A 144,179-nucleotide genomic window follows, 5' to 3' on the forward strand; every position below is an offset into this window, starting at 1 on the left:
AACTATTGACAAACTTTACTGATTTTTTTTCAGATGTTTCTAAATTATATTGAAGTTGAGTAATAAAAACATTTCTGAAGAGTCTCAAAGGCTGAGAGACTCGTGAAGTGAAGGCCATGGAGAGTATCAGAAAGAGCAGGAGCTTCTTAAAGAGACAGGCTCAATTTCAATGTGCAAAGTCAAATTTCCGTTTAAACCATGTTTGAAATATACAGCATTTTATCTCGACTGCAATAAAATGACACAATGTGCCTGGAAAATATATAAAATACATTTACAGATAAACTAACAGGGAAATAGATAAAGTTTGGCTTGGCTAATAGTGATTCTAATGGATTTTATAATCTGAATTACTCATTGTTTATGGTTTTAAAATCTGATTTGTGAACTTCTGAAAACAGGAAAAAAACACGACAAGTGATCCATGACTTGTTTTTCTGATGACAGTGGCATTACATATGAAATAATAAAAAAAAAGAGAAAAAGGGGGTTGAGGGGGAAATATATGACGGTGTTGTTAAACATCACAAGTGCCATAAACGGGGCAGGGCAGTGTGGCATTTAGAAGGGGGAAGTGATGCGACGTTAAAGGGGATGGGGTTGCCAGCAGCGCATTTGTGAGTGTTTGGTTTTCACGGAGCGCATCATGAACCGCCTGCTGCTGGGAGCCGTGCTGCTGGAGAAGCTGGCCCTGTGTGTCACAGCTCAAGGTAACCTCCGCTCTCGTCCTCCTCCTCATCACCATCATCATTTTCTTTTTAATCTCATTTTATCACAGAGCTTCAGCCGCTTTGGAAAAACACCAAAGTTGAATTTGAGACGTCCTGACTGAGATTTACGGCTGCGATGTCAATGTTTTCCTTCAAATCTAGTTTTGTTGCAGATGTGGAAAAACATTATAGTAAATTTCCTTTACAGCATTTATTGGTTTTCTTTTTGCTAGATCCTCAGAGACAGAGAAGGTCAGAGATGGTCAATAGGCTGTCAAACCTGTTCGCTGTGTTTGTCATAAACATTGACTTTGTTTTTTAAAGGGGTCACATGGCAATCACTGCAAACAGAAGCTGCAAATAAAACCAAATATATGCATATATTTTTTTTTACTTTTCTGCAGCAGTACCTTTGCAGCAGTCGCACCTTTAAATTTACTGATTTGTCACTGATGCAATCCGAGGTTTTCCTACAAAATGTGAATTCTGGCTTCGTAATTTGAGTAAAAAATATGAGTTAATACCTTGTTTTGGTCATTACCAGTCGTAACAAATCATCCTAAGGAGGAAAAAAAAAAACAGTTAAATGACTTTTAGAAATTTGAGATTCCTCTACTCCAGTGAAGCCTGATGACAGAAGAATTTGTGACTTACGTTAGGCAGCAGTGTTTGTTTTGGGTGACGTCCTCCTGACCTTCCCAGAGGCTCAGGAAGCCTCTTTCCCTCCAAACAAAACCAGCAGGTTTTGTTTTTTCTACTTAAAACCCAAAGACATCACTTTGAGCCGGTCAAGGAAACCGCACAACTCTGTGCAGTTTCCTTCAGTTTTACCTCACTTCAAATTTAATTATTCTCTTAAAAAATACAAACAAACAAAAAAAAAATCTGTGTTGAATTAAGTAAAAACAAACAAATTCAATTCAACAATAGTGTCCCAAGAGATAATAAAAGGTTTAGTTAAACAGATGTTTATAAATGAGGTAATAAAAGAATAAAATACGATAAAACTTGACTAAGTTTATTTAGAAGAAGCTTCAATTTCAGTTTCATGCTTTCCTTTATCCTTCTCTTTCCATCATTATGTCATCATGCTAGGCACTTAGCATAAGAAACCAAACCACTCAAACATCGACCTTGCAATGCGTCTGCAGTTTGACATGCTGTTCAGTTCTACGTCTTGGTGATAAACTCCTCCAAACGTCACTTATTAACTCTCATCTGAGCTGCTACAATGTGACTTCCTGTGTTGCAGAGATGCTGGCTCCACCTGGACAGGTGAAGTTCGAGTCCATAGACTACAAGAACAGCCTGCACTGGGCCGCGCCCACAAACAGCTCCTGCCTGCAGTACCACGTCCAGTATAAGATGTGAGGGCTCACACACACACACACACACACACACACACACACACACACACACAGTCAGATGGATTCCTTCTGCTGCTTCAGCCTTTTGATCTGCTCAACTAGGAATAAATTTTTTTAATGGCATTTTTCTCTTGTTTTATTTCTTTAAATTGAATTTTTTAAGTCTTAAGTTTTCTCACCAAGAGTGAAATATGAAAAAGGACTTCTTCTCTCCATGAACACGTGTTTTTGGACCAGTGTTTGTCTAATATTTAAATTTTAGAAAACCCACCAGCAGAGGGAGCTCCTCCTCCAACACCTTAACTGACCTATAACCTTTAACTGTATGCGTTGTTGGCTTAATCTACTACAGATTAAGATTAAGAGAGCACTTAAAATTGCTTTCAAGCGTAAAAATGAATATAACAAGAGGAAGCTAACATGCTCTAATACGTTTCCTCTTATTTTGTTAGTTTTAACTATCAGATTGGCAAATCAAAATTCAACTATATGGTTTAACTAAATGCACCCTGACCTTCAGTGCTTTTTGCACAAATAAATGTATTTATTTAATATTTATTTATACGCAAATCTTTTTTTGTTCTTCTCGCATTAACAGATTTACTCTGTAAAACATTGAAAAATCAGGCATTGACCTGCTGCAAGATAAATGAATAGTTCTATTTTGGTGGGATTTTGTGGAATAGTTATTTGCAGTCAACGTCCTACCTGTGCTAGACATTTGTTCAGAATGACCCCAGTTTGAAGAACTCAAGCAGACTGGAACCAGTTAAAATCCAGATTGTATCTGGAACAACTCGAACTTCAGAACGGTTGCTGCAGCTCAGCGTTTCGGATTTTTACGCCGACTAGAATCAGATCATCATGTCCATTCGACATACAGTGTAAACATCCATTCATCTGTTTTCTGTTTTTACAACCCATTTAAACTATCGGGTCTTCAGTGAAGCCAAGCATAGCAGCAAAACCAACTCCGACTTTGGTGATTTTCCCTGAGTCGTCTGACAGAAATATCCGCTTCCCTCTCACAGTTACGGCGAGCTGGACTGGCTGAACGCCAGTAACTGTCAGGGCATCCACAGGCACCACTGTAACCTCAGTGGCGCCACCTCCGACGTCAGAGAGTGGTACTACGCCCGGGTGCGAGCGTCGTGTGTGGCCACCAGCAGCAAATCGGCCTGGGCCATGTCCCGCAGATTCAGCCCCCGCTGGGACAGTAAGCGCCGACCCTCCTCTTTGACATCAACTCCTTTATTCTATCTTATTCGTTGAATTATTTCTGAAAAAGATGGTGTCTGAAAAATGTATTTTTCTTGTTTTTGAAGTTACAAACCATGTCATTTTAATGACAGTTGACTGTTTATGTATCTGCAGCCAAAATCAGCGCCCCCACGGTGAAGCTGAACTTGTCCAAACAGGGCGTCGTTGTCCAAGTGAAAGCCTCCAGAGTGTTGATGCGCAAGGTGCACAACGGCGTGGACAACAACATCTACGTCGTCCACCCCGGCGGAAAGGAGGTAGGGAACTCACACAGATTTTTACCCATAATCTCTGCTCTTCAGTTTCACCCAAAATCTGCCAGATTGTTATTAAAATTTTTGTACACTGACCCCTGTGAAATTAGTAATATCTCTTCATTAATTAAGATGATTCTAGAAAACTCTGACTCAGGGGGTGCTCAATATATATCCACGCCACACTTTTCAGATTTTTATTCGCAAAACAAACCTGAAAATTTAGTCATGGATTTAATAGAAAAGTCCAAAAGTGAATATTTGACCCAAATTGCTAAAAAAAATAGTAATAAAGACTCCAAATGATGAGAAAAGAAAGAAATACATTTAATTATGTTTGAATTCTAACTGCAAAAACAAAATCTTAGCAAGTATGTTTTTGTCTAGTTTCTAGTGCAGATATGTTAGCACACTTGAAATATGACAAAACTAACTCACAAGTTACTTTCCAGCAAGTTATAATTTCTTCATATTGATTAAAAAAAAATCAATTCCTGGATTATTTCATTTATGTCTTATAATCGACATTTTTCCCATATTGAAAATGGATAAAATGTCTTGTTCCATTTGCAGATTATTCACTTACAGTTAGCACTTTTTCACCAATATTAATGAATTACAGACTGAAAAGAAGCTCATATATCTTGCTGGAAAGTTACTTGTCAGATAGTTCTGTCTTATTCCAAGCATAATAAGATATTTTGCATTAGAAACTAGACCAAAAATACATGGTAAGATTTAGTGTTTTTGCAGTGCAGCATCTATGTTGCGTTTTTTTTTTGCTAAGTATCATTTGAAGCCGTTAAAATCTGCTACGTGACAAAACAGTCGCAGTCACAGATTCTAGGGCAAAAACACAGATCAGATTCAAATAAAGGACAAATTTAGGGCAACATTTGTCCAGTCATGAAGGCAAAGAGGAAATAGAAAATGCTGGGGCAGAAGAGGAAGAGTAGAGGTGTAAAAAAGAACAACAATAACAAACAGGAAAAAAAAGAAGAACCAACTGACCCGTTGCCCCAGTTTTCTCCCTCCGTCGCTTTGCGCTGTGCGTGATGGCTGACGTGCGGCGCCTCTCTCTCCCCTCCTCCAGGAGGTTTATGAGGTGCCGTGCGGCTCCAGGCTGACTCTGACAGAACTGAAGCCCAGGACACGCTACTGCGTCCAAGCACAGACCGTCATCCCCCGGCACATGAAGAGCAGCGATCGCAGCACCGCGGAGTGCATCACCACAGACTGATCACACACAGGTCCGCTTCGGCACCAAAGAGCTGTTGTGTCCGTGAGAAACGCGCCTGAAGAGTCTGACGGGTTTCCTCCTTCTTCTTCTGCAGACGCCGGTTGACTCGAGTCGTCTCGTCACTCCAGTCCTCACCCCCTACCTCCACGGCTGCAGACACGGGTGTCTGAACTCGGACAACTGGTGCGATTAATGGAATCTTTCGAGGAGCATTTTTTTAAAATTTAAAGTCTGTTGCTAAAACTTGAAACTTTCTAGATTGACATTTTGGAGCATTTTCTGCTGAGGATCACTGTGAAATTCATTTCTTTGTGACGTTGTTGTTGTAACTAAGTTTGGTTATTTTATTTCGTTTGTTTTGGAAGCTGAAGTGAAAACATGAAGACTATTTTATCTACTGAAATATTTATGCACAAGTTTAACATTATTTAGAGGAAGCAACCTTTTGACATTTTGTTTTTTTTTTATCTCAAATGAGAACGAACGAATGTTCCTGGACGTTTTGGACACGGCGTTTAAGAAAAAAAATGAAGACTACCAGAGCTTCTGTTTGAGATTAAAAACGAAAAATGTTTTATACCTCATCTTTGTCCTGCACGCATCAACTCACTAATAAAAAGGATTCATTTCCTCTTTGAAATGTTAATTTGTTTGTGTGTTCAGTTGTTGCGCTGCTGAAAGGTCAAAATCGTCTTGCAGGAGTTTTTATATCCTGGAACGTTCTCGTGTTTTATCAAACTTAAAACCACAAGGTTGGTTGTATTTCAATAAGATAAAATAAAATAAAATATGAAAATCAAATAAAGAAGACGACAATAGGCTTGATGTGGACTTTATTTAAAACGTTGATAAACATGATAACTCTTGATCGATCAGGCATGACATAACCAATACTGTCAGGATAAACGCACACGGCTCACTGAAACAGATCTGAACCCGGTCAGTGTCATCAGCAGTCTTTAAAAAAAAAAACAAGAAGAAGTTTTACACGGTTTGATCACTTCGTAGGCCTCCACGCTTCATCTCCTTCACATAGCAGCAGGTTGGATTAGTGGTTTTTGGGTCTGAACGCAGAAAAATTCTCATTTCCAATCTGGTCCCCATCGCTGCCGTGGCAAAACGTCTTAGGAATGTAAGAGAAAACATTCGTCACAAAGCGGCGTGCTATTTACAGACGGTTCTGGAAAACGGAAGAAAACCGGCTTGTGGAAAGCACCTTTAACAGTTTGAGACTCGGATACTTCACGTTCTACAAAAAAAAAAAAATGTAAAAAAAAAATCAAGACGCATGCAAACGTCAGGAAGACATTCACACAGTCTGGTAATTCAGACGCTTCTCTAAGTTCATCTTTTAGCCCTTCTCTAGGAAACTCAGTAAGACGAGTGAAACAAGTGAAGAGGCGCCATACGCACTTTTCAGTTACAGTGCAAAACCGATTCAGAGCTCTGGAGCGTAGAAAAGGTCTGGAGAGCAAAGCCTGCTGGGATACAGAGACCTTCACAAGTCCTGAGGAAGCAGGTAGTTTAAAGTAAAATTTAATTTAAACGTCTCCAGGCGTTTCTGAGCGCGACGGGACGAGTCTGTTCAGGTGAAAAGAAATATTTTTACGCTTAAACAGACTTCATGATGCGAAACGGATTCAACCGAATGTGGAAGTTGTTAAATGTAACAGTTCAACAGGTTCATTCAGGTAAAAATACGTGATGCTTGCATTAAAAAAGGCACAGGCTTTACTGAGAACACTTTAAAAACCAGCTGCATTCAGGAATGTGTGGAAATAATACAAGTCCCTCAGAAAAACAGAGTGTGACTTAAACTGTGATTTGTTTCAGTAACTCATCAAAAGGTAAAACTTGTGTTAAACAGATTCTTTGTTTTGATGACTACGGCTTAAAGCTAATGGGAACTGAGTGTAAAGTTTATTGGGATTTTAAAATATTGCATAAAAAAAAAGGACTGATGTGTTACTTTTAAGACAGTGACCTCAAAGGGTCGCTGCTAACGAAGCTGCCCGTTCAGTGGATGTCAATGGAAAGTTGAGTGGAGGGAAAAGTGTGGCAGTGCGGAAAAAGATGAGAAAGTAACAGCTTAGAAAGGGTTGTGAAGCCATGCGGATACTGATGTCATCTTCCAGCAGAAGGTGACTCCTGTAACCATGGCAACCCCCTGCGAACTGGTCTGACCCGAACCCCACAGAGAACCTGTGGAGTGTTGTCGAGATGAAGATGAGTTAAGTGGATAAATAAACCGTAGGCTGATATTTCTGCTTTCCAAAACCTTATGGAATATTTCTGAGACGTTTCATCAATCATCAAAATTTAAAATAAAAGCTCGAGTGTGTGAGATGAATCCGTAAGAGTTTAACTTTTTCAATTCCCCATTACAGACGCAGCTCATGTGTTCATGTTTCAACCAATCAGCTCTTGTTGAGTTTTACTGCTTTATGTGAAAAATCTGCTTTAGTGTGCCGAGAACCAGAAAAAAAAGACATCTATAAATACATAAACAGCAACATTTTTCTTGTCTTTTCTTTTTTTTTTTAACAAGAATAGATTCCATGTCTGCTTTGTAAGACTTCCAGTGATTTTCTACCTGCATCTCTATAATCTTTAGGTCGTTCTGGGTGAAACAAAAGATGCTTCGGCTCTAGCATTTATAATGTAACCTGTCCCTAGAGCGCAGAGTGAGCCGACAGTCGTAAAAACACGTTTGCAATAGAAAACAGCAGCATCAGGCTGACAGTGGGTAAAAAGTCATATTTACAAATATTGCCGTTTTTTTTTTTTCCTGTTTTTTGTGAACATTTTAAGTTTACATGCACGATTCTCCAGTGAGAAAATAAATCTAGGAGCCTGATGACGCAGCGGTGAAACGGAGGTGGAATGTATGTCCTGCTGCCCGCTAACTCAGTTCATATTAAATTACCAATAAAAATAAATAAAAAGTTGTTTAGAGTTGGGGGAGATGCAGCGGCGGTCAACGTTGAGCTGCGACGACGTACCAAGGGGGACAGGGCGGGGTAACGGCGAGGTTAGAGGTCAGAGTCTGTTCTGGAAATGTGTTTAAGGCGGTTCTTTTAGAGCGCTGTGACACCCCAACGTCACTTTGCTCAGGCACTAAGAAAAAAATAAAATAAAAACTTTCTTTCTATGGTGCTTTTAGAGACAAAAAGGAAGAAAGGCAGCGTACGTCTAAAGCCCCCCCAGCTACCCTCTACAGCCCGCCTTGCTCAGCTCCAGGCTCCTAGGAGAAAAACTCTTTCTCCAGCTCAAACATGGAGGGCCGTGCTGGGGAGCTCTGGATGCGGCAGAGCGGCACGGTGCAGTCCCGTTTCTGCCCCTCCGTGTCCATGTCGAGCAGCGAGCAGCCCACCTCCGAGGACAGCACCACGCTCAGGTCCTGGGCTGTCTTCTCCCCGGAGTAGTGGCCCAGGGAGTAGCTCTTGTTGCGGCCCCGCAGCAGGGCCCAGGCATGGGGCTTGGCCCGGAACGACACAGGCCTCTGCCGCGGGATGGCGTCCCCGTTGGCCGGCTTTTCCTCCTTCTCCTGCTTCCTCTGAGCAGCAGGTGGCGCCGGAGGGCCGTTGTGGGCTGTGAGCAGAGAGAACAGTCAGATAAACCCGAGCATGCCAACTTCCTCCAGCTATGCACTGCAAAAAACACGACATGTTGTCAAATGCAAATGTCTTAGTACCCTGGAAACGAGACAAAACTGATGTACAAGCAACGTTTCAGTGAGATATGCACCTTGTTTTGAGTTAATAATTCCTTAATATGAAAAAGTACTAGTTTTAAGTACTTCTCCTGCAAATGAAACATGACTTTTTAATGTCTTCATCCACTGGGAGGTTTGCTGTAGAAACTAGACCAAAAATACTCTGAGATCAGTGTTCTTGCGGTGCGGTGTGTGCTCCTCACTGTTGTGGTTGGCGGTGTACTTCTTCCTGCGCAGTCGTGTTCCTGTGTTGTGGTTGCTCTGCTCTGGGGGCCGACTCTGACTTTGCTCTGCCTTCTGGGTTTCAGCTGCAGGCTTGCTGCTCTGGCTGTCTGCAGCTGCTGCTCTGACGGGTCGGGATGTTTCCGAGTTGTCATCGTTGACCGCAGGCTCGGCCTTCCCAGGATTCAGCTCCGACGCCTCGGCCTCCGGCTGTAGGAGGCACTTGGTGGAGTTGCACTCCATGATGGCCGACATCGAGACGAGGTTGACCGGCGGGGCGGCGCCACCGTTTGAAGACGCGTCTTCCTTGCGGGAGCGGCCGCCCGGTGGGGAGGTGCTGCGGCGGAACCGGGTTGCACGCTGAAACAGGCCCTCCTTCTTCTTCTTCTCCTCTTTTGGGGTCTCGCACTCCTCAGGAGGAGCTGAGGTCCTGATGGCCTCTCTGATGTCGTAACCCAGGACCACGGAGGCCAGCAGCGAGCCACAGCCGTACAGCGCAAAGTCGGTCTTCCGTCGCGCCGACGCCCTCTTCAGGCTGTTGGTGGGGGTCAGCTGAGGGGTTGTGGAGGTGGAGGAGGTGGACGTGGTGGTGCAGGGGTCTTCTGGAGTCTCTGGGGGACTTCCTGCACCGACCCCGGCGTCGCCCGGTCCGCCGCTCCCACCGGGGCTCTGAGGCTGCGTCTCGTCCTTCCACAGAGGAAGGTCGATGTAAACCTGGTTGGGGAACTTGAGCTGCTTTGGTTTGGAGCTGCTGTCGGGACATTCCTGGGGGAACGCCTCCTCCCTGCCTGCTCCCACTGAAACAAACACACAACTGGTTACATGTAATCAAAACAAGGAAAAAGGGATTTTCTTTGCAAATAAAGTCTTGATGATTCGTTGTACATTTGCCCTCCTCACTGCAGTTCCAGACACCATTCTGTCGGGGCGTGTTTCTACGAGCCCATTTAGAAACTGATGTTGTGCCGAAACAGCTCCACTAATTAGTCCAAACTTTCAATGCAAAATTTCAATGGTTTATAACAAAATGCAAACAGAACCAAAGAAATAAACACTATGAGGTTCAAAAACTATTTCAAAAAGTAGAAATAAACCCACATATATGTAAGAAAAGAATAAAGATTATAGCAATAAAGGTTTGCGTGCCTTCTCTCTATCGTATGTCTATCTGATAGTTTGTGGCTACCTGTCATTAGCTCACCTTGTTCACCGAACAGAGCGGCCAGGGGAACAGACTTCTGGGACTTCAGCAGGCTGGTGGACCAGGGGTTACTGCCGTCCGACAGAGGACGCACCCTGACCCCAAAACACAGGAGATGGTGAAGACGAGTACCAGACAGACTGCAGGGTCACTCAACAAACTAAATGAGGCACATCTTACATATTTATTACTTTGAAAATATTAATATTCCCACTTTGTGTTTGAGTGAAATAAATAAGTAGAGAGAAAATAGTTGAAAAAATGGGAGTTGTTTTTGGAGTGGAGTGGAGTGGCCCAGTGGAGAAAGGTCGTGGGTTCGAATCCCAGCTTGGAGTCTTTCTAGTTTGCGTGTTCTCGCCTGAGCATGAGTGGTTCCTCTCCGGATCCACTCGGATACGAAAGGTTCAAGAGTCGCGTCAACAACAGTTCAAATGCAGAAGCTTTATCATCCGATTAGTAAACTGACCTCCAGGTTGATGCAAAGTACAGAAAACTTTTAGGAACATCAACCAAATGTTCTGGGACTAAGCCTGGCTGAGTGTCAGTCTTACCTCTCGGCTGCAGCAGGTCTTTCTTTGCTCTGAACTGAACTGGGGCCCCAGGTTCTTCCTTTCTTCTTGATTCCTTTTTTCACGTCGTCGAACTCCTCCGGCCTGAAGAGGGAGCTGCGGCCCCACGTACGGTTGCTCTCGTCTTGTGTGACTGACAACAGGAATTTCTGCTTATTACAGACTCATAATATGATTGTCGCAGAAGCTGCACAAGAAACTACGAGGACGCGTTTTAATCTGTTAAATCCAACAATAATCTTTGAATAAAATCTCTAATGTCTGTGTCGTCTTTAACTCTTGCCCTTACAAAAGGCCTGATTCAGTTTTTAAGAGCTAATTTGATGGATTTAAAAGTTCTTGTCATTTTTTTTTAGTTATCTGAGAAGATACACATTGGTACCTTTTTAAAACATTTTATTAAGTTAGAATAGAAAAGGTGTTTCAGTCTCATTAAGACTGGATAAGTCTAATAACTGTAAACGTTGTTTAAAATGATTAAAATTGACTTTACACAACAGATTTTTTTAAACAAAAATAGAACACTTTTTAATTTGTTTGTTTGTGGCTGGATACAAAATTTATCCAACTTCCCCACGCCCCCCAAAAAACAAAAAACTGAATTTAATTGAATAATTAAAGAGAATATGGAAGAGATGAAACCTCATTATTCAATAAACTTGTGACCAGTAGAGAAAATAAACTGTTTGTTGTGAAGCTTTAGGCCGATTTCTGTTTTCATACTGAATCGTCTCAGTCAGAGCTGATCCACAATCTTCCTGCTCGCTCTGAATGTCTCCACCTCGCTGAAATGAACAAGAGGAATTTGCTCCTGTTATCACAAGGGCGTTGCAGCGTGCCTAAAAGTCTTTACCAAACTGTTTAAACAACTGACTGGCTGCCTTTTTGTCCCTCTCGGTTAAAAACGGCATCCGCCTGCTGGGCTCTAGTAAACCTCTCAAAAAGCTGATGTGATTTTCTTTTTTTCTTTTTGCCCCGTGATTTAATTTTTGAAAAAGAAGATCCGATTTAATCCAGGGAGCATGGTTGGTGTTTAAACTTTCAGACTGTGCATGGCCTGAGGAAGACGAAGCGGACTCACGCTGGATGGCTCGCAGTCGAGGGATGAGCGTGGGGCTGCTGGGCGGAGAGGAGCTGGTGCTGTGGAGGCTGCGCCGCTTGTCCATGGAAGGCGACGCCTGCACGGTTATCTTGTGCTGGAAGTCTGCAGGATGCAACATGGACATGCAGGCGGGTGTAATTCACTCTCAGGGTTTACTCAGGGATTAGACAAGGAGCATTCTTTGTAAATGGCAAATATTGCACAAGCTGCTACACTGAACAAAACTCTCAAGTATAGAAAACCTCACAGTTTTATAGTAAATAAACACAGATGTCAGTAGCTGCCTTTCCATTGACAATATCGCTGCGCAAATGGGAATTGCAGCTTGATTGAAATGAGACAAATTTGGAAGAAAAAACACATTAAAAACACAGAAATGAGGTGGATTCTCAGCTGTATTTGGCAAAACTGAAATTTAAACACTTTTTTCGCATCACACGTGTCACATGACCAACAACCGGATGTTACCGCTGGTGGAAAAGACAGAAAAGATGGCAGGAAGTGGTAGGAGGATGATGGTGTGGCATAATTACCGTAATTATTTAAACACCGCAATTGCGAAATTGTGTTTTTCCGAGGTTAGTTTTGCACACATTTGTAATAAAAGAATAAAACCTAATAAAAATAAATCAATAAATGACATGCACTCTCACCTGAGGGCAGGCTGATGCGGTTCCCATCCTTCAGCTTGAGGCGGGAGCGTTTGAATTTGCCTTTCCTCTTCTTGACGTTGGGCTTGTCCTTGTTGAGCTGGAAGATGAGGATGTTGAGCTCTCTCTCCAACACGTTGATCTCGCGCTCCGCCAGCTGCTGCTCGCGCCGCTTCAGCAGCTCCTCCTGAGACTTCTGCTGCAGGGCGGCCCGCGTCAGCTCCTCCTCCCTGGAGCGCAGCTCCTGCACACAACCGGGTTGGAAGTGAAGGCTGGGCTGCCTGCTGGAAAGCTACAGAGCTACTCTATGAAACCGAGGCGATACGGCTCAACAGAAGCATCTTCAGACTGACGGACTGCGCCGGTTCATGCTTGAAATAGATCAAATCTGTTCATTTGAACAGGACAAAAGGTTACTCTGGATACAAAAACTGATATAAAATGCTAAAGGAAGTTTTTGTTTTAAAATATTAATAAGACCCTGACTTACAGCAGCTAGTTTTGATGTAAATAGACGATCGTTCATGTTGAAAATCAAGGAAAATATTCTAAATGCTGCTCCGATATCCTCTTATATTTTAGATCTTGAACATGAATCGTAATTATCTAAAATCAGATCAAAAGCTAAAAAAAAAAAAAAAAAAAAACTTAATAGCTCAGTTTCTGAAATATATGGTTGCATTAAAAATTTCTTCACCTACCGTAATTAAATATCTTAATTTAATCGCCTTAAACCAAAAACTTTCATCGATTTAAGTGATTTAAAATGAAATCGCTAACCAAACTTACAATGCAGGTGTTATGAATAATTTGTCAGATTCTGACAGGATTACACGGTGAAATCAGCAGTGAGGGTTCAAAATATTCAACAGATTACGTTCTGGTTCTCGTGTTTGAGGATTTAGAGTCACATTCTCAGAAACACGTTAAAAATACAATGCAGCTTGAAGACAGATTTCTGTAGGATAAGCGGTGGATGACCCCGTGAATAAGAAGTTGACTGTAGGATTAGTTTGTATGTTGCTGCGAACTTCAGTTTCCTCCCAGGGTTTTTCCACTTTTCCTCCATCTTTCTCTCAATTCCTTTCTGCTGAGTAAAGATAATCGGTACTAGATGACTTCGGTAAAGCAGCTTTACAGTCGAAACCCGTCAGCCTCCTAGATTAGTGTGGGATATTTGCAGAAAATCTACCAACATAGTTAACAACACTGCCATTAATTATGTGAAATTTGTATCAGGAAAATGGTTGCCAATCCTCTGAGATAACACTTACTGTTAAGCATGATTAAAAAAAAAAAACAACTACTGAGAGTTAAATAATATATCTGACTAAATGACCAATATTCACAATAAGGAGTGGAAAAAATAGAACATATTCGCCTAGATTAGGAGAAAGAAATATAATTTAAAAGTCTTAGAAACCCAACCTGTGTGGTTCAGTTCACTATTTGTGCTGATCCTGTTTTTTCATTAGACACTAATTAACCCTCGCTTTAAGCGTACACTTAAACAGAAAGCAGATTAAGATCTTAACCAGGGGGAAGTACGCTCAAGCACCACAGCAGTAATGACTCAGTTAGCTAAAGACGCAACAAGCTTATTAAATGAAGGTGACCAGTCAGGGCTTTCGAGCGGTTACACTTGGACTGTTTCGTCTCTCAGCATCTGCAGACATCAGACGCTGACGTCTGGTAAAGTTTCCACACAGAGCGAGGCGGACATCGTCGATGCCTTCTGGTCGGCGAGTACCTTCTCTTTGGTCCTGAGCTCATCGAACATCTCCTGGATCTCCACCCGCCAGTCGTCCTGCATGCTGTGGAAGGAGTCCTGGGGCATGGTGGCCATCACCGCCTCCTCGATGGCCGACAGCTGCTCCAGGATGCAGGAAAAGGAGGGGCGGACGTGAGGGTCCTGGTCCCAGCACTCTGCGGGACGAAGCACAGACCGACCCGGGTCAGAACATCTCCGAGCAAAAATCCTTCCCATCTCTCTAAACGGGCTACCAACATATAGCCAGGTAGCTGGTTTTACAGCGGACAGCTGGCATTTGTAGGATACAAGAAGACACACGGTATACAGAAACGTTTTGCAGTATGTCCGACTGGTTTCATCAGTCAGAGAAAAAGTTCTGGTTGTCGTCGGCTCAGCAGAACTTTTGTTTTAGTCAGAATGTGAAAAATTATGATGCCAAAAAGAGGCTACGCTTTAACTGAACTGTGGTGTGAATTTTGAACAAACTCTTAAAAAACAGAAAATGGAAATAAAGCGGGTTTCAATTTACTGGTTTGGAGCGAATCAACCAGGTTACGCATGGATGTAATGAACAAGATGTAGAGCTGGAAAGCTAGCATGGACCACACATCTCCTTCCACTGAGAGGTCTGGACTTTTTTCACATGTTTCAGAGTCAAGCCCACCAGTGGATAAGAACATTGGCTGCATCAAAAGAGAGAAACACCACATTACCCACAAAGTCTCGCACTATTTGGTTGAAGAAATGTAAAGTGCACGTTTCCCCCCTTAAGAATGCAAATAACAGTACTTTGGCCAGTTCACTTACTCACTAGGCAGTACACACAAAATGCAGATTTTTGTCAGATTAAACAGCAAAGTAAATTAGACTAAAAATGACAGCAGAATTGATTTATTTGATTTTCAAACAAATTGATTTGGCTGTAATCACCTTCCATAAGCTTGGCGAAGGGTTCGGGGCAGGTGGAGGGGATGGGAAGAGTCAACTTGTTGACAGCCACACCGTAAGCAACAGCCAGACCATCGATCCCTCGGTACGGGACCTCCCCCGTTAACAGCTCCCACAGCAGGACACCGTAACTAACGGATGACACAGACACACACAAATAAAGTCACCTTCACCGCATGAAGGATAAGATACTTTATTCAGAGTCGTAGTCTGTCGTTGCCGCACCTCCACACGTCGCTGCCTTTGGAGAAGAGCGAGGACTTGATGACCTCTGGGGCCATCCAGGAGTAGGTGCCTGCAGCCGACATTTTTGTAGTTTTGTGCCACTCTCTGGCGAGGCCGAAGTCCGTGATCTTCAAGGTCTTCCTCCCGATGTCGTCGTTCTCAATTTTTTCAAGTAATAAAACTGAGAAAAGGGGAGAGAGGCAACGCTGAAATAAGGCATTTCAAGTGATGTAGTTAAATTTTCGAGATTAAGTTTGATTTTTTTTTTTTTTTTACATTCTGCTAAATATTACAAACATAAAAGCAAAATAACGTCAAAGAAAAGAAAAGCAAAGCTGCAAAATAAGCATCTGAAAGTAAACTGGTTGGAAATGGATCCAGACTCCAATGTTCCGACACAACACAAATTCAATTTTTTAGATAATTTTTAGATTATAAATGTGAAACTGCTGATAACTTTACAACGGATGGATGAATGAATAATCAACAAAGTGATTGATGGATGAGAGCAAAAAAAAAAGAAAAGAAAATCAAACAAAAATACTTAAACTCCAAATGTTTCTCGTCACCTAAGATTCAGAGACGCAGCTCCAGTCAGACTGATTTTTTTTAACAAGCATTTTTAGTATTATTTATTTTTTAATAGATAACTATGATTAACGCAGCAGAACAGAAGGAGAGAGAAAACTGCATGTGAGGAGTGATGGGTGACATTCATGAGGGCAGGCAGTACACAGCGCCACTCGTTACTGCGGCAACGGGAGGCTGACAGCGCCACAAAGCGCCTGTCCCCAGTCCTAAAACTGCTTAACACATTAAAGGCTGAAGCCTGCTGGTAACCCAACGCCTGAAGTGAAAGCGCGGCCGCGGAGAAACCGGGTCCGACAGACGTGCCGTATGAAGTCCAGACAGACAATCTGTGACAATCAGGTGTGAAAAATCCACACCTACAGCTGCCCAACACTCGCTGCTCTTTTATCCACGTTTTCCTGGAGCGCAGTGAACAGAAACAGCCGGAGCCTGGCGGTCTGAGTTCCAGTCTGAACCCACACAAGACGAATAACTTCTTCCTCCCGCTTACATTTAACTGGGAATACTTCTAGTTGCACACAGAACAGATAGTAACTGTGTGGAAGTAAATCAGCTCCACCCATCATTGTTATGAGGAAGGCAATAATTGTTTTGAAATTGAAGCCGTAAAGCCACTAGCAACAAGTCTGTGAAAGTACCAGAGCAGCCTGACTGACTGACCAGGTAAAGCCAGGCGCTTATACACGAGATGGCTCATGAAAAATAATCCCACACGTCGGTTTTAAGGTCTGTTGTCAGCTTTGCTTTCTTGTTTCACATATTTTATCTTCAAAAAACTGAATATTAACAGCAAAAAGTGGCTCTTTGATGTCTTGATACTCTTGATTTTTTTCACATCTGTTTTTACTTCTGCCAGAAACGTCTCTCATTACAAACTGCCCCACTTCACGACTTTATGCGCAGACCTATCGCTTACAGTCGAGCTGCGGTGATTCTGCGAAGCAAACAACGGAGGAGCTGAAACGTACGCCTCGATCTTCCTCAAGTTACTTCTGGGTTATTTTTAAAGTCAATATGAAAAAACAATGACGGCCCATTAAAAATAAATCCATCAAAGTTGTGTTTGTTTTTTCCCAAGCGTGCAGAGCGGATGAACTTTACTATGCGTTTCTTGGGGTGTTGTGTCAAAGGAGTGAATTGTTGGAATTTTTAATAGTTAAAATGCGACATTGTAGCAATTTCCAAACAGAAATATTTGTGATGCTTGTAACAAGGTAGCTGCATCATGAGTTGTTGTTTTTTGTTTCTCTAACCTTGAACTCGCTGCTCTCAATCGCTGCACGGCAAACACAGAAAAAAATATTCACCAATAGTAAATTTACCTCCCTGATTTTATGCGCTTCTTAAAAGCTTATTGTTCTGCTGATTATTACAAGTCCTGCTTCTTAATTAAAGAGTAAGCAGATCCGTTGACAGATGCCAATGGGCGGCAGAAGGCAGCCGCTGCCCTGAAGAACCGTCGGTGGGCTCAGAAATACGCCTCGTCACTGCTGGGTAAATATAAAAAAAAATAAATAAAAAAAACTCAAACAAGTAGAATGGCCTCCATTAAAATGTCCACGATATCGGAGGCGCTGGGTGACTCGGTTGGTACAACGGGTCAACGTCCTTGACGTGTTTGTCCTTGGATAGCTGGATTCCTGGTCTTAGGTCATCTACCTAGTTCTCTCTCAACCCTCCTTCCTGTGATATTGGCATTAAAACAAAAAAGCTGCCAGAGCCCAAAAACTGACCACTACTTTAAAACAAAGCACCACTTAACCATAAAGTCTCAGTTTATCTGAAGGTTTTAGGTGGCAATTTTCAGATCTGACCAAGTTAGTTTGTTTGCCACAAGAAACGAAAACATTTTGTACCAAATTTGACCGAAGGATATTTTAAAGTTTAATAGACCCTGAAAACAACAGAAACTGCATCACCTGTAAAAACTTCAAGAAAATACATAAACATTTCACTCTAATAAATCACTAAAGCACTGCCTGACTACTCTGAATGAACTGCAAACATTAGGATGGCAGCATTTTGTTTTTTAAGAGCAGTATTTGTATTTGTGTGCATTTGACTGGGTTAAATACAGATAGTTTAAATCACAGCCTGCAAATCAATACCTTTAATTCCCCGGATAGGAAAAAAAACCCATGAACTTCAATGTTATTTTGGCATCAAAACCAAACCTAGTTTGAAAACCTTAGCTTCAGTTTCAAGCCCTGAAAGGATCTAAAGACAAAAAAGTGGCAAATCTCCTTTTTTTTATTTAAGTACTACAAGAGTGTTTGATTTGTTTATGAAGACAGAAACAAATGAGTTGTACTAAATCTCAACTTGTGATAGGTCAAAAAATAACAACAACAACAAACAAAACAACTTAATTTGATCATAAATCTTATTTTTCCAGAAATGTTAATTTTTCTTTTAGGTATTCGAGTAAATCTGAGAACACAAACTTATTTCCATTGTTATCCAAACTTAGAAAACAATTAAATAAAGTGATAAACTTTTCAAAACTGGACAGGAACCTCGAACAGTGAAGCGAGCCCAGATGAACTACAAACTCTCTGATTGGGTAATTCTGTGGTACCAAAACAGTTTCATATTCCCCCCCAAATTTCCACTTGACATGAACGAACGTGAAGCGGTACGCCGAGCTTACAAAGTGGTTTGTTTCTGAAAGTAGCTCTACTTTGTCGTCTGCAGCTCAGGTAAGCCGTCTAACGTGAGCAGTGACGGCTAAGATTTCCGTTGCCATCGTCAGGTAATATTTTAATAGCTGTGAAACAACCGCTAGCATCATTTCAGGACGTCCCAGGCTCGGTGAAGAACAGGGCCATCGGTGCCATTACTCTCCTGGGGCAAACAGGGGATCCTCTACCCCGGCTCCAACAATGGGAATTCCATTACAAAACAGGTTTCACTCCACCAGCGATACACTTCGACTTCCTGTTGTCAAGTCGTCTCCCGGTGAGGCCAAAGATTCCTCCCAGCGGCCTCCGTGGAACAATAGTAACGACTTAAGACGGGTTGGTTACACGACCTTGAGGAAAAGTGGTCTCGGGATGAACCTGTCTGTGCTGACTTGACGTATAAAATGTCACGCAGAATATTTTCTTTGGAGCTCCCTGCTACTTTGGTGTCAGCCCTCTAGAAAAGTTGGATAAAAGAACAAGCTTCTGTCACATGACTCCCTGCTGACGTCAAGCTACAAATAGCAACCTGTCACACTTGCAATCCATTTTATTTGACGTGTCGACTCTAACAAGAGCTGAGCTGCTGGCAAGTGGGAGAGTCAAAAGGTTGACTAATTTGGTTGCGTTTCAAATGATTAAATCAAACTAAGGAACTCCTGGTGAACATTTATTTGCTCTCTACTTAAAACGTGTCTTGAAAAATACTCAGTAAGTGAAGAGGAAGGGAAGGGTTTACTTCTGTTTTCAAAGTTTTATTGGCCAAAGTGAATCTGAAATGCGGAGAATGCATTTGTGTTCAGGCATGTAGGGTGGAGACGGGAGGTGAGCGGGTCATACGAGACCAAAATTTAACTTTAAGTCATGCATGCAACAGGTTGTGTGTGCTGGAACTTGAACACGTATCAACCCGATTTCCCTTTCCTCATTGTGAAGCAGGGTGGTAGCTGCATCATGCTGTGGGAAATGCTAAGGGAAGCTGTTCAGAGATGGAGCTAAATGTAGCATAATTCTAAAAGAACAGAGATTGCAAACAATTTCGTGGGTTCACCTTTCACTAAGATAATAAATATTCAGCTTCAGCAGTAACAAGACTTTAGATCAGATTTCCGTGTGTTGAAACGCCCAAAGTTCAGATCTAAATCCATTTCAGAAGATAGGAAACTGCTATTCACTCCACCCACTTTGAAATCCAGCTATTTAGAAATGAAAAATGGGCACAAATTGACGGTGACTGGATGTGCAGAGCTGGTAGAGACTCACACTTGCAGCTGTGATTTCAGTGAAAGGCGATCATGACTGTGACTACAAATGGATGCCACACTTTTGAAATATGTATTTGTGAAAACTATTTACTTGTTTTTATCACATAAAATCATAACATTATATTCATCACATAAAATCCTTAAAAAAAACTAATTGGTTGGTGTAATAAACTAATCCCTAGAATACCAGCAGCAGTGAGACAAACAAACAGATCAACAGCAATCGATGAGAACTGGTGAGTTTATTTACAAGTCAAAGTCTCTACTCAGTGTTTACAAGCTCGAAGTCTCGCCTATAACCAACAGCTGAGTCAATCTTTTGGTCCTTCGGATCCATATTATGTAAGACTCTGTTGATTATTCCCTAAGAATCTGCCACACTTAAACACCGTCATGCACAAGCTTTATGATTTTGGTAATTCAGTAATGTTCAGTAATCTAGACTATTTTCACTGTTGGCTTTAAGGATTAGGTCTGCAGGCCAACAACACGTGACAGAAACAGATGAGGAGTCGATTTTATGACGTTTTTGAAGCAACAACACTCCAATGTCAAAAGGTGTAACTCACTTAAAACAGTAAAGCTTCAAACCCCACAAAAAAAAGGCACACAGGCAAGACAGAGACAGGCAAAATTCTTAGTTTCGGGAAAACTGGCTCTGTGGTAAAACATTTCTAGTTGCACTGTGGAAACATTAACTTCTGCAGGCTCCGCTGGGTTTCAATGTTATCCATTAAAAGGTAAAGACGAGCTCATCACAACCCAAATACCATTCCATAAACAAAGCAACTTACAGATTTCAACCCCAGTTGAGTCATGGTGACAGTGACTGCTTTCGTTTTATCTGAGTCTCAACTAAAAAGATTTGGTGAGTCGATTTTCAAAACTACACACCAAAACACAGAGATCACATATTAGGAAATATGTCAGAGATGACTAGTGAGCACTAACTAGCAAACTCCGTTACCCACATACAAAGTTGATTAGCCACAAACCAATTACCAAAGAAACTTACATTAAACTGAACTCAAATGTTATTTATTGTTACAAGCTAAGACAAAGATCGTTGCTTTGCAAACAAACTTGTAACTGGGGTTATAAGTTCATGCTTAATCTGTCTACCGTTTCTTACTCTGTTGACAAGAAAAAGAGTGACAAAGGGCACCAGCTCATGCAAATGAAGGCGCGTATGCCTTCAAGGCAGACCGCGCCCTGAGCCAACACCCATTTATTACTCCTTTTCCATCTCATGGAGGAACAGTGGGAAGATCAGACACAAAGGTGCTGGGAGAAAATCAGGTCTTACGCTTTCTTGATCGAGTTAGGTTGGGTCTGTGGGCCTTATGGAACATGTTCATTACACTTTGTGCAAAAAAAAAAAAAAAAAAAATCATTTTCAAATATTGAGTTTTCACCTGGCTCCTTTCAGAAAACAAATCAGCTGCTGCTGGTCACGCCCTCCAACTCAATGTTTACACTTTAGACATGTGGAAATGGCTACAAACAGAATTTTTTTTTTTTAAATCCACTTTTGTAACCTCACTTTAAAGCAACTTTACAGGCTAATCAAATGTCTATGTGCGACCTGGGGATGCATGACGCTGCAGCTGTCGCTATTGTTACCAACCAACATGATTAATCTGGCTTTGAATCCCAAAATGGAGTCTTTCTGCATGGAGTTTGCTTGTTCCCTCCAAACATGCGTGGTTTCTTTCTGGGTACTCCAACTACTGTACTGTACTAGTGAGGTTAACTGGTCTTTCTTATTAGAAGTGTGTGTATGAGTGTGTGTGTCTGTGAGATAGACTGCCAAAACTTATCTCGACTTAAAGGTTAAAAATAAAAAACAAACTGTAAGAGATACTGTTGTGGTCAACCACTTCAGTGCTGGTCCAATGTCGTTACAATTTCTCATTGTTTATCTTGATGCCAATGAAAAATGAAAAATAAAAAGCAAAAATAAAAAAACATCTGTAACTCAGAGTCAAAACTATTTTGTTTTAGCGGAGACACTGGGAAATATATTTGATATTTTCTGATGTCCTACATATTTCTGGACTTCTGGAACATTCAAACAATTTCTAAAGATGATTCAGAGCAGCTTTCCCTCCTTCAGAGTGGGTAGATCTTTTTCTGCCTTTGAGCAACATTGCATAAGAAAACAAGTGGTCCAGATCCAAACTTCCTCATTTACCAATGCCTTTCCTATGAAATTCATATTTAAAGGTAGATGAGATTTTCCTCAGCGGCGCATAAAAAGTAACTCTGTCTCGTGAATAAAAGCCCCCAGGCAATCCGGCCGATGGGAACAGGATCAGCACCAACAGTCGGCTAAATCCATCTATCGTGGTCACATCCCTCTCTGGGCCACTTTCTCCTTGTGCGCCCTCTTCCTCTCCCGGTTCGTGCCTGTAAAAGCTGGCGTTCCCCCTACGGCTTGGCTTATTTACACCCATCAAATGTTTAAGGTGTGCAAGCCGGTGCCTTTTTGCCACATAAAGCATCCATCATTGTGTTCACAAGCCACAGACAGGAATGTGGAGGACTGGTCGATGTGGAAGGCAGCTCTTCTCAGCTGTGGGCCCTTTTCCTTTTCACCCAGCCCTGCAACAATAGGTGCAGTCAGGGAGAGGTCATAAAAAACACGGTGAAAGCATCTCAACTCCTCCTCTCTCCCCTCTGCCCTTTCTCCCACCGGAGAAAGGACAGGCAGTAACTGTCTGTGTGTCACCAGGGGTAATTGTGGGAAGCCAGAGAAAGTAGCCTTGCGCTACCTATTGGGACTCTAATGTTTTCTTTGGCCCAAGTCACCAAAAATTTAAGTAAATAGAGATGCGTACGTTGTTTAGGGAAATGTTTTAGTGGCCTCTCTGTCCTGATGAAAGATTTATGTAGGTAAAAAAAAAAACCAAAAAAAAAACAGAAACGCGGAGTTCGAGAGAAGTTGCTTTGCTTGATAGTTCCGACAGAAGCAGATACAACGCTGAGCATGTAGAGTTTTTACTGGAACTTTACAGTAAATACTTCTGTTATTTTCAGAGACAATAACTAATTTTCTGGAATTAGACCAGAGGATACTTAGCAACCCTGAACAGGAGCGCCTAGTTTACATACTTTAGATCAACATTACATTATTTTTCTTCTTTTGCTCTTTCCTTTGGTTTGTTATTTTTGCCTGTATTTCCTTTTAATTCCTGTAAAGCCCTTTGTATTGCCTTGTTGCTGAAAATGTGCTACATAAATAAAATTACCTTTACCGTTACATGTAAGATCTGACAATTATGACACAGTTCTTCCCAGTCACCGTCATCTGTTAGAGAAAGTTAGAAAAATGATGGATTGGAAAGAGTTTTGTCACAATCCTGTATTTGAGCTTGTCAAGTCCGATGCTTTTACAGACAAAAAGAAAGATTTTATAATTTACAAAAACACCTCGGTTATTTTAACTTTTAAGACCAAAATGGGCTCCATCGGTGTTCTGAATCAGATCTCCTCTGCACTCGTGCCTTTTTTTTTTTTTTTTAAACCAGGCACACCAACAAAAGGATGGAAATTATTCCCAAGCTCTGGTGTATATGGTGCGTTCACGGTGTTAAAGGAGAGGTCGGTGTGTTCAGTGAGACACTGGGAGAGGAAGAGCAGCACCGGGACAACGCGATGAAGCCCCAACAATAGCTTCCGACTGACGGGTGTATGCAGCTGTACGCGCTCCAAGCGGAACTCCCGTCAGTTTCAGTGGCATTCAACCGCGCATTCCTGGCATACTGTCATTCAAACCAAGATGCAAGACTGCAAAGTTAATATGGACTGTGTGTGCTGGCTCTGGACCAAGTTTCAGTGTGCTGCTTGGCCCACGTGCTGCTTTGTTGAGTCTGCACACCCTAAATCAAAGAAAAACACACACACACACACACACACACACACGCACACAAAGACAAAAAAAAAAAAAAAAACACATCTTGAAGTATGAAAGGATGAGCTTTGCTTTGAAACATACTTTCACATCTACAACTGGTATTTCTACAAATTATGTGGACGCAGTCAAGATGTTTGAAAATGTGTGTAAATATCCTACTTTGTAAAATTTATTCAGATGAATGACATCTAAAGAGTTCCAGAAACATCAGCACGACATTTTTAGTTTTAGTAGTGCTAAACCGCAACGCTCAGAGGACATGTGGCTAAACATAACCTGCTTGCATCATAAGCACTTTACTGAGTTGATATTTTTAAGTTGCTATTAATAATATTCTAAGTAAAACAAACAACAAAAAAAACCTCTGCCCTAACTAGACATGAAAAATATGAAGCAGCAAGTCGGGCCGAACAAAACGAGCAGGGATAAAATAAGACGGGAAACCCCCTCAGTTTGGGGCAATAAAAGAGTAGCGCTCCTCTCTGGGAGATTAAATATGAACAGAACAAAACAAAACGAGGGCTTTGAGACCCTCCGAGTCCTAGCCATTCTTTTGGCCGCAGTAGCCTAGCAACCGCTGCTTGACCAGTCCATTGTGTAAACGTATGTTAAGCTTTTATCCCTCATTAGCAACATTCCTCCCTGCAGGCTGGGATTTTACAGATTAGGTTGAAAAACACAATGGAGAATGGACAAATCTTGCTGACTTCCAACATATTACTTTACAGGCTAATCATTGATCAAACAGCTGCGTGTTTGTCTGCGTGGAGCGTGCATGGATCCAGAGTTGATAAATGACGGGCAAAGCAAGTCAAGCAAAGTTTTTCAAGCTTTGTTCTTCTACATCTGTATGTGTACACACCTGGCCATATCCAGGTTTATAATGCAGGCAAAACACAAATAACGCAATGTGATTTGAGTAGAGGTTGAACCCTTATTGTAGTAACCCTAACCCCGCACAGAGATTAATCTCTTTTCTATTATCTTTTTAGTTATTTAAAGCCAAAACAAACAGACAAGCCTGCAGCAGCAGATGCAACATCTCCTCTGAGCTTCGTTATTATATATTTTGTTGTTGTTGCTTTACTGGGAAAACAACTCAACACACTGCAGGGTGCCACTGGAGTGCTTGTGTGTCATAAAGAGGCTTTTGTGAACCAACTGTCCTGCTTCTGACCAAACACACACGCACACACACACACACAGAGCTTCGTTCGCAGTCTTTAGATAGCACTCAGTGTTGGCTACACTATCTCCAGACTTCTGACCCTGAAACAATCTTCTGTGTGCAGGTCTTCACTCTGCTGTTGACAGGAATCAGTCTCCATCGTTCTCGAAAATGTGTGGGAAAAACTAAGTGTTTCAAATGGACACGTTTCTTATCAGGGTTTTTTTTTTTTACTCGTGAAGTTTGAGAGTAAAGAAGATTGTGAAGGATCTTCCATGGCCTCTATATTAAGTGCTCTCTGTTGGAGCTCAGGTTTCCACCGTTTCACAGACAGGTGACATGGCAAACATAGCGATTTGTGTTTGCCGCACTCTGCCTGTTTGGGGGAAGTGTGTTTGCGTATGTCAACCAAACATCCGATTAGCGGCAACAGTCTACACAACCTCAACTGTTAAATCCTTCTGCTCCATCTGGTTCATATTTAAACCAGAAATCTTATTCTAAACTAATACAACATCTGGACTTGGCCTCTCTGACACTGAAATGACCAAAGGTAAAAATATTTGTAGAGGCAACTCTACAAACTAATAATCCTGCTAGAAATTAGCCAATTGGTTGCACAGCAACTAAAAATTTGTTGTTAAAAAAGAAAAAAACAAAAGCAATCAGTAAATACGCCACACTGCCACGAGGTCGCCATAGCAACACCACTCATTGGTGTGGAAGTTGTTAAAAAGTGAAGACCACTTTACTTTCAGTGTTATCAAGGTTTTAATTAATAAGAAATTGCTACAGTAGTGAGAGTCATCGGATAACTGGAAGTTAATTTGTTTTAATCCCTTGACGATACCAGATCCATCTTCTCAATGCTTTGGAACTCTCACTGGTAGGGTTCGGATCCACCAACCAAGTAATCCTAGCTGCAATAATCCCGCTAATTGCTAATATAAGATGCTAAAGATAACTTTAACCCTTAGCTATGTTGACATACTCCCTTCTGCTAATGCTAGTGAAATCCTATTTTGACTGCAAAACATGTAACATGAGCCATGTTTCCGTCCAGTTGTCAGGAAAATTTTGAGTGTACTTTTAAAATGTTGCACAAAAGAAAAAATGCAAATCATCTGAGTTTCTGAGCGAATGAACCAGGTTATGCAAAGCGTAATTTTGTCAGATGTTGATGCTACGTATGGCTGTAATAAACAGGAAGTAGAGGTTGCAAATTGGCATGGAGCACACATCTTAGCAAAACGGAGAAAAGTTTCTAGGAACGCACAGCTATCAGGCAAGTTGTAATTGTTCTGTCAGCTGGTATGGGCGACATTACATGCTGTCCAGAGAAATATATAAAAACACAGACAGAGGAGACAGCTGATCAGACACGTGAGGTAAATGTTAGGCCCATCGAAACTTATTCCTCAAATGTGTTTCCAGATCCCATTTATCTCATTGACTTTTTAACCAGAAAAGCCAAAAACCACCTTTCTCAAAAAAGTATTTCAAATTTAGCCGTTTTCATCAACCTTTCCTGATGCGATACTTCAAAATATGCATGAAAAAACATGGATGGAAACACAGTTTATGGACTCATTTGTCTCTGGTGTTTTATTCCGTATTTATAAATAGTTAAAGGGAGATAATGCCAGAAATTATTCTTGAGGGTCCTATTTGAGACAATAAGTGAATAAATAATTATACAGCAAATCAGAGGTTTTTGCTGTAACCAGCTGTTTAGTCCTTCTTGAAACATAGTTCAGTAAAGCTGGGCTTAATTTTTAGAAACTTATGTCCCATAACCTGGAACATTTTAACTGCATCTAAACATTTTCAGTAATGAAAAGAGAGCTTTCTGTAATCCTGGTGTGTGCATTTTTTTTTATTCGCTCAAAACAACATATGAACAAACAAATAATTTCATAGTTTTCCATGAGGAATTAGAAAGTCAGAGCTCAAATTGGTTGGGAATTGGCCCCAATATATCTGATCGGTGCATCGATAAACCCGTGCTGTCCCATTTCGTACATCATCAGTTTTATTCCTACTTGTAAGGCTTATTTTTCTTAATATTTTGGGTAACACACACTTCTAATAAATCTGAGTGAAATATTTGTGGATAGACTTTTTTTTTTGTCATGGCGTAACTATAAGGGACTGCACAAAAAACCTCGTTGGTCATAGGATCCTCCACATTAGTGCAACTCGATCCCTTTCAAATCCAGCAAGAAAGTCTTAACCTCAAGCGCTCGGACAGTCTGGTATGTGTACATTTCACAGGTTTTGTCCCGGCATTCACACGTCGACTCCCACAGCTGGAGATAAACAGAGATCGCTACGCCACAGCTGCTCCCCACATGGCCCCGGGCTGATGGGAGCCTCCGATCACAAAAGGGAGAGAAATGGTGTTTAGGGTCACATTACACACATAAACACACCTGAGCTGAAGCGAGTGGCCTGTGTCTCTGGCCCACCCCCCCCTTTTTTTTTTCACTTCCAGTCCCTTTCCATTCATTATTCAGTCATGGGAAACTAAAGTTTGCTGGCCTCTTATCAATTACCAGAACTGGAACAGTAGGCCTGCTGCTACTCTGTGAACCAAAATCAAGCGACATGAGCCTGTCATGGATGGGAAAGTCTCACAGTATCGAGCCTGTTCCTACTTACTAAATCACCGGCTTTGTACAATTACTCAGTTATTATGCACATGCTAACGCTTTCTGTACCTTTTTCCTCTCCGTGGCTGTTAAGCACACGTGTCTGGTAAATCACAGACTTTATTTGAACAACATTTCAGCTTTAGGCGGAGAGGGGGCTGGGAAAGTGAATCTGTGTGTTTTGAAGCATGAGGGGGTCTCGGAGCAGGCAAAGTGGCCCAGCTGGGTAAACTCTTCACTTTAGTTCACATCCTCTCGATGGCTTCATCCCCTCCTCCTCTCCACTTTGTTGCATTTTCAACCTATGCAGAGTAAAAGGCCTGGACTGGTCAAGTACTGCGGTGAAACATGTGAATTACGGGTTTGCAGTAGCTTCATTTGACACTGGTGTAACAGCACTGGGTGAGGTGAGATGTTTTAAAGCTAAACATTTCCAAATGTCCAATTTAATCAATTTTGATGTCTTGCTAAGGAGCCTTTAGCTTTGAAATCTTTATTTGTATTGTGAAAAGTTATAAACAGAATGCATTCTAGGCATTTTAATAGGTTATAGATCGACAAAGCATATCTCATAATCAAGTGAAAAGTGCATGGTTATATTTTCTCTGTTGTTTTTAACAAATAAAAATGAATGAAAAAATGTGTTGTGCATATCTATTCAAATCCCTGGGTCAGCACTTTGTGGAACCACTGCTCTCTACAACTACAGCTGCAAGTCTTTTATGAAATGCCTCAAAAAGTTTTAGATGTTTTTGAACAGTTCCCTCTGAACAAAAACATCCCCACGGCATGATGCTGCCACCACCGTGTTTCATACTGATAAATTCTCCCACCTGAGCTGTGCATCACTGGAGCTCCTCTGAACTGAACTATACTGTTCACTGTTGTAAAAGCCTAAACAGAGCAGCTTTGTTTACACTGACGTTAAGTTACCCAAAGGTAGTTGGCATTTTGCCCGTGTGACATTCAGTATCTTTACAGTTTTCTTAAAATCTTACTCAACTTTGTCAAGTATGAAGTAATGCCATGAACCGCAGGAGGTCTTATACCCACCAGAGAAATGCTTCGGAGTGGTCAACTCACCCAAACAAGGATCAGATCAGAAAATGGCAATACATTAAAACATATGTTAGGTTTCTGCTTTTTGTGATTGTTATGAGATATATTTAACTATGATGAAAAAGAAATGGATGGACCATCTTCTTAAAGTACATTGGCACAAAATAAGAGCAAAAAGAAATTAAAAAAAGAAAAACACACACACACACACAACACAAGGACATGCTATTTATTGATTATGTGACTTCTGGGATAAATTGTTTTTTCTTTATTTATTTGGGGGGATTTGAGTACATGGGTGTGAATAGAAATGCTGCTAAATAATAAATTAGATTTTGATTGATATGCTTATTTATTTGAAAAGTATACTCCATTTACTTCACAGTAAAGCTACTTTGTTCTGGTCCCCTAAATAAAATCCTAATCTGCAAGGCCTTTGCTAAAACTTTACAAAAGACACGCACGCGCGCGCACACACACACACACACACACACACACACACACGCACACACAGTCAAATCTTTGCTTACTGTTACTGGACTTCAGGTCCCGATGGATGATGGGTACCACGGCCTCCTCGTGCAGATAGAGCATCCCGCGTGCGATCTGCACGGCCCAGTTGACCAGGATGTGTGGCGGGATGCGCCTTCCAGTCAGCGCCCGGTTCAGCGTCCCGCCTCGGGCATACTCCATCACCAGGCACAGGTTGGGCTCTTCCAAGCACACCCCCTCCAGTTTGATGATGTTGGGATGCTGCAGCATTGAAAACAGCTTGGCCTCCTGCTTGACGCTGGCGGCGGTGGCCGTGATGTCCTCATCCGGGTCTTGCCGTGCCGCTTTCACCGCGACCTCCTGATCTTTCCATGTTCCCCGGTAGACTTTGCCAAAGCCACCCACGCCAATGATTTCCTCCAGCACCAGTTCACTGAAGGGAATCTGAGTGGGCGAGCTGGGCACTTGCTCCGACACCCCCGCCGACCCACTGGTTGCGGGAAGACGGTAAATAGCGGGCTGGTACGTGACGTAATTAGAAGGGAAAATCCCGACCCGGTGGTTCAGCTTGCCCGTCCACCATCCTTCGTCCCCGGAGATCGCAGCGTCCTTGGACAGGACCTCGACCACGTCCCCTCTCCTGAGGCTGAGCTCGTCCTCGCCGCTTGCCTCGTAGTCGTACGCGGCGGTCCACAGGGACCGAGTGGGACACAGCGGGGCAGAGTGAGCCCACGACCGGACAGTCGGGCACTCTGTCCAGGCATGCTCCCCGGTCCCACCGCCGCCCGGCCGCCCTTCACCGTTTGGGGAAGCGGCCTGCGAGACATCCATTTCTCGGTGGCCCTAGCGGCACCATAGGGTGCAGAGCTTATAGAACTAAAAGGAAAAAAAATTAAAACTTTAAAATATAACTTTTAAATATACTCATTATGTCACTTTAGCGAGGTGAATCCCCTCAGCAGCACCCAGGAAAGTCAAATCGTGTCCAAAGTCCTATGAGAGAGGCAGCCTACAAGCGTGTATCCACGTCGCCACTCCGGTAGAAGTATGATGGTCAATGAGCAACCCAGCGAGGCTGCTCGCTAAGATTAGCCGAAATACGGCTTAGCAAACACCAGCGCTTCATGGGCTGACGCCTGAGACTTATTAAAAGCGACCAATACGCCATGAATTGCGTATATAATATTTGTAAGTAAACTAAGTAACGACGAGATACCAAAATGTCCTGTGAGAAAACTAAAGTTAGCCTTAAACCGATGGAGCAAAGTTACCAAGTTTCCGCAGGTGCCGCAAGAGGTGCACCTGCACCGTCCGACCCGAGGAGAAACACAGAGCCTCCCCGGGGCTGGTGTCCCGTTCAAACTCGCAGGTAAATAGTTCGTAGCAGTCGAGCTGAGGAATGTAAAGTTTGCCTGCTGGTTTGTGGACTTTAAGGACAAACCCCGGCTGCATTCCAGACTCCTGGCTAGCGGGTTAGCTTAGCATAGGTCAGCCCGTTGGTTGGTTGGTTGTTTTGGGAAAAGTTGCCCCTCTTTTAAAACCGCTTCATCCACAGTCTCTCCTCCGAGTGGGGGAAAGAAAACCGGTGAGTAAAATGAAAAGCGCACAAAACATCTTAAAAGATAAACTTCTTATTAAGACGCGGACAGAAACATAAAAGAACAATCCCACAAACTTTAACCAAAACAATCCCTCCCCCGGCCGCCGCCGCCGCCACTGCTGTCGCTTAGCGGAGTGGGTCGCAGCAGAGGCTGGCTGGATCTGAGGACTGCTGCTGTCCGGGCTGGCTCTGGTGAACGCTGATTGGTGGACGGGGTGACACGTGACGAGCGCAGCAGTTGGAGTGGAGGAAGGAGGAGCCACTGTAGGAATGTCTGTGGAGAGCGCGCTTTCATGGAAATTATTGGAATAGTCAACCATAAAAACCCCCATCCACTCCGACACACATGCCCATTAACACTGTTGATACTCAGCCACAGCTTTAAACTGCAGCCCATAAATTTGAATCCATATTTAATGTATTAAAATATATTAAATTTCAACATTTTATGCTTAACTATTGCATCCACATCCATACATATCAAATCATGCTTGGTATGGTGTGGAATGCATTATGCCATTTAACTGATTTCTTCATTAAAACCGCTTGTGGAGTGAGATTATGGCAAGCTCATTTTGCATATTGTCACCATCCTAAAATAATAAAAGTCCTAAATTGCCATCCCTTTCTTGCCAAAAGATGTTTTAAGCAAGGAAGAAAAAGAAGGGGGAGCAAAAAAAAAAAAAAAAAAAAAAAAAAAAATCACTTTTGGCAAAAAAATAAGAAGTATTCTGGCCATTATTTTTGGAAGCTGACAATTGCAAAGCTATTAAAAAAAATCAATGTTTTCAAATATAAGTTTTGCTAATTTCATGAAAATCACCTAAATTAAAATTAAAGTACAAAAAGTATTTCTCTTCAATTAATAAAATTAAAATATATTACAGCCAAATAAAAGGTCACACTTTAAAATTTTATTTTTTTAGTGAAATGGCGTTTTAAACACAGAGTATTTAATTAAGCACTCACACAAGAAGAAAAGGTTTGTTATCACAAAAATAATAAGATAAATGTTGTTATCTCAACATAATGTGATAAGAAATGTATTTTTATGCATGGGAGCGCTTGAGCTTTTGACTGATAAGAACGCCATTTTGACAAGACAGGAATGCTAACAGTTGCCTTGTGAAGTGTAGATAGGAATACTGTTTGATTATGTGACGCGACGTCCTGCCATACCGCCTCACATCCCGAGCAACGAAGGTGGGACTCATAATAAAAACGACGGAGAGGGGAGGAGAAGGAGAAGAAGGGAGGGGGCTGTCAGTGCTACGCATCTGTAGGAGCGGAGGAGAGGGAGGAAGGGGACAACCGAGCAGGTCAAGATGAGATCCGCGGAAGCAGCGGCGGACAAACGAGAGGACCCCGTCGAGAGAGACCGAGGATGAGAGAGAGGGCTCCGGGAGCACTGCTGCATCGCTCCAACATGGAGGCGCAGTGACAGCAGCTCACATTAGAGGAGATCATCTCGTCGTAGCCTTGCAGCATCATCGTCCCCATCACCGTCCGTCCAGAAAGCCGAGCGGAGAGGAGGAGACATGGGCTCCCACGTTGTGCAGACCCTGCGTCAGGGAGTGTGGGCATCTCTGACCGGCGGCTGGTACCACGACCCGGACCAGAACAAATTCAACAACTCCTGCCACCTCTATCTGTGGATATTCCTCCTGATGCTCCCCCTGTCTCTGCATCTGGTGAGCTTTTCGTGAGGGGATCGTGATGTTCAAGGCCGCGAAGGTTGCTGCGAGGTGTGTGTGTAGCAGTGTGTGTGTGTGTAGCAGTGTGTTCATGCGCCCGTTTACTCCGCGTTGGATGAACAACCGAGGGATCTGCAGGTATGTGATGTCGCTCGCTGCAGCGCCCAGAGATTGCGAGGATCGCGGGTGGATGAAAAAAAAAAAAAAACAAAAAACAAAAAAACGGGCAATGTCGCAATGTTTTTCCCTGCATGCAACGCATGGCTGCTCCAGGATCTGACAGCAGTGAAGAAACTGTGTTCATGATGATGGTGATGATGATGATGATGATGATGATGAGTGCAACACAGGCTCCATCAGTTATGATTCTTTTGGTAAAAAGCATTTTACTTATATGTCTGTTATTTGCCTTTATTTTCTGATTTCAAACATAACAAATATGCTGCTACCCCCTTAACTAAAGGTTGATAACATTATATTACTAAACGATACTAAAGTGCATCATTTGGCTCTCTGCATGCAACATCATGTAAAATCCAAGCTGCTCTAATAATAGCTGCCAGTCTTTTAGAGAACGTCTCTGCACACCCAGAGGCTGCTTTAAATAGCTCAAACTCACTCAGATTGAATGGAGAGCATTTGTCAACTTTAACTGTGAAGTCCTGCCACAGAGGATGTGTTTGACGAAGGTCTGGACTTTGACAGAGCCATTCTTACACAAAAATATGCTTTGATGCAACAAAGCGCTGGTTTGTCCTTCCCCTGTTTATGAAATGTACACCCAGTTGCTCTAAACATGCCACCATCATGTTTCACAGGGCAGATTCTGCGTTTCAGCAACACCTATAGCGTCTTGCATAGGCAAAAGGTAAAAAAGTAAAATAAAAACGACTTCTGTCAACTTTCTTTTTTTTTTTTTTTAGAGTTTTAGCATCTTGGTCACTTGGTCATGCAGACTCAAAAATTTGCATGACCAAGTGTTCAATCACTAATTTCAGAAAGTGAAAGTTGTGGTTATGGCTTACAGATAGCGAAAACCCAAAATCCACTGTCTCAGAATATTTTAATATTACATGGGATCCATTTTGGAGTCGCGATTTTAATGTCGGAATGTTTTTTTGTGAACATTTGACCATCTACACCATCATGGGTATGTCTGCTGACTTGACAAATGTCCAGAAGACATTTATCGACACCCTCCACAAGTAGGGTAAGCATGGTTGCTCGCAGAGAGTTGCATCCAAGCATTTTTATAGAAAGTTCAGTGGAAGGAAAACGTACGGTAGGAAACTGTGCTCTACAAACAGGGAGGATTGTTGAGCAAAATCTATTTGAGTACTTGAAGAAGCTTCTCAAATAGAATAGATGCCAGCATCATGAGCCACGACTCTTAGACAAATCTTACTTATGATGTGCAAATTTAGCATTTCTTATGGCAAGCCAGTCCTGAACCAGAGATGTCAGAAGAGTCTTCTATGGGACAAGGAGAAAAAAGGAGCACACTTTTTCTGAATCCTGACATTCCTGTTTAAAATATAAATTTTTTTAATGGAGCGCATAAAACAATGAGCCATAATAATCAAACCTGGAGAAATAAAAGCTTGGCATATTTCAGTTCATGTGTAATAAATATGATATACAAGTTTTCTGAAATGAGAAAAAATATGTCAATGAAATATGGTGCTATTTAAAATTTTCCATGTGTATGTATGCATGTTAAGTGTGCACATGGTACAAAACATAAGTCTGCCTAAAATGAGCTACATTTGTTATTAGCAAACAGAATTTGAACACATGGCACCTGAAATATCAGACCCTACGATGAAAAAATGTTTCTTTGAACCGTCTTGACAAATACTCTTCATTTGTTGCAGTTAATTTTACTAGTTTTGCTCAAACTATAATTCTGTCTTGAATCATTTCTGAATCGTAGCTTGAGTAAAACGAACAAAATCAGAGTCATTTTTAAAAACATTTGCTTCAGAGTGCTGCATCCAGTGAAACCCTTGGTTCACTCAACCTGTGATAGTGATTGCAATTTGATCAATCGCGAAGCGGGTGGCAGCTCTACTATCTGTCACCAATTGCTTACTTCTTCTTCCTCTCCCATAATGGCCGAATTTATTGAGTGTACGGCTAAAAGTTGCCCCGTCAGCAGATTCTGTCATCTGAACCATGGATCTGTGCAGACGATCAAAGCCTGCGGGTTGCTGTTTTAAAACCTAACTTTGTTTTAAACTTCACTTAAACAGTGTATCCCTGATCTGTCTGTGTCCCTTGGGCTTTGTGAGGCTGTTTTGTTCAAGAATACTCTCCAACAAACCTGGGAGGCATTCGCAGAAGAGTTGGATTTAGACTGAGATTAAATCACACAGAATCGGTTAGATTTTGTTGATCAGGGTAAAAGGTTTCTGAATCCCAATGGACAGCACATGACCTGCTTTCTGTTCTGGTCTACCTCATTAAATGCCAATCAAATACACTGATGTTCATGGTTATAAAATACATGATACATATTTTTTGCAAGGCACTGTACTGACATCCATTGTGTGCCTGCCAGAAGTCTTGCAAGTGAAGCTTGACTCATCTATTCAGACGAGTTTCTTTTTTTTTTGCCCTCAGCTTTCAACCTCCGTGAGAGAAATAAACTGCAATAATTCTCCCCATACCTCATATATATTACATCCTGATCTTCACAGCATAAACTTCAAGTCTTTAACATCTCCTTGCGTTCTCTTGCAGGCCCTGCCTCCTACCACCATGGCCCTGAGCATCTACTGCACCTCCATCACCGTCTTCTTCATCCTCATCAAGCTGGCCAACCACCGGCTGCACCTGATGTTCGACGAGGGCGAGGCGGTGGTCCGCAGCAGCCTCTCGGACCTCAGCAAGGCCCAGGAGAAAAAGAGCAACGCCTCGGACTCCTGCCAGCCGGCGAGCATCAGGTATGAGCGGGGAGGTCAGTCAGAAGTCGTAGAAAAACACGAGATTCCTGTCCAGCGATCCAGCCTTTCTATGGCCTCTGTGGATGAAGCTGCAGGTCTGGATGATAAATGTGGAACCTACACCAGGAGATTCAATCTCAGATGATGCACAAAAATATACTTTCAGCCTTTAATTCTCAGTTTGCATTTATTTATTTTTTTTCCCCAGCACTGTCTGTCTTTCAAATTGAATTGGCTTCATGATCGAGTGTCTAAGAGTGGAATACACACTCTCTCACTTTGTCTCAAGAGCCTCAGCGCAGCTTCGGCGAATGTGTGAACTAATTTCAGTGATTTTCGGTCAGCCTGTCTTGCTGAGACGTGCGCTCTCTGAGCAGAGCCTAATAAAAGGAAATCCATCACTTCTTTCACTCCTTCTTCTTCTTCTCTGTATGATGTATTCAGATGAGATGAAACAAGCCAAGACACAAACAGCTTCAGCCTCAACATTGATTTGTCCATTTTAGCATTCACGTGATTTTCTCTCAAAGCGAAGCAGTGATTTATGAACTTCCACCCGAGTCCTCACTGTCTCACTTCTTCCCGTTCTCCCCGAGCAGAAAGAGCAGCACGCTCCCCGACAGCGTCGCTATGACAACTCTGGCCCGCAAACGTCCCAGCCCGGTGATCCAGGTGACGCTGAAGCAGACGGAGACCGACCCGGGACTAATCGGGGTGGTAAGATGGACTTGCACATGGATGAAGTCACCGCCGTGTTGACTCTTTTTTTTTTTTTTTTTTTTTTTTTTTACAACCTTGACTTGTTGTTTGTGAACTGTTCTCCATACAGGACTGCTCAAAGTCAGACGAGAGGAAATCTGCAGAAGGTAGCGGCCATCTTTCTTTAGGTTTGAACACACAGATCTGCAACACTTACAGGAATTAAAGTCAAACATAAAACATATTGTGGTGAATTTTTTGGAGCCCCCGTTGAAGATGTGGAAAAATCTTAAATTAAAGTAATATTTGACTGAATTAGCATGATCTTGCAATAAAAAGGAACAAAAGAGCACTTAGTTTTGACCAAGGGATGATCTTTGACTATCGAAATCCATTAAAAGAATTAACCCCCCCCCCCAAATAATCACAGGTCCCCGACTTTACTTCAAAGTGTGCACGGCATGCTGCCCAGCCTTTCTCCCACTTGGCTCCACAGACGATGCGGCTTCACAACTCCCTTTTCTGCAAAATGCATCACAGTCGTAAATTATCCTCAGACAAACACAGAAAAGCTGTCCAGTTATCCTGCCAGCAGGCCCAGCTGACTGCTTCCAGTAAATTTATGACCTAATGCACCGGCAATTAGACAGAGCCCAATCAACCGGCTGAAAAAAAAAAAGGAAATTAAAAACAACTCTGGCGCATTGCATCAGATGGCAACGTGTTTGAAGAAAAATGTTTTGTTTCTGCTACCAATATCATTCATCCTGCCTTCAAATCTGTGGTTTATGGAAGATTTATGTGTCTGGGGAGTATTGCTTTACTCGAGGATGCATTTATAAATGGCAGAATAAAAAAGAAAAAGTCAATGCACGGAAGAGAGTAGAGGGAAAAACCCATTTGATGAAGTCTTTTGGTGCATAAACACTGATTTAGGTGTTCATTGATTTTATCCCTGGATAATTTATTGTGGCTTTGGAACTGATGGACATCCGGTGGATTGTGTGTGCAAACTAAATCTACTCCAAGTTTTCAGCTTAACAATAGTGAGCAGGCCTGACAGTTTAAAGGAGTTTTTCTTAAATCAAATTTAAAAGAACATTTTTGAGCAGCACCAAAACATCAGCTGTGGATCAGAGTGAAAAACTGAAAAATCTGATCTTTTTGTTTGTTCACTGAACACACCGTGTGCTGGGCTACCAGCTCTTACTGACACCAACACTCTTTAAAGTAGAAGTTGGCGTGGAGTGAAGACAAGCGTTATTTTCAGTATCATTGAGGTACATAAATAATGCTTTCCATGCTGTGGAGATATGTCGTAGCTTGAATGTGTTTGGTTGTCTTTCATTGAAGTTACTTGAGGGGGTTAATCAGAAACCGTCCTCAGGTACGGAGTGGTGTTACTTCAAAATAATATTAATAAAGTAGAACTAAAAAAAATTGTGAGGAAATATACATTTTTACTCAAGTAAATGTTAGGAAACTCCTGAAGTACAGAGCTGTGTAACGCAGCCCGCTCTCTCTCACACGTTGCTGCTGCTTCTGGAGCAAATATCAATAATTACTGATCAATCGAGGCAGAAAAGCTTTCTAAGGCTACGTTCTGGTTGTTATAAACGAATGTGAATATATGAGAGAGAAAAAGTTAACAAATGATGGTAAATTGTTTTATTTCCCTTTAAACATCAAATTGGACACAGCTATTTTTTAATTTAAGAATAATCTTATAGAAGAAAATGAATATGGGCCAAAAATAACATAAATTGTGAAAAAGAATGGAAAAAAACAGTTGAGTTATGATTTCTCTCTTAAAGAAGGACAAAAGATGCTTTAGTATGCTCTGTTATTTTGGGACGTTTTTGACAAATTCCTGTCTTATCTTGGCAGTTTAATCTTCAATCCATCTTGAAAGTTAAAAAAAAGAGTTTTTGTTGTCTTTTTATAGCTCTTAAAGAGAAATCAGAGCCTCTCAACAATTACGTGAATAACTGTAGGATTACAGAGTGCTGTTCAAGTTTAAGTCTGGTTTGTTTTCTGTCCAGGCCGTGGCGACGCTGCTGCAGCAGAGCGAGCCATGGGGGAAGACCCTCGGTCGGACGCTGAACTGTCCCCCGACGATTTCTCCAGCCCCAATCCGGACCAGGACGCCCCGCTGCTGCAGGCCCAGCAGAGGTCCCCGTCACGATCCGCAAGGGAGGAAGCGGAGCTGGCCGAAAATGGAGCTGCTGCGGAAGACGGAGGGGACGTCCAGAGATCTTCGATGGGAAGTCGGTCAGGAGAGGAAACGACTCCGGAGAGAAACTTAAAGCAGGACAGGAGGGAGCAAAGGGAGGATGACGAGGCTGTAGACAGGGAGACGGTGGATGAAGGTTTGCCGCCTTCAAAGGGAAGTGAAGATGAGAGCGAAGAAGGCAGCGAGGGCCTGAAAGAGAACTCGGACGCCAACAACAACTCGCTGGGGACTCCGAAGGATGACCAGGGCGAGTCCATAGACATCGCAGAGTCTCCTCCACAGGTGAGCTCTGCATGTTGTCATATTAAGGATCTTTGAAGTGGGGAAAAAGAAAAAAAAACCCTCATTATTCACTCCTTTCCTGTTCTGCTCTCTAGGCTGAGCTAGAAGAGGAGGAGGCGTACTGTTCCGATGAGATCGAGGTGGTTCTGGTGGATAACTCCAGCCCCGGTCCGGGGTCGGCCCACCTGGACGACAGCGACACGGTGAAGATCATCATTACCATGAGCTGTGACCCCCAGATGGCCGCTCAGCTGGAGGAGAGCGTCAAGCAGAGCCTGCTGGAGAACGCTCAGGTACGACGCAGGCAGTGCCGTCGCCTAGCAACAAGAGGAGCCTGGGTTCGAGAATCACGATTTGCGGTCAAACATGAGGTCGTGATCTATTTTGTCTAGAGGTTTGCCCCATTTAGGGCTTCTTGCGACTGTGACTCTGTGGGTAGAGTAATCGTCTTGTGATCGGAAGGTTGTAGGTTCGATTCCAGCTTCTACCTGCCACATCTCAATGTGCCAAATTGCCGACCAATCTGTGCGTCAGTGTATAAATGTGCATTTGTGGGTCAAACTGATTGCATAAGTCCAGTCCATTTGCATTAGATGTGTCCCTGTTTGTGCCCTGCAAGGCTCAGAAGGATGCGGGAGAATGTCACATCAAGATCCCCGTCATCACCTTCGACTCCCCCGAGGAGGAGAAGGAGGGAGAGGAGGCGACGGGCTCGGAGGACGGCCTCACCCCCAGACAGCCGCAGCAGGTCACGAGCCAAAGCGAAGAGTTTCACCTATGCAGAGAGACGATGAGTTCGGAGTCCAACACGCTGGAGTGCCCGGACCTGGAGCAGGAGCAGGGCAGGCTGCTGATGAACGAAGACGGCACGCCCAGCCCGCAGCTGACCAACGACAACAGCTCGTCTGGCGTCGACGTCCGCTCCCACCCAGACGACACGGACCCCCTGGAGCCGATCGTGGACTCACAGGGGTTCCTGCGTCTGCCTGCGATGGTGGGCCGCTACGGGCCGGGAGGAAGGACCCACATCCGAGGACTGAGCATGGACAGCGGGAAAGACGCCGTCCTCCTTTCAGACCGCTCACAAAACACAGTACGTTAAATGAACTCTTCTGTCTATGCCATCCATCTGTGAAATGCACTCAAACCTTCTTTCCCTTTTCACCAGACCACGATGACCAGCTCCAAATCCGACCTGGAGGCAAAGGAAGGCCAGATTCCCAATGAGTCCAACTTCTTGGAGTTTGTTTCCTTGCTCGGTTCCCTCAGTATGAGAGGAGGCAGCGCACAGGAGGAGGAGGAGAAGAAGAGCAAACAGAAAGTGGACCCTGAAGAAGAAGAAGAAGAAGAAGGTTAAACCACTAAACAAAAGATAGAGCTTGCATGCTATACTGTCAGCTCTAACCCATTAGTGCTTGCAGAGGAAAAGAAAAGCAAAATAACAAAAGCTGGTATCTCCTTCTCCTGTATTCAGATAATCGGAGTGCAGCTCTAGGGCCGGATCCAGCAGCAACAGACACCAGCACTGACAACAAATCAGAGCGACCCAAACCACCCACCAGTCTCCTAACGAACCCACCGCAAGCTATAAAACCCACGCACATCCCCATCGTCTCTCCTGACAGGTAGGCGTGCTCGTGAAGTTAGCAAAAAATACCAGTCGGATTCACACAAAGAGCTCTGTTTTTCCTCTCGTAGTCCGCAGACGGACAGAGACAAGGATCCGGACTACGACTCCCTCCCATCTCAAACCTCTCAGTCTGAGAGTTCCATGCTGCAGGTCATCTGCAGACCTGAGGCCACCAGTAAAGAAGAGGCCTACACCTTCCACACTGTGCATAGTAAGAACTGGACAGTGTTTTCATCTGTAAAACTGACATCCGTGGATTCAGTGTGTTTTACGTCTAATTGCCGGCTTCAGAAAGCAGGCGGATTAAGTAGCATTTTCCAACGTGTTCAGCCAAATGGCTCACCAGTGATCTCACATCCGAACAGGACGATCTGAACGTCTCTGTGTTTGTGTGATTAGGAGACAGACCTCGGAAGCTGTACGCAGAGAGAGCCCTCAACCTGCCGCTGGGAGCAGAGCTCATTACAGGCAACATGTGGTACGCAGGCCGCTGATTCCCCGCCATGCAGCAAGCTCTCCTCTCCGTTTTCTCCTTTGCTCGCGCAAGTTTCCCTCGTTGTTCTGACGCATTTCCACCTGCATGTTCTAGAACATTTCCACCTGTTCGTCTTATCTTTTCATTTTTTCCAACCTTCTGCACGTCGCAGTATTCGTACCATTGAAACTTTGTTGTGCCACAGCCACAAAATTCAATGTATCCAATTGGGATTTTATGTGATGGACCAACATAGTGCATTTTCATATACTGAGTCCGAAATTGTTGCCTGTTGTTCCGTTCAAAATAGCTGAGGCTTAGATGTCAGTTTTAAAGTCTTGCTAATGGATAAATAATTTACTTCAGGTCTGGACTTAGTTCTCAGCCACTGGGATTCAACCTTTTTGCTACCCGGGCCAAAATGGTCAAGATCAGAGAACTCGTTGCCCACAGAACCATATCCTTTTTCTTAAAAAAAAAAAAAAAACCTCAAATAAAAGCAAAAAATTATTTATTTTTTAATCTGCCCAATAATAAACTAAACAGAATATTTCACTGAAATGAAAAAAAGATACATTTAAAAGCCCCTAAAAAACTGAAAAGAGATTTGAATCACACCCACCGGCCACACAAAATCATTTCGAGGGCTCCGAATGGCCCAGGCGCCACATTTTGGACACATTGCAAATCTGAATGTATGCAGTGTTTTTCTTTTTTTACCTGTGAGCCTCAGTTTCACATCTTTTGCACTCTACAACATCCCCACAGCTTGATCCTGCCACCACCGTGCTTAACAGTAGGGATGGTGTGTTCAAGGTGGCATCCGGTTTTTCACTTTTCTCCACTTGTAGTGTTTGGCATGTGGCCCAAAAGTTCTGTTCTGGTCTCCTGTGATCTGAGCGCCTTCCTCCACGTGTCCGCTGCATGGCTCTCTGTAACAGCCTTTGCGTGTTACCATGGTTACAGTGTGATCTGTTTGTTCTTCAGCGACCTGCTGTCGACTTCGTCCAACTCGGAGTGTCAGGACGGTGCAGCGGGCGCTCACACCGACTGCCCCTTCCAGCGACGCATCATTCCCGCTCACAGGCTGCGGCCACGGAGGACGCACCCGGAGATCTTTCCGGTCTTCATCTTCTTCTTCAATTACTAACTAAAACTATAGGAAAATAAAAAGTATCTAACAGTGCTATTGCTGTTATTTTATCTACTCACTTTCCTCCTTTTACAAAGTGATTAACTGATGTTGTGTCCATTTTCTTTGCGTTTTTCTTTCCTTCTTTCTTCGGCTTTCTTCTTCCTTGTGACTATTTCCTTACATTCTTTACTTCCTGTATCCTTCCCTCTGTTTTTTCAGTTTTCTTTTCCTTTTTTTGTGTCCTTCCTTCCTTTGTCTTTTTATTCCGAGAAGCTGAGTCTAGAATCGTCTGGAATGTTTATCTACTTGTAAACATTGTCTGGCTGCTCTGCCCATCCTAAGTATTTTCACTAAATGAAGAACAAACATGTCTCCACATTCTGGAACATTGTGACACTTTCTGTTGTTCCTCATTAAAAGATAACCAGGATCTGGATATGTTCATGCTTTTGATTTTTTTCTGTGGCAGGAGGAAGACTCCTTGGATGAATCTTCGGAGACGTCCACGCAGGAGAAGCCGACCCGAAAGGTTTATTACAAACTCCAGCTGTTTCCCGGGAAGTGGGTCAGTGTTTTGTATGACCGTCTGACCCTGCTCGCGCTTTTGGACAGGTAACTCCCAAAACCTCCTGGATCAGATCTTACATACTCTACAGGCGACAGTGTTTGTGGTTTAATCTGTTTTGGTCAGTTGTGACAAGCGGCGCCACTGCTGTGATCCATCCCTCTTCCTTTCCATGTGCTGTTTTCCGAAAGAAACCAGGATTTTCTGGAGAACGTTGCGGCGGTCTTCATGGCCTTCCTGGTTTCCTTTCTGGGTTTTGTGCTTCTCAACCATGGATGCTTCAAGGACTTCTGGGTCTTTCAGTTCTGCCTGGTCATCGCTAGCTGCCAGTACTCCTTGCTGAAGGTAAACAGGGCTGTATGGTGGAGGTGTGTCAGCCTGCAAAGCAGGTTTGTGATTATACTGCATGTGCAATATCGCATTGGAGTTTTAATGACACATTTTAACTATACTTTATTCAGGATCGAATGACTGTACCATGAGCAAACTGAGGGATTTTTAAAAGCAAGAACTGTCTGAATTCTTAGTAGATTCTTTCTCACTGAAATTAATTCAATCATACCTGGAAATATTATTCAGTAAACCTCAAATACACAGTATCAAGGTTTTGTTTTTGTTTGTTTTTGGGTCAACATTTTGTGCAGACAGACATCTACCAGTTAGCATGTCTTGATATCATTTGTGGGATACCACAGGGGTCAGTTTTGGGAGCCGATCTATTTGTTGTGTGTGATTTTTCTTTTGCTTCCTCCAATAATTTGTTACATTTTTTTCTATAGTTTGAACCAATTAGCATTATTTTTTTGACATAAATAAATCTTATTAAAATTATACTTTGCGTGGTATCACAGTTTGAAAACTTACACAGAGGCTTAATTTGAACCGAGGTGCAGACAAGAGGAATGAAATGAGCTAGCTGCTTTGCTCTGATGTTACTATTACAACCATTGCATTTGGATGCTTTTCATTAGCTGCTGCCTTTTGCTGTCTTTGGAATTTCATTCATTGTTTTGCATGTTTATAATCAGTAAGCTCCAACTCTCAGCCTTGACCTTTGCTTGACCCTGTGAGGCGTTCTGTCTGAGCTGAAGTCCAGTTTGTTTGTTCTTCCAGAGCGTCCAGCCAGATGCTGCGTCACCAACGCATGTGAGTCTGCTGTTTCTTTCTGAAATATTACAAACCCTAACCCTAGAAACATGTGAACACCCTGCATGTCGCTCTCCCTGTTTGCTTTGTCTGTCTTAGATATTTGACACCACAATAAAAAATAATCTATTTGAAGGCACTGAAGTTATATTTACTAAAGACGACCTCCTTCTGGCTTCAGGTCCTGTTTCTGTCAAAGCAAATGTAAAAAAAACACAACGTCTTAACAATGAGTACACATCCTTCCTGTTTGATATGTGTTACTGTATTTTTGTGGCTATGTTTGTGGGGTCTTTCCATTGACTTCCATTCATTTCTACAGCCTAAACCTTACCCTTATCCTAACCATTACATACCTAACCCTAACCAAAACTCAATTCACACCTGAGTCCTAAATCTAACCCCTGAGCCAAAAACAACATGTCTCCTTGTGGGGGAACAGGATTCGGTCACAAACACATGCGTGTGTGTGTGTGTTTGTGTTCAGGGTCACAACCAGCTGGTGGCCTACAGTCGAGCAGCCTACTTCTGTATTTTCTGCGCTCTGATTTGGCTGCTGGAGCAGCTGCTGAGGAGGAAGGACCTGCCGGTCTCCACTCTGTACGGAGTCACCATCATCTGCTACGATGTGCTGAGCTTCGTTCGGGACGTTCTAGTTGGTAAAAGGGCATATCATAAGCGTACCCTCATTTCCTGTTTTAAAAAAAGAAAGGCTGTTATTTCTGCTAATTACTAAGAAATTTTTGTATTGCGCGTGAACCAGGTTTTACCTACTGCTTCCCGTTCGCCTTCCTGGTGGGCCTTTTCCCTCAGATCAACACCTTTACCATTTACCTGCTGGAGCAGATCGACATGCACTTCTTTGGAGGAACGGGTCAGTAACGGCGATGAATGAACGACTCAGAGTTGAGCTTTAAAGCGTTTTTCTCATCGTGTTTTGCCACATTCTGTTGTATGTTGACGATATTACGCCACAAATCCCGGGTGCATCAAATTAATCAAACCTTTGAGAGTGTGGGTTGGTCAAATTTATCCCGACAGTGACCTCGTATCATCGTCAGATTATAATTCTCATGTCAATAATCCCAGATTCATGCAGAAAAACCCCTTTGCTTAACAATATATGAAGCTAGAGCAACTACTACTGAAACTTTGGTGATTCCTGCCACTTGGTGCTCACCGCCCAGCATGTTTTCTTTACACAATGCTAATATTTGAGGAGGGTGATGAATAATGACGTTGTTTATAGAGCACAGGTGAATACAATACTGTCTGCTCAAAGTACAAAAATATTTTTAAAAGCATCAAGAAGAAAAAGAAGCCGTAAACACGTTTTGACAAGTATTAAGTCCACTTTGTTTATGTGTTACCATGGAGACTAGCCTCAAATCTGGGTTTAATATGGGTCACCACCAAGTGTGCATGTGGGTTTGAAGTAGGTCAAAGACTATGTGGGTCAAACAAGTAAATATGTTGCTCTCTGGACCCTGTAACCCAGCACTTATCTTTGTATAAGGAACAAAAATTTCAAAGAAAGAATTAAGATTAAATATTCCACGACAGGTGTCGATCTGCTAGTTTCCTCGGTTGTTGCTTCTAGCAGCTGCTGTGTGTTTTTCACCACATCCTCCATGTCGTTTGTGTGCCTCAGCCGCCACGAGTCTCATCTCAGCGATCTACAGCATCCTCCGCAGTCTGGTCGCTCTGTCTCTGCTGTACGGTTTCTGTTTCGGAGCACTCAAGGTAAGTCATTTAAAGGGGCGGTACTACGTAAAATCAACCTTTTTGGAGATTTACGTCATGTTATAATGTTTGTTCCCTCATCAAAAACGTTCATGGAGTGTTGCTTTGATTCTTTCATGCATGTTTGAGAAATCCTTTAATCTCCCGTGGCAACTATTCTGGTTGGACCCAGAACCGCCTTCCCGGAGATGCAGTTTCCAAGCTTCCGAGTGTTTCGTCCAACTCCTTCAGACTAGCCATCAGCAATTAGCAAACACTTTGTGGAACTGAGTTCATTATAGGAGCTACTTCTCAAAGAAACACTTGGCGGCAGAGCTTCAGAAAGAATAAGAGTATTTAAAGAAACAGAGTCTCAATTTCAAGGCGTTAAATTACAAAGTCATAAAATTATTTTAAGTCATATAAGATATAGCAGTTTTAAAACAACTGAAGGTAACATAATCACTCGATTGAGCTGTAAGATGACATTATGCAGCTGGAAAACACATAATACCGCCCCTTTTGCAGAAAGAAAGCTCAGACCTGATTCAGTCTGCATGTTTTCCTTAAATATTAAACTTAATCTGAGTAAATAGATGGGCGACATGTAGTCCACACCAGATTGCAACTAGAGGGGAAAAAAAATCTTAGTTGTTAAAAAAAATATGGAATAAAGATAGGTGTGAGTGTGTATTTGTGTGTGTCCATAGGAGCCGTGGGACGAGCAACACACCCCTGCCCTGTTCTCTGGGTTCTGTGGCCTTCTGGTTGTGTTTTCCTATCACCTCAGCCGGCAGAGCAGCGACCCCTCTGTGCTGCTGTGAGTATCTGTGTGTGCGAGTGTGTTTAGCTGGTTTTAACTGGAAGAGTCACAATAAAGTAGGATGAATACATGTGCAGTCAAATTTTATTCCTATATCATTTACACGATCATATTATTTTCCTATTTTGTGCTACTTTGTAAATACGCCAAAGTCTTTGGTTGTAAAGTGACTAAAGGGGACTGAGCTATAAGGGAGTGAGCGCTCTTGTTTTTATTATTTTTTTTAGATCGCTCATCAAGTCCAAATTAATGCCCGCTCTTGTGGAGAGTGAAGAAGAGGAGGAGAAAGATGCAGACATCAAAGACCCGCTGCCCGAGAAGCTGCAGAGCTCCATGGTAACCACGGAGCGACACGCGCGGTGGTTTGGGTTCATCACCCGGCCACTGGACCCACTGACACACTAATCCAACGGTACCGCCTCACAGTAGCCGCAATCAGACAACCGGTGCACGTAATCCCAGAGCGTAAAGCAGTGTTTGCAGTTGATTAGTGCAGGTGATTACCGGGTAATCTGCAACACGAACCTCTCCAAACGACATTTACAGAATTAGCAGGGATTGGGAAGCGCTTCACTTTCCTCCGTCTGGTTGCCGAGAAATGGGAAGCTAATTACAAACAGCGTGAAATATGAGCGTGGAATATTCTAGAGGATTACGGGTAATTGGAGCCTCCTTTTTTATTTTATTTTATTTTTTTTTTTACATCCGCAGAAGGAGATTCTATTATCGGATTTGGTGGTTTGCTCCGTCGCCTACATCCTAACCTTCGCCATTACGGCGAGCACTGTGTTCCTCTCTCTGAAGGTCAGCTTCCCACTTGTTTTGTGCTGTGATATTTTATTATTCTGTATAATTTTTTACCCTTCCTGACAAGGTTTGCTCTCCTCCAACTCACTCGCAGCCCTTCGTGACCATCGTGCTGTACGCGCTCGCGGGGACGGTGGGGTTCGTGACCCACTACCTGATTCCTCAGCTGCGGAAGCATCACCCCTGGTTGTGGATCTCTCATCCGGTTCTGAAGACCAAAGAGTACTACCAGTTTGAGCCCAGAGGTTTGCGTCGTTTCGGGCTTTGAATTAATTTACTTGAACCGTTTTCATTTCCAGGGTGGAATGATGATTCACTTTTCAGTGTTTTAAATTGAAAGAAAACATTTAGCGTACAAGACATCCCGGGTTTTTGTTAATATTTCTCATCCTCAGAGGCTCTGAGCTCCTGTGAAACTGTCTCCCTGCTCCTGTTTCAGAGGACGCCGTGCTCATGTGGTTCGAGCGTCTGTACGTGGGGCTGCTGTGCTTCGAGAAGTACCTGGTCTACCCCGCTATCGTGCTGAGCGCCCTCACCAACGACGGCTTCGCCCTCAGCCACCGCAAGAAGCTGGGAATCCAGTGAGCGGACGAAAACAAACTCGCCCGACCCCCGTCGGCCCGCTTGCCTGACCTCTCTCGTCTGTCGCCGCTTTTTGCAGCTGCGACGTCCTCCTGACGACGGTCGCCGGGCTGAAACTCCTGCGCTCCTCCTTCTGCGACCCCAGCTTCCAGTTCCTCACGCTTCTCTTCACGCTCGTTTTTTTCCACTTCGACTGTCCGCACGCCTCCGAGAGCTTCCTGCTGGACTTCTTCGTCATGTCAATTGTCTTCCACAAGGTAATTGGGCGACCTCCGACCTCCTACCTTGTTTAAAACGTTCACAAACAGAAACATTTGGCTTGTGCAAAGCCTTTATAACAAAAGGTGTCAAACCTGAGGCCCATGGGCCGAATCTGGCCCGCCACAGCTTTTTATGTGGCTCTTTAGACTCCAAACTACATCAGAAAGTCCTTCCAGTTTTTCCACAAATCTGCAAAATTCACACAAAACCAACAAATCTCCGCATTTTTTTCTGACTTAATGCAGATTTTCTCAGAATTGGTCAAGTTATAGTCTGTAACTGATATGGCGAGTAATAAAAAGTCACATTTAACCTCATATATTAGTGTAAAAGTTACTTGCAAACAAATTGGCACCACACCATCTGTAATTCTGAATCCTGGAGTAACAGCTATTTATTGATATTTTAACAGATTAACTGGTTTCGTCAATATGTTCTGGCACAATTAAGATTCAGATTTTTGACGAGGCCCAAAATGAAAGTGAGTTTGACAGCGATGCTTCATAACGTCCCGTCACAAGGCTGTAACTTTCCTCCTTAAGCGAGGATTTACTGTCGACTTTTAAAAAACCCTCGTCTCTGGTGAGTTTACGCCAGAGGTCAGACTGCTCATCGCGCTCAGCCTCCAAATCCAGTTTGCTGATATCCCTGTAGCTCAGGAGAAGCTTATCCAACATCGCAGCAGAGGATCATCCCCGCCGATGCAGCCCTGCTAGAGGAAAACCCTGCTAGAAAGCGAGGCAGAAACTTATCACGTAGCTTAACAGGTTTTAGATTTATTTTGGGTTTTGTATAAGGAGTGAAATTTTACTTCATGTCAAACTGACTGTGTGTTTCTGTTTTTTTGTTTTGTTTTTTTGTTTTTTTTTCCTCTCCAGATGCGTGAGCTGCTGCTAAAGCTCCACTTCATCCTGGTTTACATCGCTCCCTGGCAGATCGCCTGGGGCAGCGCCTTCCATGCCTTCGCTCAGCCTTTCGCCGTGCCTCGTATCCTTCCCCAAACGCTGCGCCGTTATGGCTTTTTGTTTCTGTTTTTCCTTTTGCTTAGTCGCATTTAAATGTTCCAGTCAGATCGTCAAATAAATTGTGACAGGAAACTGAGACGGTTTGAGCTGTGACTTTCACCTCTCGTGGAAGTCGCTTTCTTTTTGTCGAATCACAAATTCACATGCTCCAGTCCGAAGGAACTGAGTTGGTTAATTACAAAAGGTTCAAAATGTGTGTATTTGAGCATTACAAATACACACAAGTTACAACGAGTGAGAATAAAAAGTGTGCAACAACAGACATGTGCAGATAAAAGCATAAATGTTATTCAGAATGAGCAAATAAAGCTGAACAATCAGGAATGGGTCATGAAATTGCAACCAAAAGTGTGGAGGGAGTCACGTATCTGAAAACTGAATTCACTTTATATAGAAATGTATTTGCCAATCTGAAACATTTCCGTTTGACAAAACAACAAAAACAAAACAAGTCTTTAAGGAAGCAAATACTCTTCTTTTTGCTGTACACCACAGTTCCCACACGTCGCTCCCACCTTTATTCTTCCCTTCACTTCCTTCCGTCCAGACTCAGCCATGTTGCTGCTGCAGACTCTGGTCACCACCATCTTCTACACGCCGCTGGCGCCCTTCCTTGGCAGCGCCATATTCATCACGTCGTACCCGCGGCCCGTCAAGTTCTGGGAGCGAAACTACAAGTGAGGCCTTTTACCGAACGAGAGCCGTTTTGTCGGCACAGCGTCAAGATTTCAGAATGAAGCTGTCCTATCAAGCCTGTCAGCTTATTCATTTATACGCCTTTCTTGATTTATTCATGTAATGTTTACGCATTCATGAACAGAGCTGGTTTATCTAATAGGAAAGTTGCTAACAGGAAAAACAAACAAAAAAACACCTTCTGAGCTCCTTCTAAAGCTGAGCGAACCACCGACACGCAGCAAATCTTCCCACTCTGTCTCCTCTCACTTATTTATGAGCATTTCCATGAGAGACATCTAAAAATACTCTGACGGCTTTGTTGTGCCGCCTCTCTCGGAGGCTATGTTTAGAGCCAGAATGAAATCCTGGACGCTGCAAATCGCTGGCAGCCTCAGCTCAGCTGGGGTCTGAGGAGAAAGTCGTCAGTCTGAGTCCTGATACGCGGCTCTGGGGAAGGATGAAGACCGTTCAGTTCGCTCCGCTCGAAAATCCGACTCCCACATGGTGTCACGAAGCAAACGTTTAGGTTTCAACTTGAAATTATTGCACGATAGCAAAGGGGAAGGAGACAGATTTTTTTTTTTTTGAGGTTTTTTTTAAATAGAAGTCTGTAGAGCCATCACAATATCTTTGTGGCGAGGTCTGAGTGACAAACATGGCTCACGATCCTGTTCCATTTCCTGTTCCTGTCAGCACAAAGCGCATCGACAACTCCAACAGCAGGCTGGTGTCCCAGGTGGACAAGGAGACAGGTTTGGTCACCGTAGTTCTTCACGTCTCTGTCCCCCCAGTTAAATCCTGTCAGAACATGTGACGTTTTCTCTCCGCTGCCCTCTTCAGGTTGCGATGACAACAACCTGAACTCGATTTTTTACGAGTACCTGACTCGCTCACTGCAGCACTCGCTGTGCGGGGACCTCATGCTGGGCCGGTGGGGCAACTACAGTGCCGGAGACTGCTTCATCCTGGCCTCTGACTACCTCAACGCCCTCGTCCACCTCATTGAGATCGGCAACGGCCTCGTCACCTTCCAGCTCAGGGGGCTGGAGTTCAGAGGTACAGCTGGAGCTCCTCCTCACTCAGCTCCTCCAGACTAGTGGCAGCAGCAGTTAGCAAACAACCTGCCGGAGCTGCCCGTCTCCACCAGTGGACTGTTATTTAGTCCATTCTTCTTTGCAAAACAAAGTTGTGCTGTTTTATTTAAGAATATCAGAGTAAACATGGATATCATTGTTTTTTTTTTTTACACTTTACAATCATGCACTATTTAGTGCAGGCCTGTCAAATAAATTCCACATAAAATACTCTTAAAGGGGCAGTGTTACACATTTTCCAGGCACATAGTCCCATATCACAGCACAATAAAGTAACTATGTTGCCTGCAGTTGCTATAAAATGGTTTAGAGTGTAATCACACATAACGGAAAACAAATTTGACTTTGTAATTTGGTGCCTTGAAATTGGGACTGTCTCTTTAAGAAGCTCATGCTCTTCAAAACACTCCCCATTCGTCATCACAACTACGTTTCTCTGTGACATTTACAGAGGAGTTGGACTGCAAAAGTGCTAGTTATATAGAAAATAGACATTTTCCCTTAGTATAAGTTATAAAATGAGACAAATTTCCTGTTCCACTGGCAGATTGAGTACTTTTTTCATCAAAATTAAGGTATTTTTAACTTAAAGCAAGCTCCTATGTTGTGATGTAAAGTTGCTTGTGAATTAGTTTTGTCCTTTTTTAAGTGCACTAAGGTTTTATGCAAAGAAACTAGACCAAACATACTTGGTGAGATTTAGTGTTTCTGCAGCGAAGACTCAGCCAGTCGGAAAACTTCTAGTTGAATTGGACTTCATTGAATTTGAAAGGGTGTATAATCTGCCCACGTGTGTGTGCGTGTGTGGTTGTCTCAGGCACCTACTGTCAGCAGAGGGAGGTGGAGGCCATTACCGAAGGCGTGGAGGAGGACGACGGATGCTGCTGCTGCGAGCCGGGCCACCTGCCTCACACGCTGTCGTGCAACGCCGCCTTCAACCTGCGCTGGCTGGCCTGGGAGGTGACGGCCACCAAGTACCTGCTGGAGGGATACAGCATCAGCGAGAACAACGCCGCCACCATGCTGCAGGTGTACGACCTCCGAAAGCTGCTCATCACCTACTACCTGAAAGTAAGTTTTTGCTCTCCGGCCCGAAAGCCCCGAACGAGGGGCGCGTTCAAGTGGTTCGACTGCTCCATCTCCCCTCCGTCTCCGCCCGCAGAGCATTATCTACTACCTGGTCCACTCGCCCAAACTGGGCGCTTGGCTGAAGGACGCCAGCATCCAGGAGGCGCTGCAGTCCTACACCAAGTGGCACCACATCGAGCGGGACCCGCAGGTGTTCAGCGTGAAGATCGACGAGGACTACGTCCACTGCCTGCAGGGGGTGACGCGCGCCAGCTTCTGCAACGTCTACCTGGAGTGGATCCAGCACTGCGCTGGCAAGATGGAGACGGTACAGACCGACCCACGCGCCAAGGAGCACACGCTGTGACGTGAACGTCTTTCTCGCGAAGGATTCGTTGTTTTGTTTATGTTTGTAATTTGATGTTTTAGCCTGTGGACAGCGACGAAGACTCCCCTCTGGTGACGCTGTGCTACGCCCTGTCTGTCCTGGGAAGGAGGTCGCTTGGCACGGCGTCGCACAACATGTCCAACAGGTAAAAGATGATGACGCACGTGTAAGGAGAGATTACTGCTTTTCATAGATGTGTTGGTGAAAATTGGCAGGATTCTGTGTGGCAAAATGAAAAAGAACAACAGAAACTTTCCTAAAACTTCTTTGTTTTGAGACAAAAAGGACTAGGAAGCATATATCTAACCTATTGGAACAAGAATAACTTTAGAAAGACATTTTTACAGTAAGGTCAGTTGAACACTAGTGTTTTCTGGTTAAATATAAAAGTGTTCACAGTAACTACTTATTTCTCAGCCTCTGAAACAAAAGTGATTTGACAGAAATTACCTTTGCTATGAATTAATAAAATATAGAAACTAAACTGATCAGACGGAGTTTTCACATCACAACTTGGAGTTTTAACAAACAGAATAAAGATATCCAGAGCTGTAACCAGTTTTGGCATCTGGATCAGAATATATCCAGATGCCACAAGAAGAAATAAAAAAAACTCTGGCCACCAGGGTGTATCTTACAAAAACTTGGTAGTTTTTGCAAAACATACCCAAAACCCAATTTTTTAATTTTCTTTTGACTCGTCAAAAGTTGATGCAAATATTTAGACATTTAAGTCTGTAGTTCTGCTCTGGAAAATGTTTAGGAATCTTCATTTTATTTATCATAAATTCCTTTAGTTCAACCTTAAACAGTTGGAGCTTTGTACCAAGTCCTTTCCTGCAGCTGCAACGAAAGACCAGAAGAGGGCGCCAACAGCTAAGTCCTAAAAAAAACTGAAAGATTTTTGTCAAGGAGCTTTTTTCTTCATCTAGTTTATTATCAATATTGAAATATCGTCTCATTTCAAGCTCTAATGTAGCTGCTTTAATTATTTGAGGAACAAACAACAACTTCTTCTTCTCTTCCTCCATAAAGCCTGGAGTCCTTTCTGTACGGCTTCAACACCCTGTTTAAAGGCGACTTCCGCATTGCCACCAGAGACGAGTGGGTTTTCACCGACCTGGACCTGCTGCAGAAGGTGGTGGCACCTGCCGTCAGAATGAGCCTCAAGTTGCATCAAGTAAATCCGACTCCAGCAGAAGAATCTACTGTGGGTGATTTGAGTCCCCGGTGGTTCACCGTTCACTGTGACTGTCCTTACAGGACCACTTCACGTGCCTGGAGGAGACAGAGGAGGCGTCCATCCTGTACGAAGCCATCACGAACTACCGCAGCGGCCTGGTGATCTGCCACGAGAGCGACCCCGCCTGGCGTAAGGCGGTGCTTTCCAGCCGCGACACGCTGCTCACCCTGAGGCACATGATCGACGATGGCACCGACGAGTACAAGATCATCATGCTGTACAAGCGCCACCTCAGCTTCAAGGTCATCAAGGTAGCGGAGACGAGAGCCCTGAATGCACCGTCACCACTGTGAGACACAGTGGTGGCAGGATTATGCTGTGATGGAAGCTGTTTAATGGAGCCAGACAGGGAAAGAAACCCGACTAGAGGCTGTGAAGGACTTAATGCTGGAGTGGAGATTCGCCTAATATCAATATGGCCTAGTCAAAGTTCAGATCTAAAGCCACTTTAGAGAATGTTGCAAGACTCGTACATTGATTTTCACAGATCCTGTGTATTAGATGTGCCAAACTTTGAGCTACGATTTAAAACATAACTAGAACAATCTGGTTATTTCATATTAGTTCTATCTAGAAAATATATATTTTTCAACCATTGAAAATTAAAAGAAAAAACTAAGATGATATCTAAAAAAATTATTTAATTTACATAAGGTTATTGACATGTTTTTCACTCATTCTATTTTTACCACTTGTGTTTCATAAAAATCCATTCAAATACATGGAAATTCGTGGCTAGCTTAACAAAACGTGAAAAATGAGAGCAGCATACTATATTTACCAACTTGACCAAAATGAAAGATTTTTTTTACTGTATTACTTCAGTTAGTTTAATGTAATAATTCACCAAAATGACTTAATAATATGATTTCTGGTCGACTGTCAGGCCAGCGTCACATTTTGGCTAACGTCGTAACGAATAAGATGCTGAACATTCATCGGATCTCTCTCTGCAGATCAATAAGGAGTGTGTGCGCGGGTTATGGGCGGGCCAGCAGCAGGAGCTGGTGTTTCTGCGGAACCGCAACCCGGAGCGCGGCAGCATCCAGAACTCAAAACAAGCGCTGAGGAACATGGTCAACTCGTCCTGCGACCAGCCGCTGGGATACCCCATGTAGGCGTGATCCACCCACATGCAAAAAGATAGTACCAAGTATTTTTAGTCTAGTTTCTAGTGCAAATTCAAAGACAAAACTGACTTAAAAGTAACTTTTCAGCAACATGTGGGAGCTTGTTTTAAATGAATAATTGCTTTAATATCAATAAGAAAGTTCCACTTGTAATTTGGTAGATAATGACACTTTTAGTGCAAAGTTGCACTAAAGGTCCACAAAAAATATCAGCTTTGCATTAAAAGTGTAATTATTTACCAAATGACACTTCATGATAAACATTCATGAAGACTCCTTCATGTTATGCAACAGTGTCAAATCAGTCTTATGCACATGCCTTCAAATAAAGTGTTACGTTTTTCCAGCGTTAAAAGTGAAATAATCTGCCTCATTAATAATAAGGAATTAAGCTTCTATCTCCTGTTAAATAATTGCTTGTATGCTAGTTTGGTCTTGTATCATGTGTACATTTGCAGCAGAAATATTTTAAATATACTTGGTAAAATTGTGTGTTACCAAGTATGGAAGCTGACTCGTCACGTTGTTAAATTCAGATTTTGTCCCATCCAGACGTAGTATAAAAGTAAGACACTTTTCTTTATTTTTTTCCAGGTACGTGTCACCACTGACGACATCGTTTGCAGGAACACACCGCACACTCCGCAGCATCGGAGGAGGGGCTCTCAGCTTGGACACCATTCGTTCCTGGCTCTGCTCTAAATGGTTGCGGTCAGTTTCCATCCCTCGCTCCACCAGCCGGCTAAAAGCTCCTTGGTCAAATTTACTCCTTTCTGTCCTCCTCAGTTTAGCATCCTTACTGTAAGTAGAGATCAGACTTTATTTAGTTTGGTCACGAGTTCATTTCCTGAGGTTCCCCGAGTGAGACCCTGTGCATAAAAGGCTCACTTGAATTTATTTTGGCCTGTGCGCATGAAGACATTCAAGGTCCTTCCAGAGACCACATGACTTCCATGTGGACGTGAACTCAGCTAGATGATCACTTCAGGGACACAGCTCCAGTTCTGCGAACACTTCATAAAACTGAAACAAACCGTTTGAGATAATGCAACGCATTCATTTAATTTTGTTGTAGTAACGATTAGTTCTTAGATGTGGTTTCTTGTTGTAAGTGTTGTAGTCTCTAAGCTCAGCAACTGCTGACATTTTAATTTTTTGGTGGATGCTAAAAATATGTTCTAAATACCTGAGAAATGTTGGAGCTACTGCAGAAACCAATGGTGGAGAAGCAGAAACCGATGGTGGAGAAGCAGAAACCGATCGTGGTGAAGCAGAAACTGATGGTGGAAAAGCAGAAACCGATCGTGGTGAAGCAGAAACCGATGGTGGAGAAGCACAAACCGGTGGTGGAGAAGCGGAAACCAATCGAGGTGAAGCAGAAACGGATGGTGGGGAAGCAGAAAAGGATGGTGGAGACACAGAAACTGATGGTGGAGAAGTATAAACCAATCATGGTGAAGCAGAAACCGATCATGGTGAAGCAGATACCGATGGTGGAGAAGGAGAAAGCGATCGTGGTGAAGCAGAAACCGTCAATATTTATTGAAATTTTGGCTGATTGCTCCAATTATTTGTAACAAAAATGTTATATTCATTCATGTGAGGATAGTATCATTGTGATAGGAGAGCTGGGAAAGCAGCCATGGGAAAAAAAATCTAGTTTCTCAGTACTACATTCGTCAAACTCATAGTTTATAGAAGTTCTCTGGAAATCTTCAAAAGTCGCTTGAGCCATTTCCGAAGGCTTGGCTCTTTTAGAACTGGAGGCGAGCTATAACGCGCATTATGCTAACCTCATAAAGCACTCATTCAGCTGGTTGTGTTATAGGATGAATTTCTCTGGAAAAGGACTGCGCTGTAATTGTTGTGCTCTGGCTCCCTGCAGGCTGACTGAGTGCTTCACTGAGGATTTACAGATAATGACTCCCAGTGCGGGAGAGGGACTCTGCCAAGTTAATGTAGTTTTAAATACACATACAGGGACAGTGAGGGTGCGCGTCTGGGAGACGGAGATTACAGAGAAGATGGAGAAGCAAATGGACTTTCTGCTCTTGCAGCTGCGTTGCTTTTTATTTCTCTCTCTTTTTTAACTTTTTTTTTAGCTTTAATAAATCAAGTAGTCTCTGTTTTGCTGCTGATCACTGTCAGATATCCGTCTTTGCGGCTGCACCATTCTCTTTCGGGTTTTCTCAGGACCTAAATGTCTTTCCGGATAGGACCGAAGTGTCTCTGAGACCACGTCTTCATTCGAAGGTGTTGCTTTATTTTCACTGAGCATTAAAATAGATTTTTGTCTCATCATTCAGAATGTATTTTCACACACGTTCGCACAGTTGCGTAACATTCAGCCACCTGGGATTGTCAAAGCTTGCAGATCTTTTGATGGCGCGTCGCCGTCTTGCTTCTGCAGCACTGACATAAATAAATAAACAGGAGGTCTGTGTGTGTGTATTTGTCCTGCAGAGTGCGTAAGGACAACCTGACCAGCTGCAACAGCGGCGTGAACATGGAGGATGTGGACTGCGGCGCCGGCGGTTCCTCCTCGCTGAGCCACAACCGGCCGTCCTCCGTCACGTCCAACAGCCTGAGCCTCTACCAGCACAGAGCGCGGACGACGCACAGCCACAGGCATCACAACACGGGTACGTGACCAACACACACACACATAGACACACGCACACACACGCACACACACACACACACACCCCTCACTGCACCACATGCCATAGAGCGTCTCTGTGGTGCCTTTGAAAAAAAGACTTAATTTGTGCTTTTGGTTTTACAGAAATGTGAAAAAAAGTATCCGTCCCTGATCGATTTCCTCTGGTTAGATGTTTCATATTGAACACATTTGTAATATCAGACTAAGATTAGCTGAATAAACACCATAAAGCTCTTTCCAAGTGATGCTTTCGTTTGTTAGAAGTCAACAGTGACTTAGACCAACCAGGAGCATTTCTTTATTAAAATTTTAAATATTTAAAAACGGCACTAAAAAAAACATTACACGTAAAATTTGACACATCATGAAACATTTACTAAATTTAACTAACTTTGTAAAAATGCTTTAAAGCTGGTGTCCTGGTATGAGCTTGTTCTCTGAGAGTGATTGGGGTTAGGTTTAATTTTTACAAATTTTAATTTTGTAAAAAGACAAAAATGTTCTTGAATAGAAATTATGTAAAGGATTAAAAGATTTAAAAAAAAGCTCCATATAAATGAACACGTCTCTGCGTCCTTTAAAGACTTGATTTGTGTCTCTGTGCTTCTGTTCCCTCAGGAAGGAGAGAGTACCGCAGTCGGTCTGTGCAACCTCAGAGTCAACGCCCTCCCGTAAGCAGCCAATCAGGTCCCATCCTGGACTCTGGCTCTGCCCATGGGCTGGTCCAGCGTCTGTCCAACAGTCAGCTGTCCTTTAACACTTCCATCGCCTCCATTTTCTCTCAGGTAAACACGTTTGTTCCTATCGACCAGCAGATGCTTCGGTGAAGTCTCTCTAAAGGAGTAACTGGATGTTTGTTTTCTTCAGGTCCCTCGTCTGTCCGGAGCAGGAGGGATCAGCTCTCAGCTTCAGGCAGCGCAGCATCAGCAGCGCTCCAGTCAGGTGCCACCTTCATCTACTCCTCATTGACACTCTCTACATAAAAAAAAAAACACCATCTAAACGATTATTTGGATTTTTTTTCCCCACGTCTCGTCCCAGGTCTCTTCATCTTCGTCCACACTCAGCCTTCTGTTCGGGAAACGCAGCTTCTCCAGCGGCCTGGTTATCTCCGGCCTGTCCGCTGCCGAAGGCGGCAACACCACCGACACGCAGTCCTCGTCCAGCGTCAACATCGCCGTCGGGCCTTCGCACAGGTCCAGCAGCAGAGCCACGCAGGTTAGGACGACGTCACGGAAGCTTGTCGTGATGCAAATGTGAAAACGTTTTATTGGGAATTTATCTCACAGATCTACATAAGTCTGAAACTTGTTGCATGCTGTTTCATCCCTCTTTTACGCCGATACCTCTAAATCAAGGCTGTGCAACCTGTGGCTCTGTAGCTGCAAGTGGCACTTTGGACCTTCCACAATGGTTTCTTAATGATTTGACTAAAAACCAACACATTTTTTAAAGTCATAGCCCCACAAACAAGCATTGATTCTGTCACTATCCTAAAATCATTTTTTGCCAATTTCTTTGTTCTTTTTTTGCCTAAAATATCTTACGGAAAGAAATAAGCGGTTATTTTTTTTATTTATTTTTTCCCCCAAAATCATTTTTGTGCGATTTCTATCACTAACCTGCACACAGTAACCACATTTAATCATATTTTCATATTTATTGATATTTATTGATTCTCTCATTGAACAATCAGTGGAGAGAATAGGAAAGCTAACAATCATGAGAATACGTGGGGTTTTAAACATCATTATTTATAATATATCATGACAGCAACAAATCAACAATCTTATCACAATAAGAAATGTATCTCAATAAATGCATAGGTCTGCAGGTGCATTAAATACCTAAACGTCTCCGTTTCTCCTGCAGTGGACCTCGGAGCCATACGAGAGCATAGACGCATCCAACTCCAACGCCGCCGTGACGGTAAGGGAGGGCGGCCAGTCAAGCGATCAAGGCTTCAGCCAGGGACTGGACAAGACCCAGGAGGAATCTGCATCTGCCTCAACAGCTCCGGAGCCAGCTGATCAAAAGACTGTCTGAGAAGAGATGGAGGACTGTGTGGGAAGGAAGACATGCATACAGAATGGAGAGAGAAAGAGAGAGAAAAAGAGAAAGAGAGAACCCATGCACACAAACCTGTCTTCTCCCTTTATCCTCAGCATGTGGTCTCACCTTGTTGTTTGAATGTAAAGTCTGAAAAAACAGATCTCTGATCTGGTTGATGAAATAAATACATTTTTGAATGAAGCTGCCTCCTCCTATGATGATTAGTAGATCTTATATCATAATACCAGTTTTTTTTTTCATAATGATCATTAATGCACTAAAAATGAAGCTTCACATTGCCTAATGTTGTATTTAAGGCTTAAACAATTCAATTTATGCAACTCAAAGGATATAATGTTAGTGGATTGTGAGTTGTCTTCTAGAATAATTCCTGCGGGTTTATTTTTTATTTATTTATTTTTTAAGCCTGTCGGATAATAGCCCGCTATGTAGCAGCATGCCATGTTCCAGCATCCATTATCACTTCTAATCCCCTGGGACTTGTTGATGGACTGCAGTATATCTAATACAGCCTGAAGGGGGGGGGGAATGAAAAGCTTTCAAATGACTGAGGATTACACTTGACATTTGTTCGCATATATCAATATTAATATTATGAAAAAGTTTACATAACAGTAATGTTGAGGAAGACTGCACCATAGATGAGGTGCGATGTTTGTTTTCAGGGTCCTGTACTTAACAGTGTTCCAAGTTGGAAGAGTTTCCTCTTCTGTATTGTTCCTTTACTTCTACTGTATTGTAGAAATATATACAGTGCTGGGGATATTTCTTGACAATCCCTGTGAATAAGAGCCTTAAAATCAATTCATGTTTAATTGCAGCTACATAGGTCGCTAATGCTAGTTCCTCTCCTTTGCCTCCACTGCAGGTTTTAGGGTCTGGAGACTGAGACGGCCAAGGAAGAAGAAGATTTTGCATGAAATGAACCATTTCTATTTTGATTTGAACGTCCTGCCAAATGATCCAATAGTATTAATACATTTTTTGTTGTTTTTTTTTTAATAGAGTGCAGCAGATTTTTATGGGTTTTTTTCCTCTCGTATTTCAAGCAGTTCAGAAGTCAGGCAACAAACCATGACTTTTGGTTTGTTCACCAGAGAATCCTGCATCAGTTCCAGACTTTAACCTCAGATAAGCTGAGGTCATGATCTGAAACGTAATCTGGAGTGGCCTAGTCAATGTATGGACTTGAACCTAATTGGGAATGCTGTGGCGCGATCTTAAAAAGGTCGTTCTAACGTCTCCAATGTGGCCGAGGTAAAACAACTCTGCAAAGAGGAGAAGGGAGGAAAAAATTCCTTCACAGCGAAGTTTGCCATCAACACGACCAGGTTGGTTTGAATTGCTTTCATATTTAAAAAAAAAATAAAAAATTGTATCGTCTTTGTTTGATGTTCTCATTTGGATGACACTCTAAAAACATTTAAATGTAGCAAAAATAGTCTGCAGGGAGTTTTCAAAACATCACAGGGTTACACACAAAAGTAAAAAATAAAATAAAATGAGATAAATATATGACATACATTTCCAGTATCACCCATAAAAAAAACAACCCAATCACATTTGGCAAAAATCTATTAATAAACTCTTTATTGTAAGTTGTTACATTTAGATTTCTCTCTCTAGCAGCACTATTCAAATTACAGATATTCAAGGGCAGTAACCATAGACTGTAGTTCTCTCTTAATGCAAGATGTCATCATGTAAACAGAGACAGACACAGAGTAAAATGTACCACAACATGGGCAAGCTGCTAATGTGACAATAACTCATGTAAGGTTCAAAGAACAACTTTTGTGTCTTTTGAGATAAAATGTGACTGGTCCAGCACACAAAGAAATCAGAAATGGTGTACAGCATCTTCTTACAGTTTTCTTTTTGTTGTTGTTTGTTTTGTTGGAAACGGTGTGATCACTTGCCACCTGCATGAGGCGTGTTGCAAAATGTCCATCACCGGTTTACAGAGGTTGGTGGAGGGACGGTTCAGAGAAACCAAACAAATCCGTGACAGCCAACGTAAGTAGGTCGTGTAACAGGATTATTTTAGTGCAACAGAACTTGTGATTAAACATTCCAACAATTTCTTTTGACCTCTTTACACTATATCCAAAGACACGTTATAAATATGGCACATTATATCCACCGAGAAGCGCTGACCCTGTACTTTGCTGGACAGTTGTACTGCCCACAAAAATCCCAACTTGGATTTTACAACCCGTTCTCTTTCGCAACTTTTACATTACTCAGCAACTTTTCTATATTTTTTGAATAACATTTTTGCAAAAGTGCTCATTTAAGCTCCAAGTCAAATGAAGGCCAAGCTAGCAGCTAGTTAGCTCAGCTAACCTTTTATCTGCCATGGGACAAAGTTGAATAATTTTCCAGCCACAAATCATAAAATTACTTTTTGGATAGCTAATTCTGATCCAAACGAAACAGAACAAATAAAAATTGGCTTACAGAGCGAGTACAGACGTTTAAGGAGACTAGCTTTAGCTTGCTAGTTTTGAGGCTAGCAACCCGTTACTAGCTTCACTTTCCATGTAGAGCAGAAATCTGACTTGATTTGCTTCTCTGACTCCACTCTGTTACATTTCCACAACTGTTTCTTTTACAACAACTTTAACAGTAAATGTTTTTTTTTTGTTTGTTTTTAATTCGGATGTCTACAAACACTGGAGTGCAAATAATATCCAAACTGCACTATCATGCATGGGTTTGCCAATACTAACCTAATTTAGAAGAATGTATAAGTCATGTAAAGCTAAGTGTTTTGAACACTTAGCTTTTGTAGCACAGCGTTATGTTGCTGCACGATGAGGGTAAATGAGTCTGTTCAATGCTACAGTTCCAAGCAGATTTTCAGTTTTGCCCCCGGTGTACTGTACATCTCAAAATCATGATGAACAGCAATCAAATTCTGGAGCAACACAAACCCTGAATAGTAGGAGCACAGTGCTTTGAGATGTTATCAGCATGACTCAAATATGTGTGTCTATAGAGACTACTGTCTTTTTTTTCCTTTTTTTTATCTATAAATTTTACTTCTGAAAATCTATCAAATGTCAGTGAGTCCACCGACTCCGCTTTTATATATTTAAAATATACAGCTGTGTTCAAAACAATAGCTGGCCAACACTGCTAACCAGCTCAATCCCATAACACGCCTGCTGCTAGCTATGTAATTAAACCTCTACTTCAAAGGGTGTGTTCAAAGTAGTGTCAGTGTGGCGTTCAATCGATGAGGACAGTTGGTGAATTCGTTAAATGGGTTGTTCCTGAAATTGATGAAGTAAACAGAGAAGGTACAAAAATGGATAAAGAACAGCGGAAAATGATAGCTTCTCCAGCTAAAATGATTTCGAGTGCTGCAGCAGTTGGAAGAAGCCTAGAAGAAGGTGACGATGTTACATTTTGACCGAGAGCACATTGACTGGTCTGGACAGATGGGAGTAAGATCGGGGGCTCGTTACGTGGATGTTTGTTGTTCTGTAATGTTGGGTATAATTTATCTAACACAAGGGATAATGGATCAGTTAAAGGATAACTAAAATTACATTGTGTTGTAGGGAATGCCCTTAAAACTGGTGTTTCAAAAGGACAATGAGCACAAATACACCAGCAAGCAGACTGTGTCTTAGTTCCAGACCAGAAAGATCAACTTTATGGTGTGTTCATCCCAATCTACAGACTCAAAGTAATCTAACAGTAAGATAACATGCTGTTTGTAATTCAAAACCTAAAAAAAAAGACAAAGGCCTTGGAGTAGTGGAATGTAGTCCAATCATCTCAAGTTGGTCGACTTCATTCAACACAGATGTGGAGCAATTCCAGAAATAGTTGTTCCAGAACGTCACATTAGTTCAGTTAGTCAAAGGAAAGTTAAATCCTCAAAAAGTCTATCTATACGATTCCTAGAGTAAGAACAAGTTTTGTTCGGATTTCAAATCGCAGGTGCAGTGCATGTATGAAAATAAAATGTATTACAAACATTTTGAGACCTACTCATTTTTCTTCAACAAACTATTATTTTGAACACAACTGTAAACGACCACAAAGATCCAAAATGTCTTCATTTGCATAAATAAAACAATCGGTCTCCCCCCCCCCTCCCCCCCCAGGGAATTCGGGCGAGACAGAAATCTTGATCAAATGTTCCCGTCTCGGAAAAGCTCTTTGAATCATGCATGTGACAACAGGCGACGTCTGTAGGTCGTTTAAAAAAAAAAAAAAAAAAAAAAAAAAAAAAACCAGAGAGGGTCATCACGTCATTCTGGCAATTCATGAAACACTCGAAACTATAATCAAGTACCCATAGCTGTCTCTATTAGTCAAACATACTAGAAGAAAAATATGAACCTCTTAAAAGAGTTTCTCATATTTTGAAATGTCTGCATACTGCAGTACTGGAATACATACTCATACAGTATCGTTTATAGCAAATAACTGAATTATTTCATTTATTTAGCACAAAGCATGCTGAATAGAAAAAAGTGTCACTTTTAAAATAGTCTAAAGTGACACGTCTTTTTCAACGTTCTCGTTCGCAGCTTGTTCCTCGACAGCTGCGGTCTATCTACAAAGGCATGACAAGAACCAAGAAGTTTAGGCATCTAAATCAATAAAGAGAAAAGTGATTGCCTTAAACTGTTCCTAGCCAACTTCAAGGAGCACCTGCACAGACGTGATCTCTTCCTTAGAGAAACACAAACGCCTCAGGAAGAGGCACCGAAAAGACCGGATGAGGGAGCGGGAACTCATGTACGAGGAGCACAGCATCAGCGTCGTCGTTTTTTTTTTTTTTTTGCTGTTAAATGGGGCCGTTTCCGCCTCGACTGCTTTCAGTGATGTCATGTGTGACACGATACTTTTAAGACATGGCAAAAAAAATGTATAAAAGTGAGGACCCGACACACAGAAAGTGAGACAGACCCAGAAGTGAGACAGAATGAGGTCTTGAGGTCTGTTGTAAAGCATAAAGAGGCACTCTACCCGACTGAGGGAAAACCCAAACCGCCGTCAGTCAACAAGCTTGTCCTTCGTTAGCCACGGGTATGCACAGTTAGGAAAAAAGAAATTAATTTTTTTTTTTTGTTTTGTTTTGTTGTATTTTTTGTTTTGGTTGGAGGTCAAGCGAAAACTCAACTCCCAACCTTCAAATTCAAATAAATATAGTAAATAAATAAAAGCGACATTAGGTGCTAACTTGATACAAGGTGATTGAGACTGGTTTAAAACGAAAAAGGAAGTAAAAATAACCTGAATCCGCTCCATATCAACGCTACTGTATTAACACAGTGATAGTCTAAGTGGATGTGGCTACGAGAAGAAGAAGAAGAAGAAGAAGAAGGAAGTTGGCACTGGTTTGCTGATGACACTGTGCTGCTCTGGTTTGGTTACAAAGTCACAACAAATGTGCAGTGTGTGCTGGCAGACACCAAGAAGGTAAAAAAAGAAAAAGTTTATTAAAAAACAAACTAAAATTAGATGGAAAGTGGAGGGTTTTTTTTTATTATATATTTAGTTTATGTGACTTATGGACAGTGCTCATATCCATTTCTGCATCACTTCTCAGACTTGTTTCAGGTCAGCCCTTCAAAGTGAGACCAGGTAACTTAAACAAGCCTCGTTCCTAGGAATATTGGTAAATTTCCAATTAGAACCAATTCATTAATTTGCAGATAAGGTGACTTTAGTAAAGTGCTGCTTTTGTAAAAGGATCACTCCTAAATTATTCCTTAAAATGTCAATATTGACCATATGATTTTGGTGTTGGGGTCATTTTGTCCAGTTGCCATTTTGCATCGACCAGTTGGGTTGCCTTGGATATAAAACAAAGATGTCTCCCAATGAAACTCCATAGAAGAATTTGGAATCCTAAACATTTTGAAGGTCCTTTTTCTATATTTTGAGCCATTTTTCATCATCCATGGCCACATAGCCAATTATGCAAATTAGGCATCAACAACATTTAGCAGCTTGTAGCAACTTTTAGGGCAGTCAGTAGCTACTTTCTGCATAAAGGACTTGGCAACAGGATAATTCAAATTCAAATTTCAAAAATACTTTATTGATCCTAAAGGGAAATCAAACGTTGTTGCAACTCAAATTCTTCAAAGAGTTATGGTAGATAGTGATGACTGTTGGCAGGAAAGATCTCCTGTAGAGGTCTGTTATTATTTTTATTATTATTATATTGTAATATTATACTATACTTTCCAGAGTTATTTTGGTTTGATTAAGAGTCACATTTCATGAGGGAACTGCAATATCAGAACCCCAATCACTGAAAATAGGGTGTAATATAAAATATAAAATCTAAAAAACCTAATATTCAATTCAGTTTCGTTCTAAAAGTGGCTTGAGTATTTTCATGATTATTGTCATATTAAAATAATTACTATAAAAATATATACCAGTTTAAGTGTGTGGGATACAGAATGGAAGTAAATAGGGACAGAATGGCAACGCGAGTACACAAAATGGAGGAGGGACAGATTGGCCACAAAGAGTCACATGGTCTTACTTAAAAAAACAAACAAAAAGAAAACGACAAAATGTTACATGAACGTGACAATAACAAGTCCTAGAAGACCCAAATACATGTCTGACCTCCCAGACTGGGTGTCAGTGTGTTGGTGAAGGTGATGGTGAAGTTGCTCCTCACATAAATACGTTTTCAGTCAGGCAATCTTGCACAGCTTCAGCTACTAAAGTCGCAGCCTGAGCCTTCCCGAAAGTCGACTACCAACTGCTGCGTCGCACCAAAACCTCAGCGCTCGGCCGCTCGACGTCAAGAAAATACGTTAAAAGTCCTTTTAAATAAGGTTTCTTTTTTTTTTTTTAAATCATCATAAAGGCATATACTCTCTTCTGTCTATATTACTTGTTTATAAGAGTACATTTTTGCTGAACAGGATTGAAGAAAACCAGCAAAGGGCAATGTAAACCATGGTCCGTCTAACACAGGTGAGAGGAGCGCCGGCGCGCCCTCTCTGAGCTCACCCACAGTAACAGATTTGCATAGGCAAAAATGGGATTAGCCCTTAAACAGTGGATTCCTGAATTCTTAATAGAGATGCAAAATCTAGTTCAGCTCAACACAATTCAAAACAAACATACACATAAACAAAAATAATATTCAGAATTAGCATGTCGACTAGGCCCACGCTTCTCTTTTACCTCTCTGGTCATTTACATAGAGTCGTTTCCTGTGCACTTTTTTTTTTTTTTTTTTTTTTTGTCGTTTACAGTGTTAGGCTTCAAGTAGATCTAAAAAAAACAACAAAAAAAAACAACTTGTACATTGACAACTAGATGTGAAATAAATTAACAAACATGAGAGGTAGTGAAACACCTATATAAATGTTTGCCTTTTCTTAAATATAAAAGGAAAAAAAAGAAACCGTCAGTAAAGGCCAAAGCTTTGCAGACCTCCCATCCCCGTCAGCACACTTCAGCTCTCAACCTTTTTGTCTTTTTAATTCATTTATTTTTTTAAATCATCATCATCATTATTATTATTATTTCTCGTCTATGAAACCAAAGCCATGTCTCTATCTCACATGGAATCCATTGGAAATTTAAAGACAGAAAAAAATAAAAATAAAATTCTGAACTCACTTCACATCATGATCATTGCTTGTAAAAATCCACCATTGCAATGCAGGCATTAAAAATAAAATTCAAACAACCACGTACGCTTCTCCCGCTGTGGAAAAGTTGGAATAAGTTAGAGGACGGCAGCAGCAGAAGCTGAGGTTTCTGCTTTCTTGCGTCCTTGTTGTGAAACACCATCAATTTTCAAACCGCCTGGCTGTGAAGCCCTCCCCCCCGCCCCTCTGCGCGTTTAAAAAGGTCACCCCCACCTCGTTGTTTATGAATGTAAACTCGGTTTGATTGCACCATAATTTCATTATCTGGTTCCTGGTGAGACATTCTTGTGTTGGTTAATATATAGACAATATACAAGTGTACTTGCGCAGACGAGGGATTTGCCAGCAAGGAGGCCATTTTATTTGAAAAAAGTGGCCGAAACGAAAAGCTACCGCAAGTTTTGACATTTTTCTACGGAAACAAGTTTCGTACGTGAAACCTGTCCTTCACCGTCAGATTTTCATTTGCCTTCGATGATCAACGGGGTGCATGCAAGTGCACAGCTCTTCACTCGAGCAATCAAGCAACATCAGTCACAATCTGGTGGAAATTAGTTTCATCCGAATCGACGAAAGTCTAGAAAGTGTTCTGTGTAATTCATGTGGACTAGAAAAACAACGAGGTTCAGAATCTTCCCTCCTGAGGCATGGGCCGGTCTTTGGGGTTAAGGTAACCCAAAGAGGTCAACGATGCTGACCCGGACCAGAAGAGATGTTGGCTTTACTGGAGCTTTCTCTGGCTGCATGTAACATAGAGTACTGTCCCTCTCCCACCTGTTGCTGAGCACAGAAAGCTAGACGTCTTATGTATTTCCCTTGCCATACAAATTTGGATGTTAGGAGGCAAATTGTTATTACACAGGTAGATAGCCTCATTAACAAACAAACTGTGCCATATTCTGCTAAAATAAGCAGTTGAAAAATGCTACTAAATTTAGCAGGTCTGCTGATGTATCAAAATAAATAAATGTTAGGACATTTTTATAATTGCAGCAATCAAAAGTTTACTGCAAACCTGAAGCTGCACGACATATTAAATCATAATCATGATCAGGAGGTCAAAGAGTGACTGGATCAGACTAAGTGCTTCACTCTTCATGCACAGAATCGCTCCGTTCTAGTGATGTCTTTGTTCACTCAGATTGACTTTCACAGACTTCTTTTGTCCACAACTGATGAAGACCTTACAGCATCAAGTTCAGGAAGAGCGTCGGGGACTTTGTGGTGACGGAAAAGAAATGATGACATATATTAGATGTAATAATTGCAACGTTCAACAATAAAACTGCAACGTCAGCTTTTCCTAAAAACCACCCGGCCTTCGTCTTGTTGTTTTCACGGCAGCGGAAATAAACTAAAGCAATCGGTCGCCAACGGACGCCCTTGCGTTAAATTTTTTTGTGTTAATACTGTCAAAGCGCGATCAATGTACCGGCCCATGCCTCACCCTCACTAATCAGAACCAAATGTCTCTTTACTGCAGACCCAGATTGGCACGAGAACATCAGGTAGTTAGAACAGGTGTCAACATGGACGCCTCTGTGTGAGAGCGGTTCCACCGATACAATTACCACTCTCCCGACCGGACTATCTGGTTCCGTATGTCCATCGAATCAATGGACACAGACGCTCGTTGTAATAAAACTGCATATTATACGCTGCACTCATGCACTTTCTACTGCAGATCCACAGGTAACAACAAAGTTTCTGCTTAAATGTTCACATCATTTAAAAAAACAAAACAAAACAGTGTCCGTTGTATGTTAAACATGTTAACAGGACATTTGGCAACTTAACTTTCCTATTCCTGTTCGGTGTTTTATTGTATCTCATCCACGCACACGCACACACACTCACACACATTTATAAGTGCATGCTGTTCAAGTCAGGTTAGAAAAACAGACCAGAGTGTGTGAGGGCTGGCAGTGGGAGGGAAGATTAGCACAAGCATCCTATCACCTGCTCGTCTACAGCATGCTTAAACCGTGTTGGTTTAAGGTGAAAAAGGCTTGTGTGGAGCAAGGCTACACAGATTTCTTTGCTAGCCTGGGATTGTAGCGTTTCAGCATAATTAAACCAGCCCTCGGAAAAAATCCAGACCCATTAAAAAAATAATAATAATATTAAATCAAAAACCTCTTCCCAGGATCTTTGAAGTCCCATTTGGCACCCAGTAGAGCAATCCTCTAAAAATCCAACACCTCAAGGTCTAAAGCTGAAGCCGCCTTTCAGTCAAAGGCCGGGGTTAAAAAAAAACAAGCTCACGGGTTTACGCCTGCACCGAAGGAAATTGCTACCGTTTTCCTACCCATGATTCTCTGCTCATCTAGACAATGTAAGTGCCTCTCTGTTTTCACTATTTGCGGTTTTGGCCCACACTTGGCACCTGTGCTTCTCAAGCTGTAGGGAGTTCTTTGAGCAGGCGAGAGAAAGAGGGAGGGATTAAAAAAAAAAAAAAAAAAAAAAAGGTATGGGAGGTAGGGATTGTTGGACAAACTGTGGTTGCTTCACAGCAAATCTGCGGCAGCGCTTCTGCCGCCTTCCTTTACGCGTAAAGGCATTGTGATTTTTTTTTCTTTTCTCAGCGGAGAGAAGTTCGTGAGTTATATAATGTTAGAAGTATAGCTGCCCAACCACAATTCTAGCCCTTACTTCTCCCGATTAAATGAAGGAAAACGCTCGGACAAACGGATGGACGGACAAGAAGAAGGGCTTGAGAAAGCAGCTTTTACATCTCCATAAAAACTGCAGTATTGGTAAAACTGACGTACCTTTTTTTTTTTTTTTTCCCCTTCGCTGAGCGTATACAGTCAGTAAGAGCCAGCCTTAATACCTCTCGGAAAAGGTTGCAGTCCGCGGCTTATATTGTCAAGCTACAGTAAAGACAGAGAGAGAGTGATAGAAAGAGAGAGAGAGCGAGGGAGAGAGAGAGCTGCATGCAGAGAGAGCCGATGCTTCAACTGGTTAAAAAGGCAAAGATTCTCCCACTCCAACCAACCACTGGGCGTCATGTTTCTACAGTGAAGAGGTATAAAACAAAAAAAAAAAAAAACAACGGGGAGATGGGACAACAACTGACAAGTAAGGACAGAGCAATAAAGTGAGGGTAAAGAAAGAATGAGGTTCGATTATTACAGTACGGGAAGGAACAGTGGGTTGTCCTTTACGTCTCTCTCCTTCTCTGTGTCCTCGCCACCTGAGAAGTCCTTGTCCACGCTCAACAAAACGCATCGGGTCGGCCGTTCAAACCGACCGCTGACAAGGGCGGAGTCGGCCGCTCGAATCGAACGAAACAGCACAAATTGCTAGGAAAACAATCACTGGCCAGCAATAATGGTCTCAAAGCGACCGATTAACCAGCCAGCAAAGGCCGACCTAGCTCCAGTGAGCAACTGGATAGAAATTGTTTAAAAAATATAAATAAAAAAACAAACAAACAAAATAATAACTCGACCAGCTATCTTGGATGTTATTTAGATTGTTTTTTTTTTCCGTCAGAACAGAGCGAGAGACTTTTGCTTATTTTCTTCCAAACCTGACTTCTGGCACCATAGTAGTATTTGAAGTTTTTAAGTAGTAGTCTCGTTGGCGTACGTTGGCAATGACGAACGGTGGCGAGGTTTAGGTGTCGAGGCAGGTGCGCCTCCTGCTGTCCAGGAGGTCTCTGTAAACGGAGGAGTTGAGGAAACGGGGGAAGGAGTCCCGGTGCATCAGGGTGTAGATCTGGAGCTGGGCCTCCTCGTACATCGTGTTGCTAGGCTCCGTCAAGCTCTGGTTTATTCCTTCTCTGACCCGAGAGTCCAGACTCACCTGGAGTAAGGAGACGACAGGGGTTATTCATCTACACCGGCAATCTCCGGCGTTCTTCACCGAGACACACAAACACACACACGGCGGCCCACCTCTTTGGGCGACAATATAGAGACGTAATCTTCGTATATAACCCTGGCCTTCTCATCCACCGCCGAGGGGTTGGTCTCCTTTTTCAACTCTTCGCAGGCCAACCAGAAAAGCAGGTTGTCCTCACTGTACTCGGAGCGCAGGAAGTCTCGGAAGATCTCTCGGCCCTCCAGCGAGCGCAGCATCATCTCGAAGCTCCGTGCCCACGACAGCAACTCTTCTAAACTGGGACGTCTGCGGTGGGAGGGACAAGCGGCCGCAGGTTAGAAAAAAAACTAAACAAAACAGAGGCGCAAATAAAAACGTACGACGACGGAGCCGGACTGCACTCACTGTTCTTCAGCAGCTTCAATACTGTCCATCTTGGTGCAGGTCTGCCGTTCGCTCCTCTCAATTCTGTCTTCATTCCTGTCGAATACACAAAGAAGAATTCACCGCACGCAGATAAATAACTGAATTGTCCACTTTTGGGATGAATAAAGTTGTTTTGACTTGATTTAAATAAGCACCAAGGCTTATTTCCAGCAGGTCAAATATAAACAGATCAGTTAAAATTCACTTAACTTGTCAGTGGAACGTAGTTTTCTGTATTTCAATAACATCACAAAGTCGCATCACAGTGAGAGAAATAAGCATTAGATTCATGTTTGCCCTCATAAAGAAATGAAAAGTCTCCATTTAATAGTTTTATTTTAATGTGTGGAAATAAAATCTAAACCCAAAAGTCCAGAAAAATCACATTGCACTAAAGCAAGAAAAAAAAAAAAAGAATTACAACCAAGTCAATATTGTAACGTCCAAATACTGGCTATGTGATCACACTGAATAAATCCAGTATAGGATACTGATTATATGCATTAAGAGCACATCCACAGATTCATTTTCTTCCTTTCTGAAAGAAATGTCAAAGGACTTCAGGGAGAAGATGCTGTTCAGCTAGAAGCTTGGTGAGAAGATAAAAACTACTGATGTGGTTATTCATTAACAAAAATAAATAAAAAGGAAAAGGCCTTCCTGTAGGGTCAGGTCATAAAACAATAATAATAGCAATCATGATTAGCCACGTGGTCAAGTTCAATAGAAAATATGTCTGATGAATCAAGTTGAAAAGCATCATCTGTGGCCTGCCAGTGCAACAGAAAACAGTGAAGAAACCTGTTTCTATAATGAGAAGTCAAGTTCCTCCTGGGAAGTTTTTTCCCCCACCAACGTTCATGCTCGATCCACGTCATGACATGCGAATCAATGTGCAATTTTCAGGTGTTTTTCTGGAATTTGTTTTACATTTTTGTCATTTTGGACATTCAAGTCTCTTTATCGTTTTGAAAAAGGGTGAAGCTTACAAATTCAGCCAGGCATCAAATAATTGTTTTTCCAAAATCCTTTTCCTTTCTCTTCTCTTATGACTATATACAAGTGGTCCCCAAACTTTTTCCTGTGAGGGCCACATAACTTTTCCCTTCTCTGGTGGGGGGCCGGAAATTGTTGACGGGGGGTGCGTTTCTTGATTGATTTTTACCCAGAAAGCACATGGGCAAAAACCATGAGTGAAACGGTCACTGGGACTAACTAGTATATATTCCATTGAGGGAATGTATCTATAATATATTAATTTCTCATATGTTAACATAAAGGCTCGTTTTGAAGTATAAGTTGCTACTTACAGGCATCGCTTCGAAGAATTCAACCTGGAATGTGGCGTTCACAACGTGTGTTCATCTGCTCTACCGCTAGCAAACAACCGTACTGATTAAATAACAAAAGTCAAGCAGTTCCCTAAAAGTCCAACAGATGGCAGCAATGTGCCATGCAAAACAAAACACCTACCGTTTAAAGGACACACTTCCTGCTAAAGAGCCCCCTGGTGGTTGAAGAAAAATCCACATATAAACCGGAAAATACAATAAATGAAAAAAAATCTGAATGCTCTCTGGTATTGTTCAGGGGGCCGGACCAAATGTGGAGGCGGGCCGGATCCGGCCCGTGGGCCGTAGCTTGGGGACCCCTGCTATATACTGTTTAAAGCTTTTCAGGACAAGACGTTACGGAGGCAAAATATGTCATATTTTGGCTGCTACGTCACTCTGCCCAATTGCCTACAGAAAATACAATTTGGATGCCAACTAAAGTTAGCTTAATCTGACCTTACAAGTTCAAAAAGTGATCAAAGACTTATTTAAAAAAAAACTTTCCTTCGTCACAACAGACCTTTGGCAAACAAACAACAACAACAAAAAACATGTTGGTGTGTTCTTAATCTATTAAATTAACGGGAGGTTCTAAAAATTACCAAAGAAATCACAATAATTTCAAATACAAAAATGTATTGGAGATTTTTATCCTGCCTAAGGATAAAAACTAAATTGATAGTTATGATTACAAACGGCCACTACACTTCTTTTATTTCAGCTGTACTATTATAATCAACTCCATGATCTTTATATATACCCCAAGAAGTCTGACTTTATTCCCAAAATCTAAAAAATGAAGAGTTGAACGCGTAATTGTGAATGATTTCTCTCTTTAAACGACCATAGCAGTCTACAGTGGAGTCCAGCTGCCAGCTTCGTTTTCCTGTTCTGGCTGCAGTTAATTATCAGCGGACACAAACAATCAAGTTTCAGTGTCCGTCTTTATGTAAATACTCCAAACTACGCGGCAGCCTCTCTGTCTATCGTAGCTCAGTCACACTTGAGAAACCACAGTGTAACACACACTGAAGTCTATTTTTGGTCCCTCCACGGAGGATCTTTCCTTCCTCTTGCTGTCTCTTGTCAAAGTCCCCATTGTGCAGCAGTAATGGGCTAAGCCAGCCGCAGCCCCCCGGCGCCCTCACAATACGGCTAAATATACAGGCTGTTCTTCACAGCTGTTTTGCATGTGATTGGAGACGGAAATAGAAGACACCCTGACCAGATAAGGTCCTTGTGCAAGACTGTGTGAGGATGCTCTCTCTGTGTGACCCTTTAAAATCCTCCTTAGCATTTAGCCTCCAAAACTCAGCCGTGAAGCTCCTCTGACTCAAGAGGCTCCTCTCAACCACTCGCCTGAGCAGGCGTCGACACCGGGCGCGTTCGGCGATTTACATGCGGGCTTTGCTAAACTCTTACACAACAAATTCTGCAGAGTTAAATCAACACTATGCCTGGTCTAATTGGTCCTTTTCAGAATTGGTGTTAATTTAATTCTTACAGAGTTATTTCAACAATAGTTTGAGTATAGTTAGAAACATTTCAAGTGTTAAAATTACTCAATTTCTTGTTGAAATAACTCTGAAAGAGTTCAATTAACACCAATTCTGAAAAGGACCAAATAGACTCGGCATAGTGTTGAATTTGCTGCGTACCCGTGTCAGGCGAGCTAAGCAAATTAGCCCTGCTGGGCCGCCGGCCGAAACAGCAAATAAAACATGTGTGTTACCGTGGAATTTGTTTTTCTAGGCTGAGTTTTGGGAGACCCGACACCGGCGCTCGGCTGGGAAACGCACAGCAGACTCACAGTCCGCAAGCTGCGGCCACTTCAGATGAAGTGGCGTGAAAGAAGCAGAGCATTCACCATTCACTGCCTGAAAACAATGTTTCATTCACTCCGCTCTCCCGGCAGGAGCCGAGCCACAGTCAGGCAGCTGGAGGAGCTTCGGATCAGCTCAAGAGTTTCTGGTGCCTTGCTCAGAGGCAACGCGTTGCCCTCGAGGTTGTGCAACTTTAGGGCCTGTGGTCAAGTTTATTCTGATCTGGATTTTTAAAAAGGCATGGAAAATTAGGGTTTAATTGTAATTGAATCTATCTGTAAACGTAAGACGAGCAGCAGAGCAAACAATTTCACTCAGTCATTAATCATTTCACCACAAAAATAAATAAATTTAACCAAAATATCGAGGGTGAGTACAGTATTCCATATTGCTCATAGACCTTTTAGGAAATGCTGGTTTGTAAAATTTTCAAAATAAGAGGAAGCCCTTTTTACTTCACAAGAATATAAACAAAATAGCCAATATTTGGTCCTAAAACAATTTTATTGCATTTTATTTTTAATAATCTACAGAATAGCTACAGCAGGGACTAATGCATTAATTTCAATTAATTGACTACACAGATTTTAATGCGTTAAAACGTTTTTAGCTGTTGTAATTGCTCGTTTGTGGTAAGCCCGTAAATCTGACGCACAAGCGACATCTGCAAACAACAGCGATGGACGACGAAGCCGTTTCTCTTGGCTTGCTGTGGGATCGTTTTTTGCTTCAAAACACAACCTGATGAGACGATGGAAAAGACTATTGTGTGTATGTTGGATATAACAGCACTTTGCACCGATATGATGGTTGAATGACAAGATTAAAAACAATAATTATCTCCGTTGTTGAGCTCTTTTGTCCATTTATTCAAAAAAGGGTTTTTGATCTGAAAATGTTGCTTATTTTGTCAAAATATGGTTCTGACAGTTATCTTCCAGGAACATACTTTGATCTAAACCATTAAACTGTAGCTCTTGTCGGAGGGTGAACAGGTCATCTGCCCTGCATTTAGCTCCATTTCACTTCTCATCAACCTCTGTGGTATCCCCCACAACATAGTACTACTACCATGGTGACCTGGTGATCAGAGTGATGTGCAGTTTTTTTTATTTTATTTTATTTTTTATTTATTTTTTTATTAAATGTTCCACAGTGCAGAAATTCAGCCAGGGGTGGTGGTGTTGTTGTGACTTCCTGGAAATGTTGCCAACTTCCCTAAACAGTGAGCTCATTTTTACATGTTCCACTTAAATGCAAAGTTCACAGACAAAACATGCAGTGCACTCTAAAAATAAAAAAGGTTAAGTCACGACAGGCAGCCTCAAACTGTATCCAACTATTCACTGGAGTTCAGTTCTGCGATCCGCTGCTATCATGTAGAAATGCAGTTGAAAACTGTGCACAATTTCCTGTAGTAAAGAACCGTCAAACCACGGAAAATTAATACTCGGATGTTGCAAAAAGGTTTTATTGAATAATTATTGATGAAATGTGAGAAAAAAAAAAGCACTTTCTTAGATTAAGATCAGGAAATAAAGCTGCTTGTTTCACCAAAAAGAGAGTAAATAAAGCTATAAGAGCTAAAAGTTAGTGATTTTAACAATTGGAAAGAGTTGTCCAACTGTTAAAATCATTCTTCCTTCATCAGTTCATTTTAAATCCTACATCATATTAAAAAACAATCTATTATTAATAATAATGTCACCAAAAGCTGCTAATGCTGCTCATCTGACGGAGACATAAGAGAAAAGCTACAATTCTTTTAAAAACAAACCAGTTTGTTTAGTTAAAATACAAGAAAAGTGAAAACCCAACAGACTCATAACCAGTTTACAGGGAAGCATAAAAATGGACTCATTTGTCTCCTTCCCAGCCATCAACAATGTGGGCTGCTGACGCTGTGCTGCTGTTGGTGTCAATCTCTCAATTACACAGAAAAAGCTGGAAGACATTACGTTCTGTCTGTTGTTTACATTTCCACACCGTACAGAACAAATGTGTTCGAGTGGGTTGTTTACAACCCATCAAATATGGAGCGGTAGCATAATTTCTTTGGGCTCATTCTTTATTCTATATTTATGCAAACTTGTACAATTATTAAAGCAAAATTATTTCTTTGTAGCTCTTCTCCAAGCAGGCAAAATTTCTTGTCACTTTTTACAACAGCAGCAGCAAATGTCTGTAAGTTACATTTAATTGTACTTTTAAGATATTTTTAAGTCAAGTATGATTCAAAATTTTAAACTTGATAGAATGATGAAAAACGCTACTTAAATTAATGGTTTTAATATACCATTGTCAATCTAAACTTAATATTTAACTATTAAAATCCCCGTTTTAATCCCCAGCCTCCTGAAATATACAATTTCCCAAAACAACAGAGCTCAGAATGAAAACAATTATTTTTGACATGACCTACAGTTAAAAACACTTAATTACGGTATACACACACACATGCACGCACGCACACACACACACACAAAAAATACAATTATAGAAAACCAAAGATAATATTGAATAATTTGTATAATTATTCAAAGTAAATATATCGATGGTAATATATTTAGAATAATAAATATAATATTGTTTTATTTCTAAGGTAGCGCTCTATTGTGAGAGAATCTAAATTAATGTTAGGGAATAATTAAAACTTTTTAAGATTTACGAAATCTCGGTTAGCCTTCATAGCCGGAGCTGAACCTCGGTATGACACCAAGCACTATAGCTAATATTAGCTGGCATTTCGCTGGTAGACATAGAAAATAATATGTTTATCTTACTTGTGAAGCGTTATCCCCTGAGCACTCACGTCGGTGGATATGAACAAAAACATCCCGCAGGCCGCCGTATTTCCTGTGCCCGAGTAGCCAAAGCGGGGTCTATTCTTTAGGTACGTCAGCCTTGTGTTTAGCTTAGCTACTTTAGCTCTCACCTCATCAAATGTCTTCAATAGCGCGAGATGCGCGTTTATTGTAATTGTATCTGCTAATACTGCTTCTTCTTTTTCACAGTGGCGAATATAGTTTTGTTGTTGTTTTTTTTACGAGAATAGTCATAATAAGTGCGTAGTTCTCATGTAACGTCCACCTCCGCGAACTTTGTAACCGACAACCGTCTTGGAAAGCAGTTGCTATGACAACAATAAACAAGCCACAGACACAGTGGCGCCGATCACTTCCTGTTCTGACTGTTGGGAACTATGTATTGACTCTTAGCAGAAATCTGCCCGCTCTGCCATGATGGACATCAAAACAACCAACGTTCCTCTTTAAAGCGTATCAAAAAAAAAAAAAGTACAGCCTGTCTAAAATCGCTTCTGTTTTGTTGATTTCAATTTAAAAATTGTCATGGGATGCTGTGTGGCTGACTGCATAAACAAACAAGGATAGAACCCAAACTTGTCATTTTATTGCTAATTTTTAATGAGGAAAGATACAGGCGATGAATATCAACCATCAATCATAATGACTGTCAGCCCTATGAGTCATTGTGGATTATCAGCAAACAAGGTTAAAAAGATTAATGTTCATATACTTTATAAGAGATCAAATATTGAAAGATATCACATATTGTTTCATGGAGTAGGTAAGCATGTAACTATTAGTAACCCTGGATACAATGCCCCACCATCTTGTAGCCAAGCATGTATGGAAAAAACTGATTAGCATCTAATTTTTTGTACATTTTTAATGTTGCTCCAGTGTAATGGGAAACTCTTTTTATGACATAGTGATATAAATCATTTGGTGTGAATTCAGGCAAAGTCAGTAATTTGATTAACACATTAGGAGGGAGGAAGTAAGGGTCGGGTGGAAGCTAGCTATTTCCAACTTTTGTAAAAAACTACCGTCTATGAGCCCCAATCAGGTTTGTTACATTTAGAGACAAGTTATCTCCACTCGAACAAGAAGAAGCCATGAATAAATTGGTAAAAACAACTCCCATCCTTCACTTCCGACGTCCGTCATAGCGCCTCGAATGATTAAGTGATACATTTGCAAAGGGTTAATAGTTTGAGTCATGCAGAACTTATCTGACAGTTTCCATAGCAACGATAAGAAGCAAGACATTCCCCGTGAACTACAGTGAGCTCATTGTAGCTATGACATCTTCTATGACATATATCTATGTCATAGATCAAAGAACATCTGAGATTATGAATGCTTGCATCTCAAACCAGGAGGTAGTATTCAAGCAGCTCTTTGACGCTCTGCACTGTTTTGCAAAGATTTTCAGTATGGAAAAGGTCTTAACCACCATGTTTTTCCCGCTGGGTTTCAGCGTTGGATATTTGATCACCAGAGGAGTGAGAAAAGGTTTTAACAAACTACTCCCTGGTGTCAAGTTTGAAATGAATAACTTTCAGGATGAGTGCATTGAATACGATATATTCGATGCTTATCTTTTCAACCCTTCCCCGGCTGGGGAAGTTTCAGGCTCTTCTTCAACTTCTGCTTTGACCAAAAAGGCGTCAGAAGACAATACCCATGTAGAGACCGCCCTCCTAGGGAAAGATTTCTCTAAGCTTCCCAAAGAACAAACTTCCCCGGCTGGGGAAGTTGAAAAAAAGGAGACAGTTGAGTCAGGCATTTCGACCTCTGCTCTGACAAAGGGGGCTTTAGAAGACTGGACCCATCAAGAGCGATCTGGCCTACGGGACGACTTCTCTAATTTTCCCAAAGAAACTTCCCCAGCTGGGGAAGTTCGCGTTGCAAACGAGACAGTTGAGTCCGAAAGCTCAACCTCTGCTCTGGCAAAAGCGACGTTAGACGACTTGACCCAAGAAGAGATGTCTGTCCTAGGGGATGACAGATCCAAAGAGCAAGCTTCCGTGGCTGCGGACGTTTGCCCTGAAAGGAGTAAATATCAGCCCAAACGACAAACTAGAAATTCTTGTTGTCCGTCATTTTAACTGACACAAGAATGTTACATCTGACTGACAACAGCATGTTACATCTGTCGCACTCCTCCTGTTATTAATGAACAGTGAAAAAACTTGCATAAAGTGTAAGGGAGTTGCAATTACAACTGTCCATCCATTTCATCCATCCATTTTCTTCCACTTATCCGGGGTGGGGTGGTGGGGGTAGCAGCTTAAGAAGGGAGGTCCAGACTTCCCTCTCCCGAGCCACTTGTTCCATGTCCTCTGGGGGAATCCCAAGGCATTCCCAGGCCAGCAGAGAGACATGGTCCCTCCAGCATGTCCTGGGTCTTCCCCGGGGACTCCTCCCGGTGGGACATGGAACAAGTGGCTGGGGAGAGGGAAGTCTGGACCTCCCTTCTGAAGCTGCTGCCCCCCCCACCCCACCCTAGATGAAGTGGAAGAAAATGGATGGATGGATGGAAGGTCAACTGGTCTCTAAATTCGCCTTAGGTGACAATAAAAATACATTCTATGAATAAAATATCAAAAATAAAACATCAGGGCTGCACAGTTTGTAGCACGGTTGCCTTGCAACAACAAAATCTTGGGTTTGAATCCTGGCCGAGGTTCTTTATGCAGGTTCTCCATGTTCATGAGTGGGTTCTCTCCGGGTTGCTCCGGCTTCATCCCACAATTCTATCTATCTATCTATCTATCTATCTATCTATCTATCTATCTTTCTATCTCTAAAACTATCCATCTATCTACATATATATCTCTATCTCTCTCTCCATATATATATATATATATATATATACACACACACACACACATATACATATCTATTTATCTACATATATATCTCTATCTATCTCTCTCTCTCTCTATATATATATATATATACATATTTCTATCTATCTATCTATCTATCTGTCTCTAAAACTATCCATCTATCTACATATCTCTCTCTCTCTCTCTCTCTCTCTATATATATATATATATATATATACATACATATTTATATCCATTTATCTACATATATATCTCTATCTCTATATATTTATAGATCTCTCTCTCTCTCTCTCTCTCTCTCTCTCTCTCTCTCTCTCTCTCTCTCTCTCTCTCTCTCTCTCTCTCTCTCTCTCTCTCTCTCTCTCTCTCTCTCTCTCTCTCTCTCTCTCTCTCTCTCTCTCTCTCTCTATATATATATACACATGTGTTTGTAGGATGTAGATCTGAATCTAACTGCTGGCACAGACATAAGGTATAACATCCCCATGCTAACATGCAGCGGACATCAGAAACAGCTTTATAACAACAACAGCAAACGTATCAACCAGAACTACGAATCACACAATTTTGACACGTTACTGGTCTTAAAATATATCACAGTTCTGAAAGTAAGCACTTAAAAACCATTACTCTTTTCTGTCTCCTACCCAGGAAGTTATTTCTGATAAAATCTACTTTTTGAGGGAGACTTGAAAAATCTCCCTCGGTTGAATGTCCACTTAATAAAATAAGAGAGAAGACTCGAGGATGAGCCAAGTTTCCTGTGTGGGTTGGTCTCTTATTGTGGACCACCATGTCTTTGGTAAGTCTGGTGTAGAAGCCAAAGGGGTGTTACCCATGCTAATCATTTTGGAACGTACACTTGCCTTCTTGAGCAGCATGTCAGACTGCAGGCTAGCTAGTAAGCTGTGTTACTGTAAGAGGAGCATAAAGAAAGGGTTTAACATTCTCCACATTTACTTAAAAACTAAATTCAGAGTGAGTGTTTTATTTTCATATTTTGCTTTTGACCACTGTGTACATTTGCTAAACAAATCTTTTAAAATCACCTACTGTTTTAGCTGGCAGTCTCATCAAAGCTATTTCACTACATGTGACATAAGAAGAATCTCAAATTTGTGAGCTGAAAAAAGTCTTAAAGTAATGTGAAACTTTGTTCCAAAGGGTTTGGTATATTTCACAACTTTTGAGGCCTAAACTTAAGATGATAATCATTTAAAGATGCTTTTAGACCTTTCAGAACATCCTGCTTTAACCTGCTTCAAACCCATCTCTGCCACACTGTTCATATGACTATTTAGAAAATCTCTATGAAATTCAGGGATTTTATGGGGAAATGTGATGAAATGTGGACAAGCTTTGCAAGGCTTTGTAGATTTAAACCAAAAACTCCTAGCATTTTAAAAACATCCTTGTTGTACTGCTTCCTTCCTTGAAGTTACAGTATGCAACTTTTGTAAAAAAAACAAAAAAACAAAAAAAAAACAACAAATAAAAACAACTAATCAGATTTAGGAGTATTAGCGCTGTCAATCAGCTGGTGTATGTGCCACTCAGAACCTCTCCCTTTCTCTCTGCTTAACTACAGCTTTTCCCGGTCAGTAGAGCCAGCCATGAATGATCAGGCTAGTAAGCACAGCCATCAATGAAAGAGGATAAACAGCTTTAAGTTGTTTCTTCGCTGTTAGCACATTTTGCAGCCCATACCCAAGGGTGATGGACAGCGGTAAGACCTTCCTCCTGGCTCTGATTTTTTTGTTTTTGACCAGGAGCGGTGGAGAAGCTTGAATTTTTTTTTTTTTCACAGATTATCTGCCTCATTTTTACAAATGCACAAACACACTCATCAGATTTAAATAATGGGCGGTAGCGGTCAAACGTGTCACTTGCTTACCACAGACACTTGCAGCAGCCGCACCAGCAGAGGCAGCAGGTATTCGGTCGAGGCTGTCCAGGGGCCTGGGGTGGGGCCTCGATGTGAGCCGCCTGCCTTTTTCTCATCTCCACTCCACTCACGCTGTGGGGCTTCATGCGTGCATGGAACAAACACAGTTGAAACACAACTCAAGTCAATCGCAGGGCGAACAGAGAGAGCAGAAACAAATCAACAATCATGCTCCACTTTCTCCTCGCCAGACAATACAAAATCGTCTGGGGAGGAAAAACCAAAAAACCAAATAAAAAATAAAAAATGGAGTGTGTGGATGCACGTTGAGGAGAAAGACGACGCGCCGGGGAAGGAGGAGGAGGACCGAGAGGATTCCCTTCCTTGTTTGGTACGAGGGCTTTCTGGCATCAGCCCAAGTGTTTCACTCAGCTCTGACACACACTAAATGTGCATTTTAATGGGCGCAGAGAGAGACAGAGGAACAGGATCTGCATATCACACACATGGATGGGCACGTGCGCGCGACAAACACACAAGTCGGCGCACATTCGCGTTAACCCGTTCGTCTCCAGCCTTCACCGTCCATCAGAAGATGCAACATCCACCACCGACCGACTGGAGATAAAGATGCATGTAAAAGTGCTTTTACAGCGTTGCGCCTTCGTTTTTACTGCGGTTGCCTAACTGATTGTTTCAACCGACACTGATCTTTGGGCCACTTCCGATTTTCTCGCCTAATGCTTTTTGCTTCATATAGCATGAGCTTTGCGCCGAGCTTTGTGGTTCAATATCACAGAAAAACTCACCAACTATTTTCTGACTTTATTTCTGTTAATATGCGACACTCCCACTGAATGACCAGTGTTCCAGCCTCCTCAGGCCCTTGAACTAAAAATAACATTGTACTTCTGTCAATTTGCCTTGTTAGACCTACTAATACCCAACCTTCTCCTCCCTATCATCATATTAACACTTACACAGGTCACAGCACACTCCACACTTATTGGCACCCATGGTAAAGGTATTAAAATGCCTTGAATTTACTTTTTTCCCCCCTTCACAAGAGCATTGTGTCCCACAGGAAAGCTTTTCAAAATCCACCACTTAATTTAAGCACATGGTTTTTTTTGGCACACATCAAGAGATGTTCAACACTTACTGCAACTTTTCTATAACTTTGTGGGGATAATTAGGCTGTGGTTGGCTGATGCTAAGTGGGGTAATTCTAACTGAATGATCTGATTCACCTGTTTAACTTGTTTCAGCGTTTTCAGCTTTTTTTGGACCGCCACCATTGTACATGAGTGTTTTGCTTGTAATCAACAGCATGTTAAAGTAACGCGTGGCGTTTCGCTGGACGCCTTTCAACAACTTTCTACCACCTTAAAGGCATCAGTACAACAGCTGAGCAGAGACAGAACTTCCTGCATACCTTCAGAATAAGAGTTTGATACATTGGTAACATTTTTTCCATTTTCTACACTCAGGTTTTACAAATAAGAGGAGTTTATAAAAACGATTTGACAAACTCACACTTTTCGAACTTTTCAGAAACTCTAACGTAATTTTTAACACTTAAACAAAACTAGGATCTCTTCAGCATACATTTTTAACCAAGACTTTTCTTGACAGACGACCAGCACAAGCCACCACAGCAGCAGAGGGATTTTTGCCCTTGACCCAATAAAATTTTGGTCCTTTGTTCTTTTAAAAGCATCTGCTCTGTGCTGGTCACTAAGTGAGGAGCTGAATTTTACGTTTTGGTGAAGCTGCCTTGAACTTTAAAAATATAATTGTGCCAAATTGACAATTGTATCTGCTTCAACCCTTTTGGCATCGCTGGATTGAAATACAGCTCAGAGATTTTTTTTGAAAACTACTGAAAATCCAATGTAGATACTTCTCAAACTAGGATTATCTCTGAACACATACAAAAACAATAAAGCAACTATAAGTACAGATAAAAAAAACCCCTCTTACCTGCAAACTCATATTTCCCCTATAGTCCTTAAAAATCCAAATTGCAATAATGGTGTGTATCCATAAAAAAGGCTTCTCCTCTTGTTATCATTCCCTCTACTGAGCATAAACACATGTGATTTCCCACAATGATCCTACAACGGGAGGTAAGCCTGGCACAGCCTGCCTGATATGCAAAAGCACTCATCAGACCAGCGGAGCGACCATCAGTTATTCAGCAACCAGGCAGCACAGTGGAAAACAGGCGACTGGATGCAAATGACCGCGAGGGTTCGGCTTTGTTACAAACCTGGAGCAGAGGCCGCATTGACAGGATATGCAAATATTGGTCGGAAAATACAAACATGCTAAGACGAATGACCAAAAAGGGAGCCACCAAGGCTGCAGCATGGGTATTTTTGTTTGGTTTTCCACAGAATTCAGATCTACCCCAAAACAAGATTTTAGATTAGCTTGAAATGTAATGGAAATTTTAATTTCCCTACTTGCCTTTTTTTTTTTTTTAAGCAATAAATGTGTAGGCTGGTTTTATCCTTGTTTGGTGAAATCAGCTGACTTTGAGCTAAATGTTTGCTGCTTTAGAACTTGTTAATTTTTTTATTTTATTTACTCTGACATAATACATTAACTACTTTTAGTACAAATCAGAAAACCTTTAATATTTCTTAATGCGTTTCTTTAAAATACCTATTAGGAAATATTGGTGGCAACACATCTAAAGTGACTTACAAAAGTATTCACACAACTTGAACTTTTCTCAATAGCTTACAACTATTAACTCCAATGTAAGGGTCGTTTATCATTTATTGTGATACATTTTTTAATCACGATAAGATTTTGATTTTATCGTTCTCGCTATAAATTACAATTAATGATGTTTAAAAAACCCTAAAACTAAAAACACATTTTTACTATTTTTATCCACTGTTTGTTGAATAGATGTGTATCTTTTGCCCATTACGTCTTTTCTTTGTTTCTTGGCCATGCAAACTAATCTTAGCTGAAAGTGTTGAAAATTAAATTTGTAAACAAATTTACTTGCAGCAAAGAAACCTATAACAAATGTGGAGGAAGTTGTGTTTGTTCTTCTGAGGAAAGTTTGTCACCCTGCAGCCTCTCTATAAGCTCTAGGTCTGGGGTTGGATTAGGCCGAACACTTTCCACTTTCAGTTCTGATCTTTTTCTACGTTCCCTCTGGCCTTCATGTCTTTTCACCAGAACAAAGGTTTCCGCCTCAAACACCAGAAAATGCCTGGGCGTTTTTTCTTTTTCTTTTTTTCTTTTTTAAACACTTGGACTGTTTTTAGAAGCAGTAAAAACCCAAACGGAAGTAGAAAAACGTGCAAAACATGACATTTGCATAACAGGTCTCCTTTAATGTGGACGTAAAGCCAGGGAAGTTCAAAGGAAACATGCAAAAGAGTTACCAAAGTATCTGAAACAAAAGCACAACAATATCAAAGTTCGCCTGCGCGGAGCGGCGGCCGGGACAAAGAGAAACACTTACCATGAATTAATGAGTTCCTAAACACAGGTCAGACAAAGCGGTCATGGCGTGAGGTAATAGGTTGCCGGGTGATAGCAAGCTGGTTGACAAAGTGACTGACTGGTGGAGTGTCTCGGTGTCCGCTCGGCAAGCGTGCTGGCTGTTGGGCTCGCGGGAGCAGTGGGACGAGGCGCAGAGGTACTTGTCACCACGGGGAGGAGGAGAGGTTACTGGTGTCACCATCCCTGACCGAGGAGCACAGGAGGGGAATGCGAGAGACGAGGTGAGGTGTGACGACCCTTCTCGCTTGCTTCCCAGCACGTCGGCCTCCTCGGACCTCAACAAAATGGATCCTTCCTTGACTTGAGAGAGCAGCGAATGTGCGGCATCTGAAGAACAGCGGGTGGAGGAGGGTTAGTTCGACTTGTTTTAAACTAATAAGATGCAGGATCCAGATTTAGTGGAGCTGAGTCTATTTTTCTCAAATAAATATGATGAACAAAGAAATCTAAATCCATCTTAATAAACTCCTTTTTTTAAATAACATTTATGATCTCTGTTATGTTATGCAGTTGCAATCTTGTTGGTTTAGGTGCTGAAATGATTTACAGACCAATGTGTCAATTTACAAAGAGAAAACAAGATGAGCCTCTGGTCAGATTGCAAAAAGCTAAATACTTTATGGTCACAAGTTATTAGCATGTGGGGAAACAATTATCTTGTGGCCATTCCTTAATACTGTGTGTTCACAAGATACAAATACTCAAGTCTTCACTGATCAGGAGAAGGAAATAAAGTTCCACATTTAGCATTTCGCAGCAGAAAGCCACAAGAAGTGCGCTTGCACTATTATTTCGCTCAAAACGGGGTGGTGCTGAGGATGGAGGAGCAGAGAGTGTTTTACTGATCAATGCTGTTAGCTGCAAGTCTGTCCGCTGCAACACCTCCGATCTATAACCACCATCCTAAAAGTGAGGGTCTCACCCTTTTTTGCCATCACGGGCTGCCGTACTCGTAATCACGTAATTTCATTCAGTGTTCACCTAAAGTGGTTGTCTGAATGACAAAGAAAATAAAAGTACTCGTGGGAACCAGGTTAAAAGTTGGGGAGAGGAAGACAAAGTTTTAAAGTGACTAACTGCGATTCCTGGAGTTTGACTTTTTTTTTTTTTTTTTTTTTTTTTTTTAATCAGGAATCGGCAGAGATCGTTTGGAGGATTTCCCCGTTTTCTCTCTGGGTGAAGGTGCCAGCTGTCAGTCGGCTGCTTTAGAAAACTGAAGGAAGAGGAAACCCGGAGAAGTTTTCCCCATTTTAAAAAGCAGGAAGTCATCAGTTTTGGAAACAACTTAGGAGTATGACAACCTCAAAATAAACCAACTTCTCTGTTATTAACATAACATTTTTCAACCAATAACTATGATAATTCCTCCTACTGATGAAATAAAAAGAAATCTTAATCATGACATGTGTAATGAAGTAAGCAAAGCATTTATTTACTGCTATTGTAATTTTGATACAAAATCTTAAGTAAACATTGGCTACAAAACAGACCACCACTCGTAACTAACCAACCGTTTTAGTCAGCATTACTCAGTGTGACAGATGTTGCTTCTTTTAACTCTAACAATATGAATTTCTGCAACTAGAAATAAGCCCAATACGACAATATTTTTGTCTTCTACATGAGTGAAAACAGCAAGAACCTTATTTCAGCCAGCTGACCAGCCGTGGATCAGACCCAATTAGAAACATTAATTATTTAAAACGCTGCTACACGTAATGCTGGTAATCAATCAAAAGCACTGCGATCCTCCACAAAAATCAAACTTTTACTGGATGAGAGAAATACATAGCAGTGACGTGGCACCGTACTCGCTTTCTGATTGCGGAAAAAACAAGTCAGTTGCTTTACAAAACCATGTACAGACTTTTTTTATTCAACGTGAGAGAGACCAGGTCACTGTCCACTGTGAGGAAGATGACAACTGCTCCTAACCTCACCACAGCATCCCACTTTAGAGAACGCTGAACTGTCCCTTTAAGAAAGGTTTTCCAAAACTGAATCAATCAACACCAGCAGCTTTAAAGAGTTCATGCACAACACCAGAGGCTTGTTCAGAGCTACTAATGTTCTGTTAGGACTAAAAAAACGGAGGTAAAACACAAGAAGGAATAGTTCGCATATCATCTTAATAATCTATCAAACACTATCTGCATCTTTATTTGTGTGACTTATGGAAACCAACCTCACATGCATTTTTTCTCATCTCCTCTGCTCTACAATAACACAACATGCTGGGTCAGTGCTGTTCCACAGAGAAAACCAAGCCCTCTCTCTGCAAAGAGAGAAGCTTTTATATCTGCTGATAGCAGCTAAATAAATAAATAAAAACTGGGTTGAAAACAAAGGGTTCTCCTGTATTTTGAGAGCTTTTGAAAAGGGATTTTGCATAGCCGTGTGCAAAGATAGGGGTTTCTTTTCGCATCGCACTGGAGAGATTTTCCACAGCCAATTTCCAGGAATTAGTCATCCCCAGAGTGACTTCCTCAAACATCCATCTGTGAAAAAAGAATGCAAAAAAGAATGGGGAAAAGTTAAACCAGGGTTGCTAGGAGACTAATGCTGATTGGTTGAGGCGCCCGGGTCAGTGTAGAGGTTTTAAAGTTAAGTTAAAATTTGAATGTCAAATCATTCCCAATTTCAAGACTTTTTAATGACATGCCAGGAAAAGTGCTACAGCGACCAAAGTTTTTCTGGTGGCGAATAAAACTCAGCTCTGCCCCTCCCCCACCTGATGCTGTAAACCTCTAGGTCACTGGCTAATTCTGTTAGCTTCAGACATGCCACCCATCATTCTTAGCAAGGAAAGTGTATTTAAGATACAAGTGGCAAGCTACGAGCAACATGTAAAACAGCCAATTGCAGGAACTTCTTGAGCAGATAGCTTGACTAATTATCCAGCTAATCTATGATTAACATACACTTGTTGCACCATAAAGGGATAGCAATAGCAAAAAGGGATACTATTCTGCAGAAGAAGCATTTTAAAACTGTTTACACAAGTTTATCACACTAGCTTAGCATGCCTAAATTGGGTTTTCAGTCGTTGGTCACCTGGACAAAGTACAGCAAAAATATATCAGCAATGATCCTCACTAAACTGAAAAATATGCTAAAAGGATACACCAGGCTTTTAGCAATGCCAAGCATAATTGTTGCCATGAGACCGAACATCACCTGGCATCCTGGGTAATCGCAGGTTCTATAATGTTTTACTGCTACATGTAAACATCCTCAAGTTAAATATCTGCCCATAACAGTCTGAAACGGGATGATAAGAAAGCTCGCAGTGTTTGCCGTGTTTCAGTGACGGGTACAAGTTAATGGGATTTATAAGGAAGTGTCCCAGGATGCAGTTGCAACATAACCTGTGTTGCTCTGACTCAACACACCCATGGGAAACTGCAGTGTGGGTGTTCCTTCAGCTGTGCACCGCAGGATCTCTGTGTTCCAGCAGATATAAAGAGTGTGTGTGTGTGTGGTGGGGGGAATAATGTCAGACAGCAGCTAAAATCCTCTTCCAATGCAGAAACTTGTCAGGATGGTTTATTTCTGACACCCTCCGTGAACTGTCACAGCCGGGGAAAGCCTTTTACAATAAAAAGGCCCGTGCATATCTTCAGATATGAAGTAGACACGCGCATCGGACCCAGCTTCTGCATGCACTAGCTGCGCTGGCTAGCCTGCTGGTCTGGGTCGCTTGCAGCTGCTCGAACCATCGCTGCGCGTCGGACCAACACCGAGAGAGTGGGAGTCTTCCCAGCTGACACCGTCGAGTCACAAAGCAGCCGAAGAGAGAGCTGTTCGGTGCCGACTGTCGCACAGAGGCTCTCCAGAAATCAAACACCACCCACTTTCTCGCTGGCTAGCTTTAGCCCGAGAGCCGCTATCTCTGACAGCGAGAGGAGGTGGAGGCGGCGGCGGCGGCTAACTCTAGTTAGCCCGAACAAGCGGAATCTTACCCCTTTACGCTGGGATGTCACTGTCCTACAGTGATGGGTGTGAAAACGCGGCGTCGCGACGCCTATTTAAAGACATGGCGAACGGGAATCCCGCGGTGTAATCGTGTCCATCGCCGCTGTTTTTCCAGCCATCCGCCCCGCTTCAGCACCGATCTCAGCCGAGCTCCCCTGGATGCACTGCGCAGGCGCGCTGCTGCTGCCGCCGCTGCTCTGTGGCTGCAGTCGGTCAGAGGATGCACTGGGGCTCCACACACACACGCACCCCCCCCCCCCCCACACACACACACACACAGGGTCATTACATCTGCGAGCTACACGACATCCGCTCTACTACCACCGCCCCCGAAACACACAACATGGCTTGAAAACAATGCTGCGTTTATTTTTCTCCATCCGACTGCAGGGACAGTCCAAGTCACTTTACTAAATTTAGAAGGTAACTATTTATTTTGGGGGAAACGCATCCTCGGGTTATGAACATTTTTATGTAATAAAATGAGCTTTAAAAATAGTCTCACATACAAATAACTCTTGTTTAAAGACTATGAAAGCAACTTAGAAATAAAGATAGTTGAAAATTGTTTCATTTTTAAATAGTAGCAATAACACTAAAGAACCTTGCGATTAACAAACATGATTAATTAATTACGAATCAAATATGAAAGCAAATCTTAGAGAATTACTCATGATAATAATTGGGCAAAAAAATCAAAACAAATTATTTTTCTCTCTATATAAATAACAGCTTTTAAAGACAGTAGACTCAAAATCAGCAACTTTGAGATAAAATATATTTGCCTCTTATAGTACAACCAATAATTCCAGATATTTTGTACATTTAAAATAAATTCATCCTATAAGGGATGCATGTTAAGTACTTCATCTTTTCTGTGTAATATTAACAAAGTGCACAAAAATCATAACCAAATAATAATCCATCCTTTGTTGCTATGAATAAGCAATTTTACTTTCATAAAAAAACAACATTTGGAGCTGATTTCCAATCAGTTTCTACACAGGTCTGGGGAAACCTCTGCTAATCAAAACCGTCTTATTGGTTAATTTAGTCGCATTGTACTGGTTCGTAATGTATTTGAATTAGAAATCTTTATGTTAGTAGCCACAGTAAGGCCTGGTTATGATGTCTGATTGTAGGAACATGCTGTACAATTCAATACAAATCTGTCACAAATGACACAGACGGATTTTAATGCTAATTTCAGACGTCACTTAAACACATCAGAGGCTTTTTTTTTGTCGATTTAACCACTTAATCATTAATTAGAATCATAGACTGCTGTTTTATTCTTTGTTGGTTTTTTGCTTAGACAAATAGACTGTTGCTCATAATACGTCGGTGGGTATCCCTGTTTCGCCGGTGTTTATTTTGCTTGCTTGCCTTTGTTTTGTGGCTAAATGCCTCATTCATTTCAAGTGAATTTGCTTTGAAAAGCATGAAAATATGTGACACTGTAAAAAAAGAGAGAAAAAATGAAAACCAAAAAAAAAAACAACCTCAGTTCATTATGTTTACACAAGGGGGCACCAACACTCTGTCCTCTCTCTCTTAAAGCTGCACATACGTTCACCTGCTCTGTTGCAGCAATTCGCCCTCTTATGAACTCTGTTTGGTATAAAAATACAAAAATAATTAGTGCTGCTACTCAGACGGCTAAAGGCAGATCACCAGCTGATTTGAAACCTGCATGTACTTTTAAATCAATTTATTGGTTTCATATTTGTCTGGGTTATTTAGGAATAAGTGAGTCTCTATAGAACCTTTAACAGAAATGCCTCCCATTCTTAATGTTATAAGTGCAGGATGCCAGTGGATTATGAGGAGGATCATTTTCCTTCTTCCTCTCCATCATGAAGACAGTTTCCCTGGCTTGGAGGTGATGAAGTCAAAAGCTGTAGACTGAGTGCTCTGACTTCAAACTGTGAATTGAGAGTAGATATTTTACAAGATGAACACATTAGCACAAACATGACCCTGCACTTTCTCTCATGTCATTTTTTTTATTTTAATTTTTTTCTTTGCAACCAACAGGGACTGGGCAAAATGTTCACATTCATTCACCTGCTGTGGGTGTGTGAGAAAGTTGTTTCATGCAAGCAGCAGCAGCATGTTTGAACTGAACCACTTTTGTCAGCATGTAGGGACAACTCCGACCGCCATTATGTTTTTAACTCGCAGTAAAAGTGCTTTGCAGAAAACGCTTTCGATTTTTGCTACATGTTATAAAGACAGTCGGACGGTGATTTGGTGAAAACATCAATAATTGGGCTAAGCGTTTGTTCCACAGACTGTATGCATAAATGCAGTGAATTTAACAGGATGCCACTAATCATCTCTTTTCAATGCAGTGTTTTGGTAAAAATCATTAGGTCAGGGATCATTTGGATGTTATTTTGCACCACCCACATATTTACCACTGCACGCCAAGCTCAGCCTTGATGAAAACACTATCTCCCGAAAACCTCGTCCATAACAATGCTGCTCGCTCAAAAAAAATAATAAAATAAAATAAATGGAATGACCCTGGCTCTAACTCCATAGCACTCTGATAGGACATTTGCAGGATCCTTGAAAAGTAACTTGATGAGTCTAAACACTGCTACTGCAAAACATCCTTTCACCAGACCCTGCGCAGCATCCCGGAGGAAACGGGATCAAGGTCTGGTGGTTTGAAACATGTTGTTTCAGCACAAAGAGAGCTGGGCTGTATTTATGGTGCCCAAACCCCATAGATAAAGAGACAGTTTGAATCCTGCTGAACAATGGCTCTTATATAAACGTACATAATATTTCTATGAGTTATTTAGCTGAATATTTTAATGCACATTAGATTAATGATTAAAGCCCAAATCTCACCACTATGCACTTCTGTTCAATCCACTGGGAATTTCCGGGTACAGAATATGACTGTGACGCGTTTCTGAACACCTAGTGCCCAGGCTTTATCAGACGAAACATAAAACCCTGATCTAATCAATAAATCTAGATCCAGTGATCCCCTGAAGGCTAATTATGTTGCAGTGTGAAAGTTGAAAGGCTGCAGCTAGAAACCCAAAGAGCAAAAACCGGAAAAGATACATTTAAAATGTATTTATTGCCCTCTTCAATGTACATAAAAAAGAAAGATGAATAAATAATATCTTATACATGCAAAGCTTATCCCAGTTCTTCAGAAATCTCTCATAAATGTCACCAAAACAGTAAAATATTAAATTTGAGTAAAATAATAACATAAGAGCTGATCGAGGTCCTACAGGCAACGTCTCCCAGTTAAAGAAAGAAAATTTACATTCAGTTAACAGCAGTAATATAGTTGAACAAAACCCTTTTTTCCCCATTGTCATTAAATTATATAAAAACCTTTCTCGATTTAAGTCAGTCGGGATTACCAAATTAATCATATTTGCTAAATGCCGGAAAAATGAGGGAGAAAAGTCTTTAACTTTCTTCAAATTCAGAAGTTTACATACAGTTTCATACAATTTTATTTAATTTTGTGGGTTAAAAGATTGACAGAATCACATCATCTGGAAAAAGCAGGGATGAGATCCTGGGCTTCCTGAACCAGACAGCCTTGTCTCCATGACAACGTCTTCTGATCCCGTCCCTAAGCACCACAAATGTGACAGCCCCAGCAAAATGTCTCTACGACAAAACGCTGCCACCACCGTGCTTCAGGTTAGCGTTTCTCAGACTTCCAAACTCTTTCAACGTTTCCTCTAATTATAACCACTGTGGCCAAACTCCTCTATTTAATTTTAACATTCTCTGTCCCTAACAACATGCAAGCTGTAACGTGTTTTCTATGTTGCTCTTTGAGTAGTGTCTTCTTTTTCTTCTTCTCTGACAAAGATAAAGTTTTCCCCAATTTTATTCCTTTATTTATTATGTTTATTTGATAGGGACACGGTAACACAGACAAACTCAATAAAAAACAAGTCCCAAGTATTTTACTAGAACTAGATTTGTTGCAAGGATGTTTAATCGAAAAGCTATTAAAAAGTGAAATGATAATAGTCATTTAACACAATGTTGACCTCGTAGACAAAATCATACAGATAAAGCAGTAAAATGTACAAACATGACAATAAAAACACTAAGCATGGATACGGTTATGTTAAACATAGCCAGAGGTTTTTTTTTTTTTGTGAACTTACTGAAACTGATTACAGATTTTAAATTTGCAGGGAGTGACGCTCTCTAACAAGCTTCGTCCACCATTCATCAAACATCTTCCTTTTGTTCTGGGGTTAATAAGCACAAAAAACCATAATGAATTCATTCTTTATCATTTCAAACAGCTAAAGCGACAAAGTTGTTTTACATTCTGACCATCAACATCTAGTTTTGTTTGACAGGACATTAGAAGTAGATCTGCTGCCAGCAGTCAAAGGAGTTTCGCCCCCTGCTGGTCATTACTTCATAGGTCTCACATTTTTGGAACCAAAGGTTATTTCTTACCATTTTTCACTCTGTTTAAAGCCTCTCCAAACATGTTTTAAGTAAAAAAAAACCAAACAAAAACAAAACATGTATTTATATTTGTCTACCTCGACATTATTTAAGACATTACCAGAATTATAACTTATTAACTTCCTTGGCTCTTATGTGTGTTCATCCATGGTGTTAACATGAACCTTTCTTTCTCCATTTTGCCTCTGTTGACTCTGTTGGCGTCTCACTAGACACAACAAAATAACAAATAAGTGGCACATAATGCAGTTTAAGCTCAGTCTAAAAGGTAGATCGACTGATAGAAAACCCATTTATCCTTGGATTGGAGCAGCCGGCATGGATTTAAGGATAACAAAATAAAACATCCCTCAGACCTCATACCGCTCCAGCTCTAAGTCGTCTCTGTTGTTATCTGTGTTTTCCCCCCGTGGTCATTGTGTTTGATTTATCAGTTTGAGCCCAGACGGCCTCCCGAGGGTTTTTCTGTGGTTAATTTGTCTCACTGCTCCTCATATATATATATATATATATATATATATATATATATATATATATATATATATATATATATATATATATATATATATATATATATATATATATATATATATATATATATATATATATATGCCGGTGAGATAAAGCGAAGAAGATGTGATGCGGACCGAGTTCAGCAGGAAGCTGCAGTGATGCATATGGAGCCTATCAGGCAGACATAAAGTTTCTGTGTGCGAAGTGACGACGGCTGAATGCAGATTCAAGAAGAGAGCCACAGGTTGAGCAAAGCAGCCACACAGAATAGCAGTGATCTTTTTTTTTATTTGTGTTTCTAAGAAAATCCCAGAGGATTTATATATTCAGACTGCAATTCTGAATATATATATAGAGTCTAATTCTTCTTTTTATATAACTTTTTTCATCAGGGACCTGTCCGTTTTTGTGTTTCAAAATCCATTTACAGGCATCTGTTACTCCCACCACTTTCTGCCGTGTGTGTGTGTGTGTGTGTGTGTGTGTGTGCGTGTGTGTGTGCGTGTGTGTGCGTGCGTGTGTGTGTGTGTTTTAGCACAAAGCACACAGAAATAAAAAGAGAGGTGGACTTAGATGTCTATCATGGATGTTATAATGCTCTCACCAAATCTATCACACTGCAAGGCTCGTCTTCAGTTCAGCTCTCGCCACAGCTCTTTTCTCCCAGTAATTGACTGGCAGCCTGCCAAGGGAAGTGAGAAGAGTTTATTATGATATCATAAAAAGGAAAACAGTGATGATATAAGGCTTAATAATCACCGCCTAGAACCTAGTTGTAATTTCTTTGCTATGTGCAGCAATAGAGACAATGAACTACTTAATGTTACCTCTTAAATACTCATTTGCACACTTCTTTTTCTATTTTATGAATCTTTCTGCCTCTCCGATTCCCCCACACTGAAACACAGATCGTATTTTTTATACATTTTCTAATATCATGAGTACGGAAGAGGATTAGGGCCACTGAAAAAAAAATCTCAGAATTTTGAGAAAAATTCTGAATTCTGACTTTTTTCCTCATAATTCCAACTTTAATCTCAGAAACCTAAGACTTTAATTAGAATTTCTTTTTCTTTTTTTTTCAGTGGACCTTATCCCCTTCCATACTTCGGACCTTCCAGGATTACTTTTTTTTTTATTATTTCTTTAAGTCTTCGTGTATTTTGACATTTTCCAAATGTTTCATTAATCATTTTTCTTCCTTTAGCTAAACCAGTGGTGCGGCCCTTTGATCCACAATGCTTTGGGTCTCCCTGTGTCTTGTAATGTTAACTCTTGGCTTCCATATTATCTAGTCTCATCATCAGGATAACTCAGGAGTATCTCAGTCTAGCGGAGGTTAAGCTAGAACTCTGTGAACCTGGGCTTGTTATCTGCTGATTTCTAAGTATGTGATCCAGAGAGAAAGGCAGGGAAAGCATACACTTGGGCAAATGAGATGTCAACCATGGCTACAGCTTAATCAGCGGGTTTGAAAAACATGGTTTCGGTCACAGGAAGCAGATCCATATGTCGGGGAAATTGGATTTAAGTCAATTTGCAGTGTTCGGCTGACACCCATTACGCTCCCTTCCTAACTGTCAGCCTATAAATTTAATGAGTTTCCGTGAGACGAAATAGAAAAGTAACTTTAAGTCCCTTCAAGAACGGTTTCCATGGCATTTCCATCTTACTCTCTCTGCAGGTAGGCAGATTTATGGAAGAGCTGCACTTTGGCTCCAGGCTGGATTCTCAACTCCGAGCTGCTGTGCTAAAAGATCCGGACACATGGGCGGATTTGAAATTGTGCTTTCTCGTGATTTCACCAGCAGCTCACACAGAGTTCCCGCGCGCTGCTGTCTGGAAACCCGGCCGTCAACGTTTATTTGTCAAAGCGCGACAGGCTTTTCAGATGCGACATCACTGCCATCTCATAGATTGTTTACCACACGGCATGTCAGCTTTTGCTTTCTGCTGCTGCAGGAATACAGGCTGTCTTTGTGACAGATAAGCACAGACGGTCTATTTTCTGCTAAGCCCCGGAAGGTTGGGTTTAGCTTCACATTAAAAGGCATAAAAAATGTAGCATTTTGAAAAAGAAGGAACATTTACTCTCAAAGCGACTATAAATGACGGCCAGCTAACAAAAGCAACAGAGAGCTTTTCAGAAGACATAGTAATCAAATTAAAAAACTTCTGAGGAGACACATAAAAAATATATTTTCCACAATTGTAGTGAATTAAAACACTTTTTCTCGTAGTTGTTCAAAATGTGCAGTCATGACTTTATTTGTGAACCAATTTGCTTTGGTTTCTTAGTTTAAGTGAATCACTTGGCTTGTTGCCATGTCAAAAGAAATATCAGAAATACATTCACTGAGAAAAACGACGATGAGTTTTATGCTTGTTCCCCGCCCCCCCCCACAGGAGATGTCGTTTTGATCGTCTGACACCAAAACTGTTTTGAGTGAAATCCTCGGAGGTCTGTTGCTGTTTGTTCACCGAAGACCAAAGAAAACACCAGACAGGTGAGGCATAAAGTTGTGTGGGAGCTTAAAGCCGTGTTCGGGTTATAAAACAACACATCAGACTCTGAGTAGAGCTTGGTCTGTCACAGAGCATGGCCTAACTGCATCGAGACAAACTATTATCAGCTATGCACCTTTACACAGATCCATCTCAGAAATTACAATATTTTGAAAAGGTTGATCCCCCCCACCCCCCACTATTTTCAGAATGTAGAACTCATATGTTTAATAGAATTACATGGTGTGAACTATTTCAAACTTTCTTTTCTTTTTTCTCTTTCTTTTTTTTTGATGATCATGGCTTACAGATGGAGAAATAAAAAAAGATTCAGCGTCTGTGTGTGACAGCTCTCGACTCCAGGCAATGACAGCTCTATCAAGGCTGTTGTTATCCTTGTTGCTGGTGAACCAGTTTGTTGTTGCTTTTTGTTTTTCTTTTCTTTCTTTTTTTTTTTTTTTTTTGAAAATGCTTGTACTCTGTGAGCAAGCAGCCTCTCTAAAAATGACATTTTGTGACTTGCTCTCCTTGTGAAGAGTGTCAACGAGTGTCTTCTGGACTTCTGTCCACCCAGCGGTCATCCACATGATTGTGTCGTCTGCTGACCCAGAGAGCTTTCAGAGGCTCAGGAAACCTCTGTGGCTGTTTGGAGATAATTAGCTGATCAGTGTGTGAGACCACGAGTTTCCAAAAAATGTGACTTTACCGCAATATTCTAATTATTGAATTGTATTTTTTTCATGATCTGTAAGCCATAATCATTTTTGATTTTTTTTTTGTTTTTTTGTTTGTCTTTTTGACATCCGGCTGCAGAAGCAGGATAATTCTCAAACACGATTTTCTCCACACAGGAGACACATCAAAATAAAGCTTTTCCACACAGAAGTGGAAGAAAGCGATTTCTGGTGAGACCAAAACTGAACTTTTGATACTCTGTGTTACTCTCTAAAATCCCTAAAATAAATCTAGTGAGGTTTTTGGTGTTATTGTTACAAAATATATCTAAAAATAAAATCCAAGTAGTTTTTTAAAAACAAACTGTGGAGAACAGAAAAGAAAAGACACACTGCAAAAACACAAAGTATTGTTGGTCTTGTTTCAAGTGTGAATATCTTAGTAAACTTGAAACAAGACAAAACTAACTAACAAGTAATACTTTCGCAGGAAATAGAGTAAATAATTCCTTAATATGGATGAAAAAAGTAGTTAAATGTAACTTATAACAAGACGTTTTTCTCATGTTAGAAGTTAATTTATCTGCCAATAGAACAAGATATTTTTCATCAATATTAAGGAGTTATTTACTTAAAACAACAACAACAAATCTTGCTGAAAATTCACTTTTAAGTTGGTTTTGTCTTATTTCAAGTTTACTTATACATTTGCACTAGGAACTAGACCAAAAGTTGAGTTTGAATCAAGACTCAGGCTCACAATGCGGGAAAGAGTTGTCGGTCTGATTAGTTTCAAACTCAGCCAACACATTTTTTTCCACCACCCAGGGTTAGGATCGCTAGAGACCCATGTGTTCCAGCAGTCAATAAGATAAGCTTGGAAAAAAAAGAAGACCAGACAAACTGAAAAGCAATCAGCTTGTCCAGAACTACCATGACTCTTTTTCCGCTGCACATCATTATTTTCTCATGATAGACAAGAAAAATCCTTATTTTTGGGAGAATTTAGTTTGTGCTCAACAAAGAAACAAAACATCCTCTACAGTGGGAAACAGCAGAAATAAATTAATCCACTCAGGCAGAGAAATGACGTCAAATTTTTTTTTTGTAGAGGCTCAGATGTTTTTTATGTGCCTTTCATCTAAGATATCAATTCTTAAATAATAAACTAAATTCCAAACCACCTTTTTCTGACGTCACTCCTTTTAGTTGGAGATTATTTTTTAAAAATATAAAACTTAACGACAGAGGTAAACTTAAATTGAACCTACTATGGGGTTTAAGGAATTGCTCAGTGTTCAGTGTCTGACATTGCTGCATGTTTTCCTCCAGTCTGTTTAAAACTAAGATCCTGCAAAAATAACCAAAACTTGAATCCTTGTTTCTTGAATCTTGTGTTGTGGATAATGTGGAATGCTTAGGTGCTTTTATGTTTCTCATTTTGCTTCTTAGCTATCCCAGGTAGTGGAGAAGTTTATTACTCTCCCGTCTTTCAGTCCAGATTAAGAAGTAAACATGGAAATGTTGTGCAATGTTGCAGAATTTAATGCTTTGTGTTTGTTTATTTATTTATCTTTTTTTTCCAAATCTCAAAAACATTTTCCCACCTTCCTAAAGGCTTGCCACATCCTAATGTAATAGTTGAGCTGGAAGCACTTGCTTACTCCTTTTATTTCTCAATTACCATCTACTGCAATAATTTCTTTTGCAAAGGAGGGGGGATATGATGCATGTGTTTCCCTCCCACATGATGAATTAAGAGGACGCCAGTGTTTAAAAAGCAAAGAGAATCAAAGTGTGCTCTGTCAATTAGTGATTCCTCATGAAATGAGAGTTGGACTGCAGAAAACGTCAACAGCTCTGGAGTTCACGGGGGGAGAAAGGAAAACATCTAGATAGTAAACGTGAAAAAAACATCATTCGCATGCACACAACACATACCAGGACATATTAATCTGAATAAAGTGATGAGTGATGAGACAAAAAACATTAAAAAATGCATCTATGTAATGAGTTCAATGTTGTTTTTGCTAGCTAATCTCAAAAAGGTTTCTGTATTTCTACAACAGCTTGTTTTCCCAATAAACTTTGTGAAAAGGTTCAACCTTTAACTTTAACATATTTGCGGATTGTTTAGCTTAGGTGGAGCTGTAAATTGTTTATTTTTTTTAGTCTCCATCTTTGTTTTAGCTTTTTAAAAAAGTGAAAATAGATGTTCCACAGTCATTACTTAGCACCTGGTCTTCTCCTTGACGTTTCCCAGCCTAAAGCTTACAGGGAGACGGATCTTTGACTGTTCCCTAATCTCTCCTTTTCATCTACTGAATGTCCTGGTTCCTCATTTATGCTTTTCTTTTTTTCTTCTCTTCAGCACATCTCACAGGTTTTCTAAAGGATTTAAATCTGTAGATAAGGATGTATTTTCAGGGAAAATTATATTGTGACTGCACTTATTTTCAGTTTTCTTACAGAAACTCCTTGATTGCTGCTTACCTGTTATCTGAAAGATTTCATGACGGCCCACATTTTAACATGCTACCCAAGACGTTTGAAACATTAGCAGGCATTACAGCATTACAGATTCTTATGGTGCTTAACTACCCCAGGTACCTCCTACTTCTGCCTATAGGGATTATAGCCTCCACATGCAAAAAGCAATAGAAAACTTGTTCAAACCACAACTGACTTTCATTATATTTCATTATCAGGGACTCTTTTCTTCCTGTTGCATGAGGCATTTTCATGGTGTTGGTGTATTGTCTGTTTTGAGAGGAATGTATAATTTATTTATTAAGTATTACTACAAATAATTCAGAAACCTGAGTTGCAAGGGGTAAAAATATACTTTGGTTTCACCTGTAAGTATTGTTACTGTCGCTCTCATTCTTGAGTTTTAATAACTTTTCCCTGCACCACCTTGGTGAAAACCCTCTAGTTTCTCCTTTGTCAGCAGTCTGCTCACCTCACATTTTGGCCCAGCTCAGCTCCAACGGGAACAAAGAAGAAGAAGAAGAAAAAAGCAGCTAAACTGGTAATGGAAACCCTCATAAAGCCAGCTGAGTGGAGCAGAGCCCGGACGAGTCAGTAGGAATCTGACCAAAACACATCGTTTAAATTAAAATCCCTTTTGTAGTTTATCGAACTCGGTGGGATTTAAAAACAAAAACAAAACAAAAAGATCCGGTCCGTCAATTTCAATCTCATGGAGAAAAGTTCATTTAGAGTCTTGGTAATCTTTTGAGATCTTTTAATTTTATTTTTTAGTCCATTACCATCCTGCTCACCGTGTGTGTCAGTGTCGGTAAAACTGAGCTTGGGCTTCCTCTAGCCTTGTTAGTCACACTTCCACTTTCTAAATATTTTAGCCAAAATCAATTTAGCGTGAGATTTCCTCTCCACACCTCGCAACTAAATACACGATTAAAATTAAATGGTGTTTTTGCAGTGTATGATTAATGTCACTGGAATAAATGAGAAATCTGTTTTGGGGCTTTTCGCACATTTAAAAAAAAAAAGTAGTTTCACTAATCGTGGATGGTGCCGTAAACCTTCCCATTTGTCAGAATAACAAAGTTAAACTCGCTCGGCTTTAGTGTCTCATGCTGTGGCGTTTCTGCTCATTAAAGGCACTAGGGCTGAAAATTCATTAGCATTATATTTGTCTTAATTAAACCCGTGTTTGTGGTTTCTGATTAAAAAAAAAAAGAAATTTACTTGGAGCTCATAAAACTCCAGAGTCTGAGGATTAATGCCTTAATCAAACTCTGGTGCTTACAGCAGCACTTCTGCGCAGACCAAGTAAACAAAACAAGCATACTGACCAATAAAGTGTCAAAATCCTGATGATTGTAAGTAGTTCTCTGCCCTCAGCATTCTCTGTAGGCCTTTCAACTCACTAAAGCAGACGAGAGTTGTGATGAAGAGCAACCGAGATTTCCATCCAGTCAGCTGTAACTTGCTTTTCCCTCCATTACTTGCTGCAGATGGTAATTTAGATTCTCTGCAGGCTTTTCCGTGCAACTGAGTGCTGCCCATTGGGAAGCTCGCCTCGACGAAACAAAGAACAAAAAACAAAAAAACAATGTCAGATGCAACAAGTGGCACCAAAGAGAAGCATTGAAGTACAGAACAAGACGTACTGTAGAGTATTGCTCCAAACCTAATCTTGAATTGTTTTTTTGTTTTTTGTTTTTTTGGTTCAACAGAATAGATGAGAATGAACTAAGATGTCAAGTACAGCTGGAAATCGACAACAGAAAGCTTGAAAATAAAATCATTTCAGTGTTGGAATGGCTCAACGAAACCTGCAACCTGCAGCATTTCATACAGAACCGCAACAAAAAACTGTAAGCCTAAAGGGAACAAAAATAGAAAACTTGTCCGTTTATTTATAGCGGGCTAATTCACACCTTATGTCATTTCAAGATACTTTAAAAAAAAAATGTAATTAGAACATGCAGGATCCAAGTTATATTCAGAAACACCTAATCAGCTCAATTCAGTGCAACACCATCATACATGGAGACTCAAACTCAGTTATTAAACAGTGCAGTCAAATGAAGCTTATGCTAAAAAAAGTGATATCGAAGGAAACTCAGACAACTGCAGTGTTTCTTTCATACTGACTCAGCAATGCCTTCTCTTGAGCGAGGATGTGGCAATGGTGGAGAGAAACTACACCCTACGAACAGCAAAAAATAAAAAAACCTCAGTGAGAACCAACATCTACGGAGACCCATAGGGGACATGGAGGATTTGATTTCTTTTGCGTTCCCTTACAATAAGCAAATACACTCTGGTCTATTTCAGATTTCAAATATATTCACACTTAAAGAGCCTCAGTGTTTATTATTTACTCTATGGTGCAAAAAATGATTGAAAATGGATTTGTGTAAGGTTGAGATGGAACTGTACATGAAAACGGCCTTTTAAACCATTCAGATGATCAACACAAGGAAGACACAATCGAAACTGTCAGATGACTTCATAACACCGTGAAAATAACTTTTCTTACAGAAAGTTTCCGTTTATATCTTAGAAGGGATGGAAAGCCAATATTTGATATTAACATTCAGATGTCTTACAAACGAGATATTTATATACATGGAAAAACCTCATGGAAACCTTATATTATAGCAGAAAGTAAGAAAGACTTACAGTATTCAATTTTGACACATGAACTGATCGGCACGTTATTGGGAGAGAACGCAGGGAACGCAAAAGAAACAAAAATCCTCCATGTCCCCATGGGGGCTCCGTAAAAATCAATAAGAGTCCTTTTTCTCGATCAATTGAAATTCTTAATATTTCAGGCTGAAATCTATTTATTACCATGTAACCCATGGTAATAAATACAGCAGCATTTATTTATCCACCTTTTAGAGCTCAGGGTTGGTGGATGCACCCACATCTCTGGATGCTCTTTTATTTCATTCTACATCTTTGCAACATAAAACCTTTTAGATTAAACAGTCTTTTCTTTTTTTTTTTACAGTCCAATGAAGATGAAGCTCCGTTTTTTAGTTTATTTTTTCTAGTGCTAGCAGGACAGAGAGGACTGGAGCCGCTGAGCGTTGAGGTGAGAAATCAAACATCAGCTCTGTTTAAAAGGGTGAGAAAAGCTTAATGTGGTTCCGACTGAACGGACCAGTAGAAGTCGCTCTGACGACGGGCTAAATCTGGTTACTGGCCATTATTTTTTATTTATTTAAAAAAAAAAAAAAGGCATTTACCTCAGATTACTTTGTCGAAGATGGAATCGCATTAATCTGTTGACGGCCTCACCAGGCTAGACTCCTCAGGGCTGCTGCCCATGAGTGGGCGCCCGGTGATGGGGACTGAGACCGGCCTCGTTCCTCCGGTTTTAATTAAGCTTTTTAATTACAGAGCAGTAAAGGGTTTGCACAGGGACCGGCTCTGATGCTACACTCGAGAGGAGAGGATGGTAGACACGGAAACACCGACTGAAAATCCATTAAATAGCAAAAGACTTACATACTTTCAGAAAATAATCCTTCATAAAATACTGAAACCAGCATTTTAAAAATCGTAACTGAACATTTGTCACTTTAAAACAGATTTTTATTTTTTATTCTTTTTTGTATATATTTGAATGACTTGGGTTGGCTCTGACATTCGGTGTGAATTTCATGTCAATAGAAGTGAAACTATTTAACTGGATCGGTGGAGGTCACAGTCGCTCAGCGCCTCCCGCCATGATCGCAGCTTAGCAGAGCGATCATGGCGGACAGAGTAAACAGTGAGCTTCTACTGCAATGTGAAAACTCCTAAAAACATCGAGTGAGAGACGAAAAGCAGGGAAGGAGAGGAGCCTTTGTGGCCGTGTCAAGTTGAGGAGGGGAAAGCTGAAGCGTTGGTGGGGGATATTTTGTTCACAAAGGAGAAAAAGGATGAAAAGTCAAAGGATTTTGATAAGCCATCGTGTAGTTCGTGGCATGAAGTTTGCTCCAAAAGTTTATGAGGAATTTAAAGAGCTCAGTAAAGCTCTCATGCTTCCTTTGCAGTTCTGTCTGTTACCAAATGGTGGGTCACAACATCACAGGTAGATAAATGATAAAACAAAAACATAAAATTAAGTTAGGTAAAAATAACAATGATAGACAACTATGAAAATGGCAGAAAATACAAAAAAAAAAAAAATACATGAATAAAACTGTAGTTTCAACTGTAGCGATTTCTAAAATTTAATCTGTTAAGTACCAATTTCCCCCCATTTTTATTGTTTTTTCAACTGATGGTTTAGCTGACTGGTATTGAAGGCCAGCTAAAATAGATATATGATTACAGAACATCTTAATCGTCAGTTCTCACACTATGTTAGGTGCTCAGTTGTTGTTGAGACGTCCAGCTGCAAGTGGTGTCATTAATTATGGTCTTTTACCTTTGTGTGGACGTCAGTGGGAATAAAACGTGTTTCACTCTTTCAGCCCAGGTTTCCTTGCTCGCCCTCGTTAACACAACCTGTAAGCCTCTTGGCTTTCATCCTGTCAGCCTTCAGTGACCTTTGAAAGACTCCGACTCAGTTTTATTTAGTAATCTTTTTAACTAAACTAGTCCACTAAATGCTCAGCAAGTGTTAGAATTATACCTTATTGAATTTTATTTTTTAAAAAGGATTGATCAGGGATACATACGGGGAAATCTGGGCTATAAAGATGTTAAAAAAGTGTAAAAAAAACAAAACATACTCTATATGTTTTTTAAAAAAAACATATAGAGTATTGAGTTAAACACACAAGACTCTAAATCAGCAACAAAATAAAATAAAAACAAAGATTTCCTCAGCTTTCTTTTCACACCAGGCTCCCCGGAGCTCGACCGAGGCAGCCTCCTGGATTAAACCCTGCTGTGAGACGCACCTTGAACCGAGACGCTCACCCTGGGAGGATCGTGTGTGAACAGCAGGACACCTGGAAAAAACGCAGACCTAATCTGCACACTCTGAAATTCCTCCACTCCTCGTGTGTGAAAAAACGTGCAGGAATAAAAAAAGAACATGAGCGTATTGTTCGACAGCGAGAAGAAGAAGAAGAAGAAGAAATCGTCTTTGGATCTTTTATGTCATTATGCCTTTTAAGATAAATAAAGACAAAAAAGATCAAAGAAAACAAGGTTTTGTAGCTACTTTGCTACAAAAGAAGCTGCAGCTGAACCTGACAATGTGGGTGTTAAATTATTTCTGAAAAAGAAATAAGGCTTTAAAATCTACTTTAACTGATGCGCAGTGTTATTATTAGAGCAGATTTAAGAATAATAAAGAAGTTAATAACGGTGTAGGCAAGGTAAAAGACTAATGAATCAACAAATGGAGCAGAAATAGATGCAAGAAGGTGAAGGTGTTTGAAACTTAGAGCAAAACGAAATGCATTTACAACAGAAACTAAGACTCTGTGCTACATGGATGGCATTAAGGATTTTCTATATGAATACTTTCGACAAAAGAGAGGTGAGGGGGAAAGCAGGTATTTAAAATTTTGAACACGCAACAAGCGGCGTACCAAAGTACAAAATCCCTCCAGATCTCACAGACAGCTTAAGTCTAATGGACACAAAAAATCAGCCCGTCGTCTCCGGTCAGCTCAGTCCTCGAAACCTAAATCCTGAGGAGATCTGGAAGGAAAAAAGAAATAATAATAATTAGAAAAGGTTTGTGGACAATATCTTAAATATTTTTTTTGTTATTAGCTGTCACTATAGCCGAGTGTCTACTAACAAAAGAATCTTTAAAACGTTACCACATTATGTTTGCCATCTTTTGGTTATTTTTCTGCCTGTTTTTGCTTTGTTTTTGCATATCTCTGCCTGAATAAAAAGTTTTCATCGATTGTTAGACACTGACATGTTACGCGAAAGGTTTCTGGACAGCTCGGGATGAGGCCAATGGTCAAACTTCCTTCTCTGTGCTGCCTTGTTGTTATAGGAGAGGTAACAAAGCTAAAAGCATTTTAAAGCGTAGCCGACATCATCACAAGAGGGGGTAATGAATGCGGTCGGCAGTGCACGCAAACAATTACACCAGCAGCAGAGCAGGTGGAGCGTGTAGACTGGGGTTGAAAACGATAGTCGTTTTTCTTTCTCTTAGTTTACACACAGACAAGGCTGCAGTTCTTTGACAGGAAGCAATCAGCGTGAGGGGCAAGTGTCATGAGCGTGCAGGAAGCACCGCTTTTGAGATTAACCTCACAACTGGGTGGGAAGAACAAAAGTTCAGCAATGTACATCCCAGGAAAAAAACAAAAAAACAAAAAAAACAATGAAATCACTGCTCTCCATTTACACTCACGTTCTGCTGTCGTCGAGAAAGAAAATCTCATATGTGACACAAAAGCCGTTTGGTTAAATAGAGGAACGCACAGCATTGTAAAACAGTGCAAAGATAATAGAATCATTCATAACGTACAGGCAGAATTGGCTTATCAAAAATGTCATAAAAGGTTATTACGTAACCGTCACATAAAATCTTAAAGTTGTCGAAGGAAAACTCCACAGGAAAATCAACACCGTTCATCTCAAACCTGCAGAGAGAAAGAGACGGGGGGGAGAGAGAGAGAGAGAGAGAGAGAGAGAGAGATCTGTCAGCTCTGCTGGAGTGAACGGCCTGCCTTTTATTCTCTCCATAAATTCTTAGTCAAATTCGCATCTGGACTGTTTGATGGCCGAGGGAGCGAGTCGATGCCTTTCCGAAAGAAAGGTTTTATTACACTCCGTTTCATGGCTGGGTGAAATGACGCCCTGAAAATTAGACCCTCATTGCCGTGCCTGTTTTTGATTGATGTGATGTGAGAGATGTCCAACGTTTTCAGCAGAAGGCAGATTTTTCTCCAGGACTAATGCTCCCCATTAGTCCTGCTCTTTTATCTGATGTCTAATTCTGAGTGTTGAAATGTTCTCATTTTTCTCTCCTGGTCTGATTACAGCTGCGCCCATCAAAGGTCCTGCATAAGATTCCTGATTTATCGTTAAATATTCCTATTTATCAAGTCAGTCAGAGAGTGAATGCCTCTCTTTAGCTCAGTGCTTCTCTTCTGTTTATGTCTTATTCTTCTGTGAGTGAGTAAAATTTCTTTGAAGCATCATTAGTAACGTTCGTCTTCATTTCTGATTCCATTTTATTTTTATTTTTTTTGCTTTGGCAGTTTTCGAAGAGTACTAATAAGTTTCATGTTTGGAATTTTCCAATTTTGTTCGCAGCAGAGAGCTTTTGAATTGCCCTTTTAAATATGGCAAATTTCTGTTTATTTTCTCTTGTTGGGGCACAAGTTTGCTTCAATCAGCTGCGTGCAACAATAATAATAAAAAAAAAGTCTGCAAGCCTTCCCTTCTGACTGCCAGCACCTATTATATGTTTTTGTGAACATGTGCAAATTTTTATGAATATTTACGTTTCATTCTGGGTCCTGCTGACACTAATTAGGAAATATTGTTTTACATGAAAGGTTTTTCAGTGACAGTACATCATTAAAGTGAATTTCTAATTATGAAAAAGCTCTTCTAAGAAAAATCAGCAGATTTCAACAAATCACTACTTTAATGTTTTCTCCTCCTCTGCAAGCGCAAAGTGGCAGTGGAAGGAGATTGGCTTTGGGTGGCCAGCCACCAACTCAGAATTTATCTTGTAAATCTTGGAAGACAAGGCAGTGCAGGTCCTTCGATAACTTTTTATGTCAAAGACAAAAAGGAAATCATTGAAACCAAAGAAAATCATTCAAATAATATGAGTGAAGAGAGAGTAAAAAGAGCAGAATGGTCATTATGCATATATGTTGTTGGTGAGGTTACTCCATCTATTCCAATATTACTGTATTGAACCTTTAAGTGTGTTGCGGGATGATTTCTAAAGTCATGCCTCATCGCAAAGGCAACAAAACCATATCCATTTTCTGATCAACACAAATTATTTGACTCTAAATGATCAAACAACTCTCAGAAGTCAAATTACCTTGGTGTAATTTTGAATTCATATTTACATTTTGGGGACCTGTGACCTATCCAGGCTGTACCTCTGCCTCTCACCCAATGCCTGCTGGAGATAGACACCAGTCCAGCCTGAAACCCTGAAGGGGAAAGCCGATTTGGACAATAGATGGATTTAAAATTTTACTAACACTTGAAGACATTAGGCAGTGTTGCAAAAGCAATCATGCATATGTCTAGACATTGTCATGCATTCAGTATTTCAATTACAATGTGTATTAATAAAGCCACTAAGTTCAGATCAAGCCAATGCCTTGTTAGTGGACTGTGAGCCATCTTTAGTATTATTCAGTGAACATTTTTACTAATTACACAATGTGGGGCTGCTGGCTGTATTGATCCCTCACATCGATATCTTAAATCAGCAAAGTGACTGGAAAGGGAGAGATTACTTCTGCAAAAAGATAAACAACTGCTTGAGTGTAGAGAGGAACACAAAATCTAACTCGTGATACAGATCCGATTGCCATGGATACCATGTGTGAAACGTGATGAGGACACAACTCGGATGACCATGGAGTAGAAACAACACCCAGCATGCGCCAGAGTTCCTGGACGTTTCCGTACGCTGATTTTAATGACCTTTTTTTTGTTTTTCATGACATATTATGGAATCTTTTTGAATGTTAAAGGACGTGTCGGTGCCTTGACATCTTGGCATAGACCTTCATCCATGCAAAAGTACAAATGTGTGCAGTAACGCGTGAAAGAGAAAGTCAAAAAGCAAGATGCTCAAAAACAAGGGAAAAAAGTAATCAGTAGGACAAGAGACAACATGTCTATACATAACCAAGAACATAATAATTTGCTTATCATCACTTTTCTGTTTTAAAAGGAGTAGAAAGGAGTGAAGACATATTTAATCCTGCCCTTAATCCTGCTTTGGAACATGCATTACGTTTCTCAGTGCAGTTATTGTGTTTGTCAGTTTTGGTCAAAGTTAGAACAAAAATTATGGCATTTAAGCTGCAAAATGACACCATATTTCAGAACAAGTACAACATTTGGTGAGCTAAATGAAGGCCTCTGGAATTATTGTATTTCTCTCTAATTGACCTAACGTCACTCGGGGACCGCCTCCGGGCTGCAGGTAATAATCTGCAAATCAAACTTAAATAAGAAAGGCCAGGTTCTCGGAGGGGGAAAAAAAAAAAAGTTGAAATATTGAAATATTATATTACTCAAATTCTCTCAGGTTCTGCCTGAATCTCGTGATTGTCTCTCAGCTGTGAAACAAAAACTGACAGCTTCATCTATATTTCCCGCACGGAGATGGGATCCTTTCATCCAGTTTGCTGTGAGAAAGAAAAAAAAACACTCCGCAGAGAACGACTTAGGTTTCGTCTTACATGACAAGATAAATAATGTTGACCAAGATAAATAATCTGGCGAACAGTTGCAATTAAAATTGATGTTTTTAATGAGTTGCACGTTTTAGTCTCTGTTACGAACCAAGTTGTTTTAAACCATTTCAATGCCTAAAATGATTGACAACTTATTTGAGAGGGAACGCTTTGTCATTTATTTGATAAATCAATCACTCAAGTAATTTCCAATTATGCAAGTTTATAGCTAGTAGTTTATGTGGTTAGAGCCTACTGAAGCATTTCATGCTCATATTACTGTTAGGAAGGATTTAAGGAGCTTTAAAGCTGCCAAACATGTCAAGCTGAGAGATAAACGAGGAGAAACACACCAGAAATTAAAGGGTCGGGGATATATTTTATTTGTTTCAGAATGTATTGCTGAAGCTTTAAAAAAAAAAAAAAGACAAATAGGGCTGATTATCATCCAAACAATTCATTCATGAGATGAATGGGAAGCCTTATTTAATGAGAAAACCATTCCAGAAATTCCTTGGTTGATTCAAAGAGTAATGGATTCCAGGCTCGGCTTTCTGGAGAGAAGATAAATTATTTAGTAACAAAAATGATGGAGTGCTTCGCCAAAAAGAAAGCGGTGGCTAAACACAGGCTGAAGGTAAATCTGTGAACATCAGATCAAAATCCGAGTGTGACTTTGCTCTTTAACAGCAGCTGACAAGGTGGGAGGTGTGACCGATATTTAAGGCGTAATAAGTTTGTGAAGGTGGTGTTAGATCTTTAAAATACTGATAATGGATTTAATAATATAGCATGTTATAAAATACAAAGGATGTGTACTTTAACAAAACTGTGATTTATTCTCAACAATCTAAAACTGTCATGGCATGAACGTCCACAAATGATTTAGCCCAAAGACCTAGCAAACTGGCACAAAACCAAAGGATTTAAAAGCATATGTGGCAACATATGCTTACAGTCCACCTGTAATTTGTGATAGAGGAGAATGACCAATTGGGACAAAACAATCAAAACAATCTAAAACTGTGGCAGCTTCCAGGCAGATAAAATTCCTGCACAAGAACACCAGTGCTGTCATGTTGTGTCAATGGGTTGATGAGGACCCAAATGGAGAGCAGTGGAGAAGTGGAGTAGTAAATGTTTAATGAAAATGACGAACAAAACGAACAGAATTCCTCAGAGAGGCAGGACAGAATGCAAACCATGATCCAAGAAAACCACAACTGGACACAAGGAGAACAGATAAGAATGGATAAGAAACATAGAAATGATGGGAGGAACCAGTGAGGAGTGACCGAGAGAGAGGTGCTTATGTACTGAGAGATTGAATGAGGGAACAATGGACTTGGGCTGATTAGCTGACTGAGTGCAGGTGTAAGAGGAGAAAGCAGCAGGCTTTGAGGGAAGAGGAAGAGGAAGTGACACGGGCTGAGGGAGATCGCACTGAGAACTGGGAAACAATCTGACAAAATGACTAGAGAGAGAAACACAACAAAACTAGAGTAACTAAAAAAGGACTGGACACAATGAGTAAACATAACCAGAATCACTAACTAAAGTAAAAACAGAAACAAGACAGACAAAGCGATAATGAAACTAGACTCACTAAGAAAGGACTGAAGTACAACAGGAACATGGCTGATCTGATAAAAGAAAAGGAAAACAGAAATGAAAAAAATCCAACTAAACAACCTGAGATCCTAACAAGTGCTGCCTTTTCTCTTATCAGCTGTCATTAGTATGTCTGTGTGTTCAGTAAATCACAATCACTGAAATGTCCAAATCATTTCAGTGACTAAGGGTACAAAGCGATTCGCATTTTAAGCATAAACTGATGTTTCTAAGTAAATGAAAATGCAACATTTGGAGAATAGAATATTACATCAGATAAATGCTTGATTCTAATGAAAAGTATATTCAGTCTGTGCTTGAAGGCTATTTTCAAAAAGGTAATTTTCATCTGACAATCATAAGTCATACTCTTTAGATCTGTCTAATTTGTTTTCTAAGCAGCCACCTTACGCCAACGCTTGATGTGGTGGGTTGGAATTTAAATCAGTAAGTTTTTCCTTTCGTTTCTTTTCTTTTGATTGCTTTTTGCTGTTTCTTTTTACCAATTCAATTTTAATTAAAATAGGTGTATGTTTTGTACAGAATAAATAAAAGAAGAAACCTTCTAGAGTTTTTTTTTTCTTTTTACTTTTTGTTTCTTGAAAACATTTTTGCTTTTCATGCAAGCGGCATCTTCTGATTGGTTGGAGCAACAGGCTTATAAACAATGACACTAATAAGGCTATGAAGGTTACTATTAAGATGGTGGCTCTTTCCTCTATTCAGCTAAACGTTGTGGTTGAATTTGCCCTTCTATCTTTGTGTAGCTGCTGTTTAGTGTCTTCAATAGAGAGATCTGAGCATTCCTCGCTGCAACGGACTGAATATAACACACTGCTGAGCCTGGGCTCAGCTGTGTTATCCTTGGGATGAACTAGTCTGTGTGTGAGATGAATGATGGGTTTAAAAATGCACTGGAATGTCAGGCTTAGAAAATGTCCTCCTCGGTTTCTCGGACGCTGTAGCTATGTATGGAATGACAACGTTCTTCTGCTCCAGTGGGCTGAGTTTAGTTTCCTTGAAATTCTGGATGCTTTAAGCATAATCCCAGTTAGTTTATCCGCAGGTTCGAAGGGCCTTCTTGATGTCGCAGCTGTGATTACTGGCAGTTTATTTTCTAGTGATTGGTGAGATTCAAAAAGCAGGAAATGGTCCGTGCATGTATTTCTCTTTTGACGTCAGTGGTGATGCTTCCGTCTCTCTCGATGTGCATTTCAAACATGGTAGCGTGTTATCTTTGGCGCTCTCCCCTATACACTTGATGACACTGTTCACTGGGTCGACGCGTTCAGGAAAGGTTTCCTCCTCTGTGGCTCGGACCTGAGTGCCTTCCTCATATATAAATTCTCTTTTGGTTGTATCAGTTCTGCCACTGTACTACAGTTTGATAACTCTTACAGGCCATTTAAGAGTTGATACTAGAACAGATGACATTGATTTGAATGTCACGGCGGGAATTATTTCTAGATTCTGACAGATTTCAGCTGGTTTCACGACGTTTTGCTCCTTTGATTCCTGTGTTCAATAGTTATTTGTCGTTCCATTCCACTTTACAGCTATTAACTTTGTTAATGGATGAATTTCCTTGTGGTGTCTTTGTATTTGTGGGTTATTTTTGCTGACAATTTCAGTTTTTTTTTTCCTTTTCATTAAATATATTTTCTGAGAAAAAGATGAATGTGTTAAATACCCACTACATGTGAGTCATAGTACAGAGGATCCAGCTGCTTTTGACCTGAAACAACAAAAATGTCACAAACGAACTCTTGTGTAAAAGCTCTGATATAAAATCTATCGTTCTGCTTAGATTTTATTTCAACATAAACCGTGTGGCATTAACAGGGGAAGCTGAGCAGTCGCTTCCTGTTAGGAGGGATCTGCTGCGGCTGGTCGGCAACAACCAATTATACTACCAGAAGTCATGTCAGTTCACACAATGACATAGTTCACAACACCAGGAAAGCAGCGATCCTGAAGCTCATTAAACGCCATGTGAAGGCAGCACGTTGAGCCCGACGTGAAGGAAAAGAGACTGCAGCATCACCACTAGGGCTGGAGACGAGCAGGGCAACTAAACTATGTTCGGACCCCAAATAATTATAAAATAAACATTGTAAGTTACAAACAAACATAAATGAAAAGGATCTGATGCAAAAATGATGACATATGCCTTTCTGTTGCACAATCACAGCACAGAGGAGGTTAGGGACCACAGCCGCCTGCAAACAGCTGAAATCCACAAATGCTTGAGACTTTGTCTAAAAAATGCTTATACTATTTTTATAGATAACACATCAGATATACCCTAATATGCATGAATACACACAGCAGAAAAAGCCTCCATATTACTGCAGAAGCTAATATCTACTGTCTTACTTATTTCATCCAATCAGCACCAACTAAAACAAATGCAGCTCTTGGATTGGATGCTTTGGAAACAAGCTAGCTGATAGTTTATGAAGTAGCGCTGCACCCAGTTGTGCCAGCTTCCCAAACTGTGCAAATAGGCGCGATATCCATGAATAAGTTAAGAGTTACATTTCACGGGGATCCACTGTACTAATATAAACGATGAAATGCTTTTAATATGTGCACTAATGAAGTATTGGACCTGGTATCTGTCCCAAAACGACTCCTATCAGCATCTAAAATATTATTAATCGTTTTAAAAAAGTCCTATTCAGGACATCTCGATTCTCTTCCAACAATAATTATGGTAAATGCAATAGATAAGATCGCTTTACAAGTTGAGTTTAGACTTTAAGACGTATGTTTTTTTTCTCTGCTTCTTCGACTACTTGCAGCTGTGGCCGTACTTGAAGAATGGGAGGAAGACAAAAAAAAGCCTTTTATGGTCGTAGATGTTTGCAACCTTGAAGCATTAGGCGTGTGCATTCAAATATTCAGCAGAAGACGTTATTTCACCAACTTGATTCTATAATGTGGTAACATTTTAAAACTATGAAAGAGACCAATTTCATCTTTTTCATGGAAAATATTAGCTCTTTAACACAAAGTTGAAATCATTTGTCTTTTCTGCTTGTTAAGATCTCTTGTGTTTAGGGGGCAAAAAAAAATCATTAATAAAAACTTAAAGTTCCTCTTCAAGATGCAGTAATAAAATGAGTTTTCATACTGTGGGTGGATGAATCACAAGAGGCAAATCTTTTCAAGAGGAAAGGTTTATTCAAGGAGAAGAAAATTGGCATCTTAGCAAAAAGTAGAACCTCTTTTTCTATACAATTACTTAAAATGACCGAAGTAGAGAACAGGGAGAGAAAAAGAAAATACTTGTAGAAGTTTAAATTAGTTTCCTAAGAAGCCAACTTTCTCCATTTAATGTTAAAGCTTAAACAACAGATTCTTGATAATAAAAACGTCCTACTACCCTATGATTACAGCCTACAGAATAACTTCTTATCTAAAAAAGTTCACGGTCTCAGTCGCAGCGAAAACTTGAACCAACTCCAGCCTGAAAGGAAGCGTGGCTTTTCCAAGCAGCCCGGTAGACTACGTGAGCTGTAGACAAAACACTCTGAGAGAAACACACACACAAAAAAAAAGTAGCTCGAAGCTCTCCATCAAAGTTTGTTGCAGAAGATTTTGTGAAATACTTTGAAAATACATCCTGGCCAAACTCTTTGAACGTCATTGAACGCATGACACACACACCCAAACACACAGCCAAGGACACTACTGATGGGTTTAAGATAGACAAAGTAAAACTGAGAGTCTGGCTCAGCCAATCACCTGACTTGAAATTAAAATTTAATATTTACGTGGAACTTTGGGTCAAAACACATGCAAGTAATTCCCCATTCAGAAAGAAATGAAACAAAGGTTTCTTTCAATCTTTTCATGTCCAGAAATAAGTACAGGAGAATAGCTACCCACCCAATCACGCTCACATCTATGGTAAAAATTATATGTAAAAAAAACAACAACTGACTCATGAAATAATCCACGTCAGGGAGCGGTGAACTGTGTCCCACTCCATAAAAGTGACATTTAGTTAAACCTTTACTTCGCTAGGCTAAATTAAAACAATTTCTTACTTTCAACGTTCACCCGAAAAAGCTGAAACACTTAAAGGGGAGCGAGGGCAACAACGTTGACATGCACGCAATGAGCTACGTGTTCAGTCTGCAAAACAATTACATAAGTTGTTACAAACGTCCTCTGAAAGCAGGAAATGAAATCGAAGTGTCGCGATGTAGAACATTTTGATGAAAGTTTATGAAAAATAAAAACTGTTGTAGCGACTGGTTTAAATCAGGAGGTGAAAGACCTGAGAGTGTGAGGCAGAGCGGTTTTCAGAGGTGATGGCAATGCGGAGCCTGGCACCAGATGCCTCCTCTCAACGAGACGGTCAGGCTGAGAGGTTAATCACGGAGCTGAGCAGAACCGAGGCGGCGGCCCTGATCCACAGAGGAGCCCAGCACTCCTCTCTCCTCTGCCACTTCAACATTCTGCTCAGGGCTTTTGCAGTTTGCCGTTTGAAAATAAATATTTAAAGTGCTTTCTCTTTTTGTCATCGGTTTCAATATAAAGAGGTGTGTCCAGGTTATTTCCGGGATGTCACTGCTGCCATTTATTTAGAGAAAGGAGCTGCTTTATTGGTGGGAGTGTAAACGCGTATCAACAAAAGCTTGTCCAGGGGCTTTGTGATGAAAGTCCCTCGCACACCTTTGACTGGATTGCTTCTGCAGAGAGAGAGAGGTTAGAAAAAAAAAAGATTTTGATTAAATCTCTGCAGCAGCAGCAGCAGCAGAGACTGATACTCATTGTGTTTGTGAGCATCAACAAAATGAGTCAGCATCCTTTGGGGCTTCGCTTCCTTCCTCACTTAGCTCTGTAGGTTATTAGGAGAGACTCCTTCAAGCTATTTTCCTGGAACAGTAATTCTGCGTGAGTGTGTGTGTGTATGTGTGTACGGCGGCGTGCGCGCGTCTGAGTCCGCTAATGGATGTATCCACTGTGAAGAGATCCCGTTTGTCTCAATAAATATAAAAAAACATACTTCCTTAGGCCCCCGAAAAGGAGAATTGGATCTGACTGAAACGTCTCTGTTGCCTCTTGTCCATCATATTTTTCTGTATTTCCTTTCTTCTCTCTCTTTCTCACTCTCTCCATCTCTCTCTCTCTCCCCTAAGGGCCTCGACAAAAACAAAAAAATAATGGTTGTTTTTCACTGAATACTTGTTGCTGATGGCTCTGGCTTGTAACCTGAGCTGAAGCAGAAAGAAACGCTCTCCCACACAGATCAGCGGATGAAATACACATTCAACAGGCTTTAGAAATATTTAAACGTTTCTTTCTGCATATGCAAACTAAGCTGACGTTGTTTTTGGTTCTGTGTTTATTAAATCCTCGAGATTTTGGCTCAAGATCTTTTTTATAATGTTCCTCTTGGAATTTTCCTTAACTCTGACTTTTACCTTCAGGGGAAGGATAAATAACGGCGGCCAAATCAATGTTCTAGCATAATTTCAGCAGAGGAAAAAAAACAAAAAAAACATCATGAGCTGCAAATAAATAAGTAATTAAGAGGAAAACAGTAACACATTTCCAGTGAGAAAAATCCCCCTCGGCATCCAGGCATAACTCACTTGCTGTTATAGCTGCAAAGAGCAGGAGCCGAATGCAGGAAGATGAAAATAGTTTCACTTAGAAGAAGGAAATTCAACAATTTCTGAAAAGTAAGGTCCAGGGGAGAACCAAGATAATATACAACATGAACACGAGGGAACAGGCCGGTGGCAGTGACAGAATGGTCTGACACAGAATGAGAAAACTAAGTGGTGTTTATACTGGGTAGCTTGATTAAAGGACGACTTAACGAGCATCGGCATGTTTCTGGATCTACGTCCCTTTGGGTTCTTTGTGCTTACTCATAAAGATACTTTTTAATTGGGCAACATACCCAGATTTGTTGTTGTAAACAATTCAGTAAAAAAACAAAACAAAACACACACACATATATATATAAAAGAGAAAAACCCCCACAAGCATTTCTATATTTTTTGGATTCTACATGATAGACAAACACAAAGTAGTGCATGAATGTAAAGTGGAAGGAAAATGAATTTGTTAATTAATTAACTATGCAAATAAAAAAAATACCCAGTTTTATTTTGTCCTTTGGGTTCAGCAGCTTTTGTTGCCTGTGCTTAACCAACGCCCCACCACAGCATGATGCTGTCACCACCGTGTCCCGCAGTGGGAACGGCGTCTCCATGGCGACCAGCAGTGTTAGTTTTTGCAGTCTGACAAGCTAAAGTAAATTGGTGCTGCCACTCAGTGTCAGAGCAAGCTAGAACCTACTGAGACACTTCTGTGATTTTAAAGGATATTTACTGATTACAGCGTTAGTGCAAGAAAAAAAATTATGAAGGCAAGTTGCAACATTTAGACAAAGTTCAGACCTGACACGATCCTTTACTAGAGTCATCTAATCATTTTAGCATAATTTGACACAATGTCTCTTTCTCTGATGAAGGACAAGGGCAGACTCACGGATTCACACAGGAATAAAACAGCAACTGTATTTCAGTGAAAAAGGTCAAACTGACATTAGTGATGACGCATTTTCCAGCAAACAGCATTTAATTTAATTATTTCTTTGTCGACAAAGCTCAGAAACGAATTTTGAAGAAACTAATGGATCCATTTAATTCTCAAATCAGACCAAAATCTACGTGCTCGGGTCCGGCTGGTAGAGGACGGCGTGTGCAGAGCAAAGACAGGATGCTGCGATGACGATAACACCTTCGAATCACCTGTCCACCTGCTTATTAACAACAACAAAAAAACAGTGACTTAGCCAATCACAAGGCTAGTTTCTGTCTGTGTTAAACCATTGAGCCGATGTGAGCGTGGTTTGATGAAAATAATCTACTCCTTCAATCCGCACTCCACTTCATGAGAAGCATTTCACTTTTTCACTTCATATGCTCACCCTGACCTCTCCTGCAGAGTGACACCTGCGACCTTGTCAAATGTTGCACCTCAGCGTTTGAAGAAATGGACAAAGTGACACCAGAACAGGAGCTGCTTTCTCCCAACCTACGTGTAAATAAAGACAGATCTTTTAACTCGTCCTGTGCGAAGCGAGCGTTGCGGGAAAACAAAAAATACAAAACTTTCATGTCTCATCTTTGTGATTCTGATAAAACCTTCTGCCTCCAACAGGGTCAGCCAAAACCCGAGTGACGAAATGAAACGGGCTTTGAAGAATGTGTGACGTTTGCGTCCACGGTTACACAATCATCAAGTTGAAGAGGAAGGTGTGGAAGCAATAGCCCATGTTACGTCTTATCTGTCTTATCGCTGAAGGGCTTTCATTTCACAGAGCAGCGAGCGGTTTTATCAGCTGCCATTACAACGTTATATTGGCTGCCATGAATTTCACAGAACGCGGGATCGCATCAAAATCTGCAGACAGAAGAAAGAGTTACTGTCCATCTCTGCTTTATCACACGGAAGGTGAAAGGAGGCAAAGCAGATGATTAGATTTGCTCTACTTTGACGGATCCTCAAATCGATCGTAATCTGAACAGGGGTAAATAACGACGCATGATTGTGTAAAGACGCAGCACGCAGTCTGTTTGTTATTTGTAACTTTATTGTGTCTACGGCCAGATTTATATGTTTTTCACAATCGCAGGAAGACGTTTTAATTAAGCCGCGCAAAATCTATTCCACGTGAAACAGAGGCGGTTATATTTAGATGTGAAAGTAATTCGTCAAACATTTCCCTCCCGAGTCGCTGACCAAAGCAGACGCGCAACGAGACCCACTCCAGGGAAAAGGTAGAACTTCCAAGTGAAATTCTTTGATTCCTTGATTGATAATGTGCAATTTGTTAGCTTCATTAAGTTTCAGGTGAACAAAGAAGAACAAGTTGATGTTCCTATCTGATCAGATTTTACGTATACCAACATGTCTCCGAGTTTCATCCAACCGAGGAAGACATTTTTACATGAGCATCGAAGAAAGCTCTGGCATCTTGTTCCTCAAAAGACTTTTCATTTTTTCTCCCATGAGCAAAGATGAATGGCATGTTTGTCTGCAATGGAGAAAAGGACGATGGAAACGGGTTGCAGGGAAGGTGTTGGGTTAACTGGACTCTGAATTGCCCTTAGGGACAAGCATGTGTGTGGAAAGCTGTTTGTCTTTTGTCTCTCTGTGATGCACTGGAAACCTGATTAGGGCGTACATTTTCTTGCACCAACATACTGTCCCCACCAACAGCCCCCCCAGAAAAGATAAGCTGGTACAGGTAACAGATGAATGGATGGACGCTTGTGAGACACATGGTTATAGAGAAACAGTCACACTGCCAAGGGCTGAGGAGGCAGCATTACTAACCGAGCCCGAGGATGCATGGAAGTTTCAGGAAGAAAACTCTTCCTGAAAAGGTCCTCATGTTGCCATGACGACCTTGTAACCTCACAGCTAGGACAAAACTTCCTCTTTTCGCGGCGCTGCTACATTTTCGCAGACGAAAGCTGAGCTACCTGAACCGCTAACCCCCTGCTCTGCTGTTAAAGCTCAGTTCCATCACACGTTTGTATTTTCCATCCGTTTCAAACCACTAAGTTACGCAGAACAGCTCTAGAAACATTTCTACAATGTCCCATTTTCTTAGCGCTAGTAGCATGCTAAGCTAAATGTGGATAAAGTATTCAAAACATGGCGATTTCCTCCTGGTGTAGTCAGCTGCATCGAATCAAGCTCATAAACAATTAATATTGTTACATAATGGACTTTGGACTTGAAGATTATTGAAACCGCAAAACATTCAATTATTTTTGTGTTCATTTTACCACTCCCAAGTTATTGCATTATTGATCACTCTATTCAGTAAAATAGATTACAAACTAAAGGTTACGGATTTCTAACTCATTCAAAATTATATATATATATATATATATATATATATATTTTTTTTTTTTTACATTGTGAAATTGTGTTTGTAATACTTAGCAAATGTGTTAATTTGTCTAAATTAACCCTTACACCTAGCTGGTAAAGTTTTCAGCATGTTTTATTTTACTGTACAGTTATCAGGGTATCTTATTTTATTGTAATGAAGTCACTGAACTTTTAACCTGCTGTTTTATTTTAAAACATTTGCGATAAGCCTTCCTTACCCGGGTCTTTGGTATCATGTGGCTGCAGCAACAGCCTTGATTTAGTTTCATTCCTGCTAACTTTCTTCAAATAACAGCAGCACTCAGCCACCACACTAAGAGCATGAACAAAACGGCACCCCGTCTAGCAGGATGGACAATTTACAGCTCCAAGTACACACACAGCTGTGCACACACTACACAGCAATCTCTCTAGACCCACACGGCTGGTGCTGCTGCTCTTCCTAGTGCTATTTGATCTCAGAACATCTAAAGAAAGAAACTACTCCACTGATGATACTGCGGCAAGAGAAGAGCTCTCTTTTTCTCAGTGTGTATATGTTTTAATATGCAGGTGGTTGAGACAGTATTTGAACCCTACGGTGATTTCCAGTGTCCACCAACAAACAAAAGCCTTTCCTCTTTGATTTTATTCAAATGCAGAGAGGCAGAATAGCAACAAGTCAGAAAAAGAGCAATAGATGAAAGTTATGAATGAATCCTCCATCAAAGCATGGAAACTTTTCAGACAAACCCAGCATTAGAGAGTCATTTCCTTAAGCTGGACAGACATTTTTACATGACAACAAACCAGGGTTATTTTGAAACACTCACATAAAAACGTCAACTTTTACATCTGAGGCTAGAGGATGATGTGGTCGTATATATAACTATAAAATGGGAGGTTTTTAATTTACAACCACATTTTCTAAATGCATTGGAGAAATAATATTAAAACATAAATGTGATTTTCAGCACTGTGGCACATTACACTGGCTCTGCATACATTTGCACAAGATAAACAGTTTTAATGTGCTTCGATGGCCTCTGGTTTGTGTTCCAGCAGATGTATTGATAAGTTTGGACAGGCGGACACTTATTATTGTCAAGATTGGTGTGGTTGTGGTGAGGAGAGGACGCTGAGACCAATGTAAAATGATGAATATGATGAATTTAATGATAATATAGCTCCTAAACAGTCCAGGAACAGGCAGCACAGCAGACAGATAAGAGCACAGCTATAGCCGGTAGCACTGGATACAAAGACTGAAAATACTAGAGCTAACGCCGACACAGGACTTAATCAGTACAACTGAGAGGACGGACAGGCTGACGCAAAGACGTTAGACAGCAATTGACGAGGACCCGACGAAGAACACAGACAACAGGTGGGACTAAATACACACAGGGGGTAATCAAGGGAACGAGACACACCTGGGAATCAACGGGGAAGACGCAGATACGGAGACACAGGAAGGAAACTGAACACAAAAAACTTCAAAAATACACAGAAACACGGTCATGACAATTATGCAGAGAGGTTTCTTACCGAATTACTAAAAGGAGCTCCATAAATTTTAATTTGTCAAAAGAAACAGTCACTTTGACTTCACTTTGTATTTCACCTGAAACGTCCAGCTGTTGATGGCGTGACAAAGCTCTGCAAATTCACTGACCACAATTTCGTCAATACGAAGAAGTCACGACTCCAGCGTTGGATGATAGATAATGAGCGCTACCGCCGTGGCTGAATTATGAATGTATTATCTCGTGCAACTGTTTACATCAGTCGTTGCCATAATTTTCCATGACTTATCCCGTGAACGAGCTTATTTGTGTGTGATTTTAATTCCATTCCACAATTGAGAAATTGTGTTTTTTTTTAGACTAGGAGGAGAATATAAACAAAACATGTATATTTGAAATGAAAGTGCAGCTACTGTAGGAAGAGTGTAAAACATCGCTCCAATTTTGCCATGCTTATAGTTTTTTAAAGCGTAGCGTAAAGGACTCTGTGATCAATGCTTTGTTGACAGACAGTTCAGAGACTCACTGTGGGATTTGGCAACAACTGCCTGCAGGTGAGGCAGGAGGCTTTAAATGGAAAATATCTTAGAGTACTCTGCAAGCTTTCACAACACCCTTGACTTGACTCGATAAACTGTTCCTGAATAAATAAATAAATGAATATATATATATATATATATATATATATATATATATATATATATATATATATATATATACAGACGCTGTTTATTGTGACATCTGGCACGCAGAAGGAAAATAAAACATAAGTACCTGCAGAAACATTTCATTTCTCTCTACTTTGAGATTTTTTTATGTGAATCTGTTTAGATCAAATAAAAATGGAACAAACTAAAACAACAAAACCTTTTAAATTACCTTCACAAAAACCTTTTTTTTTTTTAGCAAACAATGTCAGAAACCTTGAAACCCCGGCATCTAAAAAAGCCCTACAAGTGTAAACTGTGCAGAGGATAGCATCTCTCTAAATCATTCACCATTCAAAAAATAAAATAAAAGAGTATTTACATTTCTATTTTAAAGTGGAACTAACAGAGGAAGAGCAAAATCAAGTAAAACTTTAGAATCCATTTCTAGTAGCCCACCTAGGGAGACACAGTAAAGCCTCATCTGAGTCAAAGAGCAGAACTGGAAACAAAGAATAAGGAGATTTCTCACCAGGATGTCATTTCAGTGTTTGCGTCCCTGTGATTCATATAAAATAATTAATGCAAATGGGAAAACAGCAGATGTCCCCACACCAGGGCAGCCAATTTTTGTAAATTAAAATACAGAACATCCGCCAGCGTTTTTTTTTTTTTTCCTGTCATTTGTTCCACAGACTTTGGGATTTTTATAGAAACTAATACTGTAAATCATAAAGGAAGATGTTACAACCTTTGGAACTGCTAGAATGTGAGTTTACACAGACCCACGCAAACACGTCACGAAAATAAGCCAACATAGACGAGGTGAGACGAATTTGAGAATATACAAGACTTTGTGATCCTATTTCATAATGGATGCAAAATTAATTTATATTTCTCATTTTAGTCATTTAATCCTACATATGTGACCTGGTACCCATAAATAACCCAGATAGCACAGAATGATTGAAACAACATTGAATCAATGTCAGCCAGAAACATTGAATCAACGTTGAACGCTGACATTGAAACAACATTGAAAGTTGTCGGTGACTTGTATGTTGAATCAACGTTAGGGTTTCAACCATAACTGACATTATATCAATGTTGATTCAACCATCATCTGTATGTCAACTTGTATGCATACTTGTGTTGATAGTACATTGAATCAGTTATGAATCAATGTTGATTCTACATTATATCAATGTTGAGTCAGCCATCATCTGAACGTGGATCTGCATCCGGATTTCGGTTGATTCTACATTGAATCAATGTTGATTCAACACTCATTTGACTGTGGATCTGCATGCATATTTGTGTTGATTCTACATTGAATAAGTTAGGAATCAATGGTGATTCAACCATCATCTGAACGTGGATCTGCATGCATATTTGTGTTGATTCTACATTGAATCAATGTTGATTCAACACTCATTTGACTGTGGATCTGCATGCATATTTGTGTTGATTCTACATTGAATAAGTTAGGAATCAATGGTGATTCAACCATCATCTGAACGTGGATCTGCATGCATATTTGTGTTGATTCTACATTGAATCAATGTTGATTCAACACTCATTTGACTGTGGATCTGCATGCATATTTGTGTTGATTCTACATTGAATAAGTTAGGAATCAATGGTGATTCAACCATCATCTGAACGTGGATCTGCATGCATATTTGTGTTGATTCTACATTGAATCAATGTTGATTCAACACTCATTTGACTATGGATCTGCATGCATATCTGTGTTGATTCTACATTGAATCAGTTAGGAATCAACGTTCATTCAACCATCATCTGAACGTGGATCTGCATGCAGATTTGTGTTAATTCTAGATTGAATCAATGTTGATTCAACACTCATTTGACTGTGGATGTACATGCAGATTTGGGTTGTTTTTATATTGAATGAAAGCTAAGGATTTATGTACATTTTACGTCTGATAGGTCTACATCATAACATGCCACTAAAAGTTTCTTCACTGGTGTTAAACACTGTATTATTGGCAGATGATGCGTAAACTGTGTACAAAGGTTTAAAAATGACAACATGGGTTTGATTTAACATTTTATTTAAGAAAAGAGGGACAGATCTTTAAACATATTTGATTCCTTTTTGACTGTCAAAACAACAGTATGTTGTCCACAGAAGAACAGAGTCCATGAGGTTAAGCTTTGTACTGTATGAAGTAGGGAAACAGTACAAGTTGTGGTAACCCCAGTTTGACTCTGGTTGGCGTCACTTTGATTCCTTGCGATGTCTTCCTCTCGTTCTGGCGCATAATGAAGCCACTTCTTGACAGTTTTGCTGCAGTCCTCAAGAGTCAGCTTTCGGTCAAACTGCAGAGCAACAGCTGAAAAAAATAAAAGTGAGGAAGGTGCCAGTTAGAAATATGATAAACATTTGAAAAGTTCTGAAACACAATGAAAGATTAAACACTGTACTGGTTACAGGTCTGAGAACAAATACAAACCATATAGTTCCCCATGTACACTCACTGTTAAATTAATATCTTAATCTTTCATTAATATTTATCTTAATGTTTACATATACAACTGCATTTACCCATCAAGCTGCAGTATAGTGTAGGATTTATGATATTGATATTAAATCAATATTTAAAATAAAGGGATGTTTATCAGAAAACCTAACAATAAAACTCAGGGAGGATCAGGTTTATTTAACACACCAGAGACAAATAAATCGAACAAAAGGTGATTTATAGTGTAGTTGGAAAAATTATAATTTATACAGAATAAACTTCCATCAAATAGCTGGTTCAATCTTCCATCAACTACAAATATTTCCAAATAAGTTGATTAAATTCCTTAAAAAGTGTCTATATGCTAATAAAGATCCCACACAAGTAACAATAGTCCAGTTCAATTTAACCAGTTACCAATCCAAGGATCAACAGACTGAATCAGTCATTAGCAGGTTTAGTTCAGTGTTTCACCTGCCTTACATGTTAAGTGTTTCCCTTCTGCCTCACCTGGATTGAATCTGTGGATGATTAACAACCTTCTGCACTTCTTGATGGCTGCAGACGGTCATGTAATCATCCAACTCAGCTGTTCTGGTACAGAGGCTCATTTAAGCACGACCCTAAGCATATCATAATAAAAAGTTAAAAACAAGTGATTACTATCACAACAATTTAAAGCCCACCTGGACCAGCCAGCCTTACACTTCCTTGTCCACCACATGTTCTCCAAGACCAAACAATAGGCCCCGCCCTATTTTAAAAACTCAAATCCCACAAAATCTCGCAGGATTTCATACTTAGGCGTGGAGTGGTGGGTAGGATGAAAATAATACAAAAGGAGACATGACCTCAATTATTAAAAATATCCGTTTTGCCCCAAAATAACCAGGATTACTATGGGCACAAAACAATGCCCTTATTTTTCAATAAACACATTTAAGATCAAAGTAATATTGAAAAACTTACCATAAAAGTGCTCAGCGGAGAATTCAATTCAGAAGCCGGTAGCAAACAAGCCAGCAGCAAAGTGGCTTTTTGGTTGGGACAAACCACAAGTGTAAAATTGGGGAGGTGGACTGTACAACTCCTAGTACAGACTTGTAGATGTTTTTGTGTCAACACATTATGCACAGTCAGTAATAATATTTACAGACAAGTAAGAAAATGTACAGAAAGGAATCACAACCCACTGTTCTCAACATGTAATGCTTAATGTGAAACATGATTAACCCCCACCTAGTAATAAAATGTTCTGACCCAGAGCTCAAGGAGGGGGAGGGAAGAAGGAATGAGAGGGGGTAAAGAGGAGAAGGTTGGGAGGAGCGGCTGGGTGGGGGAGGCTTGGGAGGGAGTAGGGGGAGATGAGGAGGTGATGAGGGCTGCAACAAACTGCCCAGATTGCACACAACGGTAAATAAACGTTGAATTATAGTTAGAATGGTTGATTTTTGGTTGAGGTCAACAACTGACAGTTGATCAACCATCAAACAACCATCCACCTCCAGCCAAGTAACCAATGTTGAAACTGTGTCATTGAGTCAATGTTGTTTTGTGGTTGAAATCTAATGAATGAAATGCTAATGTCTGATCAACGACTGATCAATGCTGAATCAATGTTGAATCAATGTCAGCTCTTTTGCCACACCCCTTCCCCTCCTCTCCTCCTCATCAGAGCTCTGGGTCAGAGCATTTTATTAGTGAGTGGGGGGTATTACATTCTAAATTAACCTCTGTAAAGGACAGTGGGTGAAGATTCATTTCTGTACATTTTCTTTCTTTTTCATAAAAAAAGTCCTACTGACCATTTGTGTGTGATATATTGACACAAAAACATCTACAACTTACTACAAGGAGTAAGGAGTGGAGCGGTCCACCCCCACCATTTACATGAGTGGGATGTCCCAAACACACAGCCACTTCGCTGTTGGCTTGTTGGCAAAAGATGTTAATTCAATGTTGAATTGCCATCATGTGCAATCTGGGCAGGCGCAGAGCTATGGGGGGGGGGCTTAAATAGCTGATTATAGACTGAGAAAGTCTACCGCCTGTTGAGAAAGGTCTATTTAATGTTAAAGTTACTTTCCCTCAATGGAATATATACTAGTCAGTCCCAGTGACCGTTTCACTCACGGTTTAGCCGATGTGTGTCCTGGGTAAAGATCAACCAAAAAACGCAGACCAACCTCCCCGCCCCTCGCTCAACAGTTTCTGGTAGCGCAGGCGATAAACGTCAGGGGCCTGGTGATTGGTTAGGGGTCCGGTAATTAGCCCCGCCCCCCGGCCCAACGCTGACTTGTTCCGCTAGTGAATCTGGGTACAGAACGGAATCACAACTGTTGTCAACACATAGTGCTTAAGTTAAAATGTGATTAACCCTCACCTAAAAGGGGTTGTGCTGTGGTGGCGCAGGGGTTAAGCACAAACCACAATCAAGGACTCAGTCCTCAACACAGCTGTCACAGGTTCAATTCCTGACCTTGGCAACCTTTGCTGCATTACCCCCCTTCTCTCATTACCCACCTTCCTGTCAATTAACCATCAAATAAAGGCCACTAGCCAAAACAATCTTTTAAAAAATAAAATGTTAAAAATGAAAAACCCTCACTTAAAATTAAAGTTGTTTCACCCGATTGAGGGGTAGATGGGCCCAGGTGGGGGGAAAGAGGTGTGTGTGTGTTTTTGGCAGGTGGAGGGAAGGGGGTTGGGCGTTTGAATGGCAGGCGGTGGTGAGGGGTGCAAAAAACACCTGAACACTTTGATTACTAGTTTTTCCCCAAACCTTGTCCTCAAGGCAAACTGACCTGCATGCTTCAGCAAAACCTTGTTAATCAAATGTTAATTAAAATCATGTGTGCTGAATTAGGGAAATGGCTCAAACTTGCAGGGCAGTGTGCCTGGTGCCGGTGCTGAAAAACACTGGATTCGATGTGGCATTTCAATCAATGAATGTTAATTGGCTAGAATTGAATGGTTGTTTGATGGTTGATCCAGCTTCTGTCGTTGACCTGAACCATACATGCAACCTTTGTGATCATTATTCAACATTAAATTAACATCGTGTGCTATCTGGGTAGTTCTTCCCCAAACCTTGACGTCAATCAAACTGACCTGCGTTTTTTCAGTTCAGCAAAACCCCGTTAATCAGACGTCAATTAATATCATGTGTGTTGAATTAGGGAAATGCCTAAAACTTGTAGGGCCTGAAGGACCAGTGCTGAAACACACTGGATTCGACGTTGACATTTCATTTATTTGATGTCAACCACAAAACAACATTGATTCAATGACACAGTTTCAACATTAGTTAATTGGCTAGAATTGAATGGTTGTTTTATAGTTGATCCACCATCAGTTGTCGACCTCAACCAAACATGCAACCTTTGTGATGATAATTCAACATTGAATTAACATATTTTCCAACAAGCCAACAGCGAAGCAGCAGTGTGTTTGGGACATCCCACTCATGTAAACGGTGGGGGTGGACCCCTCCACTCCTTGTAGTAAGTTGTAGATGTTTTTGTGTCAATATATCACACACACACAGTCAGTGAGAATTGTTATGAACAAGTAAGAAAATGTACAGAAAGGAATCAGCACCCACTATCCTCTACAGTGGTTAATTTAAATGTGATAACCCCCGCTCAGTAATAAAATACTCTGACCCAGAGCGCTGATGAGGAGGAGAGGAGGGGAAGGGGTGAGGCAAAACAGCTGACATTGATTCAATATTGATCAGATGTTGATCAGACATCAGCATTTCAGTCATTAGATTTCAACCACAAAACAACATTGATTCAATGACACAGTTTCAACACTGGTTACTTGGCTAGAGGTGGATGGTTGTTTGATGGTTGATCCACCGTCATTTGTCGTCTTCAACCAAAAATCAACCATTAATCAGACTTCGGCATTTCAGTGATCAGATTTCAACCACAAAACAACGTTGATTCAATGTCACAGTTTCAACGGTTTGATTGGATGGTTGTTTGATGGTTGATCCACCGTCATTTGTCGACTTCAACCAAAAATCAACGATTCTAACTATTTTTCAACGTTGATTTAACATCATGTGCTATCTGGGAATGTTATACATGCCTTTAATTACATGTTTGCATGATATAAAAAAATCAAAGTCAGAAACTTTCTTGCTCAGGAGAAGGCAGTGAATCATGTAGGATGAGACTAAACTATGTGACAGTCTACAAAAATGTGTTATACTGATGTTTTTTTTTTCCCTTTACTTTGTTGTTAACTGAGTTGAAGTTTTGTATGAAAATGTGCTGTTTTGAAATATCCACATAATAAAGTCTTAAAATGGAAATTAATGAGTTGCGTATTTTAGAAAGCAATCAGTTCTTTATATATATTTTATGGATTCGGTTAAAAATGCAAGAAACATTTTACTGCAGGAAACTCCCCTCTTTCCTCTCCCAGATTCTGCATCAAATCAACAGCTGTCTTCACCAAGTCATTAATATTGTGTTGTAGCAAAGCTTATCTGTTAAAATCTTTTTTTTTGTTTAAGTATATGGGTGAATAAACAACATTTGTGTCTGAATACAGGTCAAAAATATTGCATCTCACTTTAAGGATTTTTCTCCATGTCGTTTTTCGTCACAAATTCCTCTGTCTGGTTGAAAATTCCTGTTGCCAAACTTCATCTTGAGACTTTTACACAGTCCACCTTACACATCCTTCTCATCATGGGTAAAAGGATTCAATACATCTGGCTGAAGGGGATCACAACTCGTGATTTACACTAGATGAGTGATAGATTTGCTGTTTGGGTTGATGTGAAACGTAACAGACAGCTGGAGGAAGAAAGATTACATCCTTTGAGCTGTAACTATCATCCATCCATAGAGGCAAAAGTGAAATAAAAATAAAGCTATTTAAAGCAACTTACAAAAACAATTTCATGCTCCAAAACTCCAAGAAGGCGCGAGCTGGAGATAGTTAAACCTAATAAATCCAAAAACAAACCAGGAGCAGCAGAGAGGAATGGCGGAGAACCGGTGAACTACTAAACAACAACAAACACAGCTGAGAAAGAGAGCAAAAGGGCAGACAGAAACGACAGACCCAGGGGGGAAAAGACCTGACAATAATCAAAGAGAAATAAATAAAACTGTGCAAACAACAGAATGCAAGAATAAACTAAGACACTAAACAAAAAGGAATGGGCCAATAAGCCAAAACCAAAGTGACAACTGAATATTTGCAAGACTTTTTCTAACAACAATAAACCCAGAAGCAATGAGAGAGAAACATGGAAAACCAAAACACAAACACCTGTGGCGATTTGACAGTTTATTTATATCTACTTAAAATTGTAGAATAAATTGCATTGCCTCATTTGGCTTTAAAATAAGGTGTGATTCTGTTTTTAAATGGACGAGAGGCACCTCTAAAAAATACCATATTCTATAGAAACAATCGTTGTTGTTGTTGTCTTTTTGCTTCTGTTTGTGATTTCTGGTCTGTGTGTGCCACCCTCCCTGATATTTCTGCTCCACACACACACTTACAGTGGCCACAAAAATCTGGGCTACAGCTGAGATTCATGAAGAGTTAAACTAGACTCCAGTGGGCTGGTACAGAGAAGTGTGAGTTAGGCGTTAAAATAGATATCAGGTTCTAAATTAGTATATAAAATCCGTTTCCTTGGATTCCTGAGAGACAGATAAACTATTTAAACATCTCAGATTGTTTATCAGACTCCAAAGCGCTTTACGCTGCTACATTCAGTCATTCATGCACACATTCACACACCGATGGTGGTGATAAGCAGCACTGTAGCCACAGCTGCCCCTGGGGCAGACTGACAGATACAAGGCTGCCATCCAATCAGAGCCAGCAGACCACCACCAGCAGGCGTCGGGGTGAAGTGCCTTGTCCAAGGACACAGCGACTGAGACGGATGATGTGGGAGTTCAAACTGGCGCCCCATCGGTTCTCCTCCTAACTCCTGACCCGCCTTCATCCCCCGTATAAAGCCAAAACAGTATTATTATAACATCTGGAGTCAACAACAAATCCAGCTTTCAAATCAGGACACCATTGATGAAAATACGCCAGAAGACTTTAGGTCACTGATTGGATGGGGGTTGGGCTACGGCTGGGTAATAAATCAATAACAATTATATATTGCGGCTGATCCATGATTGATTAGCCGCAGAATGTTAAATAATTTCACCGAACTCCAATCCGGAACCGCACAGCATTCTGGGAAATCTAGGCTGAGGACAGACCTTAGCCGCTCTGCCTCTCCGCTGAGCAAGGCTGGTGGCATCGACCGATTTGCTCTTTGGTTACCTAGCAACAACTTGTTGAGTAACTTACGCAGCAGCAGTTTTCGGTTTTGCCACCTTGGCCTCACAAGTGCTTAAAAATAAGAACAGCTCATTTTCTGGGTCTCTTCTTTGAGTCAGAATAAAAAAACCATTGACTGAGGAGAACATTCATCATGGCTTCCATGTCCTTCATTGTCGTGTTGTGTCTGTGTGATACGCAGATTACATCGCATTACTTTTGAAACTCTGGAGCCTTCCTGTGTATGACGACCTCACCCATTAAAGCTCTCACCCAGTTGTAATGGGGTAGAGTTGAGCCCAAACAACCAGGGAGGCTGTCCGGGTTTTCCATCTCCTCCATCTCGCCAGGATGTGACCGGCAGGCAGAAATCAGAGCGCCACTGGATCTTCCATCTTTAAACACCTGCCAGTCTCACCTGCTTTAACTCCCCACTAAGTCCCACTCATTATTATTCCACAGTCTTACACCTGGGTGGAAACCTTTCACTTACCTTTGACCTCTCCTCCTCCTGAATCCTGAGTGCCCTCCAAACTCCATCTTTTCCACACTCCTTGTAAAAATAAATTATTCTTTGCCTCTACTTCTGCTGTCGGGTCTAAAAATGTTGCCTGCGCCGGAGTCTGGCTCCCAAAAAGGAAGAAGAAAAAAACAAGCAACTTCTGGTGAGGAAATCTGCTACATTGGTGAAAAAAAAAAGAAAGAAAATGAAGCATAAGCCTGCATGCAGAAAAAAGCTGAAGTATTCATTTATCTGTGCTGTAGCGAAAAACACAAATCCAGTTAAAATGAGTTTGACCATTGTAGGAGAATAAACTTGAAAGTCGTATTTCCGCCGATTTAAATTGAACGACGAGTCGATGCAGGAGTTAAAACTTCTACATCAAAAGATTTAAATTTACATCCAAAGCTTTGTGTCGCTCTGACTTTCCTTTTGTATCAAGTGTGTTTTGTCTTTCACAAGAAAACGTAAATGGGTGCAGAAAGTCAACATGTCCTGTGTCTTGAATAAATTTACTCCTTTGACGGATTTCTCGCCTCTTACTTCTCCGTTCGCTCCAGAAGTCGGCAGCCTGCTGGCTCGCACTGTAATTCCAATCACGGCGAGGAGACGTCTAACCGAGAGGAACCTGCTAAAGTGTTTTCTGATTGGAGTCACGGCTAATAGTTTAGTGAAGAACCGATTCTCGTTTCCTCGGGGAAAGTTGAAAAGGCTAAACAACTCTAGTCGAAACTTGGTGATGTACCTCTACTTTTGTGCTGCAGTTAAACTTTCCTTCCAGCTACATATTCTCTAATGATAATTATCCCTTCATTTTGTCTCTCTGGGATTCTGGAGTTGAATATATAAATATATCTAGTTCCCGTTCTTCTTCATCGCATCCTGTCGGATTTAACCATTTCTAATTGCGGGTCAAGAAATGTTATGTGAAAACCTTTAATCTGCATTCTGTTCTAACCTTTCATGCAGCAGAAGGAGATACTAATGTAAGTCAGAGGTAATATAAGTGCAGTAATGTTAGATTTCATAAAAGGAAGAGGGTTTTTTGTTGTTTTCAAGGAATGGAAATAAATAAAGCAATGTCTGATCTGATCTAAGGTAGTTTATAAGGAAAGAAATTGCATTTTTTATCTCAAGGCTTTCTAAACTGATTGTGGTGGAGATAAAGTGGCCGTTGTGCAGGACTGAATGAGTTGACCCCTGGTACTAAACCACCACTATACCTCTTTCTTCTCTTTCTCTTCCTCTTTCTTTGTCGTTCTAAACATCCGTTCAGCCTCCAGCTTGTTGCCTTCAACATGGTCAGACGCCTCAAAGCAGCGAGTTTCTGCAATCCATGGTTCAATATTCAATATTCAATATAAGTTCAATATTTATGCTCATAAGCAACTGAGCATTACTAATAAAGCAGGCTGTGTGTTTAATTTGCGTATAATTTGGATGATAACGCTTCCTGTTCATGTAGCAATGTCGTGGCTGTGTTTTTACAAATTGTGCTTGAGCATTTTCTCGTTCAAAGGCATCGTGTAAGAACTGGATGTGTAGATAGTTTAACACCTGGGATGGTCCTGATTTTTTTTTTTTTTTTTTGAGCTGGAAAATTCTTTCAGTCTTTAAAAACAATCCTGTAACATTTTTAAATTTCTCTCATAAAGACAAGGAGCCACTGTTGTCACCACTTCTTTCCTCCTACTGTAACATCCATTAAACGTGAGACGTCATTAATCTCCATGCATTAATCCATATGTACGCCTGTGAAGATGCATTATTTATTCATTATGTGTTTCTGGGTACAATAGTTTTTTGATACCAGTTTCCCAGCGTTCCCTGGAAGTGTCGACAAAGGGACACTGACTGTGCTGCTCACATTTCCGCTGTTCATCTGATGTTTAGTGTGGAAAAATGCCTGCGTCACTTTTTCTGTAAGTTTGTACTGTTTTTTTTTTGAGCCCACAGGCCAGAGGATTCTTTCATTGAAGAATTTTTCTTTAATATCAGACAATTTTCCAGCAACAATTCCTGACCTGATGTAGCCTGGTATTGTGTCTGCATTTGAACTCCTCTAGATTGTGAAGGAATGTAAACTGGTTTTGTGATTTGTTTTTTGTCATTAAATGTAGTTGGAGGACTGGTTCCCCCCCCCCCCCCCATTCCCTCGGAGGTCTGCTTACACACACAAACTACTGAAAATGCTACACAGTTTTAAAGGTTGAAAACGTCACATCTGATTCCTGAGGTGATGCAAAAATGTGTGAAATCTCCTTTAAGCTTATTTTTCTACATTCTAAAACTCTTCTCTGCAGGAAATCTAGGACTAAATAATGAAAGAATGGTTTTAGTCAAAACACTCAGCATGCAATTGTTTGCAGAGGAAAACTTGTGCAGATAATTAGTGTGAAGGTCCACAGCTATGTTCATAAAAACAAACAAAAAAAAACATATTCAGCTTTTAGCAGGAGACATTTGTGTCGAGAGTAAAAATCCAATCTCTTTGTGTTTCGTCACAGAGCTGCATTATTAATCGTGTAACGATCATAAAAATGCCACAGTCGAGGCTCGTCATCGCTTCATACTTTCTTTCTCTGCTCACTGCAGGGATTTTTTTCTTTTTTAAAATCTTTTTATTTTTGACTCCATTTTCTGGCTCTAATTGCTTCAAGAAGCAAAAAAGACCTTTGGAAAGCTTTTCTATCTCAAAATAGAAACAACCATGACAGCCAGATTACGGTTCAGAAGTCCAAATGTCCAAAGATAATAAGAATAAACATTGCTCAGCTGTGAGCCTAAACATGTTTAAATCCCTGAAGAGTCTACCGCGGCCTGATGACAAAGCTAAACTTAATTCATTAAGTGATGAACTCGTAATCAGATCATAATAATTAACAGGATCCTTCCTGCTCCGCAGGCAAGACTGCGTCTGGTAGGAAGACAAAAACTACGTCAAATGTCATTAATTAAAACAAATTAAATGGCAAGAAGTTACTTGACACATGGGAAAAGCTACGTGAAATATTAAGATTGTACAAGAACGAGTATTTCCAGACAAGACGTTCTGTCCAAGCTAAAAGAAAAAAGGACGTCAGATATGACAGATGCTTACCAGAGATCCTCAAATGCCTGCATGTCTTTATCAGGAAAAATGAAACATTTACTTTGGACAAAGGCCTGGATGTGTGTGGGTTTACGCGTGGATACCTCAATGTGAAGTTATTTACATAGCAACGCTCAGAACTTCACCGAGCGTCAAAAACATGCGAAAGAACGAGGACGAAACATCCAGAGACACAGAGACAAAGGACAGGCAAGAGTCACTCTTCAAAATGTCAAAAACAGATTCAGCTCAGATCTTTTTTTTCTCACCCACCCTTACCCCCCCCAAAGCTTTAAAACACAACTCAACAAATGCACAGGTGGATTTGGTTATTAAAGCAGCTGCATGGCTTATTTTAAAAACAAACGTTTTGAGATGAACTACTGTAAAAGTGCAAAGTGATCATCTTGTCAGTGAATAAAAGTGATTATTTTGTCACACTGAGATCCAGTTGGAGATGCATAGCTCACTTTTTGTAGAAAACCAAATGGAAACTTGCAGCATTTTGTTCAACAACAGCTAATAGCTGGCTGAAATGTATTTAAATCATGTCAGGTCAGTCATACTTCATCAAATGTGTGTGTGCATAAAACAAGATTTACATTTTTTTGAGTCATAAGTTGTTTATTTTAATGTTGTCCAGATCAGAACTGAAAAGAAAAAAATCCATCTTTAGTATTTTTATATTTCCCCATGTCCTGCAGTTTAGTTTGACAACAATGAATTAAAAATCTAATTAAAAGACATCAAAATTACTCATAGTTGAGAGAGCGTTTTCTCCTGTAATTAAAACATTAATAAGGCAAAACGAGGAGATCAACAGTTGTTAGTTTTAAAGACTGATTATAATATTGAAACAACACATAAATGGACTCAAGATTATGGGCCCATATAAACTCAGACACTGGAGAGAAAAAGAGAAAATTTAAACATCCTCCTAGAAGACCCGTTGTCATCCTGCATTGATTACCAACCATAGCATATCTCAAATAATGCGACATTATTGCTTCAAATTAAAATATATATATTATATAGAATAATCACACATAGTGATATATGCCAACCCTTTGTATTCGCCACGTGTTTTAATGAAAACCCAAAATTCAGCCTCAGAAAAATGGAATACCGTGAAAAAGATTATTATTGGAAACTCATGATGTCACAACCTGATGAGCTAATTAACTCAAAACACCTGCGAAGGTTTCCTGAATCTCTCAGTGATTCCTGAATCACTGAATCAGTGTTTATGACTGCTTATGGTCATAAACACCATTCACAAGGAGGGAAAGCCACAAAAGGTCATTGTCAAAGAAGATGGCATGTTATCGGAAAATTGAGTGGAAGGAAGAAGTGTGGTAGGAAGAGGAGAACCAGCAACAGGGACTATTCTGATCTGGAGAGGCTTGTCAAGTGAAATCCATTCAGAAGCTCCAAAAAATATATATATTAAGAGTATAGAAATGTACATGCTTTTCAGAAGCCTGACATTTATTACTTCTTTTTTTTTTTTTTTTTTTTTTTGCTTAAAACATTTGTTTTTGATTAATCTAATCTAATTTCCTGAGCATTCTGGGTTTTCTTTAACTGTAAGAAACAATCATCAAAATTGCTTGAAATAATTAGCATGTGTAATGAATCTGTATAAAACAGCCATTTCTGGGATGAACTGGCAAGAAACACTGCACTCTGTGCAATATTCTAATTCAGTGGGACTTACCATAAGGGACAGCTGAGGCATTAGCCACAATCACCAGAACTACAAGAAACGAAGGCCTGAAAAGACAACAAAGAAACAGAAGCTTCCCTCATTGGCTGGAAAATTCTGCAGATTGCACAACGCAGATGAGAAGCCTGTGTCAGCCGGACGGGGCAGCCGGACAAGCAGCAGCGAAAACCTTTTAGAGAGAGAACTAAGAAAACAGCAGGAGGCCGACTTTCACACTGCTGCCATAACTCGCAATTAAGCAACGTTCAAGCATTCCTGGGATAATGATGGATGATCCTCCATGATGTCTGATTCGGTTGAATGTAGTTGTTTTTTTTGACACGTGAAAGTCCACATGTGTGCTTCAACGTGGGGTTTGGGTAACGCTTGCAAATCAAAGCATTGCAGCGGTAACAGAGACGTATGTATGTATTTGGTGTTCGGAGTGCTGATTAAAAAGAAGAGCTGGGTTTAGAGCTGATTGCTGGATTGTTCGCTCTTGTGCAGTGGAGGGCCACTAATTGGACAGTCGGGGAGGTGTGGGCTTTCAACCAACTGCTGGGCTCCTCATGCTCACAGAATATTTAAAACGAAGTCGCTGCAGCTTTGAAGACTGTGTTTATCGCTCGAATGTGGAACATATCAGCAAAACTGACGATATCGGGCTGTAAAAGTGTGTGTGTGTGTGTGTGTGTGTGTGTGTGCGTGTGTGTGTGTGTGTGTGTGTGTGTGTGTCATTTACTTTTCTGAAATCACAACCGCACTGGAGCTGGGGATCACCTTTACAGCTGTCGTCTCTGAAGCATCTGCAACCGCATTTCGCTGGTGAAATCTCTCTGGTCACAGGCTCGACTGTTAACCCGGGACCTTGATTTAAGTTGATTAAATTCTTCCTTGAGCTCATAAATGATGAGCCGCCGTCGTTAACTGTCAGTAATTTCAATTAGCCGCGTGCTAAGTTAATTAGCTGCAAGCAGATTGGAAGAGAATGAACGTGACATCGTATAAGGATTTATACTCTCGTCTGTTTCTGGGTCCAAAAAGGGTTCACGTTGTGAGAAGCAACTCCGTGTTGAGACAGCTTGACGTTGTAACTCCGACTGCGGTTCTTATTTCTGCAAACAAGGACGCTGACAGCTTTTCTTTCTATGTTGTGTCAGCAGTGATATTTCTGGGTCTGCTTCCTCTGTGGTTCTGTGTCTGTTTCTATTCCAGCTCTGTCTGCTGTCTTATTTCAAACACCAGCCTCGACTTACTGAGTTAGTTCAATAAATAAGAGTCTTTTCCTGTTGTTTGGGCATTTAATTATTATTATTATTATTTTTTTAGTTCATTGGCTGAACAGGAGCAGGAACAGGAACCGACCTGGCTAGCAACCGATGAAAAAGAGAGGTTAGGACTTGACGTGTGCTGTGTTTTTTCTTGAAAGCTGTTTTTAATAACTATATTGCAATTTCACTAACAAAATCAAAGCACACATTGATAAAGCCCACTACTCAAATAAACTAAAGAGCGGCAGAGCTAGCAGCTACCATCGGTGGTGTCCTGCAGAGAACATCCACATTTGACATTTAGGAAGAAAGGAAGAAATATGAAAAGCTGAAACAGTTCACTGGATTTAATCCTCTGCATGTCGTCAAGAAAAAAAAGTAAAACAAAGTGAAGGTGCGGTACAGCAATTCTTAATAAGACAATGACAACACTTGAAAAAGCTCCAAGGTGAATATTTTTGCCAAGTAGAAAAGAGGTTGAAATGTTATTTGCAGCAGTGTTCTTGTGAGATTTCTAAGGTCACCATAATAAGACCCAAATAGGAAAGTTTCTTTATTGACAGTAGAGAAAAAAAACAACTTATTAAATTTTTTACCTCCTCCTTTCGCCAGCAGTCAAGCAATGTTCGTCTCTCGGTAATGTTTTTTAAAGCTGATGTCCACTGACTTTCTTTTGAGCTCCAACTCAAAAGACAAAAGAATATTTATCTACAATTTCCAGAGCTTTAGATGTGGATTAGGTGGGAAGTTTTATAAAAAAATGTTGTTTTTTAAATCACTGGGCTTTTGGACACACACACACACGCACACACACGCACACGCACACACACACACGCACACACACACACGCACTCTAGTCAAAACCAAACCACAGTCGTTTTACATGTGGGTATAATTGCTGCATCTTTGCTCAGAGTCGTAAATAATCCACAACATTGGCACGAAATGGCACCAAATTATTAAGAGCTGGGTTTTGTGGTTGAACCAAAATACAGATAGGAACTGGAAGTTGTCAAAAAGATAGAAAGGGAAGAACAATGAAGACAGAAAAAAAGAAAGACGTACTGAGATGCACCGGCTCTTTCTGCCATCACAAGTATAACATGTGGAGGAGGACGTTTGCTCGAAATCTGGGTAATTGCTGTGTAGACATGACAGCTTTCTGTGCCTCTCCTGCTAGTTTCAGGAGGAAATGACATTTGTGTTTGTAATTTAAGGGGTTAGTTTGGTTCCCCATGTGAAATAGTGGAGTTAGTTTATGAGGTTGTAAAACTCCATACACTGATGCTTGTGCTTTTTTTTAACTCCTCCTCCTCACCTCCAAAAAAAATAAATAAATAAATATCAGGACTCTTTTTTTTTGCATCCTGATGAATATATCACGCATTTGAACTGGAGTCTGATCAACTCCGATCGTCCAGGCTCTTTGGAGGCATGCATGAGATCCTTGTTGCTGCAGCCGGAGCGGTGATGATTTGCACACAGCTGCTGCGGTGCCAAGAGAGCCACCGTAAAATAGCTTGGAGCTCTGGCAGCGTACCGTTTGCATACTTAGGTTGTTATGAGGCTGGTGTGGCTGGGCCCCAAAACATTATGGGACGGCAGAGCTACGATGCTGTGCTCAGGGCACACAGCGCTCAACCCAGACATGCTGCATCCACAGCAGACCCTGCACACACCGTCCGTCCTCTCACTAGTTTTAAATAGCAAGTTGTGGTCTTAGTCTGGTGTAATAATGGCTTATTCCACGATTTTGAGTCTGTCCACTGTACTGTTTTCTTATCTTTCATAGCTTTATTTAGAAGAGTGGATTTTAATTGGGTCTCTACGCAGCCTGCTCAGACCAGAGCACCTTGACAAGAAATTTTTAAAAATGTGTGTTTTCAACTATTTCTCCACACAAAACGTGTTTTTTTTTTTAATCCTTGAGCGTAGGAACAATTTTATGCTTAAATGATGTCTGAGTAAGTATTAAAAGTCATCTCAAACTGATGTTGGAGAGAAAAAGCAGCAAAAGATCAAATGGAGTCTTTCTTCGAACTGCTTAAAGCCTGAAGAAATGTTGACGATTATCACTTTAAAAGATTAACAGAAAATCTGGCACCTGATGCAAAATACATTCATTTATTTGGTGTTAGTTGCACATTTTACTTTTGTGGAATACTCGTGTGACTGACTGCTGTGACAATTTCAATCTCCTTCAACGTATTGGTTTAGCCATTATTTCTATCTAAACAGTGAAAGCACGAAAGATTTTGTTGTGCATCAGGTATCGGTGCCTTGAAATTGTTCCAATTTGCTGCAAAATCATGTTATCTTAAAGCTATCAGGGTAATTTTAAAACATGAATGCTGAAATTTAAGGTGCTTTACTTTGAATTTATCCTTAGCCATGAATCCAAAGGAAGCAAAAAATATTTCCGTGAGGCTCATTGATGTGAGCAGTAGGATAAACAGCAGTGTGAATGAAGATACAGTATAAATACTGCAGTATCACAACTGATTGTTATTTGTCACTCATTCAGACAAAAATGATCTCCATGAATTAACACAAACACACAGGATTACACACAAGGTAGCCAGCACGGTCTGTGCCAGCATTTGTTTACATCCCTTCTTTATAGCAATCCCTGGCATTTCCTGCAAAATGACATCATGCAGGTCGTGCACAGGCTACAATCTGCTGGTGCCAGATCTCACACTGTTATCTGATGCGGCACACCGGCCATTATCTCGGACACAAATATCCTGTTAGCTTCTCCGATGCAAGCAGATTTAAAAAAAAATAAAACGCTCTGTAGATTTTCTCTGGTTGATTTCTCTCCTGCCATGTTGCACAGACTAAACATGGAGAACTCTGTTAGCTCTTCTCCAGGCATCCCAGCTGAGACATGGTGGTTCAGCAGGCAAGCGGCAGGGAAATGACTCATCATTACTGTGGTCTATATACAGTGTGCAGCTGCAGATTGAGATTTTTAATGTGTACTTTTGTGTTACATGTTTTGGGTTTAAGCACGGTGCATCCTCCCACACGTCTTGTTTTTAGGCACCAAACTGAGAACACCTTCAGGTGCACGCTGTGGAAAAGAAATCCTGTGGAAAGTTGAGCCCCCAGAACACGAATGGTTAGCAAAAATGTCAGCCTCTGAACAAGACTTGCACAAGCCCTTAACCATGGCTGAACTACAACAACCTTCTATTTTTTTTCCTGGCAGTTTATGACTGACCTATTTTTCTGATGAATGCCAACACATCAATGATGCTCTTTAAAGGAATGATCAAATTCTTCTAATTTAGAACTTATTCATGAGTAGTTTTTCATTTTTAACCCATTTAACCCCACCGGCAACAATTGTTGCCAGACATTTTTCTAACTTCTGGAAGCTCTAGAAGAATTGTTTTGACTTTTGGCAGCTAATTGAAGTTTTAAAATCAAATAATAGAGTGTCTACTCAAAGCAATATCAATTCCATGCGTCTAGTGTGAAAGGTCACAGGTCCAGACCTCTTTACTTCCTGCCTGTGACACTGGAGGTAAATGTCTGTCACAAACCTGTACAAGAGGAAGTCAGTAGAATATTTAAATAAACAAATATAAATAAAATATTTTGTGCATATGTTAGCAGGTTTTCATGAAATGTAGTCAAAATAATTGTAGCTACAATTTCAGTCCTCATGCTAAGCAAATGGCAATGTATTAGCTCAAAGTGCACGAAAGCATCTTTATTTGGTAAAATGCTAACATTAGCACGAGGGCTAGCACTAGGACACTGATGCTCAATCTAGAATTGAAATTTAGCTTGTAAGTTAAAATGCTATTGTTCCCTAAACACATAATTGGCCAACATTGATTGATTCTGTTCAGTTAAGAAATATTTGCTTTTAGGTCAAAAAATAGCTTAAAAGCTATTCAGACACAGGTTCAGCAAGTATGCAGGCTTTCAATAGCATTTTAATTATCAACCTAATCATTTCAATATGAAAGTGTTTAGCCTATATGTAAAATTGGCTATAATCTAAGATTAGGGTTATCTTTACCTCCAGTCTCTGGGAGAGTCTTCTTTTGTACCAGAGATCCCTGGACTTTTAATTAGTCTAATTGTAATTGGAGTGAATGCCTGTAGCATTCATACTAACATGATATAGTAAAACAATCTATTAACATCAACTTGTCAGCAACCCCCCCCCCAAAAAAAAAATAGGAAATTTCTATTAGATGGTAATAGAAATAATCTGTATAATCTGAAAAAATACACAGACAAATTCAGCTCCAATGTTCCGAAAAATAATTAAAAACTCTGAAGGAGAACAGAGAAAAATGAATGAAGAGGACCGTATTGTATAATTTCCTGGAAGCTCAAGAAGCAAGAAGAAAAAGTAGAGTAACATCTGATACACAATTCTTTAAGTAAATAAATCCTGCTTTGTTTGAGAATATAGGAACAAAACAAAAAAAAAACAAGGCTGCAGACAGTGGATAGGCAGCTTCCTCTCGAGGGAAAAAAATAAGCACCTGTGTGCCATTTGCTTGAAATATTGCAGGACTGGTGTTCCAACATGCAGCAATTACAGGAAATTGTGTCCGGAGGACTTCAAATCTATAAATGGATTATTTTAAATCATTGGTATGATTCTGCACGGTTTAACTTAAATGGGAAGCAATAAAAACGGACACTAATTGATACTACTTTGTACTAAGTAAGCCAACGTAGTAGGAAGAAATCATCATTACCCTCTGGCTTTGAAAAATCACTAGATCAGGCTGTTGTGGGGACATACGGAGGAATTTAAAACCACAACTCAAACTCATTACTTCCTTTTGAGACATTCTGGGGAAAAAATTGTTTGTTCAGCCTTGAGAAAAATCTCTAGATGCATGAAGGTGCTGTGATCATATGTCTCGCTATCGGACCGCTCAGGAAGGAAAGATGTTCTGCGTCTCGGTGATGAATGCATTTTAATGCAAAATGTGAGTAATCAACCTGTGAACAAAAGCAAAAGGCCTTGAGTTAACGCAGGCAGCTGGTGAGAGAGCGTCATTTTCTGAAACGAGTTGTTTACCGATACATACTCAAAAGTCAGCCAGTGAGGAAAAAGCCAATACTCTAATAGCAATTTCTAGAAGTCAAATTACAGTTTGTAAATCATAATTTGGACAAACTACTTGTCCTCACTTTGCTGCTTTCTTCTTCTACTACTGCTCCAACTTTTTAACTATGATTTCTTTGAGTTTTTTTCTCTCCATCTGAAGTTCAGTTTTGGCTGAAGTGCCATCCTAGAGGAGGGCTGGCGCTGAAACACTGCTGTCAACAACTCAACGTTCTTCCTCTCCTGCTATTAACCATTCTACTGATCTTTAACTTAGAAAAGTGCACCCACATTATTTCTGTTGTTTCGTTTTTGTGCATCTGCTCAGTCCCCTTGAAGCCCCATTCGCTCGTACTGAGCCAGGTTCAACTGGAGGTTAAAGACGGGTTTTTTTTTCTTTCCACTTTCACTACGTGCATGCTCGGCATGAGGGATTATCTACTGTCGTTCAGGATGAATGAATGTTGCAAGTCGATGACTTGATGCAATCCGCTGAGTTTTCTTAGATACATTCATTTCTTAAATCACAAGTCCACAAGTGCAATAGTAATTATATATAAATATATGTTTGTGTACACGTGTGTTTTTGTCAAAATAAAGGGCAAAGAATGGTGGTTGAGCAGTCTCTATGAAACCTTGGTGCTAGTCGTGATCCCACTATGCTCGCCTCTTTGCCAACAGGGATGAAGGTCAGAGAGAAAGACATCAGCAACGACTTTAGAAGCAGCTGCCTCTCAGTCCACGGAGAATTATAAAGACACATCTGTCAAGGGTTAAAAGAATCTTATTCTAAATTGATAAGCATTACTCGCAAGTGGAAAACATTTCAGATGATTGTCAGTCCTACAAGTGGACGTTCCAACAAATCCACACCAAGGTCAGACCTTTAAATGCTTTCAGAAAAACCCAGGAACTGCATGTCAGAATCTGAATGCCTCTGTTTCCATATTAAACACAATGACAGTACAGTTAAAATCAAAATGAAGGAATGAAAGGTACCTCAGACATGAAAAGGGTTCAGAAAATACAATGGTGAAAAGCCAGGATCAATGGTGCCAGAGGGCATCGGGGGGATTTGGGCACTTCTAAACCAGAACAGCGTCATGTTTGCAATGTTAAGTCCAAATAAATGATGCTGTACTTTTTGAGAGATTGCCTATTATAGAAAATAGATCCTATACTGGCTGAGAAAGTTGGAAAGTAATAAGAGATTCCTGCCAAACTGGGCAGTAAAATCAATGTAAAACGGAGAGACGGATACATGGAAGAAGCTTTTAAGGAAATATCACAAATTGGTCAAATATGAGGTTCTAGAGCCAAAAAATGACTCAGAGTCCTGGCTGCCTGCCTGAAACGGGACGGCGGAGAAGCAAAGGCAAGAAAACAGAAAACAAAGCCAACGTTCTCCACGGCAGAAAAATGTGTTTTGAATTGTTGGGTTTGATTTTTACTGCGGCAAAAGATTTATTTATTTTTTTTTTGTATCAGGCTAAATGTTTCACGCAGCTCTGTGCCTTACAGCTGGAGGTCTTTGCTCAGCACGTCATGGTGCCTTGAAAAATGTATATTATGTCAAGCAAATCACCACACCAGGAGATTAGATCCTCAGGGCGAGATTAAATCTGTCAGAAGTGACAGAATCAAAGACTAAAGCTGTCAGTTTTGAAAACCGCTTCCTTTTCCCCGCCCCAGGTCATCATTTAGTGCAAATTTTAAACCAGAGCAATCTGCAAAAATGAGATGTAAATGATGCATCTTCCAATCTACTAGAGTCCTGAAAATATATGCTGTAATAAAAGGATTCTAAAAGTGCTTTTGCAAGCGTTGCAAATGCAAATTAACACCAGAGAGAAGCTCTGCATGACACTAAAAATCATCAATGGAGAAATTATTTGTT

At 40.8% G+C, this 144,179-nt stretch overlaps 4 protein-coding genes and 1 long non-coding RNA gene across 6 annotated transcripts; 2 read left to right on the forward strand and 3 right to left on the reverse strand.

Annotated features, from left to right (window-relative positions):
- The first annotated feature begins 470 nt into the window (after positions 1-470).
- il22ra2 (interleukin 22 receptor, alpha 2) lies at positions 471-5,477 on the forward strand. The gene is made up of 6 exons (XM_015007499.2): positions 471-710; positions 1,963-2,077; positions 3,109-3,293; positions 3,452-3,594; positions 4,685-4,841; positions 4,926-5,477. The coding sequence occupies exons 1-5, from the start codon at positions 647-649 to the stop codon at positions 4,829-4,831; spliced, it is 654 nt and encodes a 217-aa protein (XP_014862985.2). The 5' UTR covers positions 471-646; the 3' UTR covers positions 4,832-4,841; positions 4,926-5,477.
- A 170-nt stretch (positions 5,478-5,647) lies between these two features.
- On the reverse strand, positions 5,648-30,763 carry map3k21 (mitogen-activated protein kinase kinase kinase 21). Its single transcript, XM_015007496.2, has 10 exons — positions 29,078-30,763; positions 15,217-15,397; positions 14,974-15,122; positions 14,041-14,216; positions 12,294-12,534; positions 11,620-11,742; positions 10,521-10,671; positions 9,970-10,064; positions 8,750-9,565; positions 5,648-8,422 (listed from the first exon to the last, which is right to left on the reverse strand). The coding sequence occupies exons 1-10, from the start codon at positions 29,868-29,870 to the stop codon at positions 8,076-8,078; spliced, it is 3,072 nt and encodes a 1,023-aa protein (XP_014862982.2). The 5' UTR covers positions 29,871-30,763; the 3' UTR covers positions 5,648-8,075.
- Positions 30,764-31,751: 988 nt separating this feature from the next.
- On the forward strand, positions 31,752-59,179 carry pcnx2 (pecanex 2). The gene is made up of 40 exons (XM_015007492.2): positions 31,752-32,330; positions 35,076-35,278; positions 35,878-35,995; positions 36,108-36,144; positions 38,020-38,492; positions 38,588-38,785; positions 39,112-39,585; positions 39,661-39,844; positions 39,967-40,117; positions 40,191-40,333; positions 40,522-40,600; positions 41,585-41,720; positions 42,202-42,344; positions 42,489-42,642; positions 43,411-43,443; positions 43,931-44,102; positions 44,207-44,317; positions 45,095-45,186; positions 45,876-45,985; positions 46,216-46,324; positions 46,700-46,792; positions 46,890-47,040; positions 47,235-47,376; positions 47,457-47,634; positions 48,517-48,625; positions 49,211-49,340; positions 50,035-50,093; positions 50,182-50,397; positions 51,253-51,506; positions 51,598-51,831; positions 51,933-52,036; positions 52,927-53,071; positions 53,155-53,385; positions 54,091-54,248; positions 54,859-54,975; positions 56,728-56,906; positions 57,545-57,711; positions 57,794-57,868; positions 57,968-58,144; positions 58,799-59,179. The coding sequence occupies exons 1-40, from the start codon at positions 32,178-32,180 to the stop codon at positions 58,970-58,972; spliced, it is 6,366 nt and encodes a 2,121-aa protein (XP_014862978.2). The 5' UTR covers positions 31,752-32,177; the 3' UTR covers positions 58,973-59,179.
- Positions 59,180-60,570: 1,391 nt separating this feature from the next.
- On the reverse strand, positions 60,571-89,299 carry rgs17 (regulator of G protein signaling 17). Of its 2 annotated transcripts, XM_015007493.2 has the most exons (6): positions 89,103-89,299; positions 85,100-85,467; positions 81,619-81,749; positions 70,888-70,962; positions 70,557-70,788; positions 60,571-70,464 (listed from the first exon to the last, which is right to left on the reverse strand). In XM_015007493.2, exons 2-6 carry the CDS (start codon positions 85,100-85,102, stop codon positions 70,276-70,278), a joined length of 630 nt encoding a protein of 209 aa, XP_014862979.2. In that variant the 5' UTR covers positions 85,103-85,467; positions 89,103-89,299; the 3' UTR covers positions 60,571-70,275. The 2 variants fall into 2 exon arrangements, with proteins under 2 accessions (XP_014862979.2, XP_087869197.1); XM_088013071.1 differs by lacking the exons at positions 85,100-85,467; positions 89,103-89,299 and having other exon boundaries at positions 81,619-82,338.
- Positions 89,300-123,880: 34,581 nt separating this feature from the next.
- On the reverse strand, positions 123,881-125,020 carry LOC148155308 (uncharacterized). The gene is made up of 2 exons (XR_015765474.1): positions 124,823-125,020; positions 123,881-124,183 (listed from the first exon to the last, which is right to left on the reverse strand). It is a non-coding gene; the product is annotated as an uncharacterized LOC148155308 (long non-coding RNA).
- Between the last annotated feature and the right edge of the window lie 19,159 nt (positions 125,021-144,179).

This window comes from Poecilia mexicana, unplaced genomic scaffold, assembly GCF_051168715.1.
Source record: "Poecilia mexicana isolate PSO_F unplaced genomic scaffold, ASM5116871v1 scaffold_15, whole genome shotgun sequence".
Classification (NCBI taxonomy): domain Eukaryota; kingdom Metazoa; phylum Chordata; class Actinopteri; order Cyprinodontiformes; family Poeciliidae; genus Poecilia; species Poecilia mexicana.

Coding starts and splice junctions, on each gene's coding strand:
- il22ra2 (XM_015007499.2), top strand. CDS start 647: ATGAACCGCCTGCTGCTGGGAGCCGTGCTGCTGGAGAAGCTGGCCCTG. Junction 711..1,962: donor CCTGTGTGTCACAGCTCAAG/GTAACCTCCGCT, acceptor CCTGTGTTGCAG/AGATGCTGGCTCCACCTGGA. Junction 3,595..4,684: donor TCCACCCCGGCGGAAAGGAG/GTAGGGAACTCA, acceptor CCCCTCCTCCAG/GAGGTTTATGAGGTGCCGTG.
- map3k21 (XM_015007496.2), bottom strand. CDS start 29,870: ATGGATGTCTCGCAGGCCGCTTCCCCAAACGGTGAAGGGCGGCCGGGC. Junction 15,398..29,077: donor GGACCTGAAGTCCAGTAACA/GTAAGCAAAGAT, acceptor CCCTTTTCTCAG/TTTTATTACTTGAAAAAATT. Junction 14,217..14,973: donor CTTCGCCAAGCTTATGGAAG/GTGATTACAGCC, acceptor TTCGTCCCGCAG/AGTGCTGGGACCAGGACCCT.
- pcnx2 (XM_015007492.2), top strand. CDS start 32,178: ATGGGCTCCCACGTTGTGCAGACCCTGCGTCAGGGAGTGTGGGCATCT. Junction 44,318..45,094: donor GCACTTCTTTGGAGGAACGG/GTCAGTAACGGC, acceptor TGTGTGCCTCAG/CCGCCACGAGTCTCATCTCA. Junction 48,626..49,210: donor TCAGCCTTTCGCCGTGCCTC/GTATCCTTCCCC, acceptor CCTTCCGTCCAG/ACTCAGCCATGTTGCTGCTG.
- rgs17 (XM_088013071.1), bottom strand. CDS start 81,755: ATGAAGCCCCACAGCGTGAGTGGAGTGGAGATGAGAAAAAGGCAGGCG. Junction 70,963..81,618: donor GGCTGCTGCAAGTGTCTGTG/GTAAGCAAGTGA, acceptor TGTATTCGACAG/GAATGAAGACAGAATTGAGA. Junction 70,789..70,887: donor ATTGAAGCTGCTGAAGAACA/GTGAGTGCAGTC, acceptor CTCCCACCGCAG/ACGTCCCAGTTTAGAAGAGT.